Source organism: Lycium barbarum, chromosome 1 (genome assembly GCF_019175385.1).
Source record: "Lycium barbarum isolate Lr01 chromosome 1, ASM1917538v2, whole genome shotgun sequence".
NCBI classification, from domain to species: domain Eukaryota; kingdom Viridiplantae; phylum Streptophyta; class Magnoliopsida; order Solanales; family Solanaceae; genus Lycium; species Lycium barbarum.
Window position 1 is genome coordinate 145,347,440 of NC_083337.1, and position 127,564 is coordinate 145,475,003.

Below are 127,564 nucleotides of genomic sequence, written 5' to 3' on the forward strand. Positions count from 1 at the left end.
CCTTATTTGATGCTTCCTTTATCTCATTGACGTATTACTATTATTACTTATGCCTCTCATACTCAGTACAATGTTCGTACTGACGTCCGTTTTCTTTGGACGTCGTGTTCATGCCCACAGGTAAACAGGGAGGTGATCTTGATCCAGACTCGTAGGAGCTAGTAGCTGATTTGAGAGCACTCCATTGTTCCGGAGGTGCCTTTGACTATTCTTTTGTGTACATATGTATATTTTGGGCACGACGGGGTCCCGTCCCGTCCCTATGTATAACACTCTAGTAGAGGCTCGTAGATACGCATGTGTGGGTAGTATGGTCTCACAATCTTGCTATTATATATGTTTATATTATTTTGACAGCCGAAGGGCTTATGTGTATAAAAGTGATTATATTTCCAAATCAAAAATGATTTTCTAAGATTCGAGTATGAATTTGAGAAAAGAGCGCTTAATGAGTATGTTGAGTAAGAGAATGAGTGGTGCTCGGTGGTTAGTCCCGGGTACCCGTCACGGCCCCTAGTTGAGTTGTGACACTAATTTTTCGCCGAGGGGGTTCGGTGAACCCCCTCGAGCCTACCTAGCTCCGCCCCTGATCAAAATAGCCAAAACAATTTATTAGTAAATAAATAATTATGATAGTTCAAGTAAAAATAAAGGATAGAAGGAGTATGTTATATCACATTTCCCATGTTATATGACACCATAGACTCATATAATTACCCTATATATGAGACATTGATCTATAATAAATACTTAGAGTTTGAACTGCATATTTCAAATTTTGTAAATAATTTTTGGAGTATGAACCGTATTAATATTGTTTCTAGGAATATTTTATGTAATCCTTGTATTTCAAGTTATGCATATATGAGAAGTTTAAAGATTTTCACGTTTTAATTTAGGAGTATGATCGTTCAAATGATGTTTTCAGATTTAAAAAAATAATTAAAGTTCAAATAGTTTTGAAATGTTAGTTAAGGTTTGATTAGCAGTTTAAAAAATGATTATCAACACGTTTCTTTCAAAAATATAAGAATAAGGTTACATCACTTGAAACAAATAGATAAATTATAACACAAATTGTTGAATCTATGCTCCCAAAACTTCTAAAAATTTTACGCGTAACTTTAAAAACAGAATCTTAAAATACGTTGAAAGATTCTTATAATTGCATAGAGATAAAATTATTAACATATGGTGGGCCTGTGCTGGCACGGGCTTCGATATCTAGTTATAGTATACACACTTCTACAATTAGACTGTTGTTTATATTACTCTTTTTGTTTCAAGACGAGTGATAGAATTTACATTATACTACTTAATATAAGGGTGAGTTCTTACTTTTTGTCGTCCTCACAAATTTTTGGTGGGGCCTCTTAGAAGAAATTTCTAATATATTCCAAAGCATAGGCTGTGATGTTATCTTAAAAAGACAATTTAGGTTGTGAAGATTTATACAATGAGCTATATAAATGATACCTTGTGCTTGGTCTTATCTCATACCATCACCATTGACTTCTAAAAAACATGTATATTTACTAAGGAAATCACTATTGTGTATTTATTCCTCTGTACTTTTCATAAAAAACAACAGTTGTCCCCTTATTTCATTTTTTTTTGTTTTTCACTCGGTGTTCGGTATCCATATTAAAGCACTACTAAATTTAGAGTGGCGCCGCGTAAGGCCCATTCAGGGTGAAACACTCCCTAACAAGGATTTTTTCATATCCAAAGCACAAACCCGAAATCTCTGATTAAGTACCTAAACTGATTAAAACCGATAACAAATATCTTATTGGTTTGGTTATCCGTTAAGCGTGTCTATAAACAGTGGCGGAGCCACACTATGCCAAGGGTGTTCATCCGAACCCCCTTGGCGGAAAAAAACACTGTTTTTACAAGGTTAAAATTATTTTTTATGTATATATAGTAGATATTGAACCCCCTTAGGCTTCTTCGTATGTTTACTTTTTTATATGTTGAACCCCCTCGGCGGAAATCCTGGCTCCGCCACTGTCTATAAACCGTAAACCGATAAACCGACCAATAAGCACCCCTGGAACACACCCTTTATTTGTTTTAAACCTCCAAACTTTTGCTTCTTTAGTGAATATCAAATCTTGTTTTTTTTTTTTTGTATTTGCTAATTCTCAATGCAAACTTCCTTCCTCATAAATAATTCCCTTTTTATAAATTATTCAATTATGTCACTAAAAAACTCTAATAATTATAAAGACTTACGTACCACGGTACCAATAAGATAATGATGCGCGTGTCAATAGATTAAATTAATTATGTAATTGAAAAAAGCTAACATAAGTGGTATTTTTTTAAGATTAAATTTAATACTTTTGGTGGTCGTTTGGTAGGTAGCCAAAATTATCCCGGGACTAATTTATTTCACTTATTGGGATTATTTTATCCCATTTGGGAGATGGGATAAAATAATCCCAGAATAAGTGGGATAAGGTGGGATATCCCACCCTTAGGATAAGGCTTCATTTTGTATCGTGTTTGGTAAGAGGTATAAATACTTAACACGGTATAAAAAATTAGTGTTGAGATATCCGAGCCTATACCATCCAACAAATGACCCCTTCTAGTATGGGACTTTGAGTAAGTCCGGATCATGCACCTAGTTACTAACATATACAAGAGACTAGAAGCACAGTATTGTCCGTCGACATGCTAGCTTGCTTACACAGGTTATTTTTGGTATTCTGTAATTTCAATGTTTTAAGAGTATTGTACATCTTGCTGCATGAATGTATTTTCCCAGAGTTGACCAAGAAAACCGCTCCACTTTAGTTTAATTATTTCTTGCCAGCCGAAATGTTGAAAGTACCAGTGGGCCTACTTAGTTTTCCTATTTCAAACCTCCTAAGGGTCTGAGTTTTCCTGCATCCAAGGGACCCACTAACAGTACATTTTCTGACGGGCAATTCGCAGAATTGCCCTTTTTTTTGGGGTGGTATTTAAATTTTACCCCTCATATTTATGGTCTTTAAATTTTGCCCTTCGGCTAAAACCCATAAGTTTTGGGTTCGAACCCCCGCTCAGTCAAAAATTTAAAAAAAAATTACAAAGCAGAGTTTAAATTTCGCTATGCCCCCTCCGGCAGACTTTTAGTCATGTTTAACTAAAAGTCTGCCGAAGGGGGCAGACTTTGCCTTGAAGCATATATACGTATTTTTTTTTAACTTTTCAAGGTAAACTTTTAGTAATGCCTTAACTAAAAGTGTGCCCCATAAAACATAACTAATAGTATGCCCCATAAGGCGTAAGTTTTCCTTAAGGTATAACTAAAAGTTTGCCTTATAAGGCAAAGTTTAAATTTTGTTATACCCCCTCCGGCAGACTTTTAGTTGTGTTTAAAGTTTAAAGTTTATATTTACTTTTCAAGGTAAACTTTTAGTTATGCCTTAACTAAAAAGTGTGCCCCAAAGACATAACTAAAAGTATGCCCATAAGGCGGAACTTTTCCTTAAGGCATAACTTAAACTTTGCCTTATAAGGCAAAGTCTATGCCTTAAGAAAAATTCTTGCCTTATGGGGCATAATTTTGTTATGCCTTAACTAAAATTCTGCCCCATAAGGTATAACTAAACTATGTCTTAGGAAAAATTCTGCCTTATGAGGCAGACTTTTAGTTATGCCGGATCCTGCATAACTTTAACTTTTTCTTAAAGATTGTATGCTGGATCCGGCATACACTCCCCCAGTCCTGCCTGACGAATTTTTTATTTTATTTTATGCCTGAGCGGGGGTTCGAACCCAGAACATCATGTATTCGCCCACCTTTCCAAGCAAAGGGCAAAACTTAAAGACCACAAATATGAGGGGCAAAACTTAAAGACCACAAATATGAGGGGCAAAATTTAAAGATCACAAATTTGAAGGGCAAAATTTAAAGACCACCCCAAAAGAAGGGCAATCCGCGCAAAAAAAATGTTTTCTGACTACAACTCTGCATTTGTTATTTTTTCTTACCTTCCGGGTCCCACTAATAGCCATTTTCATACACCTGTTTACTACTTCAGCTAAAATCAATTGTAGTTCTTGCCATATAAAAGATCTTTTTGGCCAAGAAAATTACTCCTGTTTTCTCTAGCGCAATATAGGTTAGTGGTAACCGAAAGGGAATAATTATTATTATGTTCATGTAAACATAATTATTTCTCTCTGATATTCTCTGTCTTCTTGAATGGCTTGATTATGTTGCGTCCAACACTGAAACGCTCGTTCAAATATCAGGACAAAGAAATCCCAAACGGTGTAGTTTTCTCTATTATTAGAAAACTGAAACAAATAGCGCATTATTGACATGGCTGCTTGTTGTAATTAAAGTTAGTTTTAAAGCATATTAGTCACTTCAAGTACTGTTGTTGCATTGCTTGTTGGTGCTATAAGCTCAAAAGTTTTGTCTTATATTTCTAAAGACAAAATAACCAACCATCTTTTGCTAAAACGGCAAGCATGTCTTATGCTTTGTATCTGGATTTGAGATATTTTTGTAATAACATTAAATGGATCAGTTTTATTGGGGATAGACATGTACTAGCTTGGTTAAAACTTATCATACACTAAAAGTGTTTATTTTTTCCAAAAAGAAAAAGTAAAAGATATTTATTTTTAGAGACTGAAGGTATTTTGCCACGTTATATTGGTGAAAAAAGTGATTTTGAGTAATTGTAGTAAAAATTGTTTTAATCTTCAGCTTTTAATTAGGAAGTTGACATAAGTAGTTTATTCCAAATATAGGTGCTTTTGATTTTTTATGATAAGATTACTCATATAAAAAATTCATATTTACCAAATTAATTAGTAATGTTAACTTTTTTCATAATTTAACACTTAATTAAAAGCACTTTGAAAATATTAGTCCAACACAAACTAATTATAACAACACTTCTCAAATGATTTAGTAAAGCACTTTGAAAATATTGCCCAAATACAGGCTAATAACAAAAGCACTTCTCAAATACTCTAGCCAAATAAAAAACTACTACTCTCCCAAACATTTTTTCAAATAACATTTTTAACAAGAAGTACATCTCAACCCAAATTTATTTTAGTAGCTTAATAAGCCAAAAGGACTGTTATTAGTGAAAGGATAAGTTTTGTTTTATGTCGTTATTACAAATAAATACATCTAAACACTCACTTGCTTATTAAAAATCCAGCTAAACTTCACCTGACGTGGCTCTAATTTCTTGGCTCGATTTCCAACTTTCTAACCCTATATGGAAGCCCGCACACAGAATCCTGTGCACGTCTTGCCTCGGCCGTCAAGCCCTCAAGCTTTTCCAATTCCCACCGTGTAATAAAAAATTCTAATATTTCGGCATAATCACGAGATGTATAAACCCCCTGCCTTTGAGTAACAACAGAGAAGTGCTCAAATATATTAGTGTATACGGGTAAACCGAGGATACGGACATGCTCGATTTCTCGTTGTCATGGTTATGCTCGGTCACGATATGACCAGCTCATCGGGAACGAGACTTCGAGCTCGATCTGGGATGAGGCGTTAAAGGAAGGGCGGTTAACTGCCATAAGGAGAAGACCAAAATATCCGCCCTCAATCGGATATTTCGGCGTCGATCTCGGCAACAGCTGTCACCAAATTTCTTTCCTTTATTCAGAATTGTACTAGGGTTGGGACTCCTCTACTATATAGAGAAGAGGTTCCCATCCATTGTGGGCGGTTGACAACGGAAAGAAAGAAAGAGTTCATATCATAAAACAATAAGAATTATTTGAGTCCATGCCCATTTGATCCTAAGTTTATCTTCATTATTCATCGTGCAGGTACTCGGCAGAGGGTATCGACCTCAGTTTCTATACCCGAGGCCAAACATAATTAATATTTGGTCAGATCGGCTTCTTTATTTACTTATTGGCTTATCTCGCAATTTAATCTCCAATTGAATTTAGCCACATATCTTTGGTGTTACGTCCCGTATTTTTATACATTGGGACAACCCGGATTAACTATGACAATTAAGGGCCAAGACTATTCCGGGATTTGAAGTCGGGACTTTTGACCATTTGATTTTATTTTGAGACATAAGTTGAATATGAAATTGAGGGCATTGGACACTTAGGAAAAATTGGGACCACAATTCATAAAATTGGAATTTAAAAATCTTGCACCAAAAGCCATGGTGGCCGTGTGGACTTGAAATGGTCCCACACATTGTGTGGCCAATTTTAATTGGTCCAACACATGTGTGGGCCATAAACAAAGGGAGATATTTGTGGATACTTAAAAAAAAGAAGACTAAGTCATCTTTCTCATTTCCCACTTCTACACTTAAAGAAAAATAACAAGACTTGGAGAGCCTCCACTCCCCCATGGTTCTCGGCCACAACCAAGAAAAATCAAGTCCCATTTTTTCCTCTCTAAAATTATTTCTTTGGTATAAACCCACTATTTGGAGGTCCCTAAGTAGCGTGGAAGTATTGTTTGGGTCATTCAACCACTCATTTTGCCCATTTGCAAACCCTAGCCTATTGGTGGATTGGAGAATAAAGGTGAGTTCTAATCTTGTTTTTGGAGTTATAAATGTTGTATGCACATTGTAGTATGCTAAAATGGATAAAAATCATGAAATATGAAATGTTGAAGTTGGGTCTTGTGTTGGGTGTGTTGACCGTGTGAAGTATATGTGTGTGGTGTGGTATTGGGTTGATGAATTAATTGCTTGTAGCATATTGATTGTCGTAGAGTGGAGAAGAGAATAAAAATCATCGACACATGTATATGTGTAGTGTAGCCGTGTATATAGCCTCCAAATGGTAGCAAAGAATGAATTAATATCGCTTAGCGTCGTAATGGTTGTTGTGATGATTTGTATGTTGGAAATGAGAGTTAAATGTCCCGAATTGATATAGTAAGCGTTGCGGACTGATTTGGAGAACTTTGTGCATTTAATGCAATCCTTATATATGAGAACCATTAACATATGAATATGTGTAGTGTGAACGAATGTGAGTCATAGATTATGCCGAATATCGCATTATTATCGCTTAAGCGCTTTCGTGTCGTCGTTACGAATTCTAGTTTGGAATTGAGCATTTAATGACTTAAGATTGATGTTGAGATTGTACGGGCTGATTTGAGGGTTATTTTGCGTTGATGTAATTTGTATATTTTATGAAAATGGTATCGTTATATTGTGAATTGTGATACAAAACATGAATTGAAAGTCGGAAGTGTGCCCAGTGGGCTGCTCACGGGTAGGGGCTGTTTTCGGCCAAAAATTTGGAGAAATTGTGGATTGTTGGAAAAATTATGTGAATTGTTTAGAATGTTCTCGAATGTTGTTAGTATGAGTTTGGGTTAATAATCGAATGTACGAACGATATTGTGGCTTGAAAGTAAGCCATTGAATTGAATAATTGGAAAGTTGTCGAATGGTGTAAAAGAGAGCTACTATTATTATTTTGCCTTTCGAATTGATTATCGATGTTGCTAGGTTGGTTATTGTGGTTGTTGTTGTTGATTTTGAGCGAGTTAAATTCTCGGGATGGCCTATTTACAGGGGAAATGCTGTCGAATTTTCTGTAGAATTTAATGTTAGTTGGAATAAATGGCTTAAGTGCCTATGTTTAATATTGGATATTCGTTGGCATATTTGTACACCTTGGGGAGCCCGAGGCGTAGATTGGAATTTACTTTAGATTGGCCATCTTGGAGTGCGTACGAGGTATGTAAAGCAACCTCCCTTCTTTTTGGCATGTCTTAGTTTTACATAGGCTAGATTAGAGCCTTAAGGAAATTCCAAATCCGAAATCCGAGCATGATATGATCTATATATGTTCCTTGGCACTCTTATGTATGATTTGATGAAATATGAACCTTTATGTATTTGAAATAATCGCTTTCCGAACTTTGCGCAAAAAGGTTTCACTTTAAAGAACTTCGAAATTTCTGAATGCCATACATTTCACATAAATGCTCGGATTGCTCCAATATTTTTATAAAAGTTTGCATTATGTATGATACGTATGTTTTCCATAGGCGGGCCCGACTTGGGTAAATACCCGTCCGTGGGTCCCGCGACTTTCCTTTATGTAATTCAGAGAATCTTTGAAAGAATTTGGTATGATTATTATTCCGATTTCAAATATGATCATTTTACTTATGTTTGAATTTATGATAATGATTTTATGCATATGACTACTCACGACTCTACTCGTGCATTCTGTTATTCCTTTCGCCGAGTCCCGGGCTGGTTCTGTTGTCGTGCGCATTTTGATATACTCCGGAGTTATGCTGTGTTTATGGTTCACCGAGCTACTCGCAAAAGAGGGTCGGGTTCCACCTATATTTGGTGTTATGCTGTGTATGGCGTTATGTTGTGATGTAATATGTGATGGGGATACGGAGATTTGAAACTTTCTGGTGTTATGCTGTGTTATGGCGCCATCGACGGGTGGGCGACCATATTCTTCTGTACCCTATGCATTACTTACATATTTTTGAAAGTAAGCAAATTTTGATATGTTGGATTTGCACTTATGTTTGGTACTTCCATTTCGTTTATGTCTCAGATTTGCTTTCTGTATATTCTGCTTTGCATACTGAGTACATATTTGGTACTGACCCCCTTTCTTCGGGGGCTGCGTTTCATGCCCGCAGGTACAGATGCACAGTTTGGTGATCTACTCATTTAGGACACCCTCTTCTGCTGTTTGGAGTGCTCTTCTCATTTCAGAGCACACATTTTGGTATATATTCGTTCGCTATGTATATATGTATTTGTTCAGGGGCACGGCGGGGCCCTGTCCCGCCATATGATTCGGTTTGTCTGTTTAGAGGTCTGTAGACGTATTTGTGGGTGTGTGTGCCTACTTCTGTACGGATGTGTTTGCATGACTCTATTCGTTATGGCAGCCTCGTCGGCGTGCATTTTGTATATGTTTGTGGCAGCCTTGTCGGCGTGCATTTGTATATGCGTTTTGGGCCGTTGTGCCATTTGACAGCCTTGTCGGCTTTTGACATATTTGATAGCCTTGCCGGCTTTTTGATATATGTGCATATGTTCGGCGATGTATATTCCGCTGCCTCTTCTGATTCTGATATAATTTTTTGTACGCGCAATCGCGCAAGATAATATTCGTTCTCAACTCTGTTTAAAAATGATGATTTAGTTTGTATGTCCGTTTGGGTGCCCAAGTAGGACACCAGTCGCGGCCCACGGGGCTGGGTCGTGACAGAAGTGGTATCAGAGCGGTTTGTCCTTGGGATGTCTACAGGCCGTGTCTAGTAGAGTCTTGTTTATCGGTGTGTTGTGCACCACATCGATAAACATGAGGCTACAGGGCATTTAGGATGTTTCCTTTCTTTGAATCTTAGATCGTGCGATAGAGCCAGCCGTAGGAAATGAATCTTTTTCTGCTAACCTTTAATTTCAGCTGAGGACGGTATCGACGTAAGAAAGTGACCGATGATATTGGAAGCTATACCGTACACAGGTAAGAAATGGTATGAAAGATGTATGTCGGGGAAGCTATTTGAAGTATGACGGAAATATAAAGTTGAAGATTGAAAAGAAAAATAAACAGGAAGATGTCACCGGTGCCGTTTGAGTTGGGCACGTGAGGTAAGTCTCGACATCTGTGTACTTTTGTTTGCAATTGTTAGCCCTGTGTGGCTACGATATGATATATAAATACGTATATGTGTTGGCCCTGTGAGGCATGGTTGGTATTTCCTGTGTACAGGTTTTGGGATAGTAAGAAATACAGAGGAACCTCTGCCCAAATTTTGCCAGAAATATAAAGAGAGAAAATGAGATATAAGTTCTTAACATGTTTTGAAAGTCGATACCGATAGGGTGAATCTGTTATGTTGGATTAAAGTTAAGAGGTAACCTCCATGGCATTCGTAAGAAGCATTATCCTTGATTGGGAAATTTTATTCCGAGAAAGAATATATGAGTAGCAAATTCGTAATTTATCTAAATGAATCAGAATATGTTCCAACCACATGTTGCTTCAGAAAAGCTTATGTGAAAGGCAAAAATGTCCAACGATTAAGTTTCGATTCATTTGAAGAATACTAAACTTAAATTTGTGGGCTGTTTAAAATTATATATGTATATGCATAAGAAGAAAAATATTGAGGATTTACAGGGGGCGACACGGTGACTATATAGTCAGAAAAGTAAAAGAATTCTCTCTAGATCGGGGTGGGACCCGCTACGAGAACGTTTTGAAAGTTGTTAAGACCCCGATTTGCCTTAAATTACGTGATAAAAGTCGTGCGAGGAAATTGATGCAATTATACCGGCCTTAACGTGTCTAAATGCATTAAAGTTGTAAGGTTAAGCGTGCCAGGGCCAGAGCAATTCTGGGATGGGTGACCCCCTGGGAAATGTACAAACATTTTCGCAAACATGGACATAAGAGACAAATAGGAAATTTGGAGTAACCAAAAAGGAAATTAGAGTATGTGGAGTGATTAGAAACTTTATAAAGGTCGCGTGGGCTGAGACGGATTAGATTAGTGAAAAAGGGAGAAAGAGCAACGCAGCTCCAGAATTAGAATGAGTTTGAACATATGATTGAAGACGCTTTGTAAAAGAAATGCTAGTGATATATATATATATATATATATATATATATATATATATATATATATATATATATATATATATATATATATATATATATGTATAGGACTCCCCATTTATGACTATGTCGATCGCTTAGTGAACCTTAATAGTCAGCGTTATAATATATGGGAGACATTAACAGAATAGAATTTATGAGACAAAGTGAAAGGTATGATACAGATGTTACGAGATAAACAGATATTGGTTTTGCTATGGGTTGAGATTGGAAGATGCTAATACGATGATATTTTGGAAGGAAAAGAGAATAATTGAGTGGAAGGTAAAGAGATCAAAGTGTTAGCAAAAGTGAACCGTAAGAAACGTAATTAAGCAGAGCTTCTAAAAGAGTCGACGGGCAAAGCACGAAATTACTTGCGAAAAACGAACTGGAATGTAATAATGCAGGGCAAAAGAAAAAAAAACCTATGGCATGGAATGATGAATCATGCGAATATTAAGTAATTTGACTATCGAGAAAATAGAACGACGGATAAGGAACGGGTATGAAGGAAGGATATGATTATTAAAGGATAAATTGCTATATTAATTAAATTATTCGAGTGCCAGCTATCAGATATGATTTGTACTTTATGAATGAGAATTTCATCACTTCGTAATTTTGTTAAGATCTCGTACGAAGGTAATCAAGTTATAGATTATAAAGGAAAAACATGGATACGGTATAAGCACAACCCCAAAAGAGGGGGAGCGGAGGAAAGTGAAGTAAAATAAGTAGAAATAGAAACAATTGACACACAGAAGATTAAAGCGATCAAAAGTTGGCCTAGGTCTTCGACATAGACCGAAATACGCGGTTTTTGGGGATTAGCCAGGTATTACAGAAAAGTGGTGAAGGACTTTGCTTCTATTACGGCACTATTAACGAAGTTAACTCAGAAGGCCGTGAAATTTCAGTGAACCGGTACGTGTGAATACAGTTTCCAGTACCGGAGGAAAATTAATTTCAACTCCAGTCTAGCTCTTCCTGAAGGGCCAGCCGGGTATGTTACTTATTATGGTGCTTTTGGTATTGGGATAGATTATGAATTAGTGCAGCACAGTCAAGTTATGGCCTAAGCTCCCCGGCAGTTCAAATCGCACGAAGGAAATTATCCCATACATAATCTGGAATTAGCCGCGGCGATTCATGTTTTGAGAATGTGGCGGCATTACTTACATGGGGTCTACGCTGGTATTTATACGGACCATAAGAGCCCCAGTATATTTTTAAGCAAAAGGGAGCTAAATCTGCGGCATAAATGGCTTGAATTATTGAAAGATTATGATGTCGATATTCTATATCATCCCGGAAAAGCCAATGTGGTAGCTAATGCACTTAGCCGTAAGTCCATGGGTAGTTTGACTGATGTACAGTTTGATGAGAAAGAATTGGTTCGTGGAAATTTATCAGTTAGCTAGCCTTGGAGTCCGTTTGGTCGATTCTGGAGATATTGGGATTTTGTTCGAGAAGTTGCTGAATCGTCGATTATAGAAGAGGTAAAACAACATCAGTTTGAGGATCCTATCCTTGTACAGTACAAAGATACGACCTTTGATAAAGAAAAGACTTAGTTTGAAATTTCGTCTGAAAGGGATATTATTATACGGAGGCAGATTATGTGTGCCTGACGTTGCAGGGCTGTGATGATCAATTATGGGCGAAGCACTTAATGTTCGACATTCTGTTCATTCTGAATCCACAAAAATGTATCATGATCTAAAATATTTATGCTGATGGGATGGTATGAAAAAGGGACACTGCAGAGTTCGCTGGCCAATGTCCAAATTGTCAGTAAGTCAAGATCGAGTATCAAGGGCCCGACTGGTTGGTTCAGGAATTAGAAACTTCAGTTTGGGAACGAGGAACGATTCGCATGAACTTCATTATAGGCTTACCGCGCACTCAACGCGGATACGATTCTATTCGGAGTATTGTTGATAGATTAATGAAATCAGCCCATTTTCTTCGAGTCAGGACTACTTGTTCTGCTCAAGGTTATGACAGAGTGTATATTAATGAGATAATAAGACTTCACGGGATTCCTATATCTATTATAACCGACTGAGGTGCTCAGTTTACGGCTAACTTCTGAAGATCGTCCCAGGAAGGACTGGAGACTCAGATGGGTCATAGCACAATATTTCATCCTCAGTCCGACGGACAGGCCGAGTGTGCTATTTAGATACCGGAAGATATGCTATGGGCCTGTGTTATTGATTTTAGAGGTTGTTGGGGTGATCATTGTCGCTAAGTGAATTTGTTTATAATAAAAATCGTTATCGCTCCAGTATTCAGATGGCACCATATGAGGCTTTGTATGGCAGGAAAAGCAGATCTCCGATTGGTTGGTTTGTCGTGGGTGAGATTCAGTTAATTGGTCCAGATGTGATCCAGCAAGCAGTCGATAAAGTGAAACTGATTCGAGAGCGACTATTAGCGGCCCCTTGTCGACAGAAATCTTATGCTGATAAACGACGTCGACCGTTAGAGTTCCAGATTGGCGATTGGGTGTTTCTGAAAGAGTCACCTATGAAAGGCGTTATGAGATTTGGCAAGAAAGGAAAGCTCAGTCCGAGATATATTGGGCCTTATCAGATTGTTCGCAAAATAGGCAAGGTGGCCTATGAGTTGGATTTGCCAGCTGATTTGGGAGCGGTACACCCGGTATCCCATGTTCCTATGGTTCGTAAATATATTGGTGACCCATCCAGAATTTTTCCTACAGACGATATACAGGTCACAGAGGAGCTATTTTATGAAGAGCAACCTATAGCCATATTGGATCGTCAGGTAAGAAAGTTGCGGAATAAAGATGTGGCTTCTGTTAAAGTACTGTGGCGAATAATAATAACTGCGAGGAATTAACCTGGAAGGCTGAGGAGCAGATGATGAAAAAAAAAATATCCTCACCTATTTTCGGCACCTTCAGGTAATCCTAATTCTTTGTTTGATTATGTTGATTTGTGATCGATTTGTATATGATGGCTATAAAAGAAACTCCCCCGAATTTGAGTAAGATTAGTAGCATTAATCCAACATTCGAGGACGAATGTTCCTAAGGGGGAGAGGATGTTACGTCCCGTATTTTTATACATTGGGACAACCCGGATTAACTGTGCCAATTAAGGGCCAAGACTATTCCGGGTTTTGAAGTCGGGACTTTTGACCATTTGATTTTATTTTGAGACATAAGTTGAATATGAAATTGAGGGCATTGGACACTTAGGAAAAATTGGGACCACAATTCATAAAATTGGAATTTAAAAATCTTGCACCAAAAGCCATGGTGGCCGTGTGGACTTGAAATGGTCCCACACATTGTGTGGCCAATTTTAATTGGTCCAACACATGTGTGGGCCATAAACAAAGGGAGATATTTGTGGATACTTAAAAAAAAGAAGACTAAGTCATCTTTCTCATTTCCCACTTCTATACTTAAAGAAACATAACAAGACTTTGAGAGCCTCCACTCCCCCATGGTTCTCGGCCACAACCAAGAAAAATCAAGTCCCATTTTTGCCTCTCTAAAATTATTTCTTTGGTATAAACCCACTATTTGGAGGTCCCTAAGTAGCGTGGAAGTATTGTTTGGGTCATTCAACCACTCATTTTGCCCATTTGCAAACCCTAGCCTATTGGTGGATTGGAGAATAAAGGTGAGTTCTAATCTTGTTTTTGGAGTTATAAATGTTGTATGCATATTGTAGTATGCTAAAATGGATAAAAATCATGAAATATGAAATGTTGAAGTTGGGTCTTGTGTTGGGTGTGTTGACCGTGTGAAGTATATGTGTGTGGTGTGGTATTGGGTTGATGAATTAATTGCTTGTAGCATATTGATTGTCGTAGAGTGGAGAAGAGAATAAAAATCATCGATACATGTATATGTGTAGTGTAGCCGTGTATATAGCCTCCAAATGGTAGCAAAGAATGAATTAATATCGCTTAGCGTCGTAATGGTTGTTGTGATGATTTGTATGTTGGAAATGAGAGTTAAATGTCCCGAATTGATATAGTAAGCGTTGCGGACTGATTTGGAGAACTTTGTGCATTTAATGCAATCCTTATATATGAGAACCATTAACATATGAATATGTGTAGTGTGAACGAATGTGAGTCATAGATTATGCCGAATATCGCATTATTATCGCTTAAGCGCTTTCGTGTCGTCGTTACGAATTCTAGTTTGGAATTGAACATTTAATGACTTAAGATTGATGTTGAGATTCTACGGGCTGATTTGAGGGTTATTGTGCGTTGATGTAATTTGTATATGTTATGAAAATGGTATCGTTATATTGTGAATTGTGATACAAAACATGAATTGAAAGTCGGAAGTGTGCCCAGTGGGCTGCTCACGGGTAGGGGCTGTTTTCGGCCAAAAATTTGGAGAAATTGTGGATTGTTGGAAAAGTTATGTGAATTGTTTAGAATGTTCTCGAATGTTGTTAGTATGAGTTTGGGTTAATAATCGAATGTACGAACGATATTGTGGCTTGAAAGTAAGCCATTGAATTGAATAATTGGAAAGTTGTCGAATGGTGTAAAAGAGAGCTACTATTATTATTTTGCCTTTCGAATTGATTATCGATGTTGCTAGGTTGGTTATTGTGGTTGTTGTTGTTGATTTTGAGCGAGTTAAATTCTCGGGATGGCCTATTTACAGGGGAAATGCTGCCGAATTTTCTGTAGAATTTAATGTTAGTTGGAATAAATGGCTTAAGTGCCTATGTTTAATATTGGATATTCGTTGGCATATTTGTAGACCTTGGAGAGCCCGAGGCGTAGATTGGAATTTACTTTAGATTGGCCATCTTGGAGTGCGTACGAGGTATGTAAAGCAACCTCCCTTCTTTTTGGCATGTCTTAGTTTTACATAGGCTAGATTAGAGCCTTAAGGAAATTCCAAATCCGAAATCCGAGCATGATATGATCTATATATGTTCCTTGGCACTCTTATGTATGATTTGATGAAATATGAACCTTTATGTATTTGAAATAATCGCTTTCCGAACTTTGCGCAAAAAGGTTTCACTTTAAAGAACTTTGAAATTTCTGAATGCCATACATTTCACATAAATGCTCGGATTGCTCCAATATTTTTATAAAAGTTTGCATTATGTATGATACGTATGTTTTCCATAGGCGGGCCCGACTTGGGTAAATACCCGTCCGTGGGTCCCGCGACTTTCCTTTATGTAATTCAGAGAATCTTTGAAAGAATTTGGTATGATTATTATTCCGATTTCAAATATGATCATTTTACTTATGTTTGAATTTATGATAATGATTTTATGCATATGACTACTCACGACTATACTCGTGCATTCTGTTATTCCTTTCGCCGAGTCCCGGGCCGGTTCTGTTGTCGTGCGCATTTTGATATACTCCGGAGTTATGCTGTGTTTATGGTTCACCGAGCTACTCGCAAAAGAGGGTCGGGTTCCACCTATATTTGGTGTTATGCTGTGTATGGCGTTATGTTGTGATGTGATATGTGACGGGGATACGGAGATTTGAAACTTTCTGGTGTTATGCTGTGTTATGGCGCCATCGACGGGTGGGCGACCATATTCTTCTATACCCTATGCATTACTTATATTGGGCCTTATCAGATTGTTCGCAAAATAGGCAAGGTGGCCTATGAGTTGGATTTGCCAGCTGATTTGGGAGCGGTACACCCGGTATCCCATGTTCCTATGCTTCGTAAATATATTGGTGACCCATCCAGAAATTTTCCTACAGACGATATACAGGTCACAGAGGAGATATTTTATGAAGAGCAACCTATAGCCATATTGGATCGTCAGGTAAGAAAGTTGCGGAATAAAGATGTGGCTTCTGTTAAAGTACTGTGGCGGAATAATAATAACCGCGAGGAATTAACCTGGAAGGCTGAGGAGCAGATGATGAAAAAAAAAATATTCTTACCTATTTTCGGCACCTTCAGGTAATCCAAATTCTTTGTTTGATTATGTTGATTTGTGATCGATTTGTATATGATGGCTATAAAAGAAACTCCCCGAATTTGAGTAAGATTAGTAGCATTAATCCAACATTCGAGGACGAATGTTCCTAAGGGGGAGAGGATGTTACGTCCCGTATTTTTATACATTGGGACAACCCGGATTAACTATGACAATTAAGGGCCAAGACTATTCCGGGATTTGAAGTCGGTGATGTCGCGTGATTTTACGCCACAATCGATGCTTTTTAACTATAAGTTTTACTTGTTTTTAAGCAAGTCTATGTCATTTTACGTAGTTTTTGTCATGTTTCAGGTAATACGAGGTCCCTAGAGCCTAAGTGTGGAAAACAAGCAAAAAAGTTGCAAAACTGGAAATAACTGGAAGTTCTGGAAAATACCGTGGAAAAATACTCTACGCGATCGCGCAGAGTACCCACGCGATCGCGCCCACGCGGGAATTGCACTCCACGCGTTCGCGCTGTAATGTAACGCGACCGCGCCCACGCGCGTTGTTAATGACACGCGATCGCGCAGGCTCGACACGCGATCGCGATTAAGGGAGCAGGGGAGCTGACGTCATCCACGCGATCGCGCAGACACATGACGCGATCGCGTTGAAGGATTTTCGGAAATTTCGACCAGAACTCGGATTTTGACGATTTCTTCCATTCCAGTTCATATAAATAGAAAATTAGGGCAAAAACATTATTATCTTTGGCAGCTCCCACAAGTTGGAGGCTAGGGTTCCTACAAAAATGTTCTCTCTTCTTTTTAATCCTTGTTGATGGAAATCTCTTGGTGACAATTAAGATTGATACTCTTGTTGTGCTTATTTATTCATTTGCATTGTTCTTAATCAAGTAAGTTTTTGCTATTTTAATTATTCTTGTTCATGAATGTTTTCAAGGGATTAGCTAACCTTTGAACTCGCCCATTTACTTTGTTTGAAACTCGGAAGAGGAAAAACGGAGTTGGGATAGGATAATTAACATGAATTTGGGGTGTTAACCCTCATCTAATGGAAGTTGACCTAGGAATAGGCAATACCACTTGTAGCCATATTCGGGTGTTCTTAATGCTCCTAATTGCTTGAGGGATCTTCAATTGGGTAGTCTAGTTAATCTTCGGAAGAAGTTAATTTAGAGTCATTATCCGAGGCTAAATAACATAAACTTGCTATTATTTACAATTCGTGAAATAGATTGGATCGTTACTTGAGAAGTAGTTTCCCTCCTTCCATTCTTGTTGCCATTGATCAATTTACTTGCTTTCTAGAGTAGAATTTATATTTCCGTATTTTATCAAAACCTTATAAAAAACCACCATTGATGCGTTCGGGCATAGCTATTGTTAGTGATAATTCCTAATCTGCTTAAATCACCTACATATTGTTCTCTGTGGGATTCGACCCCGACTCATAGTTGGGTAAATTATATTTGCATACGACCGTGCCCATTCTAATTAATAAGGTGGATTTGGACGTTATAAAAAATGGCGCCACTGCCGGGGAACAATTGGTGTATTTTGGCTAATCTAGGAAATAAGCTAACTTGCTTTGATCCGAACCCGTAAATATTTGTGTTGTTGTTTTCTGTGTTTTATTTTATATAAAAAAAAAATAAAAAAAAATGGCATCTTTCCATGAAAACTTGTTTAGTAATGACTTTTATTGTGAGCATGGCCAAATTGGTGAGTTCAAATTCATGATGGAGTGTCTACTAGGTGAGGGTAATGAAAACCAAAAAGCTTTTGAAGAGTACTTGGAAACTAGTCTCCAACTTGGTTTGATGAAAGAAGAAGAAAATCCTCCACGGGCAAATCATTATGAACTACCCAATGCTCAAGATAAAAGGGTAAATCATGAAGATGTGTTTATTGGGAATGCCAAAGAAAAAAATGAATGGGAGTCAACCATTGTTCTGAACAATATGGTTGGTGTTGACCCCAATCCGGGGGAAAAAGAGGATGTCATAGTTCAAAAAGTTCAAGAGCCTTATATTCTGCAATTTGAAAATTCAACAAGGCAAAATGACATTCCTCACTTGAAAGCCAAGAAGTGTAGAATGAACAATATTTTACTTGGCGTGATCAGATATTTACCACCCCCCACTGCTCGTGGTCACAAACTTGATTCCAAGTTAGGTGCCCAATTCATAAGCTCCAAATGGCGAGAAAAGCGGTAAAGTTGGTATCCGTCGTGCCGCGACGTTAACTTAAGCGCTTGGTGGGAGGAAACCCATCGTTTTTAAATTTTTTAATCATTTTTGAAATTTGATTTTTTAGAATTGTTTGGTTTATGATTTGTGACTAATCTGCAAAATTTCACAATTTTTGGAGTTGTTTTGAATAGGTTGAGTTTTCAGAACAGCCACAAATCAGTAGCTGCTGGTTTTTCTGCTTATTTTCTGAACTGCTGGTTTTTTGCCGAATTTTACTCTACGCGATCGCGCAACAACCCAACGCGATCGCGGTTAAAAAAAAATAAAAAAATAAAAAATTGTTAACTCTGCGCGATCGCGCGGAACTGACACGCGAACGCGCAGAGGCGCGTTTCCAGGTATCAAAACAGAATTAAAAAGGGCAAAACGGCTTAACCCCCCCCCCCCCCATTTCCTTCACTTTTTCTCCAAAAATCTCACTTTTCTCTCAAATTCAACTTCAAAATTTCGGAAAATTTCTTCAACTTGCAACCACAAGGTATGTGATTCCTCCATTATCTTGTTCCTAGGGTTGTTTTTATCATCTTTCCATGTTAGAAATTGTGAGTAAAATTTTTTTTTCCATTTATTTAAGCATGAAAATGTGATGAAATTGTTGAATTTCTTGTTATATAAATTGTTGTTTGTTGTTGAGTGATGTGAGTTGAGTGTTGGGTGCTGATATAAGAAAAAAATTGGGCAAAACACAAGCTTAAAATCGTTGAATTGAAGCCCCAAAATTGATGCCCATAACCTGTTTGTGAAAATGTTTCGCTGGATCTGAAACGATTCAGCGCGATCGCGCTAATACAGGCCGCGATCGCGCTGAATTATCGACCAAAACTGACGCGAACGCGTACTGTTGATCCGCGATCGCGGTTAAGGAACTCATAAAATGTCGCGATCGCGCTGAAGGAATAGAGCAGAATGGCGCGATCGCGGCTCTTTGTCACGCGATCGCGCTGAAGGCAAAAACCCAGTTCACAAACAGAATGCTCACACAGAGCGGTTCAAAACTTGGGTGCCCAATGTCCTTAACCCAACTCCTAATTATACATCATTGTAGGTGTTCATATGCATTGTGTTTGTTTTGTAGGTACTTAAACTCAAAAAAATGGCTTCATCATCCAGTGCTGCCCAAGTACCCTTGATTGAATATTATGACACCACCACCTTCCAGTCAGCAAAATGTTCGAAGCTATATGATAGACTGCTGGGAAAGAGCTTCATTGAAGAGAGGGGCTTTGTAACAGAGAGTTTGGAAGAAAAGATGCCCGAGTTCTATGGAAGGTTGGTGACAAGCGGCTGGATACGCTTTGCAGATGAACCAATCAGGGAAAATCATACCCTGGTGCGGGAATTCTACGCAAATGCTGCAGAGGCAGACATTACACATAGGGCAATTGTCAAAGTCAGAGGTGTGGATGTTCTGTGCAATGCCTCAAGAATCAATGCCTATTATAATCTGCAGGATGGTGACAACAGCGAGATGGCACAGATGTACGAAAACCTGCGGCAACAATGGTTTGTGACCCACCTTCACGGTGGGGAACAACCAAAGTGGCTCAATACAATGCAGAAAAGGATTGACTCTGCAGAGTTCACCGCTGAAGCCAAAACTTGGCTTGATATTGTCACATCCAGGGTGCTGCCTTCAAAACATGATTCAGAGGTGCCACTTGAGAGGGCTAAAGTAATTTGTGCTGTGATGGAAGGATTGCCTGTTGACGTGGGGAGGCTCATTATGAAGGAAATCCGGGAGGTGGTGCTTGAACGGACCAAAAGCTTATTCTTCCCATCATTGATCACTTACTTGTGCTCCACTGATGGAGTGCCCACAAGACCAGGCGACAGAGAAAAAGGGCCTGCTGGACCGATTTATCCGTTGAAAAAGCGAGGGCCTGGTAATGTACAGAAGAAAAGGAAGATTGATATAGCACCATCATCATTTGAGCAGTTCACATCTACTGCATCAGATTCGATTGGTGGGGCATCTGCCCCTCCCATGGCTATACCAATCTTGCCACCACTGCAAGAAGCCGCCAGGCCTTTCCAATATATCTCCACCCAGGTTCATGGGGTGGACAATCGGATCCAGCAGCTAGTGGCTAGTCTCCCTTCGGGCCTACATGGAGAAGGCACATCTACAGCTCCCTCTGTTCCTATTGGTCCGACATTAGCAGGTGTGGTGGAGGACATGAAGCATATCAAAGAAAAGCAGGGAAAAATAGAGAGGAGGCAGAAAAAGGCAAGAGAGCACGCCAAGAAGCAAAGCAAATTTCTGAACAAAATGATGAGCATTCTGAGGAGTGTATGCGGAGCACAACATGAAGAGGAGGAAAATGAGGACGATTTTGTCCTGCCAGAGCCCAGCAGCTCCAGTTCAGAGGGTGAGCAGAGATGACCATTAACACGCAGTGCTAGGAGGTATGAAAAAAAAAAGTTTTTCTGTGTTGATGTACTGCAGTGAGGACACTGCAAGTTTTTTTAGTTAGGGGTAGGAACCTCCTCGGCTTTTCTTTGCCAGAGTTCTTTTCTTGAGGGGGGTTTTATTTTGTTGAAACTGGCATGTTTAGGATGTTACTTAGGTTGAATAGAGTAATTTTGTTTTATTTGGTACTACTTGGTAACTGATGGCATGTATTGTGTTTTGTTGAAATTTTTAGACCCCTCGAAATTTTGAAAAATGCATACTTAGAACAGTTATTGTCTGACATGATTGATTCTTTATATGACATTATGATTGTTGGGGTGTTGTGTGTGATGAATTACTACTTAGGAGGTCACAAGTGTAAAAATTATTGTCCTTGCCGATGTGTGTGTGAGTTGTTAGTTTGATTCTGTTTATGCATGTATAATCTAGAACTTGCCCGGTTGGTCTTGTATGAAATCCGAAAGTTAGTTTGGTTGTGAGATGATCTTAGGCTTTCTTTGTTGAAATAGTCACTTTGCCTAAATAAGCCTTACCAAAAGTGTTAAATACCCTTAGTTTCCCTTTTGAGCCTTTTTGACCTTTTTCTTGGCTAGCCAATTATGAAACCTTACCCTTTGTGAAATTAATCCATCTTCGCACTCGTTCCCTCCTTGAGGCTACTAGTTAGATGAGGCAAAATGCCTAAGTTGGGGGTGAAATAAATGTGGAGTACATGTTAAAAACATAAGTTGGGGGTGGTGGAGTTTGCTAGTGGAGATTCGATGTGGTAGTTGCGTATATATATATATATATATATATATATATAGATATATATAAAAAAAAAAAAAGATTTGTAAGTTGGTTAGAAGTAAAACCACATCGAGGTTGAAAACTGAAAGAAAATAAAGGGGTGAAAAGAAAAGAAGCGAATTAAGGTGACAAGATGTTGTAGTGTTCAAGGAGGGTGAGTCACTAATATCCAAAAAGTATCCGACCCGTCCCTAAACCTACATTACAAGCCGAAACAAGTCCTAATGTGATCACAACCGAACGAGCCTAGGATGAGAACATAGAAAATAAGGGCAAGCCTATGGTATTTGCATGTGTAGATATGAATTTCTTTGTGAGTGTGAGTGTTTTTCTCTTCTCTTTCGTCTTCGTCCCATTCTTGTCGTATATATGTGTGTTGGGACATTCTTTGGTCTATGTGAGGGCATAAGGATGAGAGTTGAACAAAATAAAGTGACCGCCTAAAGTAGCGTTTGTGTGCACCATAATATGTTCGATAATGTAATGTCATTCATTGAAGCTTCATTGTTAGTCGTAGTGTTCTTGAGTTGTGCATATTGCTTTAAAGTAGGAAATTGGGGTGGTCGTTTAAACGAAAACATGCATGCCGGTAGTTCAGAGTCAAAACCAATGTAGACATTGTTATTCTATAATATCTAGGTGTTAGATTGAGTCATGGTTTCGTATGGCTTGCTTGAGGACAAGCAAATACTTTAAGTTGGGGGTGTTGATGTGGCGTGATTTTACGCCACAATCGATGCTTTTTAACTATAAGTTTTACTTGTTTTTAAGCAAGTCTATGTCATTTTACTTAGTTTTTGTCATGTTTCAGGTAATACGAGGTCCCTAGAGCCTAAGTGTGGAAAACAAGCAAAAAAGTTGCAAAACTGGAAATAACTGGAAGTTCTGGAAAATACCGTGGAAAAATACTCTACGCGATCGCGCAGAGTACCCACGCGATCGCGCCCACGCGGGAATTGCACTCCACGCGTTCGCGCTGTAATGTAACGCGACCGCGCCCACGCGCGTTGTTAATGACACGCGATCGCGCAGGCTCGACACGCGATCGCGATTAAGGGAGCAGGGGAGCTGACGTCATCCACGCGATCGCGCAGACACATGGCGCAATCGCGTTGAAGGATTTTCGGAAATTTCGACCAGAAATCGGATTTTGACGATTTCTTCCATTCCAGTTCATATAAATAGAAAATTAGGGCAAAAACATTATTATCTTTGGCAGCTCCCACAAGTTGGAGGCTAAGGTTCCTACAAAAATGTTCTCTCTTCTTTTTAATCCTTGTTGATGGAAATCTCTTGGTGACAATTAAGATTGATACTCTTGTTGTGCTTATTTATTCATTTGCATTGTTCTTAATCAAGTAAGTTTTTGCTATTTTAATTATTCTTGTTCATGAATGTTTTCAAGGGATTAACTCCTTTGAACTCGCCCATTTACTTTGTTTGAAACTCGGAAGAGGAAAAACGGAGTTGGGATAGGATAATTAACATGAATTTGGGGTGTTAACCCTCATCTAATGGAAGTTGACCTAGGAATAGGCAATACCACTTGTAGCCATATTCGGGTGTTCTTAATGCTCCTAATTGCTTGAGGGATCTTCAATTGGGTAGTCTAGTTAATCTTCGGAAGAAGTTAATTTAGAGTCATTATCCGAGGCTAAATAACATAAACTTGCTATTATTTACAATTCGTGAAATAGATTGGATCGTTACTTGAGAAGTAGTTTCCCTCCTTCCATTCTTGTTGCCATTGATCAATTTACTTGCTTTCTAGAGTAGAATTTATATTTCCGTATTTTATCAAAACCTTATAAAAACCCACCATTGATGCGTTCGGGCATAGCTATTGTTAGTGATAATTCCTAATCTGCTTAAATCACCTACATATTGTTCTCTGTGGGATTCGACCCCGACTCATAGTTGGGTAAATTATATTTGCATACGACCGTGCCTATTCTAATTAATAGGGTGGATTTGGACGTTATCAGTCGGGACTTTTGACCATTTGATTTTATTTTGAGACATAAGTTGAATATGAAATTGAGGGCATTGGACACTTAGGAAAAATTGGGACCACAATTCATAAAATTGGAATTTAAAAATCTTGCACCAAAAGCCATGGTGGCCGTGTGGACTTGAAATGGTCCCACACATTGTGTGGCCAATTTTAATTGGTCCAACACATGTGTGGGCCATAAACAAAGGGAGATATTTGTGGATACTTAAAAAAAAGAATACTAAGTCATCTTTCTCATTTCCCACTTCTATACTTAAAGAAAAATAACAAGACTTTGAGAGCCTCCACTCCCCCATGGTTCTCGGCCACAACCAAGAAAAATCAAGTCCCATTTTTGCCTCTCTAAAATTATTTCTTTGGTATAAACAGATATTGGTTTTGCTATGGGTTGAGATTGGAAGATGCTAATACGATGATATTTTGGAAGGAAAAGAGAATAATTGAGTGGAAGGTAAAGAGATCAAAGTGTTAGCAAAAGTGAACCGTAAGAAACGTAATTAAGCAGAGCTTCTAAAAGAGTCGACGGGCAAAGCACGAAATTACTTGCGAAAACGAACTGGAATGTAATAATGCAGGGCAAAAGAAAAAAAACCTATGGCATGGAATGATGAATCATGCGAATATTAAGTAATTTGACTATCGAGAAAATAGAACGACGGATAAGGAACGGGTATGAAGGAAGGATATGATTATTAAAGGATAAATTGCTATATTAATTAAATTATTCGAGTGCCAGCTATCAGATATGATTTGTACTTTATGAATGAGAATTTCATCACTTCGTAATTTTGTTAAGATCTCGTACGAAGGTAATCAAGTTATAGATTATAAAGGAAAAACATGGATACGGTATAAGCACAACCCCAAAAGAGGGGGAGCGGAGGAAAGTGAAGTAAAATAAGTAGAAATAGAAACAATTGACACACAGAAGATTAAAGCGATCAAAAGTTGGCCTAGGTCTTCGACATAGACCGAAATACGCGGTTTTTGGGGATTAGCCAGGTATTACAGAAAAGTGGTGAAGGACTTTGCTTCTATTACGGCACTATTAACGAAGTTAACTCAGAAGGCCGTGAAATTTCAGTGAACCGGTACGTGTGAATACAGTTTCCAGTACCGGAGGAAAAATTAATTTCAACTCCAGTCTAGCTCTTCCTGAAGGGCCAGCCGGGTATGTTACTTATTATGGTGCTTTTGGTATTGGGATAGATTATGAATTAGTGCAGCACAGTCAAGTTATGGCCTAAGCTCCCCGGCAGTTCAAATCGCACGAAGGAAATTATCCCATACATAATCTGGAATTAGCCGCGGCGATTCATGTTTTGAGAATGTGGCGGCATTACTTACATGGGGTCTACGCTGGTATTTATACGGACCATAAGAGCCCCAGTATATTTTTAAGCAAAAGGGAGCTAAATCTACGGCATAAATGGCTTGAATTATTGAAAGATTATGATGTCGATATTCTATATCATCCCAGAAAAGCCAATGTGGTAGCTAATGCACTTAGCCGTAAGTCCATGGGTAGTTTGACTGATGTACAGTTTGATGAGAAAGAATTGGTTCGTGGAAATTTATCAGTTAGCTAGCCTTGGAGTCCGTTTGGTCGATTCTGGAGATATTCGGATTTTGTTCGAGAAGTTGCTGAATCGTCGATTATAGAAGAGGTAAAACAACATCAGTTTGAGGATCCTATCCTTGTACAGTACAAAGATACGACCTTTGATAAAGAAAAGACTTAGTTTGAAATTTTGTCTGAAAGGGATATTATTATACGGAGGCAGATTATGTGTGCCTGACGTTGCAGGGCTGTGATGATCAATTATGGGCGAAGCACTTAATGTTCGACATTCTGTTCATTCTGAATCCACAAAAATGTATCATGATCTAAAATATTTATGCTGATAGGATGGTATGAAAAAGGGACACTGCAGAGTTCGCTGGCCAATGTCCAAATTGTCAGTAAGTCAAGATCGAGTATCAAGGGCCCGACTGGTTGGTTCAGGAATTAGAAACTTCAGTTTGGGAACGAGGAGCGATTCGCATGAACTTCATTATAGGCTTACCGCGCACTCAACGCGGATACGATTCTATTCGGAGTATTGTTGATATATTAATGAAATCAGCCCATTTTCTTCCAGTCAGGACTACTTGTTCTGCTGAAGGTTATGACAGAGTGTATATTAATGAGATAATAAGAATTCACGGGATTCCTATATCTATTATAACCGACTGAGGTGCTCAGTTTACGGCTAACTTCTGAAGATCGTCCCAGGAAGGACTGGAGACTCAGATGGGTCATAGCACAATATTTCATCCTCAGTCCGACGGACAGGCCGAGTGTGCTATTTAGATACCGGAAGATATGCTATGGGCCTGTGTTATTGATTTTAGAGGTTGTTGGGGTGATCATTGTCGCTAAGTGAATTTGTTTATAATAAAAATCGTTATCACTCCAGTATTCAGATGGCACCATATGAGGCTTTGTATGGCAGGAAAAGCAGATCTCCGATTGGTTGGTTTGTCGTGGGTGAGATTCAGTTAATTGGTCCAGATGTGATCCAGCAAGCAGTCGATAAAGTGAAACTGATTCGAGAGCGACTATTAGCGGCCCCTTGTCGACAGAAATCTTATGCTGATAAACGACGTCGACCGTTAGAGTTCCAGATTGGCGATTGGGTGTTTCTGAAAGAGTCACCTATGAAAGGCGTTATGAGATTTGGCAAGAAAGGAAAGCTCAGTCCGAGATATATTGGGCCTTATCAGATTGTTCGCAAAATAGGCAAGGTGGCCTATGAGTTGGATTTGCCAGCTGATTTGGGAGCGGTACACCCGGTATCCCATGTTCCTATGGTTCGTAAATATATTGGTGACCCATCCAGAATTTTTCCTACAGACGATATACAGGTCACAGAGGAGCTATTTTATGAAGAGCAACCTATAGCCATATTGGATCGTCAGGTAAGAAAGTTGCGGAATAAAGATGTGGCTTCTGTTAAAGTACTGTGGCGGAATAATAATAACTGCGAGGAATTAACCTGGAAGGCTGAGGAGCAGATGATGAAAAAAAAATATCCTCACCTATTTTCGGCACCTTCAGGTAATCCTAATTCTTTGTTTGATTATGTTGTTTTGTGATCGATTTGTATATGATGGCTATAAAAGAAACTCCCCCGAATTTGAGTAAGATTAGTAGCATTAATCCAACATTCGAGGACGAATGTTCCTAAGGGGGAGAGGATGTTACGTCCCGTATTTTTATACATTGGGACAACCCGGATTAACTATGACAATTAAGGGCCAAGACTATTCCGGGATTTGAAGTCGGGACTTTTGACCATTTGATTTTATTTTGAGACATAAGTTGAATATGAAATTGAGGGCATTGGACACTTAGGAAAAATTGGGACCACAATTCATAAAATTGGAATTTAAAAATCTTGCACCAAAAGCCATGGTGGCCGTGTGGACTTGAAATGGTCCCACACATTGTGTGGCCAATTTTAATTGGTCCAACACATGTGTGGGCCATAAACAAAGGGAGATATTTGTGGATACTTAAAAAAAAGAAGACTAAGTCATCTTTCTCATTTCCCACTTCTATACTTAAAGAAACATAACAAGACTTTGAGAGCCTCCACTCCCCCATGGTTCTCGGCCACAACCAAGAAAAATCAAGTCCCATTTTTGCCTCTCTAAAATTATTTCTTTGGTATAAACCCACTATTTGGAGGTCCCTAAGTAGCGTGGAAGTATTGTTTGGGTAATTCAACCACTCATTTTGCCCATTTGCAAACCCTAGCCTATTGGTGGATTGGAGAATAAAGGTGAGTTCTAATCTTGTTTTTGGAGTTATAAATGTTGTATGCATATTGTAGTATGCTAAAATGGATAAAAATCATGAAATATGAAATGTTGAAGTTGGGTCTTGTGTTGGGTGTGTTGACCGTGTGAAGTATATGTGTGTGGTGTGGTATTGGGTTGATGAATTAATTGCTTGTAGCATATTGATTGTCGTAGAGTGGAGAAGAGAATAAAAATCATCGATACATGTATATGTGTAGTGTAGCCGTGTATATAGCCTCCAAATGGTAGCAAAGAATGAATTAATATCGCTTAGCGTCGTAATGGTTGTTGTGATGATTTGTATGTTGGAAATGAGAGTTAAATGTCCCGAATTGATATAGTAAGCGTTGCGGACTGATTTGGAGAACTTTGTGCATTTAATGCAATCCTTATATATGAGAACCATTAACATATGAATATGTGTAGTGTGAATGAATGTGAGTCATAGATTATGCCGAATATCGCATTATTATCGCTTAAGCGCTTTCGTGTCGTCGTTACAAATTCTAGTTTGGAATTCAACATTTAATGACTTAAGATTGATGTTGAGATTGTACGGGCTGATTTGAGGGTTATTGTGCGTTGATGTAATTTGTATATTTTATGAAAATGGTATCGTTATATTGTGAATTGTGATACAAAACATGAATTGAAAGTCGGAAGTGTGCCCAGTGGGCTGCTCACGGGTAGGGGCTGTTTTCGGCCAAAAATTTGGAGAAATTGTGGATTGTTGGAAAAGTTATGTGAATTGTTTAGAATGTTCTCGAATGTTGTTAGTATGAGTTTGGGTTAATAATCGAATGTACGAACGATATTGTGGCTTGAAAGTAAGCCATTGAATTGAATAATTGGAAAGTTGTCGAATGGTGTAAAAGAGAGCTACTATTATTATTTTGCCTTTCGAATTGAATATCGATGTTGCTAGGTTGGTTATTGTGGTTGTTGTTGTTGATTTTGAGCGAGTTAAATTCTCGGGATGGCCTATTTACAGGGGAAATGCTGCCGAATTTTCTGTAGAATTTAATGTTAGTTGGAATAAATGGCTTAAGTGCCTATGTTTAATATTGGATATTCGTTGGCATATTTGTACACCTTGGGGAGCCCGAGGCGTAGATTGGAATTTACTTTAGATTGGCCATCTTGGAGTGCGTACGAGGTATGTAAAGCAACCTCCCTTCTTTTTGGCATGTCTTAGTTTTACATAGGCTAGATTAGAGCCTTAAGGAAATTCCAAATCCGAAATTCGAGCATGATATGATCTATATATGTTCCTTGGCACTCTTATGTATGATTTGATGAAATATGAACCTTTATGTATTTGAAATAATCGCTTTCCGAACTTTGCGCAAAAAGGTTTCACTTTAAAGAACTTCGAAATTTCTGAATGCCATACATTTCACATAAATGCTCGGATTGCTCCAATATTTTTATAAAAGTTTGCATTATGTATGATACGTATGTTTTCCATAGGCGGGCCCGACTTGGGTAAATACCCGTCCGTGGGTCCCGCGACTTTCCTTTATGTAATTCAGAGAATCTTTGAAAGAATTTGGTATGATTATTATTCCGATTTCAAATATGATCATTTTACTTATGTTTGAATTTATGATAATGATTTTATGCATATGACTACTCACGACTCTACTCGTGCATTCTGTTATTCCTTTCGCCGAGTCCCGGGCCGGTTCTGTTGTCGTGCGCATTTTGATATACTCCGGAGTTATGCTGTGTTTATGGTTCACCGAGCTACTCGCAAAAGAGGGTCGGGTTCCACCTATATTTGGTGTTATGCTGTGTATGGCGTTATGTTGTGATGTGATATGTGACGGGGATACAGAGATTTGAAACTTTCTGGTGTTATGCTGTGTTATGGCGCCATCGACGGGTGGGCGACCATATTCTTCTGTACCCTATGCATTACTTACATATTTTTGAAAGTAAGCAAATTTTGATATGTTGGATTTGCACTTATGTTTGGTACTTCCATTTCGTTTATGTCTCAGATTTGCTTTCTGTATATTCTGCTTTGCATACTCAGTACATATTTGGTACTGACCCCCTTTCTTCGGGGGCTGCGTTTCATGCCCACAGGTACAGATGCACAGTTTGGTGATCTACCCATTTAGGACACCCTCTTCTGCTGTTTGGAGTGCTCTTCTCATTTCAGAGCACACATTTTGGTATATATTCGTTCGCTATGTATATATGTATTTGTTCAGGGGCACGGCGGGGCCCTGTCCCGCCATATGATTCGGTTTGTCTGTTTAGAGGTCTGTAGACATATTTGTGGGTGTGTGTGCCTACTTCTGTACGGATGTGTTTGCATGACTCTATTCGTTATGGCAGCCTCGTCGGCGTGCATTTTGTATATGTTTGTGGCAGCCTTGTCGGCGTGCATTTGTATATGCGTTTTGGGCCGTTGTGCCATTTGACAGCCTTGTCGGCTTTTGACATATTTGATAGCCTTGCCGGCTTTTTGATATATGTGCATATGTTCGGCGATGTATATTCCGCTGCCTCTTCTGATTCTGATCTAATGTTTTGTACGCGCAATCGCGCAAGATAATATTCGTTCTCAACTCTGTTTAAAAATGATGATTTAGTTTGTATGTCCGTTTGGGTGCCCAAGTAGGGCACCAGTCGCGGCCCACGGGGCTGGGTCGTGACATTTGGCATCACGCATAAATTTAATTGTTCTCCATTTTAAGGTTAAACAATTTGGCGCCCCACCGTGGGGCTCATAGATAGTAGTGGCGGTTCAATACAAAATTCTGGTTACACTCGATATTTTACATTTGTTCTTTAATGTTTGATTTCAGGAATACCAGAAATGTCGGATTCCCATTCCGTCAACTTTCAAGTCGAGCCAAGCCATCACGAGCACAACAATGGGGGCGTACCTAACAACAACGCGCCTCCTGTTAATTCTGTTCAAGCCGGATCATCGGTGGGCAACGTACCGGCCGACAAGAATAACGGAGTTATGCTGCAACAACTCCAAAATCAGTTAGACATGGCTATGGCCCAATTACAGGCCCAACAAGAGATCATAGCGCAATTGCAAAATCGAAATCAAGCACCTGATGTTTCTCCATCGGAATAGACCGAGGAAACAGAAGAAAGACACGTTACTTGGAATAATGAGAACCATCTCGGGCATAGTGTCGAGCTGGTAAGGATGCTCGAAAAATTGACGAAACAAGTCGAATCCGGTGAAAAAAAGATAGAGGCAAATGATAAGAAGGTGGAGAACCATAACTAGAGGGCCGATCAGATTCTGAGGGCCCCGCCGATGTTGAAGGGACCGGATTCGAAAAAATTCGTTCAAATGCCATTTTCACCGAGTACGGCGCCGATGAAATCCCAAAGAGATTTCGCATGCTCGATATCCCGAAGTATAATGGGACAACGGACCTAAATGAACATGTGACTGCATATACGTGTGCTATTAAGGGCAATGATCTCGCCGATGACGAAAGAGAGTCAGTGCTGCTTAAGAAGTTCGGGGAAACCTTGTCAAAGGGGGCAATGATTTGGTATCACAACTTTCCCGAGCATTTGATTGACTCGTTTGCCATGCTCGCTGATGCTTTTGTCAAGACCCATACTGGGGCTATCAAGGTCGAAACCCGAAAATCGGACTTGTTCAACATCAACCAGCGAGATGACGAGACCCTCCGTGAGTTTGTGGCCCGATTTCAAATGGAACGCATGGATTTACCATCGATCACTGATGATTGGGCCGTCCAGGCTTTCACTCAAGGGCCCAACTCAAGAAGCTCGATCACATCTATGGAGCTAAAGCAAAATCTGATAGAGTATCCGGCAATCGCCTGGGCTGATGTACATAACAGGTATCAATCGAAGATCAGGGTCGATGATGATAAGATTCTAAGAGCCGCCTCAGGATCATGGCATTCCGGTAAAGGGAATGATTGACCAAGGAGAACAACAGACCGAGATTCAAGACCGTCATATGACAAGTATCAACCTTACCCACTTGATCAAAGGGGGAATGGGCGCAACGGCGAATCAAATAAGAACGATGGGAGGAATGATCGAAGGACCGAGCAAGGCCCAAGTAATCGTGGATTGATGAACAGAAATGCCGTCGACAGAACCTCGGGAAATAGAGAAACTCCAAGGCTATCCGAGTATATTTTTTGTGTAAATGTGGCGACTATAGCAGCGGCCGTTATCCGTAATAGAGAAATGAGACACCCAAGGCCAATCCAATCTGATCCAGAGAAGCGGGACAAAAGCATTATTTGCAAATACCATCACACTCACGGCCATCGAACCGAAGATTGTCGGCAGCTGAGAGAAGAGGTTGCCCGTCTGTTTAATTTGGGACATCTTCGGGAATTTCTAAGTGAACTAGCAAAAACTCAGTTCAAGAACGTGGACGCCAACAAGAAAGATAGACCGGAAGAGCCTCAGCAAGTGATACACATGATCATGGGAGGAACCGATGTTCCCATGGGGCCAGTAGTGAAACGCACCAAAGTTTCCATAACAAGATAAAAGCGTATTCAGAGTTATGACCCCGACGGTCCCATCTCGTTCAGTGACGAGGACATGGAGGGGCATTGCTCAGCCTCATAACGACGCATTAGTAATATTTGTGCTTGTTAATAAATTTAGAATTAAACGTGTGCTGATTGATCCAGGTAGCTCGGCTAACATCATCTGATGGAGAGTCATCGAGCAGTTGGGACTACTAGATCAGATCGTGCCAGCAATACGAGTCGTCAATGGATTCAACATGGCCTGCGAAACAACGAAGGGTGATATCACCTTGCCAACTAACACGGTCAGAACTACGCAGCAGACCAAATTTTATGTGATAGAGGGAGACATGGGATACAACGCATTATTGGGAAGACTGTGGATCCACCTAATGAGAGCGGTACCCTCAACTATGCATCAAGCGTTGAAATTCCCGACCTAAGAGGGGATCAAAACCATTCATGGTGAACAACAGGCCGCAAAGGAAATGTTCGAGGTCGAAGAATCTGCCAAGACATCGAAAACGCTAGATCGAAACGGAGACGAAAATACCAAATAGCAATCACAAATTCTTATCCCGATGTCCTCGGAAGATCGGAGCAGAAACACACCAGACAAAGAGTTAGAATTCAGAGTTTCGAGGACCTTAGTGGTGCCCGATGATTCAGATGCCACTAAGTCCACAGTTGAAGAACTCGAGCAAGTCATACTGTTTGTTCATCTACCAGAGAAGAAGGTATACCTGGGCACGGGGTTAACCCCCCAGCTCAGGAAAAAATTTATTGAGTTTCTTAAAAATAACTCAGATTGCTTTGCTTGGTCCCATTTAGACATGACAGGTATTCCACCGGACGTGACGACACACAAGTTGAGTCTGGATCCAAATTTTCCTCCTGTCAAACAAAAGCGGAGGCCATAGCCTGAGGTAAAACATGCATTCGTCAAGGATAAGGTAACCAAGCTCCTTAATATAGGGTCCATTCTAGAAGTAAAATACCCAGATTGGTAAGCTAACGTTGTAGTAGTGCCTAAAAAGGGGAATAAGTTTGGAATGTGCGTAGATTATAAAGATTTAAACAAGGCCTGCCCGAAGGATTCATTTCCTTTGCCCAGTATCGATCGCATGATATACGCTACTGCGGGTCACGACACACTGCGTTTCCTCGATGCCTACTCCGGGTACAACCAAATACAAATGGACCCGAAAGATCGAGAAAAAACCTTTTTCATAACTAGGTCTGGCACATATTGTTATGATGTAATGCCCTTCGGCTTAAAAAATACCGGTACCACCTATTAGCGTTTACTCAACTGCATGTTTGAACACCAGATAGGGAAATCAATGAAAGTTTATATAGATGACATGGTCGTTAAATCCCTGCGAGCAGATGACCACTTGAAATTTTTGCAGGAAGCTTTCAGCATATTAAAAAAGTACAACATGAAGTTGAACCGGGAAAAATATGCCTTCGGAGCGGGCAAGTTCTTGGATTCATGGTATCAAATCGGGGGATCGAAATCAACCTGGATAAGATAAAGGCAATTGAAGATATCACCATGATCAACGACATCAAAAGGGTACAAAGATTGACAGGACGGATAGCTGCCCTAAGCCGATTCATCTCCAGATCCTCAGACAAAAGTCATTGGTTTTTCTCGTTGCTAAAGAAAAAGATTGACTTTGCATGGACCCTCGAATGTCAGATGGCCTTAGCAGAACTCAAAAGGTACTTATCAAGCCCACCTCTACTCCACACGTCAAAAGCGAATAGGCAGTTTTACCTATACTTGTCGGTGAGCGGTGTCCTGGTTCGAGAGGAGAAAGGTATGCAATACCCGGTTTACTATGTAAGTAGAACCCTCGGTGACGCCGTAACTAGGTACCCACATTTGGAAAAACTCGCTTTGGCTTTATTGAGTGCATCTAGAAAATTAAAATCTTACTTTCAGTGTCATCCCATATGCATCGTAACGTCGTACCCCCTAAGGAATGTCATGCATAAACCCAAAATCTCAGGCCAACTAGCAAAGTGGGTTGTGGAGATTAGCAGGTATGATATTGAATACAAACCCCGAACTGCGATCAAATCCCAAATACAGGCGAATTTCGTGGCCGATTTTGCACCGGCCATGATCCCCGAGGTCGATAAAGAAATGCTTCTTACCTCGAGGACTAGTACGGGAGTCTGCTCTTTACACAGACGGTGTGTCTAATATAAAAGGGTGCGGGTTAGGGAAATTTCTCAAACCTCGCTCGAATGACGTAATAAGACAATCTATTAGATCGGCTGATTTAACTAACAACGAAGTCGAGTATGAGGCTATGATTGCAGGTTTAGAACTGGCTAAAAGCTTGGGATCCGAGATCATAGAGGCCAAATACGATTCTCTCCTGGTGGTCAACCAAACGAACAGAACCTTCGAAATCAAGGATGATCGAATGGGGGAGATATCAGGAAAAATTGCAGGTTGTCCTTCGCCGGTTCAAGGAGTGGACGTTGGAACACTGACCCCGATATCAAAATAATGAGGCGAATGCCCTGGTAAATCTGGGATCCTCAGTCGAATCAGAAGGGTTCAACTTCGGAACTATGGTGCAGCTAACAAAATCGGTCATAGAGACTGGCCACGCAGAGATAAACTCGATCGGCTTCACTTGGGATTGGAGGAACAAATACACACACTATCTTCAAACAGGAAAGCTACCATCCGATGCCAAGGAATCAAGAGCCCTCCGAACCAAAGCAGCTAGATTTTGCTTGGTCGATGGCCAGTTATACCGAAGGTCATTCCACGGCCCCTTGGCGAGATGCCTAGGAGGAGAAACCGACTATGTTCTGAGGGAAGTTCACGAGGGGACTTGCGGAAACCATTCGGGAGCGATTCATTAGTCCGCAAGTGGATTAGAGCGGGATACTACTGGAAAGAGATAGAGGAAGACGCCAAAACCTTTGTTCGAAAATTTAACGAATGCCAAAGGCACGCCCCGTCAAAACACCAAGCCGGGGAAGATCTCCATCCGGTCCTTTCCCCATGGTCATTCATGAAATGGGGCATGGATATAGTAGGGCTTTTGCCATGGGCCCCAAGTAAGACGCAATTTATTTTACTTATGACTGATTATTTCTCTAAATGGGTCGAAGCACAGGCACTTGAAAAAGTCAGGGAAAAAGAGGTCACTGAGTTCATTTATGACCATATAATTTGTCGATTCGGGATACCCGCAGAGATCGCGTGTGATAACGGGAAGCAGTTCATAGGCAGCAAGGTTAGCAAGTTTTTCGAAGAATACAAGATCAAGAAGATCTTATCCACCCCGTATCACCCGAGTGTGAATGGCCAGGCCGAGTCTACCAAAAACCTATATTGCAGAATCTAAAGAAAAGACTAGCCGGCTCTAAGCACCGATGGAAGGAGGTTCTTCCCAACGTTTTATGGGCCTACCGCACAACGATAAGATCAAGCACCGAGGAGACTCCGTTTTCCATTGTATACGGAGCCGAGGCCCTAATACCCGTCGAAGTTAGTGAGCCAAGGTTGAGATTCCGATATGCCACTGAGGACTCGAACCATGAAGCAATGTCTGCTAATCTGAATCTCGTGGATGAAAGGAGGGAAGCTGCTCATATACGGATAGCTGCACAAAAACAAATGATGCAGAGATATTATAACCGGAGGGCCAACTTCAGGCACTTTTGGATTGGGGACTTGGTACTGAGGAAGGTCACACTTCATACAAAGAACCCTCACGAAGGGAAATTATCCCCGAATTGGTAAGGACCATATCGAGTCACTAGAATAACCAGAAAAAGTTCTTATCAGCTCGAGAACGAAGTTGGGCAGCAATTGAAACACAACTGGAATGTAGCACACCTAAAGCGATATTACTGTTAAAGGTACGAATAATTTTTCTTTTGTTTTTCTTCTCTCTCGATCTAACCACGCAGGGATACAATCCGAGGGACACCGGAGCAGCACAATGGAAACTGGAAAGTCATAGACTTAGGACTGAAAGCACGTGCTGCACTCTTTTTCCCTTCGACCGTTTTGTCCCGAAGTGGGTTTTCGGCAAGATTTTTAATGAGGCGGCGCTGAACAGCGTGCTACGCGAATAAAGCATACCGATCAATGACCGGAGACTGGGGACTGCATATATCGGGCTAATAGTACCCGAGCTCTCATACCTCGGACTCGAGTACTAGGGGACTATTATACCAGGAGCTAAGTGATAACTATGTAAAAGCCAAAGCTTGAACGATAGGATCAGATGTAAGGACCAAACGGTCAATTGAATCGTGTCCAATTAGTTTGTTCTTGCCACGGCAACAATTGCGGATACATCACCGGTCGGTTTTTCAATAAAAATCTTACTTCGATCAAAATAATCCAATATTGCCAGATACTGAAAGGCTATGGCCTAAACGATTAAAGACTACGGTCTAGAAAACATATATAATGTTAAAAGGCTATGGCCTAAATGGTTAAACACTACGGTCTAAAAAACATACGCAATCTTAAAAGGCTGTGACTCAAACGGTTGAAGATTACGGTCTAAAAACACAAAAAAAAATATATCGTGATCCGATCTGTCTTGCAATTTATAAATAAAGCAACGACTAAAGTCAACACGGACTAAAACCCGATCACGAGCCGTTACCACTACTAAACAATCAGCGTTTAGTGACGGAATATTAGCGACAGACCATATTCTGTCGCTAATTAACGACGGATTAGCTACGGATTTCTCATTTTGTCGCAAAAAAAGAAACTAAAATTTTATCTCATTATATAGTGACGGATTAGCAACGAAAAATGAGTTTCGTTACTAATAATTAGCGCGAATTTTTGGCGCCTTAAATTTCACTACAGATTTAGCAACAGAAGAGGCGCAACAAATTTTATTTTTAATTAGCGACGGATTCAGCAACGAAATATCCGTCGCTAGGCCTTTAATTCTTCTAGAAAAAAATTTATATTTGCATCAACGGAAAATTTTGTCGTAATATTAATTATTAAAAGAAATCAATGTATTATTTAGCGACGGAATATAAAATCCGTCGCTATTCCGTCGTTAAATGTAAAAAACAAAAGATATCTCCTAGCTAGGGTACAGATTATTTCATTTCCAAACACAGTAGCCAACACAGATAGAGGGATAGACTGTGTGAAATTGGTAACATAGAGAGAGAGAGAGCACAACATTGATCAAAATAATGTGAATCTAGTGTTTCTATTGTGTTTTTCTCTTCTTCTACTGCAACTTTTATCTAAAGGAAAGGTATGTTTTGATTTTTGTATGTGTTATGGGCAGTTTCTTTCTTCTTTATCTCCTTCTTTGTGTTTTCTGACATTAAATCTAAAACGAAATTAAGATATCTGTGTTTTCTTGCTTATTATCTAAAGGACAAAGTGTTTTAAGTGTTTTTTTTGGGCTAAAATCGAAGTTGGGTGTGTTGAAAACTATTGGGTTTATAATTTATTTGAAGGTTAAGTGTTGGGAATCTCTATTTGGGCGAAAATCTGATGAAAATGGAAATTCGACCTTTGTTTGTGCTAAATCTTGTAGGATAATATTATTTGGTGGTTAAAGTTTGTTTTAATTCATTGCATGTCGAGAAAAAGCTTGAAGAACTCAACATTCTTTATATAATCTGTGATTTGAAATCAGTGTTAGTGAACTGGGTTTCTTACTCGATTTTGTTTTGTTTCAGTTTCAGTTTTGTTTCAGTTTGTCATTTTTTTTAACTAAAAGGTGAATGATATGTTCTGTTTCACTAAGTTATTTCAGCTTGTTCTTCCATTTAGAGGTCATTAAGTTGTATTAATGATATGAAGACAAAACATTAATTTGATTGCTTTGTTTATGTCAACATTAATAGGAACATGAATAATCTAGAGCGTGATTGGATGTACAATAGGTTGGATGGACGAGGGGGTATAAACTCTAGCTTTGTAACCGGTGTAGATAATTTTATCCAATTTGCACTTTCTCAACGAAATTACATGAGCGGTAACAAGGTTAGATGTCCATGTAAAAAATGTCACAACATTAAATACATGGATGTTGAAATCGTTGAATATCACCTTTTTAATTTTGGGTTTGTTAAGGACTATTTTGTTTGGGAGTATCAAGGGGAAAAAGATGTGATCGGTGAGATAGCTTCTGGTTATGATTTGCATGAATCGGGATTCGATAATCCATACCGACAAATGGTCTTGGATGCAGCTGGACCCAACTTTGGTCAGGGTTCGAGTTCGCAATCTTATAGCAATATTGACGTTGATTCTTCTCATCCTTATGAACCTTCAATGGAGGAGGAGCCTAATCCCGAGTCCCAAAGATTTTACAATTTGCTACAAGCTGCTGATGAAAAATTATATCCCGGTTCTTCTCTCTCTCAACTTGCAGTAGTCTCTAGAATGTTAAATATTAAAATGGAGAATACTTTGTCACAGATAGGTTATAACCAAATGATACAATTGTTGAAAGACGCTTTACCTAAAGATAACAAAGTGCTTAATAGCTATTATCAGACTAAGAAACTAGTGCGTAGTTTGGGTTTGCCAGTTGAAAAAATTGATTGTTGTGATTCAGGATGTATGTTGTATTGGGGTGATGATGAACACCTTACATCTTGTAAATTCTGTGGTAACCAGAGGTATAAGCGTCGTGTCGGCTCTCGTAAGAGGAAATTGGTCCCTTATAAGAAAATGTATTATTTTCCTTTGATTCCTAGATTGAAAAGATTATATGCATCCCATGCTACAGCTGCCGACATGAGATGGCATCATGAGCATACACAAGAGGATGGGGGTAATGCGTCATCCATCAGACTCTGAGGCTTGGAAGAACTTCAATGAAACTCATTCTTTTTTTGCTGCTGAACTAAGGAATGTAAGGTTAGGGTTATGTACTGATGGTTTCCAACCGTTTAGTCAATCTGGGAGGAAATACTCTTCGTGGCCAGTGATTGTCACCCTATACAATTTGCCTCCAGGAATGTGTATGAAAGAGGCATATATGTTCTTAACTGTCATTGTTCCTGGGCCAAACAATCCCAAACATAAAATTGATGTTTATCTGCAACCTCTAATAAAGGAATTGACTTTGTTGTGGGAGACAGGTGTAGAAGCATTTGACATCTCGAAAAAGTAAAACTTTCAACTGAGGGTAGCTTTGATGTGGACAATCAGTGACTTCCCAGCATATTCTATGTTATCAGGATGGAGTACTGCGGGAAATTTAGCATGTCCTTATTGTATGGAGGAAACGCAATCCTTTAGATTACAACATGGCAGGAAAACATCTTGGTTTGATAGTCATAGAATGTTCCTTGACCAACATCATCCTTTTAGGAGAGATCGTAAAAACTTTCTCAAAGGTAAGACTATCAAAATACTATCACCACTCTATAGAACAGGAGAAGAGATTTTGAACCAAATTTGTGACTTGGGGATAAGAAAAGTAACAGAGTTAGATGCACAGGAAGTTAATCAGAGAATATGTAAGTCTTGTGGGTGGAAAAAGCGAAGCATATTTTGGGATTTGCCTTATTGGAGTTCTAACATGATTCGACATAATCTTGACGTCATGCATATTGAAAAAAATGTCTTTGATAATGTATTTAATACAATTCTTAATATTGATAACAAAACCAAAGACAATCTACAATCACGTCAAGATATGGTAAATTACTGTGATCGACCACAGTTGGCAAAGGACACTAGTGGAAAATATCCAAAAGCTATATATACAATAGCTAAGGAAGAAAGAGCTATCTTGTTCAATTGGGTGAAGGGTTTGAAGTTTCCAGATGGATATGTTTCGAATTTGGGTAGATGTCCAGACACAAACGCAAAAAGATTATTTGGCATGAAAAGTCATGATTGCCATGTGTTCATGCAACGACTAATGCCTATTGCTTCTCATGAACTGCTTCCCAGTAATGTGTGGCAAGCACTTACAGAATTGAGCTTATTTTTTAAAGATCTTACTTCGACCACTCTACGAGTGGATGACATGGAAAGATTAGAGGCAGACATCCCGCAAATCTTGTGTAAGTTAGAACGTATATTTCCCCCTGGGTTCTTTGACTCAATGGAACATCTGCCTGTGCACCTGCCATATGAAGCAAAGATTGCTGGACCTGTACAATATCGATGGATGTATCCTTTTGAAAGGTAAATTTGAAACTTTATGTTCAAATTGTGACAAGTATGCTAAACATAAATTTTCTAATATAACGGTCCATCCATTTATGTATTTAGGTACCTCGGAACTCTTAAAAGAATGATTGGGAATAAAGTTAGTGTTGAGGGTTCCATTTGTGAAGCATACTTGATGAAGGAGTCAACACATTTGTTTTCTCATTATTTTAAACCTCATGTCATGACACGTAATCACGATGTGGACCGTAATGATGATGGTGGTGCTATAGAAGATCTTGAAGGAAATTTATCAATATTCACCCATCCCGGTCGACTATGGGGAGAAGCAAAAAAGAGGAATTTATCCCTTGAAGAAATCAAGGCTGCCCAAACTTACATTTTACTAAATTGTAAAGAGGTTGAACCGTTTGTGAGGTAGCATTTGAATGTTAAACTCAATTATTATTATAAATGTCTCCATATATATCATGACTTTCTATTGAACTTAATTTGTTGCAATGAAGTATGTACGTGCAACGTCTGTAAGGAGAATTCCCGAATCTACCTCAAGGTCAAATAGATGAGAGCCTTGAAGCATATTTCTCTATATGGTTCAAGGAATATGTAAGTTTCAACAATCATTAATTTTTATACAATATGTTATTAAATTCTCAAAATTTAACTAAGTCTTACATTTTTCCAAATAGGTCCGCTGCAACCATATTGAGAATCAATTCTTGCGTAGTCTTGCTCATGGACCACTAATAGGCGCTACATGTCATTCTGTGTATTTTACTAATGGATACAAATTTCACACAGACAGTCATGGTAGTGCAAGATCAACAATGAACAGTGGAGTTTGTATCTCGGATCCAAATTTTGGTGATTACTATGGACGGATAAAAGAGATTATACAAGTGGAATTTCGTGAAGATCCTTTAAAGCAAACTGTGTTATTCAACTGTGAATGGTTTGATCCAACTATGGATGTTGGTGTTAAAAAACATAATAAGTACAAATTGGTTGATGTTAATCATCGTCGCCGATATAAAAAATATGAACCTTTTATTCTTGCGATGCAAGCAACTCAAGTGTGTTATATGTCGTATCCTAGCAAGAAAAAGGATAAGGATGATTGGGTAGCTGTGTTGAAGGTCAAACCTCGGAATGTTGTTGAATTAGCCGATGAGGAAGTAATGGTGACAACTCCAGATTTGAATGTTCCATTCCAAGTTGAAGAAGTTGAAGTCCACGAGATAGATATGAATGTTTCGATTGATGAAAATATACTCTTATATGATCCAAACGGGAATGCAATTGTAATGGATGAACCCATCGATGATAGGTTATTGCCAGAGCATCATGAAATCCAAGATGAATCTACAGAATAAGAGTGTGAAACTGAAGAAGAGTATGAAACAGAGGAAACTACTGAGGATGAGGAAGAGTTCGAAGAAGGAACAGATAGTGACTAATGCTTAGTAACATGTGTTGTTGTATCTTTATTGTATTTTGCTTAATATTTGGGTGTAAAAATTTTCTGATGGATGGTTGAGTGTTTTGATTTGCACCACAGTTTTTCTTTATTGTTTTCTTTAACCTATTTTACCACTTTCATCATTACTTACTGAATCTTGTAGTGTACTATGCGACTATGTTGTTTGATAAATGCCATTATAGTTTTAGTTCAACCTTTGATAGAATCCTCCTGATGTTATTTATATTACAGATACGTAGTGGACAGCTGGTCAGAATTCATTGACGTGCTACTCATTGAAGGTTCTGCATTTTAGCTGCTGTTGTTGAGGTATTGTTGCCTGCTATTGAAGTTCTTCTCACTTAAGTTTATTCATCTCCTCTCTCTCTGTACAGTAACTTGACTATTGATTTGTATAAAATGATAAATAGCAGTTGTTGATGACAAAGAACTGCTACATTTTATCTACAACTGATGAGCAAGTATGGCCAAAATTGAATTTGATGAAAACTACTGCTTGTGTTGTCATGTATTCTGCATTTTCTGAAATTTTGCAAACTGTTAACTCATCATGTGTGTCATACCATGTGATTCTGTTGTCATGATTCTGTTGTGGTGTTAATATCTTCTTGGAAGCTGTAACAGTCTAGATTCTCATCAATGTATCAAATTGCTATTAGTTAGCTTTCCAGTTAGCATGTATACATTACTAAAGGGAAAAAGCAGATTTTTAACCTAAAATAAAAAAGAGTAACCCTCTCATATAATCTCAGCTTGAGTAACAAATATTGGTTATGATGACTTGGGGAAGTTGAAGCTTCAGTGGTTGTTCATTTTGGTTAGGTTTACTTTGTGTACAGGAAAGGAGATTATTATCGCTATCTTGCAGAGTTCAAAAGTGGTGACGATAAGAAAGAGGTTTCTGATCTTTCATTGAAGGCTTATCAGGTAATGGTTTGCTTGTACCTAACTTCTTCTAGAAAAATACAGAAGTGCACATATCAGTGTCCACCTCTTTTTTCTTGGTTCAGTGCCTTTTATGCAAGAATTGACAGATCTTCTGTTTGCATTCTTGAGGCACCTTTGTATGTTGGGGTAAAACTGTTGCTCTTAATACATAGTTGTGCATTTGATAGAAGCTGTTACACTTGACATGATAGTCCTAATTCACAGGGTGCATTAATAGTCCTAATTCTTTATAAAAGTGGAGCACTTTTAGTCATCACCCTAACTAGCGTTAACTTTTTAACGGAGATCACCTCACGTGCTTGTCACACTATATTTTCTCTCCAATAGTACAGCTTTTCTGTGCTCTGTCTTCTTTCTTGCGAAGGAGGCAATCATCTGAGAGTTTCCTCTTTCATTATGTTTCTCATTTTGATTTTGTTAAACCTTCTTGTATTTGTTGATTTTTGCTGCAAGAATCTTTCCATTATTTTATTTCTTTTACTTTTTATATTGATGATTGAAAGTTAATAATAAAACATAGCAGATAACTATTTCTATTTGCTTATTCTTATTGAATGAACTTTCCAGAATTTGTTGATTTGTGGGTCATCTCCTTGTCCAGTCTTTATACTTTTTCGAGTCAGTTTATTCTATATAGTTTTCTTATATTGTAAATTCTTTTGCGATCGAATGAAGTTAACTAATTTATAATTTCAAATTCGATAACCGAGGCTTTGTTTGTTACTGTAAAATCATGTCATGGGGGATTTATGAAGCGTTTACCACAAAAGTATGTTGGTGGAAACATGAATTACTTTGATTATGTAAATGCGGCAGAATTAACTCTTGCTGAGTTCAAGAAGATGGCAGAGATTTGTGGCTACGAAAATGATTCCCTAACTTTTTGGCATAGGTGTGGAAGGTCCAGTAATAGATGGAAGTTGATCTCTATAGATTGTGATTTAAAACTGCAACTTAGTGTTGTTATTTGGCTATTTTGTTACTGTTTTGAGTGCTATTTTTTATGTTCACTTGCTAGTGCACTTATATTTTGGTGCTCTTATGATATTTTTCAATGAGTTTATGGTGTTATTCTGGTGTATTGCTGGTGCTGAAATTTTGCTGCTGTCATTGCTGGTTTTATAAGGTGCTCAAGTTTGCAACAATTTTTGCTGGTCTTGTAAGCTGGTGTTAGATTTTTGCTACAATTTTGTTAAGCTGTTGCTGGATCTATGTTGCTGTCTTTGTTGAAGTTGGTACAGAAATTAGGCTTTCTCGTAACTGTGCTACTGCTGCCACAGTTTCAGCTGCGCTGCAGCTGCTGAAACTGTGGTGCTGAAAGCCTGAATTGAATGACTTAAATTCAGACTTTTGACCTCTTAAAGACTAAAGTACCTTTATATGAATGTGTGCATAATAGGTATATACAGTGTGTGTGTGTTTGTCTGTCTGTTTGAAGATTGATCTCAATGCAAGTGACTCGTTTGAGTGGGTAGCATCATGACTAGGGGTGGGCATAAACACCGAAGAAAAAAGGGTGCTGATGTTGATGATGTTGCTTCTGTTACTCAATTTTTTTTTATAAATGTTTGTACTGCTACTTTTTTGTTTCTGAATGAAACATTAGCTGCCTCAGTAGATTATTTTCGAGACCTGCATGAATATAATGTTGTGAAACATTTGGATTTGGGACAAATAGGATTGCAGTAGGATTTATTTTTCGTGGGTGTGGAATAGGATAGTGTTTTAGTGTTAGTGGGAGACAGATGTAATTAGCATTTAATTACGGCTTGAATGAAATATTGCCCTGTTGGCTTCTCTATGACTGATGAAGAAAGCAATGGACCTGCTAGTATTTTACTTGTAATTTGTGTCATTAATCTCTTTATATTTATACTATAATTGCATTTGTCTCGGGTGGCCTAGAAGCTGGCTTTGTTGCACTCCTCTATGCAATCTGTTCCTTTGGCAGCATAATAGGTGATCAAAATCAAATAGAAATTTTAGTTCCTCACATGTTAATGATGATGACTCATCAATTTGGTTGGACTATATTAAGAAGGAAACTTAATGATTCATATTAGGTTGTCATTGCAAAACACCCAAATCATGCTAAACTGTCATGACTGTGACATCCGGCTTTGGATATTTTGACAGTCATGCTTTGGATTTAACCATGTCCACATTTTTTTTGTAGTTATGGCTCGAGGCAGAGGTCGAGGTAGCGGAGGTCGTGTAGGAAAGTCCTCATTAAGGTGTGATTCTACTGGTCGTGCAAACATGCCTACCATTCCCATTCCCACCACAGTTAGTCCTAACAAGGTGATACGAGTTTCATAGGTGGGCCAGATCCTATAAACCAAGTTCAAACTTTACGTACGCCACCGGTTCAAGCCTCAGGTCTGTTTATTACTGCCTCTCATAATAGAAACTATAAATTGTAGGTTTGCTTGTGTAACAAGCTGCAGATTTTGAAAATCAAGCTGCAGATTTTGTAAATCATGATTAGTCATATTTGTAGACTTGCAAACAGCTTGTATAAAAACCTCTTTACTGATGGTTGCTTTAATTTCCTCACGTCTACATTTTTTTGTAGATATCGCTCGAGGAAAAGGTCGAGGTAGCGAAGGTCGTGTAGGAAAGTCCTCACTTGGGGGTGATTCTGCTCGTCATGCAAACATGCCTACTATTCCTATTCCCACCACAGTTAGTCCTCAACAAGGTGGTACGAGTTCCATAGGTGGGCCAGATCCTATAAACCATGTTCAAACTTTAGGTACGCCACCGGTTCAAGCGTCAGATCACGGTAGTAACCCAACCATCCCTGAATTATCTCCCATTACACCTGATCTGAGCAGCCCAGTAGATGAGGGTACATCAAACCATAGCAACACTGTCAGCGAAGAAGAGTCCAGTAGTCGTTGTAGGCAGCGGACAATTACACTTGTTACTCTTACTCCTGCAGGGTTAGTCCATGCTTGTATTTTTTTTAATATATAATTTGTGGTAGGCCTTGAAATAATATTTTCAAATTTATGCAGGTTGGAACCTTCTAAAGAATGCTCTAATACCATATCCGCATCTTTCAAAAATCAACTTGATCCCAATGGAATCAATTGGAAAGGTGTCTCAGAAGATACTAGAAATTTTTATTTTGGGGAATTCAAGGTATAACTTTCATCATAATTCGTTTTATAAGTGTATTAGCTTTTATAGTTAGGATACTAATAATATTAGTTTATAAACTGTTTTCAGAAGACATACCATTGGGACTCTTCGATTCCTGAGAGTGTAATAAAAAAACATTGGAATACTAAGGCAGCAACAAAGTATAGGAATTTCATTAGGAAAATTAAACAAAAAGGGATTAAGCCGGATTATGTGTCTGATAATGTGTGGGAACACTGGTTGCAACTTTGGGCGGATCCTAAGTGTGTCGAAAAGTCGGAGATAAATGCAAAGAATCGTTGTGGAGGGAAAGAAGTTGCTGCCGGGACTCACACGGGTGGGTCTATCTGCATTGGGGAGCATCGCAAGAGACTTGTAAGTATATATATTTATTTTCATACACTCTTAAATTTTTTATATTTACTACTTGAAAAATACTACTTGAAAATTGGTTTTTCAAGGTGTTTTTTGCAGTTCTTGATTCTGGTTTACCTAGGTATATATATTGCTATTTTCTTGATTACTATGTTGTTGTCTTTCTTGAATTATTTAGATTTGTCTATTGTTGGTTATACTGCTATCGTTCTTGGTGTAATTTTCTAAAATGACTAACTTTTGCATAGGCTGTTACAAAGGGTCGAGATCCAACACCAGGTGAGGTACATTTGCATGTCCATACACATGATCATGATGGAGAATCTTTTGTTGATGAGCGTGCCCGAGCTGTCCATGTAAGTTCAAAATTTTATAATTTCAGAATTAAACTAATGAAAAACTTAAGCCTTATATGATGACTTTAGTAAATCCATGCATTGCACTGCTTTTACCTAGGTGCTGTAAACAACAGTGTTTTGTCGACGTCTCGTAAAGGTGTGGTTAATGATAACTAAAGACTGTGTTTAGCATAAAGACTGGTATGATGGTTGTGATATGTTTGTAACTTCTTGTTTAAGGTCATCCAGAACCCCCTTATTTGATATATGCTATGATTGTTTCCCTTGTGATGATTTGTTTGAGCTTTAGCACTGTTCATACAGATGTTATAAAGAAAGGACAATAAAACATGGAATCTCTAGAGTGTTAAAGCTAAAAATTGCTTCTTTAACAAATCAAAATGGCTTTTATTTGAGATCAAAACCTATGTAGGATCCTATATTAAGATGTGAAGCATACATTATGAATCATGTTAGATAGTCTGGTGTTCTGCAGTCCCAGAATGTATTTTTTTTAAATCAAATATACGACTAAGCATGTTGCTTAGTGGTTATTATTATATATCAAACGAAACCAATCAGCTGTACAAGTAACACAGTCAAAATAAAAGCACAACAATAAAAAAATTCTATGCTATGAATCATTGCCCAGCACCTATCACTATATGAACTTGGTTTGCTTCCATGCATTTGTTTGCTGTTAACCACAAACCAGTGTCATCAAACCAGCTCAATATGTAAGTGCTTCTTGTTCCTCTCAGTAGTTGTAATGCTATGTAGTTTTGTATTACTATATGTGTCAAACTTAGCCAGATATTGCAAGTTTTCAATAGGAATGAGCATAGCTAATACCGCCCATTAAAAACCATACAATAGCAGGTTTAGCATGAACACACACAGTACATCTCTTCCTTTGTCTGCATTGTCTTTTATCCATTGGCTCCTCTTTTCTGCATAGCTCTAATTCTAAGGTTGGGAATATGAAACTTATCCATGTTGATAATCCTTCTTCCAGTACTTGGTAGTTCTGAAAAATGCCTGAACTGAACTTCACTTTGATACTTCTCAGTCAATTTTCTGAAAGCCTCTTCCTTTTCCTCTGAAAATTCCTTATTTGCCAATTGAATTTTCATTTCTTCTCTCTTTTTCTTAAGCTCATTGATGGCTACAAGCTTCTCAGCATGCTCCTTTTGCTGTTTTGCAAGCTTTGACTTCTTTTTCTTACCTGAAAATTTGAATGAGCTGTTGCCTTCCCCCATAATTTGAAATAATTTGTTGGATCAATAGAACAGCCAAAATCTCCTTTGAACCACCTTTGCACCAGCAATAATCCAAAACTGATACAAGCAATACTATAAGCAAGCATAGTATTGATGTTCTTGGTTCCAACTGTCACGACCCAGCCCCGTGGGCCGCGACTGGTGCCCTAATTGGACACCCAGACAGACAAACATATCAAATCGTAACAAATTATCCAAATCGAATCACATACAGATAGTGTATAGAGGCACTAATATCACACGCTGCCTCAAATTATATCAAACTGTCTCAGACACACTTCAAACACAACCATATATATATATATATATATATATATATATATATATATATATATATCAAAAGCCGACAAGGCTATCAAATGGCACAACGGCCCCAAAACATATACGAATGCACGCCGACAAGGCTGCCATAGCGGATAGGATCATACAGACACATCTGAACAGAAGTAGGCACACACACCCACAAATACGTCTACAGACCTCTAAACAGACCAACAGAAACATATGGCGGGACAGGGCCCCGCCGTACCCCTCAACAAATATATACATATGCATCGAACAAGTATATATACCAAAAAGTAGGCTCCGAAATAAGAGGAGCACTCCAAACAGCAGAAGAGGGTGTCCTAAACTGGTGAATCACCAAACTGTGCGTCTGTACCTGCGGGCATGAAACGCAGCCCCCCGAAGAAAGGGGGTCAGTACGAAATATGTACTGAGTATGCAAAGCAAAAAATACAGAAACAAATCTGAGGCATAAACGAAATACTAGTACAGAACATAAGTAAAAATCCAACATATCAAAATGTTTACTTTCAAAATATAAGTCATGCATAAGGTACAACAGAATATGGACGCCCGCCCGTCAATGGCGCCATAACACAGCATAACACCAGAAGGTTTCAAATCTCCGTATCCCCGTCACATATCACAACACAGCATAACGCCATACACAGCATAACACCAAATATAAGTGGAACCCGACTCTCTTTAGCGAGTATCTCGGTGAACCATAAACACAGCATAACACCGGAGTATATCAAAGTGCGCACGATAACAAAACCGGCCCGGGAACTGGCGAAAGATATAACAGAACGCACGAGCAGAGTCATGAGTAACCATATGCATAAAATCATTATCATAGACTCAAATATAAGTAATTGACCATACTTGAAATTCGAAATGATAATCATACCAAATTCTTTCAAAAGTCGTCCGAATTACATAAAGGAAAGTCGCGGGACCCACGGACGGGTATTGACCCGAGTCGGGCCCGCCTATGGAAAATATACTCATTATATGCCATATAAACTTCTACAAAAATATTGAAGCAATCCGAGCCTTTCTGTGAAAGATATGACGTTCACAAATTACGAAATTCTTTAAAGTGAAACCTTTTTATGCAAAGTTCGGAAAGCGATTATTTCAAAGACATAATGGTTCATATTTCATCAAATCATACATAAGAGTGCCAAGGAATATATATAAGGATCATAACGTACTCGGATTTCGAATTTAGAATTTCCTCGAGGCTCGTAATGTAGCCTATTGAAAACTAAGGCATGCCAAAAGAAAGAAGGGTTGCGCTTTACATACCTTTAGCGTTTAGTCGTATTATAACTTGTACTTGCTGCCCAATGGTACTTATCCTATATCAAGATATCAAGAGCTATGATTAGTCTACGAGGGAATTCCATATGTATTTTAACGTTAACAATTCCTTTCTAACATTTAGACGACGTTTCGTTCGCATTCAAACCAACTAGTGCTACAAGCTAACATTGCTAATCATTCTTTCATATATCAATCCAAACTTGTTTAACATGACTTAGGGGACTTTGGACAGCTTGCACATCATTCAAATCAGTCCCAAACTCACGGCCAAACAACACATACCACAATACCATTTTCACTTAGCAATTTTCCAGTTTTAACATACAACGACAACAACACGTTTAATAACATTACTTTCACGATTCTTGGAACTGTTTTAGCATCATTTTTATTCTTACAACATCCCCCAAATCATTTAAATTTCAACTTGAATCATTGCACTTCACTTTCACTATATGTTCATAACAACATTCAACATTCAACATACACTAATTCACTTCTAACCTTAAAACAGTCCACAGTTTTGGACTGCTTGTATACTTCAACATGATTTGTTTCTTTAACACCTCAATTCACATATTCAACATGCATACAATACACCACAATGTCCATAACAACAACAATCAAAACTTGGCACAAAACAGTCCATAATTTCCCCTAAAACAGTCCCCTTACACGGCTTCAACACCATTCCAACAACTTCATGATTTTCATCCATTTATCCATACTACAACACATTCAATCCACTTCCAATACATGTATAAGAAGATTAAACATGATTCCATTAAAGCCTACAACACACGACTCATTTAAATTTTAAGAAAAACAGTCCTACGGCATTCCACAACATTCCAACATTCGTACAATTCATGTTACTATGTTTCAACATCAAGATACATAATTTCGTGACTTCAACCATGCTTCAACATCAAGATATATAATTTCATGATTCTCTTTCATTTCTACACACCATAACACGTTCAAACCATCCACAACACATGCAAATTCATCCTAAAACATATAGAAAATGATCAACTCTTACCTTAGCAAATTGGCTCCTTAATTTTCTGAATTTAATGGCTTCAATTAAAGACCACCCTTGCTGACATCAAGGACCAATTCACATAACCATAGACCTTTAGCAATCATAATATTCAAGAATCTTGTTCCTCTTTCCAGCTGCTTGCTCAAAAACACAAAGAAAACTTAGGCTACAACTTCTCTTTAACTAATATCATGTCAAGGGTCTAGGATTTAGCTTATATGATGGCTCAATTAGAAAGGGGGTTTGGGTGAGAAAATAATGGTTCTTGGATATGTTTTTGGTCGTGTGAAATGATATAGGGAAAAGTGGTGACTTATCTATTGAGTTTAATGGGCCTCATGGGCCGAAATATGAGTGTTTGGGTCGGGTCCAAACTTGCTGCCCTTCCAGCCCAAATTGTATCGTCCATATGTCCTTATCCAAATATCAGTTTGACAAGAGGTTTGTTGCGTTGGAAACTAGACTCGATGAAAGTCATTTTAGGCTTTTGAAACACCTTAAAACTCCTCATATACTAGGAGATATGCCTCCAACAATATGGGCTAAAAATCTGGTCCGAGATTTTACTGAAGTTGTTCCGATTCATTTCGTTCAGATTCGTTTAACTTCTAATCCTATTCCAACCCTCATGTAACCTCTTATACATACATATACATACTCATATACATACATAACAATCCATACACGTCTCGAAGGGTCCGGAGAATCACAATAACCTTAAACGTAACTAGAGAACTTACGAAGCTTCGACGAAACTCCAATCGCAAAAATATATTCATATCTTTTGTCCATCTTCTATATCATTACTAATAATCTCAAATACTTTAAAAGGGCGCTCGCATTACCTCATATACATACTCATAGCGCGATTTCAAATCCTTTAGGTAACCGTGTCACCTTGGGATACTTAAGGAAACCATATATATAACGATATTCTTACTAACTCGATTAACTTTCCTTGAACCTTCTTAACTCATTCTTTCTTGTTTTAATACAAGTAGCACAGATTATTATGGAGTGTAACATTCTTCCCCCCTTAGGAACATTCGTCCTCGAATGTTACATTAGTGTTATATAAGCATACTTAACCTTTCACCCTTCCTAGTCAATCTTATCCTTCAATCCCTCACAAGCTGTCTTATCAATATATTCACATCCGTCACAATTCTTTTTCTTTTGTACTGTTGTCTTAATCATACTATTACTTCTTTCAACTATAAACTCGTCATAATTTATCCCTGCTTATCAATTCAGTCGGTTCCTCATATAACACCCTATTAAGATTTGCCAGCCTTTTCTAAATCATCTCTTATTATCACAAACCCTTCCAAATTGCCCTATCATTTCATTTTTACTATATTGATATCGATCTCATAATTACTATTACCATTAATTCAACGATTAACTTATTTCTCGCAGTCAACTACACTCACCACTTAGTCAACTCTTATCATTACCGTTGACACGGCCTTTCAATACATATTACAAACTAATATCTCATTCCTTTTATACTTGTGGAAAATTTTAGCAGAGTTCCCTCTGTATTTCTTTATTATCCCAGAACCTGCACGTAGGAAATACCAACAATGCCTCACAGGGCCAACATATATATATATATATATATATATATATACACACATCATATCATATCATAGCCACACAGGGCTCCCAATATTAACAACATTATGAAAATGATGGACTTACCTCGTATGTCCAATCCAAACTGCACCTGTTACACTTTCCTGTTTACTTTCCCTTTCAATCTTTTAAGTTTACATTTCGATCGTACTTCAAATACCTTACCCGACGTACATCCTTCGTACCGTTGCTTACCTGCGTACTTTGTAACTTCCAATATCATCAGTCACTGTCTTTTGTCAATACCGTTCTCCAGCTGAAATTTAGGGTTAGTAGAAAGGAATTTCATATCTTATGACTGAGCTCTATCGCACGATCTAAGATCCAAAGAAAGGTAACACCCTAAATGTCCTGTAGCCTCCTGTTTATAGATGTGGTGCACAACACACCGATAAACAAGACTCTACGAGACACGGTCTGTAGACATTCCAAGGAAGGACCGCTCTGATACCACTTCAGTCACGACCCAGCCCCGCGACTGGTGCCCTACTTGGACACCCAGACAGACAAACATATCAAATCGTAACACACTTATCCAAATCGAATCACATACAGATAGTGTATACAGGCACAAATATCACACGCTGCCTCAAATTATATCAAACTGTCTCAGACACACTTCAAACACAACCATATATATATATATATATATATATATATATATCAAAAGCCGACAAGGCTATCAAATGGCACAACGGCCCCAAAACATATACGAATGCACGCCGACAAGGCTGCCATAGCGGATAGGATCATACAGACACATCTGAACAGAAGTAGGCACACACACCCACAAATACGTCTACAGACCTCTAAACAGACCAACAGAAACATATGGCGGGACAGGGCCCCGCCGTACCCCTGAACAAATACATACATATGCATCGAACAAGTATATATACCAAAAAGTAGGCTCCGAAATAAGAGGAGCACTCCAAACAGCAGAAGAGGGTGTCCTAAACTGGTGAATCACCAAACTGTGCGTCTGTACCTGCGGGCATGAAACGCAGCCCCCCGAAGAAAGGGGGTCAGTACGAAATATGTACTGAGTATATAAAGCAAAAAATACAGAAACAAATCTGAGGCATAAACGAAATAGTAGTACAGAACATAAGTAAAAATCCAACATATCAAAATGTTTACTTTCAAAATATAAGTCATGCATAAGGTACAGAAGAATATGGTCGCCCGCCCGTCAATGGCGCCATAACACAGCATAACACCAGAAGGTTTCAAATCTCCGTATCCCCGTCACATATCACAACACAGCATAACGCCATACACAGCATAACACCAAATATAAGTGGAACCCGACCCTCTTTAGCGAGTAGCTCGGTGAACCATAAACACAGCATAACACCGGAGTATATCAAAGTGCGCACGATAACAAAACCGGCCCGTGAACCGGCGAAAGATATAACAGAACGCACGACCAGAGTCATGAGTAACCATATGCATAAAATCATTATCATAGACTTAAATATAAGTAATTGACCATACTTGAAATTCGAAATGATAATCATACCAAATTCTTTCAAAAGTCGTCCGAATTACATAAAGGAAAGTCGCGGGACCCACGGACGGGTATTGACCCGAGTCGGGCCCGCCTATGGAAAATATACTCATTATATGCCATATAAACTTCTACAAAAATATTGAAGCAATCCGAGCCTTTCTGTGAAAGATATGACGTTCACAAATTACGAAATTCTTTAAAGTGAAACCTTTTTATGCAAAGTTCGGAAAGCGATTATTTCAAAGACATAATGGTTCATATTTCATCAAATCATACATAAGAGTGCCAAGGAATATATATAAGGATCATAATGTACTCGGATTTCGAATTTAGAATTTCCTCGAGGCTCGTAATGTAGCCTATTGAAAACTAAGGCATGCCAAAAGAAAGAAGGGTTGCGCTTTACATACCTTTAGCGTTTAGTCGTATTATAACTTGTACTTGCTTCCCAATGGTACTTATCCTATATCAAGATATCAAGAGCTATGATTAGTCTACGAGGGAATTCCATATGTATTTTAACGTTAACAATTCCTTTCTAACATTTAGACGACGTTTCGTTCGCATTCAAACCAACTAGTGCTACAAGCTAACATTGCTAATCATTCTTTCATATATCAATCCAAACTTGTTTAACATGACTTAGGGGACTTTGGACAGCTTGCACATCATTCAAATCAGTCCCAAACTCACGGCCAAACAACACATACCACAATACCATTTTCACTTAGCAATTTTCCAGTTTTAACTTACAACGACAACAACACGTTTAATAACATTACTTTCACGATTCTTGGAACTGTTTTAGCATCATTTTTATTCTTACAACAGCCCCCAAATCATTTAAATTTCAACTTGAATCATTGCACTTCACTTTCACTATATGTTCATAACAACATTCAACATTCAACATACACTAATTCACTTCTAACCTTAAAACAGTCCACAGTTTTGGACTGCTTGTATACTTCAACATGATTTGTTTCTTTAACACCTCAATTCACATATTCAACATGCATACAATACACCACAATGTCCATAACAACAACAATCAAAACTTGGCACAAAACAGTCCATAATTTCCCCTAAAACAGTCCCCTTACACGGCTTCAACACCATTCCAACAACTTCATGATTTTCATCCATTTATCCATACTACAACACATTCAATCCACTTCCAATACATGTATAAGAAGATTAAACATGATTCCATTAAAGCCTACAACACACGGCTCATTTAAATTTTAAGAAAAACAGTCCAACGACATTCCACAACATTCCAACATTCATACAATTCATGTTACTATGTTTCAACATCAAGATACATAATTTCGTGACTTCAACCATGCTTCAACATCAAGATACATAATTTCATGATTCTCTTTCATTTCTACACACTATAACACGTTCAAACCATCCACAACACATGCAAATTCATCCTAAAACATATAGAAAATGATCAACTCTTACCTTAGCAAATTGGCTCCTTAATTTTCTGAATTTAATGGCTTCAATTAAAGACCACCCTTGCTGCCCTCAAGGACCAATTCACATCACCATAGACCTTTAGAAATCATAATATTCAAGAATCTTGTTCCTCTTTCCAGCTGCTTGCTCAACAACACAAAGAAAACTTAGGTTACAACTTCTCTTTAACTAATATCATGTCAAGGGTCTAGGATATAGCTTATATGATGGCTCAATTAGAAAGGGGGTTTGGGAGAGAAAATAAGGGTTCTTGGATCTGTTTTTGGTCGTGTGAAATGATATAGGGAAAAGTGGTGACTTATCTATTGAGTTTAATGGGCCTCATGGGCCGAAATATGAGTGTTTGGGTCGGGTCCAAACTTGCAGCCCTGCCAGCCCAAATTGTATCGTCCATATGTCCTTATCCAAATATAATTTTGACAAGAGGTTTGTTGCGTTGGAAACTAGACTCGATGAACGTCATTTTAGGCTTTTGAAACACCTTAAAACTCCTCATATACTAGGAGATATGCCTCCAACAATATGGGCTAAAAATCTGGTCCGAGATTTTACTGAAGTTGTTCCGATTCATTTCGTTCAGATTCGTTTAACTTCTAATCCTCTTCCAACCCTCATGTAACCTCTTATACATACATATACATACTCATATACATACATAACAATCCATACACGTCTCGAAGGGTCCGGAGAATCACAATAACCTTAAACGTAACTAGAGAACTTACGAAGCTTCGACGAAACTCCAATCGCAAAAATATATTCATATCTTTTGTCCATCTTCTATATCATTACTAATAATCTCAAATACTTTAAAAGGGCACTCGCATTACCTCATATACATACTCATAGCGCGATTTCAAATCCTTTAGGTAACCGTGTCACCTTGGGATACTTAAGGAAACCATATATATAACGATATTCTTACTAACTCGATTAACTTTCCTTGAACCTTCTTAACTCATTCTTTCTTGTTTTAATACAAGTAGCACGGATTATTATGGAGTGTAACACCAACAGTAGCAAACCAAAGCACAGTTTTAATGAAATATGCCTTTATCCACCAAAAATGCCCCAGGTCATTTCCACTAGAAAGTGGATCAGTCCCAGAATGTATGCAGAGTGGTTCAAAAGACTTTTAAAATGTAATTTGTGGCATCTGTGAACTTTCCTAATAACCTATGAAGCCTGTGATGCTTGTCTGGGGTCTTACATTGAAAAAATAAGCATGTTAACTTCATTTCCTGTCAAATTTGAACCTACTGGTGCAGTTAAAGATATTGTGAGATGTGAACCATGAAGCATGATCCTTTGCTTAACTTATGTGAAAGAAATCCTGGATATAAATGAATAGAAATCTGGCTTAGGATGTTGTTAAGACTGATGAACTGATGAGCATAAAGACTGTGTTTAGCATAATTGTGCAGTTAATTGATGTTCGTCGTTTATCATTCTTAAGTCTATTAATTAAGTTTGTTTAAGCAAATCATTCAGCAACCTTGTGCCTGTTAGTCTGTATAACTTGTACACCAACAAAAAATGGATAAATATCTGCTCTCTTATCTTTGGAATTCATTTCTCTTTTTATTTGGTAAAATTGAATGGTTAGTATTCTTGATGTTTTAATTTCACTAATTATTACAGGAAAGATATCAAGAAATATTACGGGAAAAATCACAGTCTCAGTCTGATATTGATCAATGTGAAGCATATTATGAAGCTGCTGGGGGAACAAGGAAGAGAAGAATATATGGTCTTGGATCTCAAGCACAAAGTTATTATAGGCCGAATCTTTGCGTCAATTTTGCCTTTAATGCTTCAGCATCAGCAGCACCTTCAACTTCTCAATCAGCACCTACAGAAAATATGGAGGAGTTAGTGATGCGATTGATTCCTACACTGACTGATCGCTTGCTTCCTTTATTTATTAAGAAGGCACGCAGAGTGATTTCTTCACCATCACATCATCCAAATACTCCTGTCGACAAACCATCAGTTGTGACACCCATAGTGCCTCCTCCTACTACTGCTAACGTTGACGATGTTGATCCTTTAGTTTCTGATGATGATCGTAGTCCTTCACCCATGCATTAGTTTTTTATGTTATCTGCTTTTTATTGGAAAGAACAAACTTATGCACTAACAATACTTGATGGATGTGTGGGTTCTTTTGGTAGTTGATAGCTTGGTGTTGTCGGTGTTTTGGACTTAACGATTGGGATTTCGCTATCTATTTTGAACTTTTTTTATAAATATTATTTTATGTGAATGTCAGTTATTTTTAAGGGTATTTATTAATTTGTATTTAGTATGCTTCAACAGGTGTATTTAAAAAAAAAATAGAAGAAAAATATTTGTGACAGATTTGCGACGGATTTTGGTCGTTGCTAGAGGGACAAATATTGTATTGTCGCTAAATGCAGGCACAAATAATTCAATATTTTGCGACGGATTAGCGACAATGATTTTCGTCGCTAATTTACTAAAACGACGAAATGAAATATGAAATTAGTCACGGAATTCATAACAATAGCAACAAAAATAATCCGTTGATATAATGTGGAACAGATCTCATACGTCGCTACTCTGTCGCTAAATTTGCTACGGATTTCAATTTTCCGTCGCTAATAGGTTAGCAACGCGCAAAATCGTAACAGACGACATTCCGTCGCTAATCCGTCGCAACACATGTTTAGCAACAGATATATGCTGATTAGCGACGGAATACGTCCGTCACTAAACGCTGTTTTTTTAGTAGTGTACCACTTGAATTTTATCCTGGCTGAAACAATAAAGCAAGCTAAAACGATGGCATAAACCGGACAAATATTGAACCGAGGAGTACTTTGCAAAAGGTGATGAATAGGTCGAATGAAGAGTTTTCTTTTCATTTATACATACATATAAGTGGATTTACAAAGGCTCGAACTAGTGGCCTTAAAAAAAACAAAAAGAAGGGACATAAGGCCCACGAGCCTAATCTTCACCCGATCCCTCAGTTTCTTCCCCGGCTGACTCAAGGTCGATATCCGAATCCTCAAGGTCGAATACAGCCTTTGCTTCTGCTTCGAGCTATTTTGCCTCCACGATCAGATCTGAAAAGTCCACTCCAATGGCTTGAACTTCTTCGAGGGTTTCTCTTCGGGATAAGCACCGCACGTACTCGGCTGGTTTTGTACTGGCCTTCTCAGCAACAATCACGTCGGCCTTATACTGGTCTAACATATCATCATAGCCCGAGATCTGATCAAGATCCTTTACATATTCAGCCTGCAGATCGGTGATATCCCGACTCAGTCTATCTCGTTAAGCTTCGGCCGCAGCAAGCGATGAGCTAAGTCCGTTTATTTGTTCTATCGACGCCCGAAGCTGCTATCTGAGAACATTACGTTCGGCCACAACACCGATGGTCATTTCTTGGAGGGCATTAAGCTCGGGCTTGATCCCATCAAGCTCTGCCCGAAGTTGATCAATCTGGCTAACATATGCCTCGGGCCTGAGAAGGAAGGGCATTATCATCAGCTATTAAAGATCTATTGTAAACTTCGAAAGCCCTTACCTTCTCTGCCAACTAGTCACGTTCCCGCTTAGCCTTGGCAGCTTCGTTTCGAGCCGCTGCTAAATCCGACTTAAGGACAGAAAGGTCAGGAAGAGACGAGATATATATCAATTTCTGCTCATACAGATTCATGAGCTCGTCCACCTCCTGATTTTTACTTTTAAGCTCCTCCTTGAGCCGGCCCACTTCGTGCCTGAGCCGGTGGAAGCTTGCATGATGAAGCACGGAGGCCTATAAGGGAAAAAGGAACGGTTGTTAAAATGAGGCATAAAATTAAAGCTAAGTGAAAATAGCATGAGAACAAGACTTACCCGGTTCAATGCCTGCTGAGCTTTGTTGAAAAGGCACGATTCGCTGACTTTGGCCATTTTCGTACGGTCCTCTTGGGACATCAGAGGGTACAGATAGCTGGCCACCCAATCCGGCCCGGATAACATGTTCATATCGGCCGGCACCTTGAAAGTGATTAGCCTCTTCCGATTCTGGTCGGTACTAAGGGCAAGAAACAATTTCTCTAACCTAGGACCGGAATTAACCCCGAAACGGTTGACTACGGAAATGGACAATGCTCGAAACCCGACATACTCGGAGCGGGTATTTCATAACCCTCATGACCGGTTGCCCCTTCCTCGATCATCTTGCCTTTAGCTTTTTCAATATCGGCGGGAATATCCACCAACGGGGGCAAAAAATCTTGTATGCAAATTATTATTTCAGAAGAGGCTACAACTTGTATCGGAAGGACAGAACCAATACCATACAAAGGCGGAATGTTAAGTACCTTTGAGCCCGGTACCGAGGAAGCTGCCTTCGATCCAGCGGCTGTGGCTGGCAGCCTTTCAAAACTTCGAATAGGACTGTGCTCTGTCGTAGGGTCTATAGATGTCCCGACCTTCGGACTGATCTCCCTATGTCCGTCGGCCTCGAGACATCCCTCGAACCCACTAGAATTTGACTTGAGCTTCCCACCAATAGTGGAGTAATCGCAACAGTACCGGTCAGATCTTGCTCAAGGAGCTCGTCCACAAGACGATGCCCGCCTAACACCTGGTCGTCATCATCGGAATGATCCGATAGTTGACCGACAACCTCGACGTCCAGATTCCGAGCCGAGACATCTTCCGAAGAGGTCTCTTTGATGGTGAGCCTCGATCTTTTCCTAGTTTCATCTTTGTCTCCCTGATCAGGAGCTTCGATATCTTGCTCGTCGGTAGAGGCCTCGGCAGCTTCCTGGCCCCGAATTCTGGTGGCCTTTGATAGACCTGTGAAGCGAAAAGAAGAACAGTCCTTACTTATCTAACATAGCGTGGCACGCAGGGAAGACAGGACAACGCTCTAAGGAAAGGACTTAGCGTGGGTTCCGGCCTCCCACCAGGACTAGGACAAACGCCTCCAGGTGCGGTCGGCATAAGTAAGTTGGGAACAGATTTTCCCGATCCATTAATCAAGGCTACGAACTGCACCGAGAGTTCGGGAAAGTGCTATATACACACAAGCAAATCAAAGGTTCAGTGAAAGTACAGGCATATGGTCATATCGTACCAAAGTTAAGTTACGTACGGTTTGGGTTCCATCTCTCGGGAAACGGCAACTTGTTAGCGGGAATCAGATCTGTTATCCTGATTTGGATAAATCTGCCCTGCCAGCCTCGGTCCCTATCTTCGTCCAGACCAGAGAAGGGTGCTTTTCCGGCTCGTTTTGAGAGTATAATCATGCCCCATCTAAAAACACGGGGACTATATAGCCGGAGTACATGGTGCACCGTGAATGGAATATTCACGTTTGCAGTGAAATAGCGAAGGAGCACAACGATCCTCCAAAATGACGGATGAATCTGACTGAGGGTAATGTCATACTGTTTGTAAAAATCCACTACCACTGGATCGAGCACGCTAAATGTGAAAAGATAGGTATAAACGCTTAAATACCCTTCCACGTAGGTCGTTATAGCTTCACTCTGATCGGGAATAACGACCTCCTTACCCTTCCACTCGCAATCTGCCTTAACCTGCTTGAGTTTATTCTGGGGTATCGTGCACAAATAGATTGATATTTCGACACCTCGGTCCTCTTGTTGACAGGGTTTCTCGACCTTGAAATCCCGGATGATCGAGCAGTCTTGATGAATGAAGTCAGTCAGTATTGGCTCCGATTTTGGAGCCGAGGAGGTCTCACTGGTTTTGGCCTTTGAAGATTTGCTCGTCATTTCGGAAGTATAAAAATAAGAAGGTTTGAATTAAGGTTTGAAGATTGGGTAGAAGACTGATAAGGAGATATGAAGACATGAAGATATGAAGGTATGAAGGTTTGAAGATATGAGGATCAACGTATCCAAAGCACACGAAGCTAAAACTCTCTTTGGTAAAAGTCAGAAAGTGAAAAATGAAAGGGAAAACTTGCTTTTATAGAGTGGGGCTGAGACGGTTTGCCTTTCGTAACCGTCTTCAGAGCCAATAGGGTCTCGACCCGTGCCGATGTCAGACGGATGTGACCTTGATCTTATCTAACCATGGGAAGCGTACGCAAGAAGGAACCGGGACGATCACTCGATCAACAGATCGTACTTAAGCAGGTCGGCCTTCCGATGAGACCTAGGTCGGGCTCTCACACGAATACCACTATGATCAAATAAAGCTTTCTTATTGTTCCAAAAGATGTGGTCTCGAACCAATTACGGTCAAGTTTTAAAAATAAAATGTTCTAACATGTCAACCGGTAGAAAAACATTTCAAATTTTTGTGAATTATAGAACAATTTATTATTGATCGAAATATTGCAAGGACATATACAAAGATTCAGGTACAAACAACACACATGGAATTCTCAATCAAGTCCAATAAAAACCAATTCGCAAAGTCCCATTAAAGGTTGTTCTATTCCACAAAATTTCGACTATGTCGGATACATCAGTATAACAGGAAAAACGGGAGAAGCCCTACTCTATGGCTACTAATTGGAAAACAAAAGTAAAACAGCAACACCCATAACTGACCTAGCAAGTCGAAGGTTGAGATCTTTAGCCTATTCCACGAGATGTGGCGATCACGCGTGATACCGATTAGATATCCCTATGACTTGCACCAGAGGCGGATGAACCGGGGATATTTAGCCCCGGTAGATCTTTTTCATCAAGCACTATTGTTGGCCGAGTTTCGCCAAAAGGCATTTCTCGATGGGTCTCCATGATATGACGGGTTCGAACCCGAGATCCAGCCCTCGAATACCTAACTGGAAAGCTTCCAGTCTCTTTGCGCCCAGGTGCCTTCGGTGGCGCAGATGCTCTTCTTCCCCGAACAACATCCTCGGCTATCAACTTTCCCATGGAAGCCCTCCTCGTCTGAAGTCCTGAAAATCAAATATATTGGGTTAAGACATAATACAGGGAAATGAGGGTCAAAATGATCAAATTAAGAAATTACTGTGGTCTTTGCCTTTCCACCCTTCGGGTGCCATCCTTCTCCAAGAACGGCCTATGCTACGAGAAGCTCGAAGAAGGGCAATCACCTATTCAAAAATAGTCGTAACAAGCTCGGGTTTAATTGAATTTGGTGAAGGGTTCCACACTTCAGGAAAATCGGCAGACGATGGACGGTGAATTTGAGATGTGCGTATCATTACAAAACAATAAAGCCACCCTCGGTCATAATCGTCTTTGGGGTCGATCAGGCTTCGACTTCCCCTGGGAACCATATGAACAATTCCCCCTCGGATCACCCGAGGTATATATATGTAAAGCAAATGGTCAAGGGTGAAGGTGACTCCGGCCACATTAGCCAACTTCTCAATACAATACACAAGTCTCTAAACCTGTGGGGCGATCTGCCCGATACATATCCGATACCGATGACAGAAGTCCTCGATCACTCGATGAACAAAGAGAATGAACCCTATGGAAAAAGGATACGTGTATGACAACGAGTAACCGACAATGTAGTGATTTGTTTTCACACCATCCCCAACAAGGCGGACGTCAACATCTGCGCCTAAGTTGCAATCTTCCCTGACTACGGTAATGGTGCCATCATCAATACAAGATTCAAAGTTCTCCACCGAATCAAAATGGTGAAGAATTTTACAGTCATTCGTATAGATAAGACCTGACGGCAGAATACCAGCAACAAGAGATTCTAGCTCCCTATCAGAACCAGCGGCTCCCGTTGATGGCGTGAACGAAGGTTGATCTTCACCTTGAGTCAATAATGGGATGTGAGCCATATTCGTGGAAGGTAACAGTAAATAGTCACGCCCTGATGAAGGAAGATTGAAAATACGAGGAGTACTATGAGCTCAATTCGGGAATCGCAGTAATGTTTTTGAGGAGGAGCAAAGTGAGATTTGAAGAAGTGCAGATGCATGAAAAAGGAAGAATACATGGGCTTTATATAGAAAGAGAATCAAGAAGTCCTGTAGCGTATCAAGGACTCTGACACAAGGAGGTCTCCCAAAAGGATTTGGCGGCTGGGTAATGATGACCTAGCATCGGGCAGAGTAAGATTTTGACTGGAAGGTCTTGTTGTAGGTAATTGGAGGCGGCTGTTCAGCTTTATTTGGGTCCATTTCCCGCCGTAAATAATTTTACCTCGGGCAATGAGGGGTCTATCTATATACGCGTAAAACCGAGGATACAGACATGCTTGGTTTCCCGTTGTCATGGTTATGCTCGGGCACGATATGACCGGCTCATCGGGAACGAGGCTTTGAGCTCGATCTGGGATTAGGCATTAAAGAAAGGGCGGTTAACTACCATAAGGAGAAGACCGAAATATCCGCTCTTAATCGGATATTTCGGCATCGATCTCGGCAACAGCTGTCACCAGATTTATTTCCTTTATTCAGAATTATAGAGGGTTGGGACTCCTCTACTATATAAAGAGGAGGTTCCCATCCATTGTGGGCGGTTGGCAACGGAAAGAAAGAAAGAGTTCATATCATAAAACAATAAGAATTATTTGAGTCCATGCCTATTTGTTCCTAAGTTTATCTTCATTATTCATCGTGTAAGTACTCGGGAGAGGGTATCGACCTCAGATTCTATACCCGAGGCCAGACATAATTAATATTTGGTCAAATCTGCTTCTTTATTTACTTATTGGCTTATCTCGCAATTTAATCTCCAATTGAATTAAGCCACATATCTTTGGCATCACGCATAAAGTTAATTGTTCTCCATTTTAAGGTTAAACAATTAGGATCTTGCCCATCATACATGAGATGCATTGGCATTATGATTTTCTTCTTCATCATCTTCGCAATGGCTAGCATAGTATCATTTGGGTCCACTTAATTTCTCAATAATTCTTGTGTAGGCATTCTCGTGACGCTTCTCGTCTGCTGCAATGGTTCCACATATACGTGCTAGCATGGGGTCTCCGCCCTCTTTAGCTAGCCTAGACATATTTCCATGCGATGAAAACGTCGCTCGCTCTTGAAATGATACGTACACAAAGCCCAAATACGGATTGTTCTCTGTTCCATTATCCTAAGACGCAAAGATTCATGACGAGCAACTTATATTTATCATATATAAAATATTTATGAAAAAAGAGTTGCATGCAATTGCTTCTTGTATGATTTTTCCAACAAGACTAATATTTTCAAACTCAAAAACTACTTATTTACACGGTCAAATAATTACATTTCAATAAATTTGGATGATTTTCAATAAAAGTGGTAAGGTGAAGAACTTATAGTTCAAACATCGCCTTAATCTCAATAGAGGAGTAAATTTGACCAGTGGTTATTTAACTTTGAATATATCACATAAAAGTTACTTTTCTATGTTATGTGACATAAACGTCATTCAAATTTAAAGTTTATAAGACAAAAGCCATTTTTCTATGACAATCAAATTCATCCAACTTAAAGTTTATCATAGAAAAAACACTTTTCTTTGATCCTTTAAAAGTCATCAACTTTAGCCTAGTTAACTAAAAGTAAATCTCACTTGAACTTTTATATTTTGATCTGGAATATGACACCACATTCCAGAATAAGTTAATTACATCTGGGATAACTTCATAAACCTCACTAAATTATCTCGTGTTACGGGTCATCATCACCTGATAATATAAAAAACTGTACACTATTTAACTAAATAATTTTATGAAAATGCTCAGAACAATCCTTACCATTCCAGCTCCAATCAAGTATTGTAGTGTCTTCTCAATCATCAACATATCCACTCTCCCGGAAAGATAAATATAAGTCCGTAATAAATCGCCATGTCGATTCTCCTCAGCTGTCCATGCCCGAATCCAAATTGCCCATGGACATGGGCTGGACCCAGTCTCATCGCGTGCTCCCTCCCATGTATTTAATACGGTCTGGTAAGTGGGCAAAGCATCCTCAGTTAGCATATTACCCACAAGCATCACAAAGTACTCATCTGAAAGCCCTAAAACTCGTTGCCTTAGGGACAGGATCTCTTCCTCGAATTTATCAGGCCCTTGAGATGGGTCAGGGAGAAACTCAATGGGCTGCCAACATTTCTCTACAGGCTGACGAAGGGGGAGGACACTTTCGGAAACCCAAGATTCTAAAGACTTGAAGACTTCCAATTTTTCTGGTGGCATTGAGTGAGTAACCTGGGGACGTGATGGAGGAGTTGTGGGTGAAGCCACCGCGTAGACTGGAGATAACCTCCGCGATGAGGTTATTTTGCGATGGATTATAGTGGTTGTAGGGCGAGGTGACGCCCGTGCAATCGATTGAATGTTGAAATGGGAGAAACATGTAGTCTGCATGATCACTAGTGTTATTAGATGGGTGACCAATATTATTTAGAAGGGGATCTTATTGGATCTTATTTATAAGGACCATTCATTAAATATTTGAACTGAAAGTTTAGCCATGTACTAGCCTAATTCATAAATGACACATAAAAAAAACAGTTGTCCCCTTATTTTTTTTTATTTTTTTTTCATTCGGTATTCGATATCCGTATTGAAATCCTACTAAATTAAGATTCGCGCCGCATAAGACCCATTCAGGAGAAGCGCCCCCTAACAAGAATTTTTCCGTACCCAAAGCTCGAACCCGAAACCTCTGATTAAGGACCTAAACTGATTAAAACAGATAACAAATGTCTAATTGATTTGGCTATCGATTAAGCGTGTCTGTAAACCGTAAATCGATAAACAAACCAATAAGCACCCCTAGCTCAACACACCTTTTATTTGTTTTAAACCTCCAAAGTTTTGCTTCTTTAGTGAATATCAAATCTTGTATTTTTTTTGTATTTGCTAATTCTCATTCCAAACTTCCTTCCTCATAAATAATTCACTTTTTATAAATTATTTAATTATGTGACTGAAAAACTCTAATAATTATAAAGACTTACCAATAAGATAATGGTACACGTGTCAATAGATTAAATTAATTATGCAAATTAAAAAATATAACATAAGTGATATTTTTTTAAAATTAAATTTAATACTTTCGTAGCACCCCATCCTCATGCAACTAGTTACTAATATATTCCCTTCGTTTCAATTTATGTAAACCCATTTGACTGGGCACGGCATTTAAGAAAGAGTGAACACTTTTGAAACTTGTGGTTCAAACTAAGTCTTGAATATTTGTATGGCTGTAAATCTTTTCATAAAGTGAATTTTTTTTTCAAATTAGAAAAAATATCATTTATTTTGGCACGAAATAAAAAAAAATAAGTTCACATAAATTGAAGGGGAATAATATAAAAGAGACCAGGTGCACAGCGGCCAGTGCTGTCCGTGACATGCTAGCTTGCTTACACGGGTTATTTTTGGCATTCTGTAATTTCAACTCTTTAAGAGTATTGTACATCTCGCTGCATGAATGCATTTTCCCATTTCAAACCTGCTAAGGGTCTGAGTTTTCCTGCATCAAGGGGCCCACCAACAGTACATTTTCTGACTATAACTGTGCATTTGTTATTTTTTCTTACCATCCACGTCCCAGTAATAGCCATTTCATACAACCGTTTACTAATCTGAGTCCGGAATCAAAATGACCCAAAATAATATTTTTGAACCAAAATATTTCAATAAAAAAAATGTTATAAAATTGTCTTTAGCGTAGCGCAGTAATTTACTGTGCTAAAGCACTTAATTGTGATGACACCGTTAAGTGCTTTGGCATAGTAAATTACTGCGCTAAAGGTTTTTTTTTTCTTTTTTCTTTTTCTTTTGGTTAACCCCTCTTTCATTACACTTTTTAGCGTACTTTGATCATAGATTAATCATGCTTCGAGACCCTGAAACTTCAATATTTTATATAGAACCCTACTTCAGATCAACAATTATATTTTTTTGAAGTCATAGACTGATATGAGAGACAATCATGCAAGTAAGACTCATCAATTATGTATGTGATATACACACTCAAGCAAATCAATTCCCATAATGACTTCACATTTAGTGTAGGATCAAAAGCTAATTTAATTTCCGATCATCATCTACTATCCAAATGATTAGTCAAAAATGAAAGTCATTTCTTGGTATGTATCAAATTACATTTGTGACTAGAATCACACAGATTCTTTAAGTCTCATCCTCTTACATATACTCTATTATACATATCATTGAGTAGAAAATGTAACAAAAAAAGATAAACAACACATATTCATTAAAAAAAAAAAAATACAACTCTTTTGGCCAAAGTCTTAGCTAGCTTGTCTATAGGAGAAGGTTGATTTTAAAAAAAACATTTTAAAAAATGAGGCATAGGACATGTCTTTAAAATTCAAGATTTTTTAAGCTTAGCTTCTATATCCTTTCTCTCCTCCCACTTGGCTTCAAGCGCCAAAGTATATATACACAAAGGGACTAACTTAGACCATACTCATGATGAATATTATCCAATGTTCGCCCGAGTACTCTAGGAGAGAATCCCTCAATATGGACAAAGTGACCCAAACTTTTATCACGATTCTTAGGGTCCATTACAATTTTTTTAGAACCTCGTATTTTATTTTCCCCTCCTCCCTTCACTAAGTTCTTTATCCCCGAAAGGATTTTTTTTACCACCCTCAGAATATTAAGCCTGAGGTTTCAGAATCATAATCAGTATTGGTAATTGTCCTCTGACAGCATAATCTTCTATGTTGTCCCCTTACTCGACTTTTTGTACCACCCCCATTTAGGCGTAATTCAAGTTCACTCCTCTCCATCCATTTTAGAAATGGGATCAAGGAACGATAAGAATTGTTATACCATTTAGTGTGACTACATATGCCACAATAACTCATAGAAGAGCAGTTAAGTAAAGGGTCATATTCTTATTTATTGAAATAAATTTTCAACCATTTCAGGATCACTATAGTATCAGTAAAAGGAATGACTAAGACTTGACTAAGTTCTTTAACAAAGAGTCGTCTACAAGCCACAATTTTCTAATAATGTAGAGTCCGTTTGGATTGGCTTATAAGTTGCTTATAAGCTGTTTTCAGTTTTTTTGAGTGTTTGGCTGGCCAGCTTAAAGTCATTTTGTGCTTAAAGCTCAAAAAAATAATTGGGCTCATTTGACTTAACTTATCTAAAGCAGCTTATAAGCTGAAAACAACTTGTAAGCCAAAAAAAAAAAGTTAGACTACCCAACATAATTTTTTAGCTTATAAGTTGTTGCAGCTTATAGACATAAGCCCATCTAAACAGGCTCGTAAATTCATGGCCAATGCTCTGGCCGACCAGTCATATGAAGACATGATTTGCGTTGGCGTTCCTCAAATATACCGTGTGCACGTACTAAAGACTTTGAGGCCGACACAACATATTAGGCTTTGAACTATTCTGCCCTCAAACAACAAGAAGCAAATTGATATGCTGCTTTGCCTTTCGGGAAAAATAATATTTCATGGCTTAGAACTAGACCTGTCAACCGGTTCCAACCGGAACCGGACCGGGAACCGGTTAGGAAACCGGCCGGTTCCGGTTTAAACGGTTCCGGTTAACCGGTTTTAAAGTCCAAACCGGAACCGGTCCGGTTTGGATTGGTTAAAATTTTTTGTTTTTTTTGTTTTTTGTATTATATATATATATATTATAGTATTTATTTGTATATTGTAGGTATATTTACATATGTTATACAACTTTATAATTAAAGTTTAAATATTTACTGACTAACAGCCTAACAGCAAGTCAGCAATACAAAATAGTGCTTTTCGTACACATATATATGTATAACTTACATATACTTATATATATGTATAACTTAATACTATATATATACTATATATACTTATATACTTATATATAGTATATATACTATATATACTTATATATATACTTATATACTATATTTTTTTTTATTTTTTTTTAATTTTAACCGGTCCGGTTCCGGTTAAAAAAAATTTGGAACAGGACCGGTTAACTAATATCCGGTTAACCGGAACCGGTTAACCGGTTATACCGGTTCCGGTTCCGGTTCCGGTTTAACCGGTCCGGTTACCGGTTAAAACCGGTTACAATGAACCGATTGACACCTTTACTTAGAACTATCACATTATACAACATATTTAATTTGCTCTCAAGCTATATATTTTCAACTATCTTTAGTGGGCCACGGGCACTAAAGTTGATAGATGATAAAACTGTTAAGCCACAAAAAAAGTTCTCTTGGAAAAGAAAAAGGAAAAAAGTCCACATAGACGTTGGAATATTCTCATCTCAAACGTGATTAAAAAAAAAAAAACGAAAAATCACATTAGAATCTTAAATAAATTCTAACTGCAAAGTCCTCTAATAAAGAAGAATCACTCTCAAATACATTGAGTCCGCAACTTAAATGACCTAGTTTTTGCGCTTTTGGACCAAAATAATTCCAAAAAAAAAAAAAGGTTATAAAATTACCTTTTGTGCACTAAATTAGTGCGCAATAGGACTTAACCATGACGGTTACAGTTAAGTCCTATTGCACAATAATTTTGTGCGCAATAGGGGTTATTTTCATTTTCACAATACTTTGTGTAATTTCAAAGTTTTGAAATTTCATTTTTTTCCATACTTTGACCAAAGATTAGTCATGCTTCAAAATGCCGGAATATCAATATTTTATATAGAACCTGATATCTTTTTCTAGGAAAAATAATGTGATTTTTTACTGGTAAGAATCAATGCCTTGACTAAATAATAAAACGCTTAAATCAAAACTCTAATAAAGTATACATAAACGTTTGGATCGTCGTTTTAATTGTTGTAAAGTGTCCCGAAGTAAGTTTTGCTTGTTTGGAAACTTATTATCTTTAGGTTTAAGTGTTTTATTTTAAAAGGTTTTGATTTAAGCGTTTTATTAGTTAGTCAAGCATTACTTTATTTCGAATATGTCGAGATTTTTTTCATAATTAATTTAGGACGTCGCACGAGTTATTAATAAACGATAATAAGACTAAGATAACTAATTATCATTAAGACTAATACCAGTAAAAAAATAATATTAACATAAAATGTACAATTTATTTACATATAAACAATCTCCATCCTCCTTCTTCCTTAGGTCCCACATGTGGGAGCCTTTAGAGTAACCCTAGGCCTAAGGCGATCCCCACCACCTTCACTATCATCTTCATCCCCCTTTTTCCTCTTAGTAATAGGATGTTGTATGTCATGATCATCCTTCCTTCCGTTTCCTGCACCCTTGACAATAATATGCTTCTTATGGACAAGAGTAGGTTTTGTATGGCCAGAACCTCATCAACATCAGGAGATGGGCCAATCTTAGCAGGAGACGGGTCCACAAGCGCAGACGAATGAACCTGAAATAACATATAAACAATTTAGTTTAGGTTTATTCTAAACTAAACCTGAAATAACATATAAAAAATTAAAAAGGATGAACCTAATTATAATTTAGATTTAATTAATACATTATCTTTTTGTAAAAAATCAAACCTGCGTGTTGACGGGCTCCTGAGATGGACGATGAGAGGGCTCCTCAGCAGTCTCCCAAGTGGGCTCCTGAGCGAGCCCAAAAGTCGGAGATATAGATGGTGCCGGAGCTGGAGCTGAATCCTAAGAAATGAAAAATTATATAATAATTAGTATAAGTATTTTAATTTATTAAAATAATTATTTCAAATACTTACATCTTGGCTCCAGCTGTCGAAGTTTAGGAATGTGTAGTCGTACTCCAGCTCCCAGCCACCTTACCGATCACGAACGAGCCACTCACCGTGTGGATGACAAACTAGCGGTTGCACATGGTATACCTCTAATGATGGTCACTCTAGGTGCTCTGAAAATAGCTCCGCCGGCGTATATAGAGGTGTCGACGGTCGGTAAGAAGTCGACAAGCACTCTGAAGTCGACGGATGCTGCTGGGCTGGAGCGGGAACGATAGCATGCTTGTCAGGATCATCTGACGGAAGCCTCCACCGCCACCACCTCTTCCACCATCCCCTCGGCCACCAGCGTCTTTAGCCCCACCCCTATGTCCCTGCCACCTCGGCCACTAGCCCTTCTAGCTCCACCACCTCGGCCACCAGCCCCTTTAGCCCTACCACTTCTGACACCCCTACCTCTACCACCACCGCCTCCACGAGCACGACCACGACCACCGTGGGGTGCATGATCCTCAACGATATTCATGTGTATCAACAGACACCGCGACCTCCACGTGTGCTCACCAGCCCTACAAAAAGCAGGCAACTGATCCAAAATCTGATCATACGGACTTTATATAAAAAGTAGTAAAAAAATGAATTATTAAACAATATAAAATAAAAATAGTAAAAATCAAAATAAGATAATAACCTACTATATCCGTCGTCGTACGATCTAGCTCATCCCTGAACGGAAGAAGTCTGTGGTGCGTATCCACATCTCGGATTACGCCTCCCGTCTATATCTGAAATGGTTATTAAAAAATATTTTATTAGTCTTCGTTTCAAAAAGCTATATTTAGAATAAAATTACACACACTTAAATATATTGCCTGGATGAGCGCGTGAAATTCGCCGACATCCGCATGCTCACCCACAGACGCTCGACATAGTGATCGTTACAGGTAAACCAGAACAGCAACTCCCCAACTATAACATCCCAACTTGCCCAAATTTTCTATATATAGCAAATACGGTAAGCTCACATGGGAACCCGATATGTTCGGGACGAAGATGCCCCCGAATATGATGAGTAAGTATAGACGGGCACGACGATCGACCTCCACCTGAGGTGTCCTCTGTAATAGGATGCTGGATGTCTATGAGGCGCAAGTGAGTATAGAGGGCAACCATCGACACCCGAGTCTGTCCCCAGAAATCACGTTCCCCCGACACGAAATCAGTGAGCCTAGTCAACTCCTGCCAATATGATCTGAGTTGTTGAGGCTCCTCAATGTATAATGGGCGTCCATCTACCTGTAGACCATATATGACATCCACATCCTCAAGCGTGATAGTGGTCTCACCAGTGCAGAGATGAAATAGGTGGGTCTCCGGTCTCTGTCGCTCAATCATGACCGTCATAAGAGCCCTATCATGTTGTACCCGACCAACAACGACGCAATAGTAGATACCGCCCTGATAAAGTACATCTAATACGCGATGATGTGGGGGCCGAGCCCCTAAAAGATCCTACGCATGTTCCATCCTACGGGGACGGAACAACGTACTGGAATCTATAACGCACTAGAATCTATCACCTCATCCATAATAGTTAGGACCTATGAGTAACCTGTAGATAAAGTATTGATGCATCAAAGTGCCCTAGATGAAGAGGGTTGAGATCCATGGAAGTGTCGTATCTGTCTTAATAATTTTTAATTAATCATTAACATGTAATATTAATTATCTAATCCTTTATCGAAAAATTATACTAACTAACTAATTCTTTAACGGGAAATTATATTAACTATCTAAATTTGGGAATTAATAATTATTAATTAATTATTATACTAACTGCAATTAACTAACTAATATTATATTAATGATATTTTTAATCTTAAATTAAGGATGTTCAATCCTAAACTGAGGATTAACTACAATTAACTAACAAATATAACATTAAGGATATTAAGGTTTAACTATTTCTAATTAACAATTGATAATTAATTAGACCACTAATTAGCACATTAACACATAAAATTGGATAACTAATTAGCACATAAAATTAGATAACTAATTAGCAAATATAATTAGATTAACACATAAAATTAGATAACTAATTAGCACATTAATAATTAACATGGATTAAACAATTTTACAAATAAATAAATTAACAAATAAAGATATTATTAGGAGATTAGTAAATTTTCCTATAATCAAACAATTAACAAATCATTAACAAAAAATAAAGATTAACATATCATTATCAAATAACTAACAATTAGCTAATCAACAATTAACAAATAATTAAAGATTAACATACCATTAACAAATAATTAACAATTAGCTAATCAAACAATTACCAAATAATTTTTTTTAAAAAAAAAAAACTCACTGGACAACCCTATCGCGCTCTGTTTTTTGGCGTAATATTTTTTTTCGAAATCCGCAACTATTAAACATTAATCATGCTTAGGATAATAATATACTTAACAATGTAATAGAAAATTCATTGTAAAATACTTAGATTAAAGGTTGTTTTTGAGTTTTTGAAATCGAGCTCTACGCCGCTTTATTCTGAAATTCAAGCTTCGAAACTTGTTCCTTGACTTGAATATACCAAGAATATTGACTTTTGGGTTAAAAAAATAACACGAAAATGACGTGTTTGGAAGGTAGGACCTCGGCCTTTTCTTGTTAATGGCGGTTTTTTTTTTAAAATTGGTGGGGGACCGATCGGGTGTGGAAGATGGTGGGGCGTTTATTAAATGCCTTTTGCACACTAATTAGTACTTTTGTAACTTTTTTTATGGGTTATTTTGGTCCAAAAGCACAAAAACTAGGTCATTTAAGTTGCGGACTCCAAGTATATATGGCAGTGAATAGGGCTGTTCACGGTTTTGGTTAAAACCAAAACCAAACCGAAAATTTAACCAAACCGAATAAAAAAACCGACATTTGGTTTGGTTTGGTTTGATTTGGTTTTAAATTTTAAAAACCGATAATATTTGGTTTGGTTATGGTTATATTAAAAAATAACCGAATAAATAACCGAACCAAACCGACAAAGTATATACATAAATTTTATAATTATTTATATGTATAATATTAGTTTTTCATAAATAATTATAAATATTTTATACCTTTTAATCATTAATTTGATTTCTGGTCTACTTATTTCACATGATTGTTTAAGGGCCGTGTTTTTAAGAATACGTTCAAGCCCATGTCTTTAAGTCTTTTAACTCTTTAAGTGTTAAGTGTAAACCTACTAACAGAAGCTCACGTTAGAGTCTAATGTCTTTAACTTAAATTTTTAGCTTTTCTTTGTCAGCCATTTGATTTTAGGTTGTTTCTTCTTCTTTATTCGAATTTATACCTTTCTTTTTTTCTTGTCTGAATGAGTCCTAAACTTCTAATATTTTTCATATGAAAAGGACAGAGGTTGTAGATTTGGAGGTTCCTATAGAAGATACTTCGGTAACATCAGCATTTGCTGCAACTCAAGCACATGGTAATGTCCTAATACTTCTTCCGTGGATAATCCTCCTAAAAAGCAGAAAAGAACAACTCCATGTAGTCGAGACCCTAGCCTGGGGGATAATGATAGAAAAACATCTGAAGTTTGGGATCATTACCGAAAGTTTTTTTTTAATAAAATGGGAGAATTGAGGGCAAAATGCAAGTACTGCCCCAAAGTTTGGGATCATTACACCAAGTTTTTTTATTTCACATATTTTCATTTTAATTTTAGATAGTCTTTATGTTTAATTAATATGTATGTTTGTAACAACAACTAAAAGCTCCTATGCTCTACTTTATTTCTAGGTATGTATATTAAGATGGCAAAAATGGTGCAACCACTACTTAGTTAGTTTTTAGCTTTATATGTAATAGTTTAGCAACTTTGGGTAACTTGAGTACGACATGATCACTAATAGTGAAAATGTTTCTATGATGTATGTTCCACCTTAAACTATAAATAAAAGATATCGTTTGAACAAAAAAAAAAGACATGTTTTGTTCAACTTTTTAATGTTTACTGATAAGTCTCATGGTTGCTAGTCATAAACCGAAAAATCCAACCAAACCGAACCAAATCGACAATAACCAAACCGGTGGTTATTATTTTATTTGGTTTGGTTATGGTTTTAGACATTTAAAAACCGACTAAATTGGTTTGGTTATGGTTTTAATCAATAACCGACCCAAACCGAACCATGAACACCCCTAGCAGTGAATCAATGACATAGACAATTTTGACGGCAACACGGTTTTCAATCTTCCCGTGGGATAATTGGATTATATGCCATATTTTCGAAAGAATGTTCTCATGTAGCAACAACCACCGAATAAAGGTTCTCACAGCCATTAATCTAATATAAAACGGCTTGAATCAGGAAACAAAAATGCTTGTTTTCAATTTCTTTTTCCTTTTAACCTTAGACTTCGCATTCACGTCAAAATAAACAAAAACAAAAAAAATCCAAACTATCATAAACTGCGTTTTTCGTGGCAGTCTTTCCAAAGGAAAGCATCGACTAGGAAGCACATATTTAAATCTGGCTCTGATACCATTGTTAGAATAAATCACGAGGCAAGAACAACATTGTGTACCTTTTAGTGCAGCGGACGATCGTTGAACTCACCACCAATATAATTGCCCTAAGTCAAACTTTGATTCACTAGAAAACAAAGTTAATATACCACGAACTAAATATCTTTTACTTTGTGTGATCATTGGAGAATAAAAGGAGAATTTTCTCTGTACCCAAAAAAAAACAATGTTCTTTTTCTTAAGGAGAAGGTTTTTTTTTTTTTTAAAGGAGAAGTTACTTTTAACGAAAAAGGGTCAAATATACCCTTGTACTATCAGAAAAGGGTTAAATATACCCCTCGTTATACTTTTAGTCCAAATATACCCTTTCTGTTATACTTTAGGTTTAAATATACCCTTCTTTTATACTTTGAGTCCAAATATACCCTTCCTCCGTTAAAATTGTCCAAGGTGGACATGAGATATGACGTGACACTGACAATTCGGTGAGGTGGACATCACATGGCATGCCACCTCACCACCCCAACCCATTTAATTACCCCTCTCTTCCCCTTCTTTTTCCACCACTACCATCTCCTCCCCTGCACAACCTTTGCAACCATTAGCACCACCACACCATCACTTTTTAAGGTCCTAAACTTAAAGTTCGGTTCTAAACTTAACTGTTATCATTGTATTCTTGAGATGGCAAAAAGGTACTATAAAGCTCTTGTCCTATAGTACTAATTAGCGTTAGACTAATGTATAAAGTTAGTTTGGACTAGTCATGATTTTATGCAGTGATCAATATTCCAAGTTCTAAAATAATTTACGACTTATTTGATGTTGCAGTGCGTGGCAAATTCGAGGAAGTAACTTCAGTTGAGCAATTAAAGAAGTTCTTGACGATTACAAGTATGAAAAACAATCACAAAATTAAGATCAGAAAGAAAGTTGCATCGAAAAATATAGAAGAAAGAAAGAAAGCCAAGTTTACTTGCAACCTGTAAAAGTGGTGGTGCTAATGGTAGCAAAAAGGTTGTGGAGGGGAGAAGATGGTAGTGGTGGAAGAAGAAGGGGAAGAGAGGGGGTAATTAAATGGGTTGGGGTGGTGAGGTGGCATGTCATGTGGTGTCCATCTCTCCGAGTTGTCAGTGACACGTCATATCTCATGTCCACTTTGAACAATTTTAACGGAGGAAGGGTATATGTGGACTCAAAGTATAAAAGAAGGGTATATTTGAACCCACAGTATAACGAAAAGGTATATTTAGACTCAAAGTATAACGAGAGGTATATTTAACCCTTTTCTGATAGTACAGATGTATGTTTGACCCTTTTCCGTACTTTTAATCACATCCCCCATGCAAGTATATAGTAGTGCTAAAGTGATATGATGGGGTAACCTCTTTTTAATTTCCCAAGTAACTTCTCCAAACTATCCAATTACAAATGGATCGGGTCAGTCCACATGGGCGACCCACGTTTCAAACCCAAATATCCAACAATAGTTAATATATATCCTATTCGTATACAAGAAACAAATTGACCCGAAATCAAAGAAAATCATCATTTGACGTTATAATTTATCGCATGTTTTTTCTTTATTTTTAGATGAAAATCATGACTTGATCCTAAAACAAGTGGAAGAATTAAGAAGAGTGTCTAGCTTCAAGAGCAGAAGGGGTTGTTTCTGAAGATTTAGCATGCATGTTTTGAGCTTTTAACTCTTCCTTTTTCCGAATAACGTCGTCATCTACATGCATATCTTCCTCTACTGATACCACAAAGCTCTCCGGTCGATCATTGGGGCCTGTAGCAATGTTTTCCTTAACTCTCATATTCTCATCGGTGTGCTTCACTTCTGTTTCTTCAACCAATACTCTCTTGCTCTTCTTCTTTTTTAAGTAGCAGCATACTGCAAGCAAAGCCATGCATAACAATATGAAGCCGAATGCTGGGAACACAATGATTATGGAATTGAAAGCCATTAATGAAATGTCTGGGTATTGATAGATGATGAGAATTTCAATAGAGTCCTTGAAAGTGTTGGGATGAGGAGGATGCAGATTTTGGCTAGTTATTTATAGGTATGTGGATTAATAAGTCTTTATCTCGATTCTAACTTTTCCTTGGGTGTATTGTGTGTATAATATATTGCTTCCAAGGTACCAAAGACTTGACTCTCATGTCAAGGGTTGGAGACTTAATGTTGATATTTTGATTGCAGTGGAAAACACTACTCCTTAGCTACATATACCAAAAATAAATCTCCAAAATGATTGTACTTTGCAAAACAATTATCTAGACTAGGTTTATTTTATGGCACCCCATTGTATATGATGGTGATATTGACTCACTTCCGGGGCCACAAGTATATTAAAATTAATGGCGAACTCCTCCATTTTTGAAATATTCATTGTTATTGTGGATGTTGTATCACTCCTATAAAAAAATGTTTTCCAAAAATTTAAACTAATCAAACATGAGAACATTGAAAAACATTTTGAAAAATAATTTCCTCCATACTTGTGTATCCTCTCTATAAGATAAGGATGTTGTGTCTCTCTTTTAACTCCATAGCAAAATCCATCCATACTTACCATTGTTAACTCAGAGATTGGGATTGACTTTTGAATTATCAGTGTAGATACGCATGAATCTGGTATGAACTCAGAACCAAACACACCCATATTTTCACTCTCGGCCAGTTAAAAATAAAGGTGTGCTTCCCGAAAATTTTGCGTTGAGTTTAAGTATTTAAGCATAACTGTTGGCAAGGGCCGGAGCCACACAGGGGCGAGGGGGTTGCGAACCCCTTCGGCGGAAAAAAACACTTTATACATGATTAAAATTATTTTTAATGTATATATAGTAGACGTTAAACCCTGTTTAATATCTTCATATGTTTACTTTTTTATATTTTGAACTTCCTTAGTGAAAATCCTGGCTCCGCCACTGACTGTTGGGAGGGATGATTTTGATGTGTAATGGATTTTCTTACTTAAATATTAATTCCATGTCCGATGGAAAAACAAAAAGCTACGTTATTCCATGTATTTTCGAAAGAACACTGAATATTCAGAATCAACATATAAAAAGAAATACGATTAGGGTTAACTTTTCAAACATCCTCAAACAGGGATTAAGAGACACTTATCCATAGCAAAAGGAAGAAATTAAATTGAATAATTACCATATCCCTCAGTTAAGTCTAGTCTGTCTTCATGGATTTTTATAATTCACATTATCCTTCTTCAAAAAGTTGTTTTCCTATCGTATCTTTCTGTCCCTCATTGTACAATAATCCCAATGATATTTTACATTGATAATAACAGCCTCCGATAGTTTTCCTTAGTAGTTCCCGTCATGATCCAACACAGAGCTACTTACTGACAGGCTTCATAATGCAGCAAAGTTTGATTGAATTCCAATCAACCTCTGTAGACTGCGGCGATTACGATAAAATTGGCTATTACCCTTGTAGATCAACTGAACTCCCCATTGTCTCACAATGCGCCCCGGGATAGATGCCTCAAATAGGCGATACTGGTTAAGGTTCTTAACGTCTGCTGCGCCAGATGCCTGCAGCGAAGAATACAATGGTATGCAGGTAAAGCAAACACACCAGCCATAAGTTCTGGATACCGTGCCCACTTTACATTCTTTCTCTAGCACTGTATTATTGTGTATCAATTTGGCTTTGATGAATGTATAGTCATACTTCCCTGACAGCCCCGAATCAGGATCAAAGAAACCTGCTCCCATGAGGGTCACACAGCATATAGCAAAGCCCTCAAACTCATCATTGTACCAATCCTTGGGCAGTTCAAACGAGATCGTTTGCTTAGTACTTTGATGTTTAAACCACGTGGGAATTGCAGCTCCAGGAAAGACAATAGAGCAACTTACACGGTGATCAGAGTTAAGGGAAGGGATGAGCACATCATCCATATTGTTTGAGAGAAACAAACAGAAGATCTCATCCAAAACTGAGCTTCCACTGCTCTTTTCTTTATAAGATGGTTGATCAAATCTATAACTGGTGAAGGAGACCAAATTCAATCTCAGATACATCTGTAGCTCTTTAGTACTTTGTTTGGCCAGAAAATCATCTGCATATAATTCCTCTATACTTGAAGGAAGTTTGGGAAGTCCTTTCAGTTTCTGACAGCATGTTATGTTGAGATATTGAAGTCGACAAAGCCGACTGATGCCGTCAGGTAAAGAAGTAAACTTATTTCTACTCAGGTTTAATTCCAATAAATAGGGCAAGAGTATAAGAGCATTAACTTCATCACCAGATAAACAACAACCACTGAGATCTAAGCTTCTCAATGTGTGCAAATCACCAAATGAAGATGGGAGTATCAAACTCCCAGAGAATTGGCACTTATTTCCTCTTCTTAGTGACAGGACTTCAAGTTTGCTGAAGTTTCGAATAGAATCTGGTAGTTGAAGAATGGCTGTGTTGCCAGCATAGAGCTCCTCCAGCTGTTGTAGATCAACTAGGCTCTCTGGAAAGATTTCAAGTTTTGAGCAGCCTTTAAGATTCAAAATTCTTAGCTTTCTCATCTCAGAAACATTGGTTGGGAGTGTTACAAGGTTCTTACATGAATGCAAATCAAGCAAGCTGACACCATTTAGCCGTCCTATTGATGAGGGCAGCTCCCCTATTGCGGTACGGCCTAAAAGGAGCTCTGATAGCAAGTCCATTTTCCCCCTTATTTCTTGAAATGTTTCTAGTTTCTCACAACCAGAGAGGTTAAAGCTTTCAAGAGATTCCATCTGAATACTACTTGATAACAACTCAACATTTTTGCAGTTTTCCATGTCCAGAAAAATAAGCTTTTTAAGATTCCCTATGGATGGATCAACCTTTACCAAGCCCATGTCCAGAAAAACTCCGCCTGTGTGAGCTCGCTCACATTGCCGGTCCCAAGCCCGGATAAAGGAGGAGGGTTGCTGAGGGTCAATCGGAAACAGCCTCCCTACCCAGGTAGGGGTAAGGCTGCGTACATCTTACCCTCCCCAGACCCCACTATTGTGGGATTACACTGGGTAGTGACCAAGATTTCCTATGGATGGATGAACCTTTACCAAGCTAACACAACCTTTCAGGACAACTCTCCGCAGATGTGGGATATCTGAAAAATTGGGCGTGCTGAGTAAACTCTCAGAAAAACTTAAATTGAGGATTGTCAACTTGTCAAATTCCTGCTTATGAAAAGCAAAAGAATAGAAACGTCAGTATTAATTTTTTTCTTATTTCATTAAAAGATAACTCTGTTTTCAAGACCTAGAACTCTGTTATTGAGATACTCTGTTTTCAAGACCTAGAACTCTGTTATTGAGATAGATCAACAAATACCTTTGGCTCCTTACAAAGTTGAACAAGAGAACTAAAAGTCATTTTGAGCGCAACAAGGTTCTCTGGTTCAAAATTTGCTGGAAGAGATTCAAAAGTGTAGTATCTCCAATCAAGCCATATCAAGCTACTGGGCAGATGCTTAATAGGTTCAGCAATAGGATCATGCCGTCGGACTTCCTCCCCTTTGACCATGAGTAACCTAAGACAAGGCATGTTTCTGAAAGCTTTGCTAAACTTGCATATATGTCGGTCTAAGCCAGTTGGTACAGCTATACCTCTAACTGACTCTGCCCTCTGAAAGAAAAGATTAAAATAAAGTAACTCGACTAAACCAGAAAAGTTTCCCTGCGTAAGAGTAAAAAATCTGTCTACTCTCGCCCAGCGAATCTCTGGTGGCAAGTAATGTCGAAGAAAGGCATCTACAAACTCCTGCCGCACGGGTCAGGGTGCATTAGCCCCTCTGGAGGACATCCAAGCATTATACCACTACACAGCCACATCCCGTAATCTGTAGGAAGCTAACTCTACTGACTCGGTGTCTAAAGCATACATCACTCACAAAGTTCTCAGCATTTCATCTATAAAATTCTGTGGGTCCTCAGACCCTATTCTCCTTTAACATACAAATCTTACTCTATATCTTTATTTTTATTTTTATTTCTTTGGCTGTACTTAATAGAGCATAATGGGGCTAGGAAAATAATAAAATTAACGGTATAATATTTATATCTGCCTTCCAATTAGAAGTTCAATAAAAAAAAATCATGAATTGATTAAATCTGCATTACATTCTCATGCAAGAAGTTCCTACCATACAGTGAAGCATTTAAGAATTGATTTTATGACGTCTTCAATTAAACCTACAAAGAAAGCAAAGCTAAAATTGTAACCTACCAAACAATAGTTTCCATCATTATTATCTAAAATAGAGTACTTTCTAATTCTTGAAATTCAGATATCAAGTTCCAACATGTATTTCCTCATAAACTCTTCTGTAAGAAGGAGTAAACTTCGCTAGAAACTCTTTTACAAGAAAAATGTTCTTCTCAAATAGTACCCTATGCCATCAGTCAAATTATTTTTAGGAGAAGAGAACTTACAAAAACATTAAAACATTTGATTAGAAAGTAAACTTAGAATAAAATAATTTTTTTGAGAGGACAAAAATCAGTGATCTGTACTTCAGCTAAAATGAAGAAACCGAGCTAACATATAAGAAGCAATATAAGAAATAATAGGAGCACAAGATTCTGCAGGTAATCATAATTAAAACTAGAACTCTCGTAAATGTATACTGAGTAAACTACTCCAATTTACATATTCCAAAGGTGCTGAGTAAGTCTATGAAAACTGAATATGTGATTAACCTGTTCATGTAGATGACTATGTGAGACATGTATGCTGCAAAGCAGTCCGAAAGTGCATATGCAAAGTTACAAGGGTATATTTGCGCCTAAACACTGGAAAGAACTAAGAAAATATGTTATAACAGGATGTCTACTTTTTGTGAAATCCAAACAACGCAAACAGAAAATGGAAAAATCTCCATATTCTCTACCATTAGAGGATATATGTACCTGATTTATAGAAAAAACAGTTTTTATATCTTTTTCATGCCATAGTCTAGTGTGATTCCATGGCATGTCCTGTTCACCATCACGTGCCACTTGTTGACCCATTTGTTCTATCAAATCATGCATCTCAATCCTTCCTTCTGAAATATATAAAAGTGATCTTTTAGCAAGGACAGCTATTCCTATCTCTGGATTCAAACCAAAACTTTTTAGTATTTCTATCACATAATCTTCCCTTTTTCCTCTAAAGAAACAAGCAACATCAAGAAATATATTCTTGTCTTTGGGGGTCAATCCATCTAGACTCAGGCGGAGCTGCTCAATAACATCTTTGTTCCCAGTGTCTTTGAGTCTATCTAAAGTACTTCTCCACTCAGTTACACCTCGTTTGTAGAGAAAACTTCCCAGGACCTTAAGAGCTAAGGGTAAGCCTTTAGCATAATCTACTACGGACTTGGAGAGATTGAGAAACTCTATATCCGGCGATCGTTTCTGAAAGGCATGCAAACTAAAAAGTTCAAGAGCCTCCTGCTTAGACAATTCAGAGACAGGATATAATTGGCTGTTTTCACAAAGTAAATCACTGTCTCTAGTTGTTATAATGATTCTACTACCATCAGCATACCAGTCAGGCATTCCAACTAAATTCTCCAATTGGTGCTCATCATCCACGTCATCAAAAACAATTAAGACATTCCCGAGACAAAGATTATCTTTAATCCTGCTCGCTCCTTCAAAAACACCTTGTATTTCAACTGATTTACCATTTGAGATTCTTGAAAGGAGTGTTCTCTGCAAGTGCTTCAGCCCATTCATCTTTGATTCATCTCGAACTTTTTCAAGAAAACAAGACCTCTGAAACTGATGAGAAATCTTGTCATAAAGTTTTCTAGCAATAGTTGTCTTCCCCACGCCACCCATGCCCCAGATTCCGAGAAAACGAACACCGCCTGATCCAACTCCCAACAGCGACTCCACTCCACCAATTCGAGCTTCGATTCCCACTAAATGCTTTTCGGTAGCTGAAATTGTGCAGTGCATATTTGGAAAATTATTGTTTATAATCTGGCCAATACATTTTGCTTCATTCCGCCAAGTAAAAGCACAATAAGGGGTAGTCAAACATAATAAACTCTAAAGAAGCCAAAAGTGGTGCCTATATTACGCCCAATGCTTCTTTATAACTATTTAACATGTCAAAGGAAACAAGACCTTCAAATTCACAAGCGATCTCATAAAAAAGTTATCTAGCAAAAATGGTGCTCCCTGTGTCATCTTTTCTCTTACCTTAGATTCCAACCCACCCCAACCTGTTTGGGGGTTCACCTAAAGTGTGTTAAAGTGTGTTGTAGTCCAGCAACTTTAATAATACATCCAGCTGAATTCTACCCACATGAGGTAATTTAATCTTTTATATTTTAAATTAGATAAAAGATCTTGAAGTATTGTCATTAAAATCAGAGTTTTAATTATCAAGGAAAAAAGTCAAGAGTATATGGAATTGATTTTTTATGTTTTTACTAATCAGAAATTAAAGAAATTAACTGATCCATTAATCTTTCATCATATTCTTGAAAAGTTAGTTTATTTTATTTAAAAAGGTAAAATCCAGAAATTGACAGTTCAAACAGCATAATTGAAAAAAAATGAACAGGTCTCGTGAAAATTGAATCAGACTCAAGGATTCTATGGAGCTACTACTCACCCATTGGCAGTTTTGCGAACATCCCATCCTGATATAATGGCTGCGTCACGTAGAGCGTCCTTCCACCTCTGCAACTTCTCCAAATCAGTACCCTTGAGATCTGCCTCGTGCTTGGCCAGTGCTTTAGCAAAGCTATTTCTCTACATGCGTACATCTGATGGCTCAACCTTATAGAAGACTGGGATGGCTTCCTGACCCTTCTTGTTTATGCACTCCATGATCTTCGCGAGCTCCTCCAAGCACCATTTGGATGAAGCATAGTTCTCAGAGAAGATGATAATGGCAGTTCTTGACTCCTCAATGGCTTCCGAGAGCTCTGCTGAAATGAATTTTCCTCTTTGAAGTTTCTCATCGTCCTTGAATGTCTTGTTTCTTCTGTCTTCTAAACATTTGTAAAGATGAGCGACAAAGTTATTGCGGGTATCTTCCCCTCTAAAACTCAAGAAAGCATCATATTTCCATTTTCTGAAGGATTCATATTTGGAAGCCATGAGTTGTGTTGGAGTTCTGGTGATCCGCCAAAAAAAAAAAAAAAAGAGGTGAATTCTTTGGGATTAACAGTCCAGGAGGGAAAAGAACGAGATGTACAAGAAATGGAAAATCTCCAGGAACATTTAAAGAAAGTAGTGTATAAAAATTTGGTATCATTTTCCCCCACTTCTTCTCTGTCTATTTTACATTCACTTTTCTTATTAGTTGCCCCCTCTTTTTTTTTTTTTTTTTTTTTTTTTGAAAAAAAAAAGTTTATATTTAGTCCCTAACTCAAAATATCAAATTCAATGGATCCTTAAATATTGATGTGTCTCAATTGTATACTCAATACTATTGGACTAAACCACTGTCAATGGATAACATACATATCTGCTCACCTGAGAAAAAGGGTAGCTCGGACACTAATACCATTACAAGAGAGTTGAGCTGGTGACACTATTTTAAAATTTTGCGTAATGGTAAAAGAAGAGATTGAAAGGGAGATTGAAGTGGAGAGAACGGATATGGTAGTTCATTTAATAGAGCGATTATATGGCTATCAGACTGGTTTGATGGTAGAGACAGGGAAGATTATCCTATTTAGGTAATGCTACATGTATTTCCCATGATAGATATTTATCTCATAAGATCTAATGAATATTGAATGTCACAGAAATTGGGCTGCATGTTGAGATTGCTGAAAGGCTTATCAAAGAAAGGTATGTACACCATCCTCGTGTTTTAAATAAATATGGAAATCATGAAAAAAATTGCATCTTTTATCCTGTCTTCAAGTCTGAATTTAAAAGTACACAGGAAGAAAGTGTACAACTGTCATTATTCCAAAAGAGCCCTTCACAATGACGACTCTCTTTTGAAACCATGCAAGCATCAAGTCAAATCACTTCCCAATACTCATACATGTTCTAAAATACCTTGAAACAAGCAACCTATTCATATCCAATCACCCGTTTTTTTCCCTACCATTGAAAACCGCTTCTTGTTTTACCTTCCATCCTCAAAAGTCTCGCATCATCATATTATCTCTACTGTAAAATCCACACCCTCATTCTATTCTCCAATGGAACAACAAGCAACAACCTCCGCTACTCCTCAAAAGCCCCAAACCACTTCTTCAACCACTTTCAACCCTATCACCACCACCATTTATAATTTCGAACCCAATTATGCCTTAATTATCAACAAAGAAATACCCGCAAGTACAGTTTCAACCTCTAACCCACAAATCCAAAATCCTAGGAGAACCAAAGCAAAAGCATGTCACATAGATGGACCAATTCGCTCTGATAACTCCCAATTCGACCCATCTCTAGTATCCTTCTCTGACCATTCCAATGTTCTTGAAACGCTAGTGATCTACTTGAAGTACAGGGAGAAGAGACTCGAAGCCTGACTTGCAAAATGTCAGAGTTAAAAGGAATATACGATACAGGTCCTCTCGAACAGATATATTAAATTATTGTTACAAAAGTTGCAGTAATAGAGGAGACAGGGGTAGCTCATGTAGTAAGATCTATTGAGGAATTAGTGGTTGAAAAAGACAAAGTAGAGGAAAATATTGGTGGAGCACACAGTGAGGGGGAAAACCCGCAACTGAAGTACATTCACCTGCTGGGGTACATGATGCAGAAGCCAGAGTAAGTTTCACTGGTGTTGGTGACAAGACAGAGGTGGTAGATGAACCGGTGGAAACTGCAAAATCTGTAGAAGAAGTAGTGGCTGGGTTACTGGAAAGTTTTGGTGAGAGTGATGCAAAGGCAACTGAATCGGATCAAAATCTTGAACCCTCCGTTGATGCTCAGGGAGATTCACCAACAACTGACACCCATGTGCCCATAGAACAAGTTGTTGAACTTGGTCTAACATTATAAAAGGATATTCCAATAGAACAGGCTACTCAACCTATCAGGGCAGCTCAACATAATTGGACGCCTAAGGCGAGGCCTTAATTAGAGGCCTAAAACCTAAACAAACTTCATACATACTTTATTTGAAATTTATTTTTGCTAAATTTTTTTAGCTGCTAAATTATTACTTAATAATTGTTATAATCGATTTCTTTGATTTTTTTTCAATTGTTAATTTTAGGCAAGATATTATGAAATCCAACGTTAAAAAACATCCTTCCACTAAGGAAATCATTAAAGGAATTGTTAACATAATTCTATAAGCATTAAGTTGACAAATTTTAGATAAAAATAATAGGATTAGAACGATAGAATCTAATTCAAGAAGTTGATAACTTGATATACCCACTTTGATCATATGCTTGCTACAATACTTGACAACCTCAAAAAAAAAAAAAACAAATTGCAATACACTTTGCTCAATACTTTTCGACTATTGGCTCTTATTTATGACAAAGCATTACTCTAACTTATCTTACTCTAATTTATCAGAGATTTGAAGAAAGAGAGTACAAAAAGAGTTAAAGAGAATAAAATAATACTATGAGTGAAAGAGAGTATGCAAAGAGTTAAATAGAATAAAATAATGTGAGTGCTTGCGGAAAGAATGTAAGAAGGCAAAACAACGTTTTTTTAATTTCTTCTATTCAAAAAATTTTAAAGAGAACAAAATAATATAAATTTCTAAAAATATTGTACTTTTTTTAATCATAAATAATTAATCTTCTTTAAGGAGAAATTAACACATAATTTATTTGGGGTAAAATTTGGGGCCCCCCAAAATTGGAGGCCTGAGGCAAATGCCTTATTTGCCTACCCATAGAGCCGGGCCTACAACCTATCCAGGAAAGATAGGTGCTGATAAAGGTAATAATGACGATGATGATGTGCTCATTACTGAGTTTGTGATGAAAAAGGTGTCTAGGCTTAGAATGGCATCTGGTGGTCCAGTTCTAAAGCCCGATAATGAAATAATTGAGAAATTAAATTGAATAATTACCATATCCCTCAGTTAAGTCTAGTCTGTCTTCATGGATTTTTATAATTCACATTATCCTTCTTCAAAAAGTTGTTTTCCTATCGTATCTTTCTGTCCCTCATTGTACAATAATCCCAATGATATTTTACATTGATAATAACAGCCTCCGATAGTTTTCCTTAGTAGTTCCCGTCATGATCCAACACAGAGCTACTTACTGACAGGCTTCATAATGCAGCAAAGTTTGATTGAATTCCAATCAACCTCTGTAGACTGCGGCGATTACGATAAAATTGGCTATTACCCTTGTAGATCAACTGAACTCCCCATTGTCTCACAATGCGCCCCGGGATAGATGCCTCAAATAGGCGATACTGGTTAAGGTTCTTAACGTCTGCTGCGCCAGATGCCTGCAGCGAAGAATACAATGGTATGCAGGTAAAGCAAACACACCAGCCATAAGTTCTGGATACCGTGCCCACTTTACATTCTTTCTCTAGCACTGTATTATTGTGTATCAATTTGGCTTTGATGAATGTATAGTCATACTTCCCTGACAGCCCCGAATCAGGATCAAAGAAACCTGCTCCCATGAGGGTCACACAGCATATAGCAAAGCCCTCAAACTCATCATTGTACCAATCCTTGGGCAGTTCAAACGAGATCGTTTGCTTAGTACTTTGATGTTTAAACCACGTGGGAATTGCAGCTCCAGGAAAGACAATAGAGCAACTTACACGGTGATCAGAGTTAAGGGAAGGGATGAGCACATCATCCATATTGTTTGAGAGAAACAAACAGAAGATCTCATCCAAAACTGAGCTTCCACTGCTCTTTTCTTTATAAGATGGTTGATCAAATCTATAACTGGTGAAGGAGACCAAATTCAATCTCAGATACATCTGTAGCTCTTTAGTACTTTGTTTGGCCAGAAAATCATCTGCATATAATTCCTCTATACTTGAAGGAAGTTTGGGAAGTCCTTTCAGTTTCTGACAGCATGTTATGTTGAGATATTGAAGTCGACAAAGCCGACTGATGCCGTCAGGTAAAGAAGTAAACTTATTTCTACAGGTTTAATTCCAATAAATAGGGCAAGAGTATAAGAGCATTAACTTCATCACCAGATAAACAACAACCACTGAGATCTAAGCTTCTCAACGTGTGCAAATCACCAAATGAAGATGGGAGTATCAAACTCCCAGAGAATTGGCACTTATTTCCTCTTCTTAGTGACAGGACTTCAAGTTTGCTGAAGTTTCGAATAGAATCTGGTAGTTGAAGAATGGCTGTGTTGCCAGCATAGAGCTCCTCCAGCTGTTGTAGATCAACTAGGCTCTCTGGAAAGATTTCAAGTTTTGAGCAGCCTTTAAGATTCAAAATTCTTAGCTTTCTCATCTCAGAAACATTGGTTGGGAGTGTTACAAGGTTCTTACATGAATGCAAATCAAGCAAGCTGACACCATTTAGCCGTCCTATTGATGAGGGCAGCTCCCCTATTGCGGTACGGCCTAAAAGGAGCTCTGATAGCAAGTCCATTTTCCCCCTTATTTCTTGAAATGTTTCTAGTTTCTCACAACCAGAGAGGTTAAAGCTTTCAAGAGATTCCATCTGAATACTACTTGATAACAACTCAACATTTTTGCAGTTTTCCATGTCCAGAAAAATAAGCTTTTTAAGATTCCCTATGGATGGATCAACCTTTACCAAGCCCATGTCCAGAAAAACTCCGCCTGTGTGAGCTCGCTCACATTGCCGGTCCCAAGCCCGGATAAAGGAGGAGGGTTGCTGAGGGTCAATCGGAAACAGCCTCCCTACCCAGGTAGGGGTAAGGCTGCGTACATCTTACCCTCCCCAGACCCCACTATTGTGGGATTACACTGGGTAGTGACCAAGATTTCCTATGGATGGATGAACCTTTACCAAGCTAACACAACCTTTCAGGACAACTCTCCGCAGATGTGGGATATCTGAAAAATTGGGCGTGCTGAGTAAACTCTCAGAAAAACTTAAATTGAGGATTGTCAACTTGTCAAATTCCTGCTTATGAAAAGCAAAAGAATAGAAACGTCAGTATTAATTTTTTTCTTATTTCATTAAAAGATAACTCTGTTTTCAAGACCTAGAACTCTGTTATTGAGATACTCTGTTTTCAAGACCTAGAACTCTGTTATTGAGATAGATCAACAAATACCTTTGGCTCCTTACAAAGTTGAACAAGAGAACTAAAAGTCATTTTGAGCGCAACAAGGTTCTCTGGTTCAAAATTTGCTGGAAGAGATTCAAAAGTGTAGTGTAACACCTCGTGCATTCGGGTTAAGATTTGTCTTATAAGATGGGGGGTATAATGAACCCAATTTTAGTAGTGTATAAATGGTGTTTGAAACCCAATCAAGACATGAGAAGAGTCTTTGGGCAAAACAAAGTTGAAAACCACTCTAAGGGGCATGTTCGCAAGTGAGTTTATAGATGGTCTTACTTACAACGACCATAACCCCATTATTATTTTGGAATTTGGGAAACATTCCTTGATGAAAGTTGTAGCCCTTTGAAATAGCTTTCCAACGGTATATTATGGGCCTCAAACGGACATCTGTGCAAAGAGTTATGCCCATTATACGACAGACTGTCCGAGCAGAAGAATTTTGACGGACCATTTGACGGTCCGTAAAACATTTTGACGGTCCGTAAAATATTTATACGGTCCGTCAAATGGTCACAGAGAATGATATTTTGAGGGTCAGTTTTACGGTTCAATTTTACGGTCCGTAAAACAATTATACGGTCCGTAAAATTGACTCAAGCTAGCGTAAAATGGTCACAGAAAACCATATTTTGCTGGGCAATTTTACGGTTCAATTATACGGTCCGTAAAACAATTATACGGTCCGTAAAATTGACTCAGACCACCGTAAAATGAGCACAGAATGTCCAAATCACTGAAATGGTTTTACGGTGAGTTATACGGTCCGTAAAACCATTATACGGAACGTAAAAATGGGCGTAGAATTGCCCGATGGGTCAGATTTTAAGATGTTAATAAGAGACCCAAACCCATTTTTTTTCATTCCCATTTCTCCTACACGACTCAAGGGTTCTCTAGAGCCATCCAAACACTTCATATGCAAGAATGCAAGTGAAACAAAAGATCCACTTCATCAATCCACCAAAACTAAGTGTGAGAAACACATCAAATCCATTCAAGTCAAGAAATTCTATAGAAGGTGGAACTAGGGTTTTGTTCAAGTGAAGTATTTCAACTCAAGGCTTATTCCTACAATAACCAAGGTAAGTTTTATGATATTTCATGATGATTAAAGTGTTGATAAGTTCTTGGGAGAATAGTAAATGGGTTTGATAAAGAGAATTATATGAACTATGCTAGGGTTTTTGGATTGTTGATGTGGGATTGTTGGATTCATATGTGTGATGAAGAATGATGTTAATTACACCTAATTGAGATTGTAGATTTGGCTAGAAGTAAAAGAATGGGGATTTGGTGAAGAAAACACCATTAATGAGGGTCATAGAGCTTCATGCCCACTAAGTGTTTGATAAAATGCTTAGATGAACAAAACATGGATATTGTTGCTAATATAGAATCCCTATGACTTGTATTGCTATAGATTGAAGTTGAAGGGATTGAAGAACATTGTGATACGCTCAAAAGCGGGAAGTTAAGGTATGTAGAACTTCCATCCACATGTGGGAATCTCTACGTTCTTCCCCATGATCCGTTTCGTAAAAATCTATGAAGTTCAAATCCTAGGGCATTAAATCCAACATATTGGTAGCCCGTAATTATGTATGTATGTACACGAATTTCGTATCTATGTTCGTTATTGTATTCCTAATCTTCCATTATTGATATTAGGAATCCCAGCTTAATCCATGAATCATGAATTCCTCCTCATGTGTTCTCATTACGTTCATATGAAACTTTATGATTTTATCTAGCAAGTTACAAGCATGTTTTCAAATCAATTATATATATGATTTCGAAATATTCTTATTACTCATGAATCAAGAACATGTTTGCAAGATTATGACAAGTTATCTTATGAAACTATTTTACAAGATTATTTCATGAAACCATGTTTACAAGTTATTTCGTGAAATCATGATTACAAGACAAGTACCAGTTAATTCACGAAACCATGTTACAAGTTATTTCGTGGAATCATGATTACAAGTTAATTCACGAAAATCATGGGCTTCTTAGCCAATTATATTATGTTCATGTTTTTGGGAGTTGCACGAATTACCGAGAAGGCTCAGATAGCCTGAAACTATGTAGCCACCATAGGACAAGGATCGCTCCGCCCAGTTAGGACGATACCTTAATTTCACACTGAATGGTTCCATCAGGTACGTTATTACCTTATACCCTGGCAAGGTATAGGGGCTCTGCTGGTCCGGCGAGGTACCAGACTCCACGTATCCACGTGGTGATATCATGTTGTCGGTTTATGAAATGCTCTCCCCACTTATCATGTTTTACTCATGTTATATATATATATATGTACTCATGCTCATGCTCATGCTCATGTTTATGTCCAAGTTTTCAGTTTCAGTTCTTATCATGTTATTCCATGTCCCATGTTGTTTCTTCCGGTTGCTTTACATACCAGTACATTCAATGTGCTGACGTCCCATTTTTATTGCCCGGGGGCCTGCATTTCACGATGCAGGTATTGATATACAGGACGACACATCTGCTCAGTAGGACAACATTCGTATCAGCTTATTGGTGAGCCCCATCTCATTCGGGGTTTAGTTAACTTTTGTTTTATGATTAATTATGCATCTAAAGGTATGCTGGGGGCCTTGTCCCAGTAAGTATGTTTTTCAGTCAGACTCATGATAGAGGTTTCATAGACTAGACAAGTCAGTTATATCATGTCAGACATTTGGAGTCGTATAGCCATTTTGGCTCACTCATGTTTAAACAAGTATTTTATTAAGTATTATGACTTAACATGTTTTATAAAGGCTCATCATGAATTCACGTTATATTCCGCATATGTTATGTATCATGATGATTCAGCAAGCCATGTGGTTCGCTCGGTCACATGCAGTCAGGCACCGAGTGCCGTGTTACGTCCAGGCCATGGTTCGGGGCGTGACAAAACTTGGTATCAGAGCCTAGGTTCAAGAGTCTTAGGGAGTCTATGAAACCGTGTCCAGTGGGGTCACTTTTATATGTGTGTGCGCGCCACACATATAAACAGTTGACCACCAAGACATTCAGGATTGTCTCATTTCTATCTGCTCTAGATCGTGCCATGAAGCTTAGAGCAATAAGAAACTTCTCTTCCTCTCGAATTACGTACGTTTCGAATGCGCAGGAGATGAACAGAAAATTCAAGGTCCAAGTAAGGATGTTTACCCATAGGGGGTACAATTGTGCAGTACTTACTGGTAACGAATGAGACTTCAAATGCTATTGAAAATGGAATACAATGTAAGTTGCCCGAGAAGGGTGTAGTGGAATGAATGGTATGTTGAATGATAATGATGTTCTTAAGAAAGGAGAATGGAATACAACAGGGAGAGGATATCAGAGAAATTAGAGAAGGAGCTAAGTCAACAGGAAAAAGGTAAATCATGGAGGATGTCAAGGGAGTGGTGGTAGACGGTTTTCTACCGGAAGTCATCAGGACCCACTCCATCTGCAGTTAAAGATTGAAAGGGAAAATAAACAGGAAAGTGTAACAGGTACAGTTTGAGTTGGACATATGAGGTAAGTTCATCATTTCTATACTGTTGTCGAAATTGGGAGCCCTGTGTGGCTACGATATGATATGATATATGTATATATGTTGGCCTTGTGAGGCATTGTTGGTATTTTCTGCGTGCAGGTTTTGGGATAGTAAGAAATACAGAGGAAACTCTGCCAAATTTTTCCTAGAAATAGAAGGAGAATAAGATATAAGTTCGTAATATATCTGGAAAAGTTATATCAACAGTAATGATAAGATTTGACTAAGTTACGAGTACGGCTGACCTTGAGAAATATAATTTGATTTCCTATTCAGATGAACACCTTGAGTGGGTGATAGTTCGGATACATCCGAATGTGTGTTATAAACCAAGGGCTTAAGTTAAGTTCAGAGAAGAGTGATTAGTGGAAGAAGAAACCAGCTAAGCCGAAAGAGTCGTCAGTGTTGTAGATTACAAAGGAATTACAGAAGATAAGGAAAGTTAATTTGATCCCATCAAAAGGGAATAATTTGTAAGTATAAGATGTTAGCCTTAGTCTAAGGGGGAGATGCATAAATCGCCAGTAAGTCCAGTGAGATAATTGGAGACCCGAAGGGTTAGTATGAGATATGAAGAACCTCAATTCAGTTAAGTTGGCATAATGAGATAGTCTCCATAAGGAGTATGCCTCATCTTAGAGGAAACCCGAAGTGAGTAGAATGATCATCGAACGAAACGTGTAAAGTTCAATTACTATAGATTACGCGATCACAGAAAAGCTATGAGATCATGCCCAGTTATGTGTCATAAGGGTAGTGCCATTGCACAAGACTCTAATCTCTAAGGTGCTTGTAAAAGACTTAGCGTACAACTGTACTATGAGTATTTTAGGAAGTATCTCAAAAAAAAAAAAAAAAAAATCAAGTATGGGAAGTACAACTCATGATTTAGGCAGACAAGAGAACTAAGGTGAAAGAATTTCACTACTTCTCCAATGCTAGGAATTCGACTTTCAGACTCCGAAGTGGGTGGAGTTATTGCCCAGAACATGGCATTCCTGCTCGGTCATTGAAGTTAGAGAGAAGTAGTTTGGTGATTCCTACTTGCTGCAGATGAAAGAGGGGATTCACGAATAGAAAGCCTTAGCTTTTGAACAGGAGGGAGATAATGGTACCTTGAGATATCGAAGCAGATTATGCGTTCCAGATGTTGATGGGCTCAGAGAGCGAATCATGTTAGAAGCTCACAACTCTAGGTATTCCATTTACCCAGGTTCCACTAAGGTGTATCATGATATCAAGGAGATTTACTGGTGGAACGATATGAAGAAGGATGTGGCAGATTTTGTAGCTAAGTGCCCGAATTGTCAGCAGGTGAAAGCCGAACACCAGAGGCCTGGTGGCTTGGCTCAGAATGTTGGGATTCCTGTCTGGAAATGAGAAATGATCAATATGGGCTTTGTATCAGGTCTACCTCGTTCAACTAGGAGGCATGAGTTAATTTGGGTAATTGTGGACAGACTTACGAAGTCAGCGCACTTCTTGCCAGCTAAGACCACAGATTGAACAAGAAGATTATGCCAAGTCATATGTTAATGAAATTTCCGGATTGTATGGGACCTTAGTGTCCATTATTTTAGATTTTGGTGCTCAGTTCACAGCGAACTTCTAAAAATCATTTCAGAAAGGATTTGGGTACGGAGGTGAACCTTAGCACAACTTTTCATCCTCAGACAAATGGTCAGACAGATACGCTATTCAGATCTCATGTTATGATATTCATGTTAGTTCAATACTCAGATATTTATGTCAGCTTAGTACTCAGGTATCAGTCCAGTACTCACGTATTCATGCCAGCCCAGTATTCAGTTAGCTCAGTATTCAGTCAGCCAGTCTTCAGTCAGTTCAATAGACATTCAATTTAGTATCTCAGCAGTTTAGTAGTCATCTATTCATTCAGTTTAGTAACCATGTGTCCTTGATTTCAATGGTAATTGGGATGACCACCTGCCTCTTATTGAGTTTACTTACAAAAATAACTACCATGCTAGTATTGGGATAACACTGTTGGAAACCCTTTTAAGCAAAAGGTGTAGATCACCAATTGGTTGATTCGAAGCAGAGTTGTTAAGATCAGATTTGGGTTACCAGGTTATAGAGAAAGTTAAGTTAATACAGGAGCGTTTGAAAACGGCTCAGAGTCACCAGAAGTCTTACACAGATGTGAGGCGAAGGGACTTAAAATTTTCAATAGATGATTGGGTGTTCCTTAAAGTCTCACCCATGAAGGGTGTCATGAGATTTGGCAAGAAAGGAAAACTCAGCCTCAGATATATATTGGACCTTACAAAATTCTACGAAAGATCGGACTAGTAGCTTATGAACTTGAGTTGCCACAAGATTTGGCCGCTGTACACCCAGTGTTTCATGTATCCATGTTGAGGAAGTGTGTAGGAGACCCATCGTTGGTTGTTCCTGCTAATACTCTAATAGATAAGGATGGCCTCACCTATGAGGAGATCCCCGTAGCCATTCTTGATCGTCAAGTTCGCAAGTTGAGAACTAAGGAAGTAGCCTCAGTGAAAGTCCTGTGGAGGAGTTAGAAAGTTAAGGAAGCTACATGGGAAGCCGAGGAGGATATGAAATCCATGTACCATACTTGTTTCAGCCCGCAGAAGAGATTTATGATGAAGCCCAAGATTTTGAGGTATGTAAGCTTTCTTTTCATGTTTTTGGTCGTGTGTGGCCAATTTGTAGTGCTATTATGATGTAGCCCTGTGAGGCAATGATATTATGGGCTGTTGTGACAGGTTGGTAGTGCCATATTACAGGGGAAACTCTGGCGAAATTTTTGTAGAATCCCGAATATTAACATTTGAGGACGAATGTTCCAACAGAGAGAGAGAGAATGTTATACCTAGGAAATTTCTCCGTTAGCATAAAGCGAATAGACCCACGAAGGGTATGACGTATACGACATGTTGACGAGTAAGAAGTAATATTTAATGATTCCAAATGAGATTTCAAAGACATTTGAGGTAGGAGACGAAAGTTGTTAAGGAAAGCAAGGTATATGTTGCGTGTCGGGCAAGAATTACGAGTATCGACATAATGATGGCTTAATGACATTTTGGAGAAGAGTTATAATTTCCCTTATGTATTCATGCCTCACGTTTCACGCTCAAGTTCATGTATTCGCTACTCATGTCCATGTTTAGGCACTGACGCTTTCATGAAACTATGTCATGTCAGTTTCCATGCCCCATGTCATGCTATGTCTCATGTTCCACGCTCATGTCAGCTATCCAGTGCCCATGTTCATGTCTCAGTATTCACGATTCCATGTAATTATGTCATGTTAGTTCAGTCTCCATGTTGCATGTCATGTTTCCTTCACGTTCAAATAGTCAAGCCATGTCCAGCCATATTCTTAACCAAGACCCATCATTCGAGGACGAATGATCCCAAGGGGGAGATATTGTAACACCTCGTGCATTCGGGTTAAGATTTGTCTTATAAGATGGGGGGTATAATGAACCCAATTTTAGTAGTGTATAAATGGTGTTTGAAACCCAATCAAGACATGAGAAGAGTCTTTGGGCAAAACAAAGTTGAAAACCACTCTAAGGGGCATGTTCGCAAGTGAGTTTATAGATGGTCTTACTTACAACGACCATAACCCCATTATTATTTTGGAATTTGGGAAACATTCCTTGATGAAAGTTGTAGCCCTTTGAAATAGCTTTCCAACGGTATATTATGGGCCTCAAACGGACATCTGTGCAAAGAGTTATGCCCATTATACGACAGACTGTCCGAGCAGAAGAATTTTGACGGACCATTTGACGGTCCGTAAAACATTTTGACGGTCCGTAAAATATTTATACGGTCCGTCAAATGGTCACAGAGAATGATATTTTGAGGGTCAGTTTTACGGTTCAATTTTACGGTCCGTAAAACAATTATACGGTCCGTAAAATTGACTCAAGCTAGCGTAAAATGGTCACAGAAAACCATATTTTGCTGGGCAATTTTACGGTTCAATTATACGGTCCGTAAAACAATTATACGGTCCGTAAAATTGACTCAGACCACCGTAAAATGAGCACAGAATGTCCAAATCACTGAAATGGTTTTACGGTGAGTTATACGGTCCGTAAAACCATTATACGGAACGTAAAAATGGGCGTAGAATTGCCCGATGGGTCAGATTTTAAGATGTTAATAAGAGACCCAAACCCATTTTTTTTCATTCCCATTTCTCCTACACGACTCAAGGGTTCTCTAGAGCCATCCAAACACTTCATATGCAAGAATGCAAGTGAAACAAAAGATCCACTTCATCAATCCACCAAAACTAAGTGTGAGAAACACATCAAATCCATTCAAGTCAAGAAATTCTATAGAAGGTGGAACTAGGGTTTTGTTCAAGTGAAGTATTTCAACTCAAGGCTTATTCCTACAATAACCAAGGTAAGTTTTATGATATTTCATGATGATTAAAGTGTTGATAAGTTCTTGGGAGAATAGTAAATGGGTTTGATAAAGAGAATTATATGAACTATGCTAGGGTTTTTGGATTGTTGATGTGGGATTGTTGGATTCATATGTGTGATGAAGAATGATGTTAATTACACCTAATTGAGATTGTAGATTTGGCTAGAAGTAAAAGAATGGGGATTTGGTGAAGAAAACACCATTAATGAGGGTCATAGAGCTTCATGCCCACTAAGTGTTTGATAAAATGCTTAGATGAACAAAACATGGATATTGTTGCTAATATAGAATCCCTATGACTTGTATTGCTATAGATTGAAGTTGAAGGGATTGAAGAACATTGTGATACGCTCAAAAGCGGGAAGTTAAGGTATGTAGAACTTCCATCCACATGTGGGAATCTCTACGTTCTTCCCCATGATCCGTTTCGTAAAAATCTATGAAGTTCAAATCCTAGGGCATTAAATCCAACATATTGGTAGCCCGTAATTATGTATGTATGTACACGAATTTCGTATCTATGTTCGTTATTGTATTCCTAATCTTCCATTATTGATATTAGGAATCCCAGCTTAATCCATGAATCATGAATTCCTCCTCATGTGTTCTCATTACGTTCATATGAAACTTTATGATTTTATCTAGCAAGTTACAAGCATGTTTTCAAATCAATTATATATATGATTTCGAAATATTCTTATTACTCATGAATCAAGAACATGTTTGCAAGATTATGACAAGTTATCTTATGAAACTATTTTACAAGATTATTTCATGAAACCATGTTTACAAGTTATTTCGTGAAATCATGATTACAAGACAAGTACCAGTTAATTCACGAAACCATGTTACAAGTTATTTCGTGGAATCATGATTACAAGTTAATTCACGAAAATCATGGGCTTCTTAGCCAATTATATTATGTTCATGTTTTTGGGAGTTGCACGAATTACCGAGAAGGCTCAGATAGCCTGAAACTATGTAGCCACCATAGGACAAGGATCGCTCCGCCCAGTTAGGACGATACCTTAATTTCACACTGAATGGTTCCATCAGGTACGTTATTACCTTATACCCTGGCAAGGTATAGGGGCTCTGCTGGTCCGGCGAGGTACCAGACTCCACGTATCCACGTGGTGATATCATGTTGTCGGTTTATGAAATGCTCTCCCCACTTATCATGTTTTACTCATGTTATATATATATATATGTACTCATGCTCATGCTCATGCTCATGTTTATGTCCAAGTTTTCAGTTTCAGTTCTTATCATGTTATTCCATGTCCCATGTTGTTTCTTCCGGTTGCTTTACATACCAGTACATTCAATGTGCTGACGTCCCATTTTTATTGCCCGGGGGCCTGCATTTCACGATGCAGGTATTGATATACAGGACGACACATCTGCTCAGTAGGACAACATTCGTATCAGCTTATTGGTGAGCCCCATCTCATTCGGGGTTTAGTTAACTTTTGTTTTATGATTAATTATGCATCTAAAGGTATGCTGGGGGCCTTGTCCCAGTAAGTATGTTTTTCAGTCAGACTCATGATAGAGGTTTCATAGACTAGACAAGTCAGTTATATCATGTCAGACATTTGGAGTCGTATAGCCATTTTGGCTCACTCATGTTTAAACAAGTATTTTATTAAGTATTATGACTTAACATGTTTTATAAAGGCTCATCATGAATTCACGTTATATTCCGCATATGTTATGTATCATGATGATTCAGCAAGCCATGTGGTTCGCTCGGTCACATGCAGTCAGGCACCGAGTGCCGTGTTACGTCCAGGCCATGGTTCGGGGCGTGACATGTAGTATCTCCAATCAAGCCATATCAAGCTACTGGGCAGATGCTTAATAGGTTCAGCAATAGGATCATGCCGTCGGACTTCCTCCCCTTTGACCATGAGTAACCTAAGACAAGGCATGTTTCTGAAAGCTTTGCTAAACTTGCATATATGTCGGTCTAAGCCAGTTGGTACAGCTATACCTCTAACTGACTCTGCCCTCTGAAAGAAAAGATTAAAATAAAGTAACTCGACTAAACCAGAAAAGTTTCCCTGCGTAAGAGTAAAAAATCTGTCTACTCTCGCCCAGCGAATCTCTGGTGGCAAGTAATGTCGAAGAAAGGCATCTACAAACTCCTGCCGCACGGGTCAGGGTGCATTAGCCCCTCTGGAGGACATCCAAGCATTATACCACTACACAGCCACATCCCGTAATCTGTAGGAAGCTAACTCTACTGACTCGGTGTCTAAAGCATACATCACTCACAAAGTTCTCAGCATTTCATCTATAAAATTCTATGGGTCCTCAGACCCTATTCTCCTTTAACATACAAATCTTACTCTATATCTTTATTTTTATTTTTATTTCTTTGGCTGTACTTAATAGAGCATAATGGGGCTAGGAAAATAATAAAATTAACGGTATAATATTTATATCTGCCTTCCAATTAGAAGTTCAATAAAAAAAAATCATGAATTGATTAAATCTGCATTACATTCTCATGCAAGAAGTTCCTACCATACAGTGAAGCATTTAAGAATTGATTTTATGACGTCTTCAATTAAACCTACAAAGAAAGCAAAGCTAAAATTGTAACCTACCAAACAATAGTTTCCATCATTATTATCTAAAATAGAGTACTTTCTAATTCTTGAAATTCAGATATCAAGTTCCAACATGTATTTCCTCATAAACTCTTCTGTAAGAAGGAGTAAACTTCGCTAGAAACTCTTTTACAAGAAAAATGTTCTTCTCAAATAGTACCCTATGCCATCAGTCAAATTATTTTTAGGAGAAGAGAACTTACAAAAACATTAAAACATTTGATTAGAAAGTAAACTTAGAATAAAATAATTTTTTTGAGAGGACAAAAATCAGTGATCTGTACTTCAGCTAAAATGAAGAAACCGAGCTAACATATAAGAAGCAATATAAGAAATAATAGGAGCACAAGATTCTGCAGGTAATCATAATTAAAACTAGAACTCTCGTAAATGTATACTGAGTAAACTACTCCAATTTACATATTCCAAAGGTGCTGAGTAAGTCTATGAAAACTGAATATGTGATTAACCTGTTCATGTAGATGACTATGTGAGACATGTATGCTGCAAAGCAGTCCGAAAGTGCATATGCAAAGTTACAAGGGTATATTTGCGCCTAAACACTGGAAAGAACTAAGAAAATATGTTATAACAGGATGTCTACTTTTTGTGAAATCCAAACAACGCAAACAGAAAATGGAAAAATCTCCATATTCTCTACCATTAGAGGATATATGTACCTGATTTATAGAAAAAACAGTTTTTATATCTTTTTCATGCCATAGTCTAGTGTGATTCCATGGCATGTCCTGTTCACCATCACGTGCCACTTGTTGACCCATTTGTTCTATCAAATCATGCATCTCAATCCTTCCTTCTGAAATATATAAAAGTGATCTTTTAGCAAGGACAGCTATTCCTATCTCTGGATTCAAACCAAAACTTTTTAGTATTTCTATCACATAATCTTCCCTTTTTCCTCTAAAGAAACAAGCAACATCAAGAAATATATTCTTGTCTTTGGGGGTCAATCCATCTAGACTCAGGCGGAGCTGCTCAATAACATCTTTGTTCCCAGTGTCTTTGAGTCTATCTAAAGTACTTCTCCACTCAGTTACACCTCGTTTGTAGAGAAAACTTCCCAGGACCTTAAGAGCTAAGGGTAAGCCTTTAGCATAATCTACTACGGACTTGGAGAGATTGAGAAACTCTATATCCGGCGATCGTTTCTGAAAGGCATGCAAACTAAAAAGTTCAAGAGCCTCCTGCTTAGACAATTCAGAGACAGGATATAATTGGCTGTTTTCACAAAGTAAATCACTGTCTCTAGTTGTTATAATGATTCTACTACCATCAGCATACCAGTCAGGCATTCCAACTAAATTCTCCAATTGGTGCTCATCATCCACGTCATCAAAAACAATTAAGACATTCCCGAGACAAAGATTATCTTTAATCCTGCTCGCTCCTTCAAAAACACCTTGTATTTCAACTGATTTACCATTTGAGATTCTTGAAAGGAGTGTTCTCTGCAAGTGCTTCAGCCCATTCATCTTTGATTCATCTCGAACTTTTTCAAGAAAACAAGACCTCTGAAACTGATGAGAAATCTTGTCATAAAGTTTTCTAGCAATAGTTGTCTTCCCCACGCCACCCATGCCCCAGATTCCGAGAAAACGAACACCGCCTGATCCAACTCCCAACAGCGACTCCACTCCACCAATTCGAGCTTCGATTCCCACTAAATGCTTTTCGGTAGCTGAAATTGTGCAGTGCATATTTGGAAAATTATTGTTTATAATCTGGCCAATACATTTTGCTTCATTCCGCCAAGTAAAAGCACAATAAGGGGTAGTCAAACATAATAAACTCTAAAGAAGCCAAAAGTGGTGCCTATATTACGCCCAATGCTTCTTTATAACTATTTAACATGTCAAAGGAAACAAGACCTTCAAATTCACAAGCGATCTCATAAAAAAGTTATCTAGCAAAAATGGTGCTCCCTGTGTCATCTTTTCTCTTACCTTAGATTCCAACCCACCCCAACCTGTTTGGGGGTTCACCTAAAGTGTGTTAAAGTGTGTTGTAGTCCAGCAACTTTAATAATACATCCAGCTGAATTCTACCCACATGAGGTAATTTAATCTTTTATATTTTAAATTAGATAAAAGATCTTGAAGTATTGTCATTAAAATCAGAGTTTTAATTATCAAGGAAAAAAGTCAAGAGTATATGGAATTGATTTTTTATGTTTTTACTAATCAGAAATTAAAGAAATTAACTGATCCATTAATCTTTCATCATATTCTTGAAAAGTTAGTTTATTTTATTTAAAAAGGTAAAATCCAGAAATTGACAGTTCAAACAGCATAATTGAAAAAAAATGAACAGGTCTCGTGAAAATTGAATCAGACTCAAGGATTCTATGGAGCTACTACTCACCCATTGGCAGTTTTGCGAACATCCCATCCTGATATAATGGCTGCGTCACGTAGAGCGTCCTTCCACCTCTGCAACTTCTCCAAATCAGTACCCTTGAGATCTGCCTCGTGCTTGGCCAGTGCTTTAGCAAAGCTATTTCTCTACATGCGTACATCTGATGGCTCAACCTTATAGAAGACTGGGATGGCTTCCTGACCCTTCTTGTTTATGCACTCCATGATCTTCGCGAGCTCCTCCAAGCACCATTTGGATGAAGCATAGTTCTCAGAGAAGATGATAATGGCAGTTCTTGACTCCTCAATGGCTTCCGAGAGCTCTGCTGAAATGAATTTTCCTCTTTGAAGTTTCTCATCGTCCTTGAATGTCTTGTTTCTTCTGTCTTCTAAACATTTGTAAAGATGAGCGACAAAGTTATTGCGGGTATCTTCCCCTCTAAAACTCAAGAAAGCATCATATTTCCATTTTCTGAAGGATTCATATTTGGAAGCCATGAGTTGTGTTGGAGTTCTGGTGATCCGCCAAAAAAAAAAAAAAGAGGTGAATTCTTTGGGATTAACAGTCCAGGAGGGAAAAGAACGAGATGTACAAGAAATGGAAAATCTCCAGGAACATTTAAAGAAAGTAGTGTATAAAAATTTGGTATCATTTTCCCCCACTTCTTCTCTGTCTATTTTACATTCACTTTTCTTATTAGTTGCCCCCTCTTTTTTTTTTTTTTTTTTTTTTTTTTTGAAAAAAAAAGTTTATATTTAGTCCCTAACTCAAAATATCAAATTCAATGGATCCTTAAATATTGATGTGTCTCAATTGTATACTCAATACTATTGGACTAAACCACTGTCAATGGATAACATACATATCTGCTCACCTGAGAAAAAGGGTAGCTCGGACACTAATACCATTACAAGAGAGTTGAGCTGGTGACACTATTTTAAAATTTTGCGTAATGGTAAAAGAAGAGATTGAAAGGGAGATTGAAGTGGAGAGAACGGATATGGTAGTTCATTTAATAGAGCGATTATATGGCTATCAGACTGGTTTGATGGTAGAGACAGGGAAGATTATCCTATTTAGGTAATGCTACATGTATTTCCCATGATAGATATTTATCTCATAAGATCTAATGAATATTGAATGTCACAGAAATTGGGCTGCATGTTGAGATTGCTGAAAGGCTTATCAAAGAAAGGTATGTACACCATCCTCGTGTTTTAAATAAATATGGAAATCATGAAAAAAATTGCATCTTTTATCATGTCTTCAAGTCTGAATTTAAAAGTACACAGGAAGAAAGTGTACAACTGTCATTATTCCAAAAGAGCCCTTCACAATGACGACTCTCTTTTGAAACCATGCAAGCATCAAGTCAAATCACTTCCCAATACTCATACATGTTCTAAAATACCTTGAAACAAGCAACCTATTCATATCCAATCACCCGTTTTTTTCCCTACCATTGAAAACCGCTTCTTGTTTTACCTTCCATCCTCAAAAGTCTCGCATCATCATATTATCTCTACTGTAAAATCCACACCCTCATTCTATTCTCCAATGGAACAACAAGCAACAACCTCCGCTACTCCTCAAAAGCCCCAAACCACTTCTTCAACCACTTTCAACCCTATCACCACCACCATTTATAATTTCGAACCCAATTATGCCTTAATTATCAACAAAGAAATACCCGCAAGTACAGTTTCAACCTCTAACCCACAAATCCAAAATCCTAGGAGAACCAAAGCAAAAGCATGTCACATAGATGGACCAATTCGCTCTGATAACTCCCAATTCGACCCATCTCTAGTATCCTTCTCTGACCATTCCAATGTTCTTGAAACGCTAGTGATCTACTTGAAGTACAGGGAGAAGAGACTCGAAGCCTGACTTGCAAAATGTCAGAGTTAAAAGGAATATACGATACAGGTCCTCTCGAACAGATATATTAAATTATTGTTACAAAAGTTGCAGTAATAGAGGAGACAGGGGTAGCTCATGTAGTAAGATCTATTGAGGAATTAGTGGTTGAAAAAGACAAAGTAGAGGAAAATATTGGTGGAGCACACAGTGAGGGGGAAAACCCGCAACTGAAGTACATTCACCTGCTGGGGTACATGATGCAGAAGCCAGAGTAAGTTTCACTGGTGTTGGTGACAAGACAGAGGTGGTAGATGAACCGGTGGAAACTGCAAAATCTGTAGAAGAAGTAGTGGCTGGGTTACTGGAAAGTTTTGGTGAGAGTGATGCAAAGGCAACTGAATCGGATCAAAATCTTGAACCCTCCGTTGATGCTCAGGGAGATTCACCAACAACTGACACCCATGTGCCCATAGAACAAGTTGTTGAACTTGGTCTAACATTATAAAAGGATATTCCAATAGAACAGGCTACTCAACCTATCAGGGCAGCTCAACATAATTGGACGCCTAAGGCGAGGCCTTAATTAGAGGCCTAAAACCTAAACAAACTTCATACATACTTTATTTGAAATTTATTTTTGCTAAATTTTTTTAGCTGCTAAATTATTACTTAATAATTGTTATAATCGATTTCTTTGATTTTTTTTCAATTGTTAATTTTAGGCAAGATATTATGAAATCCAACGTTAAAAAACATCCTTCCACTAAGGAAATCATTAAAGGAATTGTTAACATAATTCTATAAGCATTAAGTTGACAAATTTTAGATAAAAATAATAGGATTAGAACGATAGAATCTAATTCAAGAAGTTGATAACTTGATATACCCACTTTGATCATATGCTTGCTACAATACTTGACAACCTCAAAAAAAAAAAAAACAAATTGCAATACACTTTGCTCAATACTTTTCGACTATTGGCTCTTATTTATGACAAAGCATTACTCTAACTTATCTTACTCTAATTTATCAGAGATTTGAAGAAAGAGAGTACAAAAAGAGTTAAAGAGAATAAAATAATACTATGAGTGAAAGAGAGTATGCAAAGAGTTAAATAGAATAAAATAATGTGAGTGCTTGCGGAAAGAATGTAAGAAGGCAAAACAACGTTTTTTTAATTTCTTCTATTCAAAAAATTTTAAAGAGAACAAAATAATATAAATTTCTAAAAATATTGTACTTTTTTTAATCATAAATAATTAATCTTCTTTAAGGAGAAATTAACACATAATTTATTTGGGGTAAAATTTGGGGCCCCCCAAAATTGGAGGCCTGAGGCAAATGCCTTATTTGCCTACCCATAGAGCCGGGCCTACAACCTATCCAGGAAAGATAGGTGCTGATAAAGGTAATAATGACGATGATGATGTGCTCATTACTGAGTTTGTGATGAAAAAGGTGTCTAGGCTTAGAATGGCATCTGGTGGTCCAGTTCTAAAGCCCGATAATGAAATAATTGAGAAAGGTTCTTCAACAGTACTCAGAACTCCACATACCAAGGGACAAAAGAGGAAGGCTGAGAAAGATCTAAAAAAGGCAATGCTGGCAAGCAAAAGAAGCATTGCTCTAAGAACATGGGCTACTAAACCTCCTTCAGTATCTTTGACTGAATCAGCAGAGGAGAGAGAGACTGCTGAGAGGGAAAGGAAAATAAAGGATAAGACTGTGGTCACTCCAAGGTCAAGACCAACTGCAACAAAGAAACAGGTTAGATAACCTGTTTCATCTAAGCAAAAATCTCAGTTCAAGCTGGTGGATCAGCCAACTGAGAGTGAAAAGGATGAATCTTCCGAGTCAGAGGACCAAGACTTCAAAGACATGAAAAACTACTTCGACTCAGAGGACTTAAAAGATCCAACCAATCGAAAAATTTTGATGATCAAAAGGCAATCAGTACGGAGAGGTAAAGTAGTCACTAGTCATGGAGGACTTGAGATGGATGTATTGTTAGAAAGGATTGAACCCGAGTAACCTGTTTCTTCCGAGAGATGAAACGAGAAAGATATGCAAAGAACAAGTTATTGTATTCTATGTTAGTGCTACTTTTAATGGAGAGCAACTCACTAGCACTGTGTTAGGAGTTGAAATTGTGTTAAATGTTCAGAAGTTGGGTGAAATTTTCTACATGTGCCCTCTGTGGGTTGGCCAAAGCATGCAAAGAATGAATGGCCATTACTCTAAGGAATGGCAAGTGTTGTGGACATGACAAGAAATTTCTCAAACAACCCAACAACCAAGCAGCATAAGAGGGTACTGAAAAGAGAGATGCCTAAGCTTTACCAACTATATTTTGAAGTAGTTCATCGTGTGGTTGTGGCTAGGAAGGAAGGGAGGGCTGAGGCAATCTTCTTGGACATGGCACTCATGGAGCTTCTCGACACTAGAGTCCAAATAAATCTTCCCAGTCTCATGATTCAACACATGTATAGGATCTCTTTGCAGCAGAATAAAGGCCATGGGTTGGCCTATGGGTTCTGGTTAGCTGAAATCTTTGACTATTTCAAAGTTCCCATTAAAGTCTGGCAGTATTAGACGGCGAAGGATGTCATTAGGACTTTGGAACTGTTACATCCGACATTTTTGATCATTCGGAAAGTTCAAGATAAATTGACTTGTGATGAATAAGGCCACTATTGGACACTACTTGGTATGAATGTGTGAGTTATGAATTCAATGGGGTGGAATTACGAAAGGTGGCCAAGGGCAAAATTGGAATTTTGGAAACTTATTCCATGAATTACAAAAAAAATTAGCCAAAGTGGGCTCAATAAAATGAAATAAAGCAAGGCCCAAATGGGAGAGGCCCAACCGGCCACCACCTAGCCCAAGCCCAAGGATTTATTAATTTTCCATGTGACAAATCCATATGATGGATAAGTATAAAGAAGCTTCAAGAATAAGGAACCAAGAACAAAAGAAAAAAAAAAAAGAACAAGGGAGCAATTCGGGTTTGGAGAGAAAAAAGAAAGAAAAGAAAGAAAAAAATTTTGGAGCCAAATCTTTGCTTTAAAAATCCAAGTTTTGTGAGATTTGTACTAAGCACAAGATCCTCTTCAAGTTGGTATAAATATTGTGGCAAGAAAACATTTTCATCCTCCAAGTGAAGGGCTTGAAGAAAGGTGAGAATTTCATGCTTTTGTTGTGTTAAAAAAATGATATATGTATGTTGTAGTATGTGTGAATGAATGAAAAACATGGAAATTTTGTGTGTTGAAATTTAGGGTGTGTTGGCCGAGAATGTATATGCAATTGCATGATTTCAATGGCTTGAATTCTTGTGTAATTTAGTTGTAGTATGGTGGAAATTGTATTAGAAAGGAAAGTGGAATGAATTAGGGGAAAGTTGGGAAATATAGCATGTTGGCCGTGTGGTACTATGTTGAGTATGGGATATGAATTTGATTTTGTTTGTATGCAAATTGTGTCATGGCTTTGTGAAGTAGATTGAAGGATAATGGTTAAAGCTAAAACGAAGAAGTTGTTGGTTAAGTTGTTGTCGGAGAGTATGTCGCTTTAGCCTAATGTCTTGAAATTGTGATTGATGATAATGAACTTGGAATATGAAAATGTGTTTATGAACTCGTATGTTGAAAGTTAGGAAAAGATCGGAAAAATGGTGATTTGATAGAAAGTTGAATGTTGTGTAGCTTATGAATATTATGTGAATATGGTATGGATGCCCCGAGGTATGTCGTAATGATCTTGATGGATAATGGATATGAAAATAATAAGTTTTGTTTGGAAATGCAAGTTTAAAACGAAAGATGATTCGTTGTGTCGAAAGAGGGCTAATAATGCCATAGTGTATGATTTAGTGTCTATTGATGTCAGTTGTTGTTGGATGTTATCTCTGGGTTGTTGTGTTGATAAAGTAAGCCGAGCTAAGTCTCGGGGATGTCGTATATACAGAGGAAATGCTGCCGAAATTTCGGTAGGCAAGTATGTGTAAAGTTGGAATATTGAAAGAATGAAACTAACCAAATGGTAAACTTGACCATTTCCAGATTTTGGACGAAATTTGGAGTGACGCCAAGCGAGCATAAGGCGCCATCGAGGTATGTGAAGCACTTCTCTACGTTCCTAGGCATGTTCTGGATGTGGTAGGCTCGGTCGCGAGCCTTAAGTACGACTCCGTTCCCCGGAATTCGAGACGGAAAACCGCTCCAATTCCTTCAATTCAATTGAAATTATTTTATTGCAAATTGCCTTTAAAGTGAGATTTTGTACAAAACCTCCCCCAAACGGAGTCGGAACACTTCCAAACGATTATGGATGACCTCATAAGGTCTATTAGCGATAATCTACGTATGTAGCCTCGAGTTGGTCCGAGGCGGGCCCACAAGGCCCGATATCTCCGGTAAACTTTTAAATACTTCCATTTTGGGTCCGATTTTCTCTAAAAACTTCTGAACTATTATTTTGTGTATATTATGGCTATTTTGGTGTAATTTATACAACATGATTTCTGAATATCTGAGAATCCCATTCTGATAATAATCTGTCGTGCCTTCCCAATTAGGATATAGGCGCGTACTATGCATACTATCTGGATATTCTGATTTTGGCTCGCCGTTTGGCACCCTTCAATTTGATCGAGTCTGTATGTTGAGTCTGTAGGTAGGTGGTTTCTCATTTATCGATTCGTGTCTGTCTCAATGCATTCTTTCACTGCGACCCGGGCCAGGTTCTGTTATCGTGCATATTTCTCTGCATTGTTCACCGCGTCCCTCGGCGTACGGGCCGGGATCTGTATGTCTGTATGATATTATGATCTGTGTATGGGGATGGCGGCCAGGATGGCATATGATCTGATCTGATTCTGTCTGTCCACCGCGTCCCGTACTAAGAGGGTCGGGTTCTGTTACCGTGCCCCCAGACAGGGCCGTGATCTGTATGAATATATGCGTGTGCCATCTGTATTTATAAAACACACGCCTCTGTATGACTCTGTGCTACTCTGCATGCATAACTCTGTCCGATATACTTCTGTTTGTCCGTCTGTGTTACGGCTGAGTCTGTATGTCCGTATGGATTCTGATTCTGTATGTCCGTATGGATTCTGATTCTGTATGTCCGTATGGGTTCTGATTCTGCTCGTCTGTCCGTATTATGATTCCGTCGGTCTGTCCGAACCACGACCCTGTTTATCTGTATAGAATACGATTCTGTATGTCCGTCTGAATCATGACTCTGTCCGTCAGTCTGATTTATAATTCTGTACGTTATATTTCTGTGACTCCGGTTCGGACTATGTTTATATCTGTTATGTATCTGCTTTACATACTCGGTACATTTTTCGTACTGACCCCCGTTCTTCGGGGGCTGCGCTACATGCCCGCAGGTACAGACGCACCAGGTGATACGCCGCCCGCGTAGGCTTCCGACTCTGCTATTTGAAGAGCTCCTTTGACTCGGAGCATATATTTTTGGTATATATCTTCTGTCTTCTGTACACTCTGTATGTATGGATATTCTGGGTACGGCGGGGCCCTGTCCCGTCATATGATTCTGTATGTCTGTAGAGGCCTGTAGATAGATGTGTGGGTTTCGGGTTTCGTCTGTATGTTAGCCCTATCGGCTTATCTGTAAATGTCTGTATGTTCAGGTATATGTATATATATATATATGTATGTTTGCGCGCGTGCCGTATTTGTATCGGCCTACTTCTGTTTCAAAAAAAAAAAATCCGTATGATTCGAAATCTGGTTGGGTAGGTACGTACGGGTACCCAGTTAGGGTACCAGTCGCGGCCCACGTGGTTGGGACGTGACAGGAACTTCCTATTGGGGATGCTGATGAGGAGCTGCAAATCTTAAGGGACCAACTTGCAGCCAAGGAGGCTGAGATTGCAGCATTGAAGGATAAGCGTCACTATAACTTGGATATGTTGCAGGTCAAGTTTGAATGTGAGCAAGAAGTTCTAAATGCTCAGATTTATAGTCTGCAGATTGCACTAAATAAGGAGAAGGCAGAAAACACTAAGACTATTAAGGATTTAGTCGCTACCCTTTCTAAAGACTCCTTCTCAACATCCAAACCATCCTCCTAGTTTCCCTCAGTTATCCTTTTTGTTCAATCCCTGACCCCTGTTCTAAAACCTCGATTCTTGGTTTCTTTTGGTTTGTATGTTTGTTTGATACCTCTGTGTTGGTGTTTTTTATGACATGGGAAGCGCAGCAGCTACCTTTCGGGTGCGCACAGGGTAAATCCAGCTGCTCTGCAATAGCTCGCAAACCACACAGGAGAGACAACCCGCACTAGGCAAGACCCATGCGAAGAGCTTGACCCAGAAGGCAAATTCCCTGCTGTTATAGGTAAATGATTTCGAACCTGAGACCTCCATTATGAAAGCCCCATGCTCAACCAACTGAGCCACCCTTGTGGGTCGCGCTCTGTGTTTGTGTTCTCTTTCAATGATAATGGAAACTGTTTTGCTCTCCTATATTTCTTTGTTATCTTTTTGTGCTTCAAAATATTCAAGAAGATACAAATTGAGCTAATGTTTCTATTATGTGTATAAGTGATAGCCCCAGTGGCCATGAGTTTTATATTGCAAGTTCAAATTAATGCTTAACTGATTTGGAATAACTTTCTAATGATGTCAAAAGGGGAAAGTACTGTGTAATGTTTATAACCCATATATGCGAACCTGGTTCAATCTTAGCTGTTGGTGTTCATTTTCTAGGCTTTGAGATGTCTGAAACAGGTTACACAAATGCTTAAAAACATAGGTTTGGGTTACACCTCGGAAAATTTTTCGTTGATGCACAGTGAATAGACTAACGAAGAGCACGAAGTGTACGGTATTTCAATAAGTAAGGAATGACATTTGATGACCCTAATTAAGATTTCAAAGGCATTCGAGGTAAGAGGAGAAAGTTTGCCAAGAGAAGGCAAGGCATACGATATGTATCGGAAAGGATTTACGAGTAACAAGTTAATGATGATTTAATGATGCTTTGGAGAAGAGTTATAACATCCCTTAGATCATTAATGAGGTGATAAACAAATGTCAAGATGGCTCCTTAAGGATTGGAGATCAAACCAGTCGACGAGAATGAGTTCGGAAGGACTGGGCATTATACGACCCAACATACTGGCCATATAAATTATACTGGCCGTATGTTTGGCCGTATAATCAGCCCAGATTAGCACCCCTCACTGGACCAAAAGTACGACCAAACATACGGTCAGTATAATTTATACGGACCGTATGTTAGTCCGTGAAATCCAAGCGGGACAGATTTTGTATTATTAATAAGGGGTCAAAGTTTATTTCATTTCACTTTCCCCTTCTCTCTAGAACATTTACACTTCTACCACAAGAATTCAAGGGATATTAGTGAACAACTACATCAAACCAAGAGAATCAAGTGTAAGAAACCTATTAAAGTTCATCCAAGACAAGGAATCCAAGTGAAGGTGAAACTAGGGTTTTGCTCAAGTGAAGTGTTTCCACCCAAGGTTCATTCATACACCATCTAAGGTAAGGTTTATGGTATTTCCATGTTGTTTAAGGTATTGAGAAGTTGAAACACTTGGATTGTAGAAGGATATAGAAAATGGGTCATGAATGGGGGAATATTGTCATTTTTTAGTAATAGCTTGGATTGAGTCATGATTCTTGATGTGTTGTGATTATGGTTATGTTATAATGATGTTAAGAACATGGGATAGACATTATATATAAATGAATGTAATTGTGTGCTATGACCATGGATATGGATGATTGGAAGTGAATTGAGAAGTAAGGATAATGTATGTGAATAAAGAGTATTGTTATGATATTGTGAATGTTATTATTGATGTTTGGGAGTTGATATATGATATGGAGGAAGTCGTACAAATAAAGGAGATGCTGTCCAATTTTCTCTAGCTTTAGTCATGTATGCTAAGCTATCGATTTTCTAATGATAGTATAACTCTAATGAAGGTAGAAACGTGAGCATTGAAGGAGAACGTGCAAGTGATAGAATAGTTGAACGGAAAGGTATGTAAGGCTAACCCTTCTTTCATAAGGCATGGTTCTTTGGCCAAATATTTAATATTCTATGAGCCTATGATGTCCTCCAAATGATGCTATCTTCAAAAGCTACTAAGCTCATGATTCTCGATATGTTACGATTGTACTAAATTCCTTATATGATTAGTAATCCTCTAAGGATAGATGTAATGAACGACGATAGTAATGATGCTAAAGATGCTTATGAGCTTTTATGTGTATGTGTCTATGTACGACTATTATGAAACCCTGAGCTTATATGGCCGGGTAGAATATATATATATATATATATATATATATATATATATATATATATATATATATATATATATATATATTGCGCGCGCACTACTCCAGTTGGGTACGGATAACCCTGAGCCTTGGTAGGGCCCAGGTATGTATACTCACCGAGCCTTGCCATGGCTGGGTATGCGAAACACCGAACCTTCATGGTCGGATATGCTATGTACATGATATGGATATGTATACGATATAAATATGAGTATAAATACGAATATGCTATGAATACGAAAATGGATACGAATGTAAATGAGTACGGATATGGATGTATGTACACAATCACGCATTAGAAATGGAAAGTCCCTATAAAAAGCAAGTAAGTGTTTATGACGATGATACTACTATCTCCCATCCTATGCTATTTCTTATGTTGTCTATTATGCTTTCATAATGATGTTTATCATGCTTTACATACTCAGTACATTCTTCGTACTGACGTCCTTTTTTTTGTGGACGTTGCGTCATGCTCGCAGGTGGCCAGGGAGACAGGCTTGATCCATAGCTTTATTACTCAGGGACTACATAGCGGAGCTCCATTTCATTCGGAGCTACAACATTTGGTATTTATTCCTTTGTGTGCATATTTATGGGCATAGCGGGGTCCTGTCCCACCTATATGATATGACATACTCTCCTTAGAGGCTCGTAGACTTGTGTATATGGTTAGATGTACTTGGCCTTGTCGGCCTAGGTTTTGGATATCATTTTGTTAGCCTCGTCGGCTTATGTACATTGTTGTGGGCATACTTGTTGATGATGATATAAATGTATTGTTGCCCAATGGAAATAGTATGAATGAAGGATAAAAGTATGATTTAGCTATGTGGCTCACCTAGATGTAAATGTGAAAGTATGATAAGAGGTGCCCGGGTGGGTTAGCACCGGGTGCCCGTCGCGGTCCTCCGGTTGGGTCGTGACAGTTTGTCATCATCAAAAAGGGAAAATTTGTCGTATGTTTTGATGATTGACAAAGTAAATGAACAAGGCAAGTAAACCAAGTTTACAGACAGATGCTTGAGATAAAGGATTGGACTGAACAAGGTGGATGAACTAGGTTTGTAAACATGTTCTATCCAAGAGACTTGAACCAGGTCCAAGAACATGTTCCAACTCAGAGTCCTACTGCGAGTACGATTTGTCATTTATCGTAAAGACTTGGCGGACAAGTTGCAGGATTTCTTGCCATAATTTTCAAGATACTTCACACTCCTACAAGGACACCGAAGCCGCATGAAAGCAAGAATCCCAAGTCAACTCAAACCCTAACTCTCATTATGGGCCTTACCATGTAGGGATTGAGTTCAGCCGATCCAAACCTAATACTAGATATATCCAAGTCCTGCCATAAGTCAACTCAAACCCTAACTCTCATTATGGGCCCTACCATGTAGGGATTGAGTTCATCCAATTGATGTGCCGTGAATTTCGGTACATTTTATGCCTTTGTAACTAGAAGTGTTTCTTATTTTTAAGTGTTTTTACATCGTTTCTTATGTTATTTTTTTGTTTTATAGGGTTGGTTGAATAAGGATCGGAAATGATATGAAATGCTGAAAACGGACAACTTGGAGCTAAATAACGGTCTGTAACTCATGTTACGGACCGTAACGTGATCCGTACCAGAGAGGATACGTGCCGCTATGAAGGACGGTCCGTAACTCATGTTACGGGCCGTAACGTGTACCGTAAGCTGAGGAAAATTTCCAGAAAGTTGCCAAGTAGTGTCAAAGGTTATGCCCCAGAAGGACGGTCCGAAACTCTGATTACGGGGCGTAACGTCATGGCGTAACGCATTGGCCACTGAAGATTGAGGCCATGATCCGCTGGGAGATACGGACCGTAACCTGTGTTACGGTCCGTCGCATGGTGGCCGTGACATCAAGCTGACAAAGGACGAACCGAAGGACGGACCGTAACTTGTGTTACGGTCTGTAACGATGCCGCGTAAGGGTGTTTTTGTCCAGAAACTTGGCGCGATTTTTGTCCCTATAAATACTTAAAGTAGGGTTTTAATTCAGATATTCTGATTTTTCTTGGGAGCATTAACTTTAGGTCTTGAATATTAGAAGTGGTTGGAGCATTTAAAGCAACAACTTCACTTTCATTCCATATTGTATTCGCATCGTAAGTATATTATGTTAACTTTTAAGCTTTCTTTGTTAGCCAAAATTATGAGTAGCTAATTTTAACGCTAATGTTGTGGGTCCCATGATGGATATTATGTGAATGAGTTTCTATTATTGATATATGCATAATGGTTGTTAGTATTTATTCTATCTTTGTGCGTTAGCGTTGGGTAATGATTGCAAGCATTAACCTAAGCCATTATACTAACTTTTCTTGGAAAAGAGAGTTAGTATTGGTAAGATTGAATAACGATGACTCGGGGCGTTAACCCTCGTTTAATAGACTAACTTAGGGATAAGAACAAGTCTAAATTGGCATTATTGGTCGCTCTTCGATTTCAACTCTTTTATATTTGGAAAAATTATAAAGAGGAAATACGGCCTAACTGTTGGGAAACATTAGGAAGTCCTTAAGAGATCAAGTGCATATTCTTAGAACAACCATTAGAAATATATCACATTGAAACCTGAAGCATAATATCTAATCAAAATGGGGAACACAACCTTGGTCTTTCTCTCGCATTAAATACAATTCAAGTCAAAGTATTCATTTACATTACTCAACAATTATTTCAAACTGTCCGGAATAGGATAAAAGCCTTTAAAGAATAGTATCACATACAATTAGTATCCTTTTCTCTCCATATTCCCTGTAGGATTCGACCCCAACCTTGTTTGGGTTACTATATTTGACCACGTCCGCTTTACGCCATTAATAGGTGTAATTTGAGCGTATCAAATTTTGGCACCGTTGCCAGGGAATACGGTTTAGAAATTACTAATTGTTGTGTACTCTTGTTTAAAACTTTTTCTATTCCATCACACCTCGTTTGCTGTTGTGGTGAACCAGGTGAACATGGCAGGAAGACCGAATCGAAATCAAGGAAACCAAGGTGGACTCCAAGTGAACCCACCTGCACCAGAAGAGGATGACGATGAGAATATATTTGCTGAATTCATCAATGAAGCTGATTATGCTTCTGCTGTGGTCCCTCCTAGAACTGGAAATGCTACCTTCAAAATTGATAGTTCTATCTATCAGCTGCTGAAACTTGAAGGTTATTTCCGAAATTCTTCAGAGGATTGTCCACTTCGACATTTGAAGAACTTCTTGCATGTATGTTCTCAACAATCCCAAGGTGTTGTTTCTGCCGATGCACTTCGGTTACGGGTCTTCAAATATTCCTTGGCTAGCCAAGCAAGGGAATGGTATGAAAAGCTTCCCATCAATTCTATCCATAACTGGAGCAAGCTAGCCAACATATTTCTGAAGAAGTGGTTCCCACCGAGCAAAAAGGTTGAACTTCGAGACAAGATCTTTGAGTTCAAACAACTCCCGAGGGAACAGTTATATTCGGCATGGGAGCAGTTCAAGTATTATCTAGCTCAATCTCCAACTCACGGGTTTCCGGATGCTATTCTCACGGAGAAATTCTACAAGGGCTTAGATACAATGAATCAGATTGCTGTCAATACTGCCGCGGGAGGATGCTTCATGGACAAGTCATTTGTAGTCATCACCCGCTTGCTTGATAAACTCACCACCCACAATCAAGCTTGGCATTCAACTGATAGTGAGAGTCTTTCTTATGGTAGTCCATCACTAGCTGTCGTTGCAAAAGAAAACCATGAGAGAGATCATGCCTTTGCTCAACTGCAAACCACGGTGGATCTAATATCAAAGAAGTTGGCAGAAAAAGATGCACAAGGGGTAAATGTTGTTGACGAGTTACCACCTCTTCCACAGGGCATGTATCAAGTCCCTGAAGGGATGTACCAAGATGGGCAACAACAGTATGAAGATGCTAATTATATCAATAACTCGCAAGGGGGCTATCAAAGGCAAAATTATCAAGGTCCGGGCCATCACCCATGGCAAAATCCTCAACAACAATTTCAAGGGAACAATTATAGCAGAAATGATCAGGGAAATCCAAATCAAGGGAATTACAACAACAATAATTATGGCAACAAGAGCTCGAACCCTTACATTCCACCAAGAAGGCAAGCATCGAATTCCCAACAGTGGAGAGACAATTCAGCTAGCAACTCTGCTGGCAACACTTCTAATGATTCTGCGGAACTGAAAAGTATGATGCAGAAAATGCTAATGAATCAGGACAGAACAGAGAGCACAATCAAGGGAATGTCTCAGGTTCAACTATCTCATTCAGCTTCCATTCAGAAGCTTGAATCGCAATTCAGAGACCTTTCCAGAGAAGTGCATACTCCTCAACGTGGACAACTACCAAGTGATACAGTTCCAAATCCAAAAGGTAGTGGGGTAAACTCTGTGGAGCATGTAGCTGCTATTAGCACCAGAAGTGGTAAAATACTTCAAGGTGCTAATAAAAAGGTGGTTGATCTCGAGCCAGTTATTGAAGAAGAGGTACAACCTGATGTATCTGATGATATTGTGGAGGAAGAAACAGAGGAGGAAGTCCCTATTATAGATGAAAAGGAGCAGAATCTTGATAATCTCAAGGCACACGGAGAAAACCTGGAAAAAGGGAAAGCAAAACTTTCTGGCGCTCTACGCCCTTTGAGCCAATTGTTCAAATCTTCACCGCCTTTTCCTCAAAGGCTAGTGAGGAAAACAGAAGATGACAAGTGCTTGCGATTTTATGATCAACTCAAGCAGTTAACGATGAACATCCTTTTCATGGACGCTGTCCAAGAAATGCATGGGTTCGCTAATTATTTGAAGGATCTCTTAACAAAGAAGAAGAAGCCATTGAAACACGACATTGTGGGTATCACTCATCGCGTTAGTGCTATTATTTCCAAGACCACAGTGCAAAAAAGGGAAGATCCTGGAGCATTCACAATTCCATGCACCATAGAGCAGCAGGATTTCGCCAAGGCTTTGTGTGATAACGGGGCTAGCATAAATCTTATGCCCCTTGAGATTTTCAAGAGATCAGGATTAGGGATGCTAAGGCCAACTACCATGAGGTTGCAGATGGCTGACAGATCGATAAAAAGGCCAGTAGGGGTAGTTGACGATGTGCTTGTCCAAATCGGGGAATTCCTACTGCCGGCAGATTTCGTGATTCTTGATTGTGCTATTGATCAAGAAATTCCTATTATTCTAGGAAGACCTTTCCTTGCGACGAGGAGGGCTCTTATGGATTCCAAGAAGAATGAAATCAAGTTCCGGGTGAACGATGAGGAGGTGACTTTTCACGCCAGCAAAGGCATGAAATTACCTAGTTTTTATCAAAGTATTTCAGTCATTAATTCCGTTGATGTGGTGGATGAAGCGGTAGAATTCAAAATGGAGGAAGAATGCTTGGGTGAAGCATTATCTGCCATCTTGGTGAATTTTGATGCAGAACAAATGGAGGAATATATTGAGACAGTGAATTCACTCACCGGTCTGGGGTCTTACTCTTATGAGCCCAAGAAGTTATCTCTTGATTTAGAGAAACGAACAATTCCTCCAGTAAAACCATCAATTATTGAGCCACTGAAGTTAGAACTCAAGCAACTTCCATCCCATCTTAAATATTTGTTTCTTGGAGCAAATGAAACCCTCCCAGTTATTGTGTCATCGCTTCTGAACGAGGGCCAAACTCAAAGACTCATCGCAGTTTTGAGGAAGCATTTAAGAGCTTTGGGTTGGACTATTGCAGACATCCGGGGGATTCCCTCCGGAATTTGTGAGCACCGAATTCAGTTGGAGGAGGAAAGTTCACCAAGTGTTGAGAATCAGCGAAGATTGAATCCACCGATGCAAGAGGTGGTGAAGAAAGAGATTATTAAGTGGATAGATGCTGGGGTGGTTTACCTGATTGCCAACAGTCCATGGGTAAGTCCAGTCCAGTGTGTGCCAAAGAAAGGGGGCATCCCTGTTGTCCCTAACTCAAAAAATGAGTTGATTCCGACAAGAACTGTCACCGGTTGGAGAGTGTGTATGGACTACCGGAAGCTGAACACGACATCTTGCAAAGATCATTTCCCTATGCCTTTTATTGATCAAATGCTTGATCGGCTAGCTGGAAGGTCTTATTATTGTTTCTTGGATGGGTACTCAGGTTACAACCAAATCAACATTGCATTGGAAGACCAAGAAAAGACTACTTTCACTTGTCCCTATGGGACATTCGCTTTCAGCCGGATGCCATTTGGTCTTTGCAATGCCCCAGCTACTTTCCAACGATGCATGATGTCCATATTCTCTGACATGGTTGAAAACTTTCTTGAAGTCTTCATGGATGACTTCTCTATGGTGGGAGATTCATTCGATGAATGTTTAGACCATCTTGATCGGGTGCTACAAAGGTGTGAGGAGACAAACCTCGTGCTCAACTGGGAAAAGTGTCATTTTATGGTAAAGGAAGGAATTGTCCTTGGCAATAAGATTTCCGAAAGAGGGATTGAGGTTGATCAAGCCAAAATCGATGTGATTTCACAACTCCCTCCACCCATTTCAGTAAAAGGAGTTCGGAGTTTCTTGGGACATGCCGGATTCTATAGAAGATTTATCAAAGACTTCTCCAAAATTGCAAACCCAATGTGCAAACTCTTGAAAAAAGAGTCCAAATTAAATTTTAATGAGAAGTGCATCAAGGCTTTCGAAGAGTTGAAGCTGAAATTAACCTCCGCACCTATTGTTGTGTCCCCGGATTGGTCACTGCCTTTTGAATTAATGTGTGATGCCAGTGGTCTTGTAATTGGCGCTGTGCTTGGTCAGCGGCCAAACAAAATCTTGCACCCAATTTATTATGCCAGCAAAACATTAAATGGAGCTCAACTGAACTATACAGTCACGGAGCAAGAACTACTTGCTATTGTTTATGCCTTTGAAAATTTCCGGGCTTATTTGTTGGGTGCCAAGGTAGTGGTTCATACTGACCATGCTGCCTTGCGCTACTTGATGGCTAAAAAGGAGGCTAAGCCCCGGTTGATTAGATGGGTGTTGTTGCTACAGGAATTTGACTTTGAATTTAAAGACCGAAAAGGGTCAAAAAATCAAGTAGCTGACCATCTATCCAGACTTGAAGCACCAGGGAGACCGATTGATGTGCTGGATATTGATGACACTTTTCCGGATGAAAGAGTCTTGGTCATCTCCAATGATGTGGCACCATGGTATGCCGATATTGCCAATTATTTGGTAACCGGCATTGTTCCTGAAGATTTGAAGGCATATCAAAAGAATAAATTTTTGAGAGATTGCTGACAGTATTATTGGGATGAGCCTTACTTATTCAGGACTTGTGCTGACAATATGATCAGAAGATGTGTGGCTGAATCTGAGGTGATGGATATTTTGAAGGTGTGTCATGATTCTCCGGTTGGTGGGAATCACAGTGGAAATAGAACCGCAGCCAAGGTGCTAGAGTGTGGCTACTACTGGCCAGCCATTTATCGTGATGCGAATATGTTGGCACGTTCCTGTGATAAATGCCAACGCCAGGGCACTATAGGTCGGAAGCATGAAACACCGATGAATTTTGTTCTTGAGGTTGAGCTCTTTGATGTATGGGGAATTGATTTTATGGGGCCCTTCGTGAGCTCCTACGGCCTGAAATACATTCTTGTTGCGGTGGATTATGTCTCCAAATGGGTGGAGGCGGTGTCCTTGCCTAACAATGATGGTCGGAGAGTCAATGCCTTTCTAAAAAAGAACATCTTTACTAGATTTGACACTCCTAGAGCTATTATTAGTGATGGTGGTTCTCATTTCTGCAACAAACCATTTGCTGATCTTCTTGAAAAATATGGCGTGCATCACAGGGTTGCCACTCCATATCATCCTCAGACGAGTGGTCAGGTTGAAGTCTCCAACAGAGAGATAAAAAGCATCTTGACAAAGACGGTCAATGTGAATCGCACTGACTGGTCCAAAAAGTTGGATGATGCTCTATAGGCATATCTCACGGCTTTCAAAACGCCTATTGGGACTTCACCGTATAAGTTGGTATTTGGGAAGGCATGTCATTTTCCTATTGAGCTTGAGCATAAGGCTCTTTGGGCATTGAAGAAGCTGAACATGGATTGGCATGAAGCAACAAAATTGAGGTTGTTTCAAATCAATGAGATGGATGAATTTAGGTACAATGCCTATGAAAGTGCAATGAAATACTATCATGACTCGAAGATCCTAAAAAGGAATTTTCAGCCAAAGGACTTAGTCTTGTTGTACAATTCGCGCCTAAAGTTCTTTCCGGGAAAGCTAAAGTCTAGGTGGTCCGGTCCTTTTGAAATCGTAAATGTTTCCCCAAATGGAAGCGTCATTGAGTTGAAATCCGAGGATGGTACTCGGACTTTTAAAGTGAATGCACAAAGAGTGAAGCATTACCATTGGTGTATTGATGATGGTAAGGTCGTTAATAGGTATCGTTTGAAATACGGTTCCTGAACTCGAAAATGAGGTATTACGTCGAGCTGTGACATTAAACCAAGCGCTGTGTGGGAGGCAACCCATGTTTACCGCTTTGTAAGTAGTTTAGATTTTGTAGTTTCTTTGTTTTCTCTTGTGTTTTTGATGTTGCTAATGTGGTAGGATTCTGAGTAATTGAAGAGGCCAAAACAAAATTAACTGCTGAGTTTGCCCAGACGAGACGCTCCACGTTACGTCCCGTACCTCATGTTACGGTTCGTATCATGGAGCGTAACAAGCGAAAAGAAAATCCAGAAATCACTGAAGGATGGAGGAAGAGTGTTACGGTCTGAGTTACGGACCGTCGAACATGTTACGGACCGTAACACATGATCGTAACTTTGACAAAAATCTGGGCATTCACTGGAAATTTTGCACTCGTTACGCCAGGTAATACGGACCGTAACACGAGTTACGGTCCGTCGGCTGTAGTGCCATGTCATTAATGAAAAAGGAAAACTGGGTCGTTTGGTTGACCGTAACACGAGTTACGTTTCGTATCTCATGTTACGGTCCGTAACATGAAACGTAGCGGTCGGGAATATTTAAATTCATCACCCGACGGTTACCATTTCAAAATCTTAACCGGTGCTTTCAAAATTTTAATTCCCTCTCCCTCATAACTCCCTTCTTCTTTTCTTTATCTCCCCCTCTCTTCATCTCCCATTCTCCCTCATATTTCTTTCACCATAGTTGCTATTTTCTTGTCAAAATCCTTGCTTTCAATTTCGAGTTTCATCCAAGCATCGCCAATGATCAGGTATCACCATGTTTTGACTCTTTTTCTTCTTTTATCTATCGACAAGATTGCAATGATAATGTCATGAGTAGATTCGTATGCCATGCCTCGAAATTAGTGTTTTGATTGTGTTGAATAAGTTTAAATCCCCATTGAATAATTGCACGGGATTTAACAATGGTTGGGGGTTGGGATTGGTATGTTTGCTGTTTGAGAGACTCGTGAGCACAAGCACATTGTCTCCCACTGAGTCGGAGGGCATCCCGATTGAAAGTTTCATTCGTGAAATTACTAAATTGGTTTTCCCACCAACTGTTCGATAAAAGGTTCCAAAGAAAACTTTGGTAAAACCGGGTGAAGTTTGAGTAACCCGAGGTATGTGAGGGGATAAAATGGTGTTTTACATCATACCCAAGGAGCATAAAGTCGACAATCTTGGCCTCGTGCTTAAACGAGAAAATTTGGCCAAGCTATGCATTCTGTGAACCGATTGCCGTCGTTCAGTGTTGCGGGCCGTAACGTGTGTTACGGACCGTAACATCCATCGTAACACCGATGATTTCCATGAACACTTTCTAGAAATTTGGCTGATGTTACGGTGAGGTGTTACGGACCGTAACCCAGTTGACGGACCGTAACACCACATCGTAACATCGAGGATTTTCATGAAACTTTCTGAAAATTTGAGCGACGTTACGGTGAGGTGTTACAGACTGTAACACGTGTGACGGTCCGTAACATCATACCGTAACACCTATGATTTCCAACAAACTTTCTGGAAATTTGGGTCCTGTTACGGTTCAATGTTACGAACCATAACTTGTATGACGGTCCGTCGATCATGTTACGCTTCCTGTGTTATAAATGAACCATTTGAGTTACGGTTGGAGATACGGCCCGTAACACCATCGACGGTCCGTCGACTGTGTTACGGTGCCTGAGCTAATTGAAGTCCTTAACTTCAACCAATGAGTTGTATAAATTGAACAACTTCTTATCTAACTTTGCCTTCCACAGGTATGGGTAACCCAAGGCAAGGAAAAAAGGTTTCACCCAAGGTTGTAGGCAAAGAAAAGGGTCGTGTTGCAAGCAAAGTAACCTCACGGTTGCGTGATGAAGATCAAATCAAGGATACAAGAGCTACAAAGAAGCCTGCTGCATCTACCAGGCCAGCCACACCATCCGAAAGTTCCTCCTGGTCTGATGCGGAGAGTTCGTCTAGTTCGTTGAGCCATAGTGAACCCAGCCGGGTTGTCACACCAACACACCGACCTCAACCACCCATTTGACAGCCTACTGGGGAGGAACGCAAAAAAGAGCGCGAGCAGGAAAGGAGAGAAACTGACATTCGGATGAGGGCTATGTATGAGCAGGACCTTCGGTTTTCTATGGAGGGATCTGAAGACTTGTACAACGAAGGGTGTGTGTTGTCAAAGAATGAGGGGCAGGACCCAAAGCGCAGTATTTTCGAGGAGAGGAACGTCAGCTTCGATGGTCTCGAAGGATATCCAGGCATTCGTGACACTATCCGCTTCCATAAGTTAGAGTTTTTGAAAAACTCTGTAGGGTCCTACATCCCGGCTCTTGTTCGGGAATTCTACGCTTCTTATGGGGCTGCTGTTTTCAAAGCACAGAAAAAGGGGCAGCGAGCAACTCAAGTGCCGTCCATGAATGAGGTCGTCGTGCGAAAGAATAAGATTGATGTTTCCCCGACAGCCATCAATAAAATACTATTCGGGGAGGATTATACCGCGCCTACAGCGGCGGAGGAAGGGGAGTTTATCTATAAAATTGAACAGAAAGATACAATCTCCGTCAGAAAATGGGTGGCCTCAGTGATTGCACGGTCAGCAGATCCCGAATGGGCAATAGTGCCAAAGTTGACAGTCGCTACGCCAATTTGGAAAAATACCCTCACGCCAGAGGCAAAGTTTTGGTGGCAGATTGTTCTGTTCCGCATCCGTCCTACCCAGTCAGATAATTATTTGACTCCAGACAGGGCTGTTTTTGTGGCTGCCCTTATGTCGAGGTATAAGATCAACTTCGGACGACTGGTAGCAGCAGATCTCCGGGAGAGAGCCACCCAGCCAACCACTTCCCTCATTCATCCATGTTTACTTACGCTATTATACTTGCGTGAGGGACCAGAACCCCTCCCCCTTATCGATCACAGTGTGATCGCCAGGAGTATCCATGACATCACAAAGGGGAGGGATGATATGTTGAGTCAGTGTTCAATGCCATCTGCCTCGTCTTTTGATGTGCCGGAGGGGCCAACGGGATCAGATGTTTTACCCATGGCTATCATGGGTGCTGAGGAAACTGCTGCGGGTCAGCCCACATATTCTGAGGCTCCACCGGCTGATTATGCTACACAGCCTATGCCAGCTCCGGCCGCACCTACTTCGTGTGGTCCTACCTCTTCCACTGGAGCGAGCCCAGCATCGGCTCAGCCCATACCTGGAGTCCCACCCGAGCTTGCGAGAAAAATGATGTTCAACCGGGAGAATTTTGGGGCAGTGATCCTGCAAGCAGATCAAACAGATAGGCAGGTCAAGCAGCTCATGACTGAGCTGAAATTGTACAAAAAGATCTATTGATGCAGCGTTGTGGCCAATAAAAGAACATATGGCTGATGACCACCCACGGATCCACTCTCGGATAGATGGTATTGAGAACAGAATGACTGAGCTGAATAGGACACACCCTGCTATGGAGTTGGGCACTATTTTGAGTGAGTTGCGGTCTGTCAAGGATGATGTGCAGAAATTGAAGGCACAGGAAGTGGCTATTATGACGGACCAGCTTCCAAAAGTAAACACAGAGTTGGTATAGAGCTTATACCATCCGGTTCAGAGCCTACTTGGGGATGATGAGATCGAGGACACAGTTGAGGAGGAGCACGACGAGGAGTTGGAAGAGGATACCCACTCTTTGGCCAAAGGAAAGCATAGGAGAGCCACGTCAGATGATGAAAACCTCGAGCCCATTCTCCAGAGTCTTGATCCATTTGTTGCTTTGCGCCTACATAATAAGAAGGAGGAGCGGCGCACTTTGAAGAAGCTCCGACATGAGTCTCGGCTGGGTTCTGACACCACTGGAGCTACTTCTAGTTCAACCCATCCCATTGAGCCGGCTCACCATACTTCTCCCCCACCCACTGCGACTGGGACTTCTAGTGTTGGCCAGCCTGATACCACCATTGCTCCACCTCCTGATGCTGCAGCAGATCTAAGCGCCTAGTGCGCTCCAGGGAGGCCCTCCGTTCTTTTGATGGATTATATAGATGCCTTGAGGGCAATGCATGTTTCTAAGTTGGGGGTGTGGTTAATTGCTATTTTTATTGGTATTGTTGGTATTGCTTTGGCATATTGGATATTATTTGTTATGGTTTTTGTTTTTGTGGGTATGTTATCCCAAATTGTGATAGTAAGTATGTGTTTAGGACAATTGTTATTGTTTTTGTTTTTGTTGGTATTGTTTTTATTATTAAGTATGTGTTAGGACCTTCTTCGGCTGTTCTTTGCCATGTGTTCTATTCCCGAAGAATGTTATTTTTATGTTGAACCTGGCATGTTTAGGATGTTTAATTAAAAGTAATGTAATGATGACTTAAGTGGTGGTGGTCTGTGTTCCTAGCATATATAAAAGTGGTTTTTACAAGTCAATGATATCCCTCCGAAAAATAATTTGTGATGTACATCAAGAATGAGTTGTTGATATTGATATGTATGGTTTTTTTAATGACATTGCAAATAAAGGGTATCCATGTATGTGAAATCTTCAAACGGAAGTGAAGTCAGAATATTTAAACAATCCTTATGCCATTGTGTTGTGAGTTCTTAGTTTCTATTTGTGTATGATGCGTGTAATCTAGAACTTGCCCGGTTGGTCGTGCGTGAATTTTAAGGAGAGTTTGATTGTGAAGTGATCCTAGGCTTTCTTTGTATTGACTCCAAAGCCTGTTTATCTTAAATGAGCCTAGCCCGTACAGAAAATGATCCCTAGTCTCCTATTTTGAGCCTATAGACTTTTTCTTTGATTAGCCGTGAACTAACCTCCTTCCCTTCTGTGAATAAACCCATTTGGTACCAAGTCCCACCTTGACACTGAAGAATTACAAATGAGGCTAAAAGCCTAAGTTAGGGGTGATAAGTGAAAAAGGCGAAAAATGAGGCTAAAAGCCTAAGTTGGGGGTGATAAGTGAAAGATGCGGAAAGTAAGGCCAAAGGCCTGTTGGGGGTGATCGTGAGTATTGCGGGGCATGATTTAGTGTGGATGTATATATATATATATATATATATATATATATATATATATATATATATATATATATAAGTAGATATATAGATATATAAGTTCTAAATAAATCCACGCTAAAGCCGTAGAGTCAGAAATAAGAGGAAGAAAGGTGAATGAAGTAAAAAAGAAGCGTTAAGGAGGGTGAGTCACCACTATCCAAATATTCATCCTACCCGTCCCTAAGCCAATGTTACAAGCCTAAAAAGTCCTAATGTGATCACAATCAAACTGTTCAAAGTTGAAGGCATGGAAAATAAAGGCAAGCCTATGGTATGTGCACGCATGGTATGCAAATTTCTTTGTGAGTGTGAGTGTCCTTCTGTCTCTTTAGTCTTCTGTCCCATTTATTTTGTAAATGTGTGTTGGGACATTCTTTGGTCTATGTGAGGGCGTAAGGATTGTAGATTGCAAAGTAACTGGCTTTCCGGAAGTTGAAATTCATATGCATAGAGACTCCCATACTATGATTGTGTCATTAATTGAGGTTGCATAGTGAATTGCAATTTTTCTGAAATGTGCGTCTTGTGTCACAAATAGGAGATGGATAAGAGCCTAAATATTTTTCTTGGATTGAAGAGTCTGTGCTAGAAACACATGCCAAAACCACCGCAGTCATTCTTATTTTGCTAAGATGTCGTGTGTTAGTAGTGAGTCTTATTGTAGTTGCTTGAGGACAAGCAAAAGCTTAAGTTGGGGGTGTTGATGTGTCGTGAATTTCGACACATTTTATGCCTTTGTAACTAGAAGTGTTGCTTGTTTTTAAGTGTTTTTACATCGTTTCTTATGTTATTTTTGTGTTTTATATGGTTAATTGAATAAGGATCGGAAATGATATGAAATGCTGAAAAACGGACAACTTGGAGCTAAATGACGGTCCGTAACTTATGTTACGGACCGTAACGTGATCCGTACCAGAGAGGATACGTGCCGCTATGAAGGACGGTTCGTAACTCATGTTACGGGACGTAACGTGTACCGTAAGCTGAGGAAAATTTCCAGAAAGTTGCCAAGTAGTGTCAAAGGTTACGCCCCAGAAAGACG

General features: G+C 38.8%; 3 protein-coding genes, 1 long non-coding RNA gene and 1 pseudogene across 4 annotated transcripts; 1 reads left to right on the forward strand and 4 right to left on the reverse strand.

The window, feature by feature from the left end:
• Nucleotides 1-5,149: 5,149 nt before the first annotated feature.
• LOC132615647 (stearoyl-[acyl-carrier-protein] 9-desaturase 6, chloroplastic-like) lies at nucleotides 5,150-65,712 on the reverse strand (annotated as a pseudogene).
• On the forward strand, nucleotides 41,979-45,890 carry LOC132641857 (uncharacterized). Its single transcript, XR_009583007.1, has 3 exons — nucleotides 41,979-42,336; nucleotides 45,152-45,354; nucleotides 45,551-45,890. It is a non-coding gene; the product is annotated as an uncharacterized LOC132641857 (long non-coding RNA).
• A 13,034-nt stretch (nucleotides 65,713-78,746) lies between the features above and the next one.
• Nucleotides 78,747-84,840, reverse strand: LOC132641846 (TMV resistance protein N-like). The gene is made up of 5 exons (XM_060358941.1): nucleotides 84,173-84,840; nucleotides 82,471-83,489; nucleotides 80,894-81,187; nucleotides 80,617-80,739; nucleotides 78,747-80,400 (listed from the first exon to the last, which is right to left on the reverse strand). Exons 1-5 carry the CDS (start codon nucleotides 84,324-84,326, stop codon nucleotides 78,925-78,927), a joined length of 3,066 nt encoding a protein of 1,021 aa, XP_060214924.1. The 5' UTR covers nucleotides 84,327-84,840; the 3' UTR covers nucleotides 78,747-78,924.
• A 2,759-nt stretch (nucleotides 84,841-87,599) lies between these two features.
• LOC132615654 (disease resistance protein RPV1-like) lies at nucleotides 87,600-89,861 on the reverse strand. Its single transcript, XM_060330272.1, has 3 exons — nucleotides 89,745-89,861; nucleotides 89,468-89,590; nucleotides 87,600-89,251 (listed from the first exon to the last, which is right to left on the reverse strand). Exons 1-3 carry the CDS (start codon nucleotides 89,859-89,861, stop codon nucleotides 88,619-88,621), a joined length of 873 nt encoding a protein of 290 aa, XP_060186255.1. The 3' UTR covers nucleotides 87,600-88,618.
• A 9,699-nt stretch (nucleotides 89,862-99,560) lies between these two features.
• On the reverse strand, nucleotides 99,561-103,276 carry LOC132615665 (disease resistance protein Roq1-like; the record flags this gene model as incomplete). Its single annotated transcript, XM_060330280.1, has 3 exons — nucleotides 102,750-103,276; nucleotides 101,048-102,066; nucleotides 99,561-99,764 (listed from the first exon to the last, which is right to left on the reverse strand). Coding segments are annotated over exons 1-3 (1,377 nt in total), but the record flags the coding sequence as incomplete, so codon positions are not given.
• Between the last annotated feature and the right edge of the window lie 24,288 nt (nucleotides 103,277-127,564).

What these genes read in the sequence shown, in the direction of transcription:
- LOC132615654 (XM_060330272.1), bottom strand. Translation starts at nt 89,861, where the DNA reads ATGCACGAGGTGTTACACTACACTTTTGAATCTCTTCCAGCAAATTTT. An exon ending in AACTTTGTAAGGAGCCAAAG is followed by an intron (nt 89,591 to 89,744) that starts GTATTTGTTGAT and finishes TTTCATAAGCAG; the next exon opens with GAATTTGACAAGTTGACAAT. An exon ending in GTTGTGTTAGCTTGGTAAAG is followed by an intron (nt 89,252 to 89,467) that starts GTTCATCCATCC and finishes GGCTTGGTAAAG; the next exon opens with GTTGATCCATCCATAGGGAA.
- LOC132641846 (XM_060358941.1), bottom strand. Translation starts at nt 84,326, where the DNA reads ATGTACGCATGTAGAGAAATAGCTTTGCTAAAGCACTGGCCAAGCACG. An exon ending in GTTCGCAAAACTGCCAATGG is followed by an intron (nt 83,490 to 84,172) that starts GTGAGTAGTAGC and finishes GCACAATTTCAG; the next exon opens with CTACCGAAAAGCATTTAGTG. An exon ending in CTGTTTTTTCTATAAATCAG is followed by an intron (nt 81,188 to 82,470) that starts GTACATATATCC and finishes CTTTTCTTTCAG; the next exon opens with AGGGCAGAGTCAGTTAGAGG.